Genomic DNA, 136,709 nt, shown 5'->3' with positions numbered 1-136,709 from the left:
TGCTTTTCTTGGGCCCAGGCAGAGGCGGATTTAACGGCAGGTGCGTACCCTGGCCCTGACTTCTGAAGGGCCCCGCAAAACCCCAACTTTACACTTTTTCTAATGATACCAAGTTTGGTTTCACATGTGCAATTTTAACGTTAATAGTACATAATATCTTTTATTTACTTAAAAATATGGTTAACATGTATTTTTATTTTCCCCCTCTCTCTCTCTTTTTTTAAGGGGCCCGATATTTTCTTTTGCACCCGGGGCCTCAGTTGACCTTAATCTGCCTCTGGGCCCAGGCCTTGGCCCATGGGATAATTTAAAGTGGTCCTGGCCACACACCTTGGTTGGTTGAGCCTCGTTCTGACATGCAAAGGTTGTGGGTTTGATCTCCGGGCGGGGCACATACGTCAGTGAATAGATGTTTCTGTCTCTTTCTCTTCCTCTTTCTCAAAAATCAATAAATAAAAAAGGATTTTTTTTTTTATTTTTTTTTTGCATTTTTCTGAAGCTGGAAACAGGGAGAGACAGTCAGACAGACTCCCGCATGCGCCCGACCGGGATCCACCCGGCACGCCCACCAGGGGCGACGCTCTGCCCACCAGGGGGCGATGCTCTGCCCATCCTGGGTGTCGCCATGTTGCGACCAGAGCCACTCTAGCGCCTGGGGCAGAGGCCACAGAGCCATCCCCAGCGCCCAGGCCATCTTTGCTCCAATGGAGCCTTGGCTGCGGGAGGGGAAGAGAGAGACAGAGAGGAAGGCGCGGCAGAGGGGTGGAGAAGCACATGGGCGCTTCTCCTATGTGCCCTGGCCGGGAATCGAACCCGGGTCCTCCGCACGCTAGGCCGACGCTCTACCGCTGAGCCAACCGGCCAGGGCCCAAAAAGGATTTTTTTAAAAAAAGCATATTATTTAAAAAAAAAATAAAGCCAGAGGGAACTGAGCAAATGAAGGAAAGTGAAACAATGTTCTTAGGGGCCCTTAGGCAACTTAGCTTCTGCCTACTTCTGATCTGGCCCTGAGCCATCACTGCCCTGGCAACAGGAGCTAAGTGGGCAGTGAACTGAAGGACTGTGTCCTGTTTTGAACAGGCTTCTGTCTGATGGCTGCCTGGCTGCAAGCTAGAAAAGAGCCTACCCATACTCCTGAAGCAGCTGTGTGTTAGAGACTAGCGGCTAGAGAAGCCACATAGGCCTGGTGGGATTTAAAGAGCATCAGCATAGTACACCCCAAGCCAAGACATGCCCATGGCTATTGCACATTTAAGGGGAAAAAAAACTACTGGAACTTAGGAAAGGCAGTGAAATGATGAAGAGAGCCATAAGTATGTGGTCTGGTGCTTTTTAATTCAAGGATATTAAAAGGAATTTCTGTCCAGAAGCAGAACTCTGAAAAGTGACTGCAGCTAGATCGCACTGATGATAAGATCTGATGTTGGCCTTTCTGTAGCATGAGCCTGGTCGTAAGTCAGTGTTGTTTTGCAGAGACTGCCCAGCCTGCCTTTGCCTCTGGCTGCCAACCAGCTCCTGATGAGGAGCAGACCCAGGATGCCCAGTCTGAACCAATGCGGAGGATTCTCTGTCATTCCTAGGGTGGAGCCCTGGACCAGCCACGCTCACCTCTGTCCTTCCGACGCATGTCCATGCAGGCCTTTGTCGGGGCATTTATTCTTTCAACAGTGACATTGAGCAACTACTGTGTGAAAAAAATCACTCTGGTGGCATTTGTCAGGAATAGGGAGCATTGACAGCAGTCAGACCATATGCTCAGAATTTGACAAAATGCAGGCAGTGGGCTTAGAGAAAACAAGTTATCTACACTCAGTTCAGTTTGGGTTTTAAAATTTAAACACACCTGCAAGTGAGTGGGGATGGAAGGGGAGGTAGTTTCAGGAGAGAACGTTCTGAGTCTCTGAGGTTCACGTTGTGAGCTGGAGGAGCAGGAGAAAGATGGCGGAGCTGAGAGCTGAGGCAGACGTGCTGGGTTCTAGAGAACTTGGCTCTTGAGGCCCTCAGCCGGGCCTGGGGGATGAGATGGGGCCCCCTGGCATTTCTCTGACGTGATTTCAGGTTAGGGGGTTGACTTCTGGGGTTCCCTCCTCAAACATCAATTCTGTCCCAAATAAGCCATCCAGAGCAACTGCTGGGAGGAGGAAAGCGGGCACCAGGCTCCCCTACCTTTCTGCTCTCTCTCCCTTTTTCCCTCAATAGAGCTGGCTTGCATTGCTGTTTCCTGGTGGCTAAATCAACATTGTTTATTTCTGTCCCATCATCAAACCTAGTCTGAGCCCAAGACTGAGGCAATTACATGGATGGATTCAGGAACTTCATCCCTGAGATCTTTTCCTACCATTTTTGAGCAGCTGTCCCATGCTGTCCTGGTTCTGTCCTCTCCCGGTCAACCCTCTCCCTTCAAGGGTCCCTTTCCTCTCCTTGGAATCCAAAGTCACTGTCTACTTCAAAATGCCCGAAAGCTATTCAGGTAAAGCAGGGGGGTGGGGGGAGTCAAGGGGAGGGGTTGACCACACAGGTGCTTCCCCATCCTGCTGAAAGAACCAGGCCTCTTCCTGCAGGGACAACTGTTTCCTAACTGCTGACACACACACATACACACCACACACACACACACACACACACCCCTGTCTAGCCCAACCTGGCCCCCCAGGCAGCTGCAGTTCAAAGAGAGAGTAATCCCTCAGTTCTTTATTTGTTCCTGGCCTTAAATTCTAGACACCCAGAGGAGAAAGGTGTAGTTTAGACAGGAAAGCCTGAGTGGGGCGGGGGCTGGAGGAGGAGGCAAGGCTGAGATTTCTCAGAGCAGAGAGTCACGGGGGTAAAGTTAGCAACCCAGCAAGGCAGGGCACCTCTGCCAGAGCCTCCTGCACTGCACCCCCAACCCCAACTGCACATTCTGCAGGGCTCCCCCGGGGGGCAGTGCTCCAGGCAATCCAAAGATGAATAAGACATGTCCTTGCTCCAAAATGTAATGAGGTAAAACATAGAAATACAATAGGATACATATTATGATAGTAGACATGACTACATGCCCTAGGAGTCCAGAAACACCAAGATGAAAGGAGGGGGTGGAGGATAGCAAAAGATGTTTGTGGAGACTGTCCCTCTCCTTCACTAGCACGACCAGCTCCCCCCACCTTCCATTATGGACAATGCCTCCTGCCTCAGGGCTCTGGAAAGAATGGTGCCCAGGCTCTTCCCAACTGAGAAAGTGGGCGACGAAGACCCAACCTGGAGACAACAAACACCTTTGCCCCGTCAGTTAGTGGCAGAGCCAAGGTTTGCAGCCAAAAAAAAAAAGTGCCCCAGCCCTGGCCTGTTGGCTTGGTGGTAGAGCATCGGCCTGGCGTGTGGGGGACCCGGGTTCGATTCCGGCCAGGAAACACAGGAGAAGCGCCCATTTGCTTCTCCAGCCCCCCTCCTTCCTCTCTGTCTCTCTCTTCCCCTCCCGCAGCCAAGGCTCCATTGGAGCAAAGATGGCCCGGGCGCTCGGAATGGCTCCTTGGCCTCTGCCCCAGGCGCTAGAGTGGCTCTGGTCGCGCAGAGCGACGCCCCGGAGGGGCAGAGCATTGCACCTGGTGGGCGTGCCGGGTGGATCCCGGTCAGGCGCATGCGGGAGTCTGTCTGACTGTCTCTCCCCGTTTCCAGCTTCAGAAAAAAAAAAAAAAAAAGTGCCCCAATTAATACCCCCCACCTAATGCAGGGGGGAGTTATTTTTACTTACAGGGTTGGGAAAGGGGCAAAGGCTGAGGCTGGGGCAATTCAGTGGCGCCAGCTGAGGCTTAAATACAATGAGAAAGCCCCGCCCTGGCAGCTCTGCCCGCAGAGAAGCAGTAGGAAATAAATAGCGCTGTGTGCCCTGCCTGGAGGGCTGGCCTGCATATGTCTGCCTGGACAGAAGCCAGTCACATGAGCCCAGATGGTTAAAAAGAGCGCTCTCGTAATCTCCCAGCTCAAGTGTCTCACCTGGCATGGGGAGCTGCATGGGCTAGGGCGCCAGCTCTTCTGTATGGGGCCTGGACGGAGAGGGAGGAGCTGTGGGAAGGGCAATCCGGGCCAGGGAGGGAGCCAGCCAGTCGGACTTTCCCCCAGGAAAAGCGGTCAGTTACCAGGTCCTGGCACTGGGAAAGGGTGACTGGTGAGGCAGTGTGGCCAGAAAAGTTGAAGGGAGAAAGAGCTTGGCAAAAATTCCATGACCAAGTCTTAATTTGTCCAGAGCCATTGTTTCCAGTCCGCCCCCTTCCCCCTGCTCTTGGACACACACGCATGCACGCATGTGCGCATGTGCGCGTGCAAAAACACACCACTGCATAGCTTTTCTTTCTCAGAGCTTTTCTTTTTTTCTTTTTTTTTTCCATTTTTCCGAAGCTGGAAACGGGGAGGCAGTCAGACAGACTCCCACATGCGCCCGACCGGGATCCACCCGGCATGCCCACCAGGGGGTGATGCTTTGCCCCTCTGGGGCGTCGCTCTGTTTTGTCCTGAGCCATTCCAGCGCCTGAGGCAGAGGCCACAGAGCCATCCCCAGCGCCCGGGCCATCTTTGCTTCAATGGAGCCTCTCTGTGGGAGGGGAAGAGAGAGACAGAGAGGAAGGAGAAGGGGAGGGGTGGAGAAGCAGATGGGCGCTTCTCCTGTGTGCCCTGGCTGGGAATCGAACCCGGGACTCCTGCACGCCAGGCCGACGCTCTACCGCTGAGCCAACCGGCCAGGGCCTCTCAGAGCTTTTCTTTCTCAGGAGCTCCACCCCTCCACCCCTCCAAGCTCAGAACGTCAGTATCTGCCTCCCTCCTGCAATCCGCCTGACCCCTCTGTCTTCTCCTACCCAGCTGTTTCCTGTGATTCAGGGCAGTGGCTGCTGCTTCTCTCTAGGTCTCAGTTTCCCCTCAGGAAGCATATTCCAGATCTGACACGTGGAGTCCTCCAGGCAATCTAGGGCAGCAGACAGAGAGAAGCTCCTGGGAGGAGGGTTTTTACTCTGGAACTAATCTTCCTATTGAAGTTCCAGAACGAGGTGAAACGACTCGGCAAGCTGAAGATCTCTTTCAGATCTGAGTTCCTTGGTGTGTTGGGGAACTTTGGGCCAAGAAGCTTATTTGCTCAGATCCTCCTGGTGGGAAAATGTCAGGTGTTTTAGGGCTGGGAGTGTACAATGCCGAGAGCACCTGTTCACTGCAGTGGGTGGCTGGTAGCAGCTCTGGGGATCAGGAGGAATCAGGGACTTGCTCTCTGCAGGATGACACGATGGTTCAGAATGGGGGTAGGGGAGAGAATAGGTGCTGTTGTAGGCCCCCAAGGAGCCTGAACTCAAGGAGCCTGGACTCAAGGAACCTGAACTAAGGAGGTCACTGTGGGGTGGGAAGGCCAGGCACATTAAGCAGTGCTGGCCATTAATGGTGGTTGAGGGTTTAAGGGAGGAATTGATGTCTCTCTAAAAAGAAACCCCAAGACAAAACCACTCCATATTTGCACATCTAAGTGGTCTAGGAAAACACTAAATATATTGAGGAGCAGGATCATTTGTGATCCCACGAGCTTTTGTGGAACTCCAAACTCTATGGAAATTACTTCTAAGGTCGACAATGAAGGCTCATTTTCTTCAATTGGAAAATTTAAGAAATTGGAGGGGACTGGGACACATGCTGAGCATCTGAATTCCTGAAATTCAACCATCAATGTTGAGCAGGCATTTGAGAACCCTGACAGATGCAGCACTTTGGACTTTGGGGTCAAAAAGGTTCCCATGGATACTGTGTTTGATCCAGAATGGAGTAACTGGGGAATATCTGATGAGACCATATACAAAACATGGGCGGAGTTACAGGAAACCATTAAGGGACAGTGATGCCCACCGGAAGAGCCACATGGGGCAAGGGTAAGGAGTGGTTGGTGCAACCTTAGGGGACATGGCTGTGGGTGAGCTGTAGGAGAGGCTGCCCCTTGGAAACTGTGGCCTTCAGTGGAGGAAGCAGGCACTGCCAACCCCTGGCCAGTGGAGGAACCAAGGAGATAAATATGCTGCTGTCTCCTTTACGCCTGCGCCTCCCATGGGCCGTACCTAGCCAAAAGCCAGAAGACAAAAGGTCTGGCTGATACAGTCTGGAAGGCCAGCCTCCTGGGGCGCAGGGCACCGTAGAGAAGGGTGGGCAGTGGATCCAGGATAGCAGAGTATGTACAACACAGTCTCTGTGATCCTAAGCAGGCAATTTATCAGCATCAATAAAATTTTTTCTGAGTACATAACATGCACCATCATTGTGTTATCCACCAAGGATAAAACTGCAAGGAGCTGGCACTCTAGCTGAGAAGACAGGAGCAGGAGTGTTCAGGGAAGCCTTCCTGGAAGAAGTAGGAATGTGAGATGGAGCTGGGAGTACAGGTGAGAAAAGGACTGTGCTTTCATTCATTGGAGCAGAATGCCACTAGATCTAGCAACTAGATCTACCAGAAGGTCATGTTTCAGGTCAAGCCCAGAGATTTTGCATATAGCCATGGCCAAAAACACCCATCTGACTGTAGCTGACTCCGCACATTACTTTTTACCTCACCCGGGAGAATCAACTGCCAAACTGCCCATATCCTCTTTTGAGATCAGGTTTCTTCAAGCAATTCATCAATAAAAACTCACTGGACTTCCTGCTGGGGATTCAGACTATTTGAATGATTAAACAAATTCTATACTCTCAAGGACTCGGTATTTTACATAGAACAGACATGTTAAAAATTATAACAAGCTGTTTGGTAGGAGGTGTTCTGGAGGTATGATAAAAGTTCTAGGGCACGGCAGAAAGTGATTAATTCCTAGAAGTGTTATAAAAGAACCTCTAGGTTTTTTTAAACATTACCTTGAAGAGGTAATGTTTGCAGTGCAAATCCATGAATGAGTAGAATTTGCCAGGCAGAGGGGAATTCCTGGGGGAGGACGTGAAATGTGTGGAAGGGGAGGTGAACAATTCCAAGTGTCTAGAGTACAGGATGGCAGGAGCTAAACCTGGTGAGAAAGGTTTGGGCCACTTTAAAGGGACACTATAGGCCCATTTAAGGAGTTTTTCAGTTGAGAAGAGAAAGGAGCAAAGAATGTTTTAATACAGGGTAGTAACAAAACTTTCCTTTTGAAAAGAAAGTAATTTTCTTGGGACAAAACAGTATTTTTTCAAATGCAAGTAATAGACTCTGAGATTGGGATCTGTCCCTCTGCTCCCATCCCTGTACCCCCCCCCCCATCTTTCTCCAGAGAACAGTTCTTATTTCCAAACTGGCTGCTCTGACTTTGCCGCAAGTAACAAGGTAGAATAAAGGAGTTTGTTTCTTCTTCTAGGATGATGTGGGTTGAGACCACCCAGGAGGATATTTCCTTTCAGTTTTTACTCCATTCCCAAATCTGACAACCCAGAGAATGGGATAGAACCTTAAATGGACCAGCCAGCCTATGGGACTGAGGACCTGTCAATCCTAGAATAACCAACCAACCCAGAGCTTCTCAGTCTCCCTGGGGTTCTTTCCAAACTTTGTGGCTATTCCTCCAGGTCTTCACTAAAAAACATCAAAAATAGGCCAGCGCCTTTCAGTTTAATTAGCCATTCCTCCGAGGACACCAGATGGAATGAAGCAAAGACAGGTGCATTGGGGGCAAGGAGGGTGGGAGTAGATTCTAAACGGGGTTGTCTCATGAGCCTCATCTCCACAAAGGGTACCTCTTAGAGCGAAGGGGTTCCAGTCTCGGGGCTCCCAGGCCATGGCTCTAAGTGTTGCTCTCAGGCATGGTCTCTGAGGTGGCCAGAAGGATGGAAGCAGGTACCAGGACTTCTGGGCAGGAGGAGAAACCTCTTCTCCCTCCACAGGGCCTAATGCACAATCACCAGGGTGGGGTGGAGATGGGCTATCTGTCCTCACCTGGCTCCTGTCTCTGGGGCTGTGGGCAGCCAGCAGCCCACATTGACAGCCTTGTGACATCAGCCAAGAGAGGTGCTAGAATCTATTTCTAGAGCTCTTTAAGAGTCAGGGAAACAGCCAGCTGCCTGGGACCAGATGATCCCTGCAGTGCCTTCCTTATCTACAGTGGAGTAACATTTGCTAAGTAAATGCAGGCAGCACTTGGGCAAGGCAGTACTAAAATGATTCTAATGGCCCTGGCTGGTTAGTTCAGTCTCTTAGAGTGTTGTCCCAAAATAACAAGGTTGTGGGTTCGATCACTGGTCAGGGTGAGCAACCAATGAATGCACAACTAAATGGAACAACAAATGAATGCTTCCCTCTCTCTCTTCCTTCCTCTTTTCCTCTATTTCTCTCTATAATCAATCAATAAATACATTTTAAAAATAAATAAAATGACCCTTATGGCCTTAGGGGTCTCTTACCCTTAGCAAGTACCTTCTCAGGGCTGTAGAAAGACCACCGATGTGGAGCAACTGCCCCCTCTGGTGGTTAATATGGGGATAAAGTTACACGGGCAGCTGCTTCACCCCCTACCTTACTCAAGGACAGCGTCTACCCTAAAGCTCCAAAAAAGAGATGACTGTGAGTCCTGCCTTCTGGCTTCCTTCCTTTTCTCCTGATTGCAGCTATGGTCCTCAGTCAGGAGCTTCTTTCAATTTATGGATTGACACGTTACAATGGAAAAAGCACTGGAGCTATGCGGTGAATAGGAAGAACCCTGGTTTCAATGAGAACACCGAGTCATTTCTCCTTTTTGCTCCATGGAGGAAAAGAAACTACCTGCTTGAATATCTTCATTCAGGCCTAGCTGTTTCCATATATGTATCAAACATGGAGATGATAGAGTCCGCTGTCTGTCTCAGTGTTGTAGGTGGGCCGTCCCTAACTTGGAAAGGGGAGTGTCTGTATGTGCGGGGGAGGGGGGGAGGGGGGGCACTTCCTGGCCCTGGGCCCCAGTTACTCTCATTGGTCAGTTTGCCTTCACTGTCAGAAGTCGCATCACTGTCACTCAGGCCTGGACCTGAAACCCCTCCCCCCCCGCCCCCACCCCCCAATGGCTCAGCCCCTCAGGACTGCCAGGCCCCTTCCATCTTGGTCAGGAAGGGAAGTCATCTTTTCCAGCTGCCCAGGCTGACTGCCAGGGAAGATCAGGGTAACCTAGTGCTTGTGGGGCTCAGGCTGGGACCCATTTTCTTGTTGTTGTTGTTGTTGGCAATTAACAGTCTTTTTCATTTACATTTATTTTTAGACATCTTCCTGGCAATTCCTTTTATGTACACTCTGACTCTATCAGACACTGGATTCTGCTGGTGGAAAATGAGTCATGAGAATAACTTCTTGTTCTTCTTTGAGTAAACAATTCAAATATGATCTTTCCACAGGTGAATGGAGCCTTTCCTTCCTTCCTTTCTTGTTTTTCTTCCTTCCTTTCTTGTTTTTCTTCCTTCCTTCCTTTTCTCATTCCTTCCTTTCTTTTTTGTATTAATAGCCTAAAACTAGAATGAACTGAGTTGTAAAAATGGTCCAAATGGTCAATTCTTTGGATAGGTGTACATTTGGGAATAACGTTGTATGGAGTGTTGCAAAATTGTTTTCAAGAATTTATTCTGCTAAGTGTACCTTAAAACTTTTTTTTTTATTGTGGTAGGATGTATATAATATGATATATACCATGTTAGCCATTTTAAAATGTATAATTTTGTGGCATTAAGACATATTCACAAGTTATGCAACAATCGCCACCATCCATCTCCAGAACATTTCACCATCCCAACAACAAAAAAAGCCTTGTATTGGGCCTATAGTATTTTCAGGACCTCAAGAGGGCCTATAGTATTTTCAGGACCTCAAGAGAGACTGCTGGAGTCCATTTTGACCCTGGATTTCTTTCTGGCTCTCCCTTCTGATCTCCCTAACCTGGGCAGAAGGGACCTGTGGCTGTCTTGGTTTTCTACAGTTGCTGAATTCTGTAGCTAGAAAGGACCTTTAGAGGTCCTTTGAATACCCCTCTACAAAGCAGTCACAGCTAATCCATAGCCCAGTTTTGTGCTTGATGTATAATAAGCATTCAGTTAAGATATGTTTAATGAATGAATGAATCTGGACAGATAGATCACTATTCTTTTTTGGGTTTTTAAAAATTTTTTTTAAGTATCCATTTAAAATTTTTTTAATTTATTCATTATTAGAGAGAGAGGAGAGAGAGAGAAATAGTGAAAGAGGGAGGAGAAGCAGGAAGCATCAACTCCCACATGTGCCTCTATCAGACAAGTCCAGAGTTTTGAACCGGCGACCTCAGCATTTGAGGTCGATGCTTTATCCACTGCACCACCACAGGTCAGGCTAGATCACTATTCTTGTGAAAAGGATAGTCATGGTCATAGAGAGGTGACAAGGTATATGCTCTGGGGTCAGAAAAATCTGAGTTCAAGTTCTGGCTCTGTCCCTTACTATAGATTTGGCAGGTTTTTCTTTGTTAGCCACAGAATGGAAACAACAATTCTCACCTTCTAGTGTAAAGCCTTGAATGAGGCAATGTGTGTGCGGTATACCTTCGAGTGGCAGAGATTCAGTTATGCTAGTTCTCGCTCGCTTCCACCTACAGGAGAATCTCACAGATGCATCTCTAGGAAGTATTTGCTCCTTTTTGACTCCAGTTTCCTTTTCCATTGGCTCCTTCTCTTTTTTTTTTTTTTAGTCCAATCCTAAGAAAGAGAATCTTTCCCATTGTCTGAATTCTGACCTTGGCCTCTTAAAGTTGGGATTCCAATACAGAAAAAATGTGAAAGGGAAATGTTACTTTGCCTTTGTCTGAAATTGAACCTTCCTAATTTTATTTATTGAATGTGGTTGTTGTGATTTGTTTATTAATATTCTATGTCCTCTTCCTCCTTTCCTTCCTCCATCCAATACACAATCACCCACACAGGCCAGTTCTCTCATTTTCTAAACTAAACTAAACTAAACTAAACTAACTAGACTAAACTAAACTAAACTGTATTGTCTTGTTATTTTACTATTTCAAAATCCAAGAATTTGGCTATATTCGCCTGGGCCAGAGGACACAGGACTTACTATGGACATTCAGGTTTTAATAGTAACCTGGTCCTATCAATCATTCTCCACAATGCTTCTTCCACCTACTTGTTTATTCCAATTACTGGGTACATTTAGTTTCAACAACAAATTCTAAGATACAGCCATGGAGTAAATAATTTGTAGAAATCTATGGGCTGAGGACCTTGGCCGGTTGGCTCAGTGGTAGAGCCTTGGCCTGGCGTGCAGGAGTCCCGGGTTCGATTCCTGGCCAAGGCACACAGGAGAGGCACCCGTCTGCTTCTCCACCCCTCCCTCTCTCCTTCCTCTCTGTCTCTCTCTTCCCCTCCCACAGCCAAGGCTCCATTGGAGCAAAGATGGCCCCGGCACTGGGGATGGCTCCATGGCCTCTGCCTCAGGCGCTAGAGTGGCTCTGGTCACAACAGAGCGACGCCCGGGATGGGCAGAGCATCGCCCCTAGGTGGGCATGCAGGGTGGATCCAGGTTAGGCGCATGCGGGAGTCTGTCTAACTGCCTCCCCGTTTCCAGCTTCAGAAAAATACAAAAAAAAAAAAAAAGAGAGAGAGAGAAAGAAATCTATGGGCTGAGATCTATGGGCTATATGACTCTGTCTATGATGTTATATAGTTGGAAAAGTTAAAACCCAAAGAAAAATCATTTCAAATCAATGTGTATTTACTGGACATGTGTATATTCAAGGATCTGGGGGCAACACAGACTTACCAAATCTAGAATCTGATAATAGCCTGACCTGTGGTGGCACAGTGGATAGAGCATTGACTCAGAACACTGAGGTCACTGGTTCAAAGCCTCAAGATTGCTAGTTCTGAGTGCAGGCTTGTCAGCATGGAGTCACTGGCTTGAGTAGGGGAATTGTCTACATGTTCCCTAAGCCCACCAGTTTGAGCCAAAAGGTCGCTGGCATGAAAAGCCTAGGGTTGCTGGCTTGAGGAAGGGGATGCTGGCTCAGCCAGGTCAAGGCATGGACAAGAAACAATCAATGCACAATTAAAATGAAAACAATTATGAGTTGATGCTTCTCTTTTTCCCTTCTTGTCTTTCTTTCTCTCTCAAAAGAAATAAATAAAATAAAACCCGATGATAAAACTTTTAAAGCAATATTTTAGAATACTCTCTTCATTAATTTCTCTGTCACCATTCATCCCCTCTTCTAGCTAACCTACTCAACACTTACAGATTAAACTTCTAAAAATAGTGCTCACTATTTTTAGGGACCAAGACGAGCCCCATGTGCTATACTAGGGCGTTTGGCCCATTTCTCTAGGCTCGGAAGCTATTAAAATTTTTTTAAAGGTCTGGAATAATATAATGAGATTTGCATTAAAAAATTATTGGGGCAATATTGGCAGAATGGTTTCGGAAAAGGAAGACCAGAAACCAGTTAGGAGCCTGTGCCATAATTCAAATGAAATATGGTGAGTGCCTAAATCAGGGCAATGCTATGGGAATGGAGAGGAGGGAAACATAGAGTGGGGCATAGGGTGGGATGAACAGGAATCAGTCACTGATTATTGGCGATGAGAGACAGTGAGGAATCGAGGGTGACCGCTAACATCATCAGTCTTTGGCAACTTGACAGATAGTGAGTGGTACCTTCTCTGAGCAGTTGAATGAAGCAGTGTGTATGTGTGTGTGTATTGAAATCAGTTCTGTAGATGATGAATTTAAGGTGTCTGGGAATACTTAGTAATGGAAGTCCACTAAGGGTATGGATTCAAGAGAAATATTTGGGCTGGGCTTGTAGATTTGGAGGTCATAGGTGTAGATAACTCTTTTTTTTTTTTAAGTGAGAGGAGGGGAGTTAGAGAGACAGACTCCTGCATGTGCCCTGACCAGGATCCACCTGGCAACCCCGTCTGGGACCGATGCTCGACTCAATTGAACTATCCTCAGCGTCTGGGGTTATGCTCAAACCAACCAAGCCACTGGCTGTGAGAGGGGAAATGAGAGAGAAAGGGGAAGAAAGAGAGGCAGATGGTTGCTTCTCATGTGTGCCCCGACCAGGGATTGAACCTGAGACATCCACATGCCAGGCCAACCTCTATCTACTGAGTCAGCCGGTCAGGTCCAGGTGTAGATAACTCTTCAGCTGGTAGTTGAAACCTGGGAAGTAGAATGGTTAAAAATGACAATCAAAGAATGGGCCCTAAGAAGCCCTAACATTTTAAGGACTGGCAGATGGGAAGAACCATTGCGAGCAACTGAGAAGTAGGCAGGGATGTAGAAGTAGAATTCAGGCTGTGGTGCCCTGAGAACAAGGTAGTAAGGAGTTTTGAGGAAAAAAGAATGATACAAAATGTCACACCCAGCAGAGAGATCTAACCGAGGGAGTGAGCTAAAGCAGGAAGGAATGGAGAACTGGACTATATTGCCCCCAGACTCCTCGAATAAACACATGTCCAATAAACAGGAATTGATTTGAAGTTGAAGTATATCTTTGGGTTTTAATGTTTTTCAACTCCTTAACATGATAGACAGAGTCATACATTCAGTAAAGTTGGGGAGTGATGAGGAGGTGAAGTCGTGGAGGCCGACAGTGTGGTCTTATGGCTCTGGCGGATTTCCCAGGGAACGGGACAGGCAAGTGTCGAGAGAGGCAGGACCGAGGGCCAGGGGTACTGAAACATGCTATAAAATTGGGGAAGGAGTAAGTTGAGTGGGAGTGGGACATGGTGTCAGTTACCTACTCAAAAACCATTGGCTTCTTTTTTTTCCCCACCCCAGGGGACAAATCCCGAGAAGTCCATTCCTTTGTCTCATGATTGGTTTTGGATAGACCTATGACCCACTTATGGTCACTGAGGCATGAGAGGAAGTGTGCTGAGTGAGGTTCTCTGGGAACTATGTTTCCCTTGATAAATAAGATAGTCGCAAGAGAAAATAAGCCCTTAGAATTTCAAAATTTCCTTGTATTCTTTGGTTTGCTCTTGCCTTTTTCTTTGCTGTGTTGAGCCACGTTGTCTGGGGGTGTGAAGCGTAGAGCTGTCAGTCTCCCTGTGACAGTGAAGGAAGGGATAAGCCAAGCTGGACAGTGAGGTCCAGCCTGTTAAGGAGGCAAAGCATGAAGATGGCAAGACCTGGATCCCTGATGGTACCTGATAACTTTGCTGAGCTGCCAGACAACCTGAGGTCACCTCCCTTCAGTCCTATAAAACTATTAGCTTCTTTATGGTTTAAGTCACTGCAAGTTCCCAGCTGAATGCATCCTCGCTGACACAGGCGGTTGTCATATTCTAGTCCCGAGGTAATTTAGGTTGGTCTTAAAATGAGATTAGAGTGCCACAAAGACTTTTAAAAATGACGAGGTCAAGCAGTTTTGATTGGGGCTTCTTTCCTAAAGTAGCAGTCAAGACCCTCCCTCCGAAACAATCCTCAGCTGCCGGTTACTTTGTGATGGGCACTGAAAATTATGGAAGCCAGGCCGCTCTGCCTTTCCAGAGTCAGGCCACATAAGCCCACATCTTCAGTTCCGAGCAAGAAACAGCCATCAGCCTTCTCCACAGCTTTTCCCTGTTACCGCTCCTTATCCAACTGGGGGCAGACAGGTCTTCCTGTCTTTCCAATTGTCCGTATTTTGATTGTAACAGGAGACAGGACTTAAGATGTCATTCTTTCTTCTGAAATTTTGACAGAAGAGCGTGTTCTCCTCATCGAGACCCCCGAAGCTGAGCTGTAATAGAGACTCCCCGAGGCTGGGCTGAGGGAGAGGAGAGGTGTGCCATGGCAGCGTCCCCTGGGTACGCGGGAGGCAAGCCTGCTCTTCTCGGCTGCTGAGGGATGCCCAGGAGACAGGGAATAGAGAACCCACCTGGAGAGATGCACAACCCAGGGGAGAGAAAGTCCTAAAAACGAACTGATAAAAACCTAATGGTATTAAGCGAAATGAAGGACAGATTGGAAACTGTGGGGGTTGGAAGTGAGGAAATCTAGTTAGGCAGTTACTGGAATATTCTAGGTGAGAGAAAACTAGGGCAGTAGCGAGGGAGATGGAAAAGAGGGCAGGATACAGGAGGCCTCGCTGAGATAGAATCAGCACGAACTGCCAGCCAGGTAGATGTGGGATGGGAGGACAGGGCTGAATCAAAGGGCAGGTCTCATAATACAGCGCTGGGAGAGATCTTAAAAACCATCTAGATCAACTCGGAAGAGCTAACTTTTCTTTAGCTGTGGAGCACATGCTTCACCCACGCCACACACACATGCCCAATGTGTTTGGGGTGAGATGCGTTTTCTCCGTTCCCTTTCCTTGTCAAGGAGTTGGGCACCCACCAGGTAAACGAAGAGACGATAGTTCTGTGTGAGGATTTGGGAGGTTCCGTGCAGGGCCAGCTCACGGACTTGTGACTGAAGTCACACAGAGACCTGAACGTACAGGACTCCGTGCTCGGTTCTATGCTCTGCTTGAAATTCTAGTAATTTCTGAACAAGGAGCTCTGCATTTTCATTTTGCAGTGGGTCCTGCAAATTATGGAGCGGGTCCCGGGGCAGTTGCTGCTGGGAAGAGAGGCGAGGTCAGTGGCTAAATAACCCAGTCCTTCTGTAGGCCTCGAAATGCCAAGACAGGGTCAAAATGAGTATGCATGATAATGTCGGAGGAGCAGCAGCCTATCTCACAGGGTTGCTGCAGGTATTAAATGAACAAATATATGTAAAGTGCTTAGAACAGTGTCTGGCACATACAGAATACCGTGTCAGCATTTGATATTATTTTATTCCCTCCTTGCACTGATTCAACACCTCCTGAGGTTGATTATTCACAGGATCGCAGTTAACTTCTCATGTTCACATTTGTAACCCGACGTTTACCATCCAGCCCCATGCTTATGCTTGTACTCCAGGGAATAAAGATCCAACAACAATAAATAGCCCAATAAATAAATGTGTGAGATCACATCCTCTCATCCTCTGTGTAGCTTCAGGGTGTGTCTCTGTAGTATGTGTGTATCTTTCTTTGTGTCTGAGAGGAAGGTTCTCTTTTTCTTTTTTAACTCAATTAATTAGGGTCTCTCTCCCGTGGTTTTAGTTTTTTCTTTACCTGACTTTTTTTGTTCATATAGACCTCCCTCCCCTCTTCTCCTCAGGTCCCCAAGGGAAGGGCAGGATCTAAAGGGAGACTGTCACTATTGTCATCAGGATAATGGCTCCCTCTGTCACTTCCCTTCTCTCCCCATCTAAGTGCCTAGAGCCTGTGAAGCGCTCACCTTTGTCCTTTGAGTACGGCTCTTCACTGGCGGTTTAAAGAATGAAAATACTGGCTTGACATCTCCATTCCATGAACCCTTAGTCCTGATCAAAGTCTGAAGGCTGCTCCTCCTACCCCTCCTCATCTCTCATGTTGCCAACACTTTCTCAGTAAGAGTGAACTCTGCATATTGTCCTAGGGTTTCAAGTCTGCAGGGACTGTATTTTTTTTTCTTAGCAGAAATAGTTGTGGTTTTTCCCAACAACTTCGCAAGTTCCCCATACAGCTGGAAAGTCCCTTCTTGGTTACAACTCTTAAAAGTGGCAGAAGAAGCCTAGCCTGGGCCTGTCTTTCCTGTGAACCAGCTGTGTGACTCTAGGAAATTAGCTTAAACTCTCTGGGCCTCAGATCAAAAGGCCTTTCTTTGTTGGGGCAGATTGGAAGATGGAAAGGTCTTGGGGGTATTTATTTTTGGAGGACCTTGGGGGAAGAGATATATACAAACATCCCTACGGTGAGAATAGCCATTTGGGGGAAACTACCAACCCATTTAGATTCTTCCTCTTGGAAAAAAATAGGAGGTTAATAATTTCCATTGTTAATTCCTATCCCCCACCGTCACCTGCACGCCTGTCTCCACCCCCAGCTGTTGACTGATAGAGAAGATAAACTGTATTCTCCCCCTCCCACTTACACACACTTACACACACACTTCTGGGAGGCCCTAGATAAATAGGAGGCAAAGGCAAGGATGTGGAATTATTATTATCGTGATGATGATTACTATGCTTTCAACATGAGAAACAGGAAGTGAAACTGACTAAAATACCCAGTGATAAATGCCTGGCCCCATCTCCTCAGCCAGACCTAAAGGCAAAGAAGCCAGCCAAAGCAAATCCATGTGTGTGTGTGTGTGTGTGTGTGTGTGTGTGTGTGTGTGGTGTGTTTTACAAGGAGTGTCTTTAAGTAAGTTGTTTCCAGGACTTGAGATCTTTCAACCAGGCTTCCTCCTTCATGTGATATTCTCAGGTTCCTTTCTTACTACTTCCTTCCCCATTTCCTAGAGAGCTTCCCACCGCTGTCGGAAGATGTTAAAAGACTAGTCCAGTGATGAATTTGTTCTTCTATACACACCTTATTGGCCGAGGCCGGCTCTGAGCCCTCCGCCTTCTCTGCAGTTTGTTTTGCCCCCACAGTGGAGACATTCCCTGGGGCAGAGGCCTTCTTCCTTCTCCCTTCTGGGGCACCTGTGTTCTCTTCTGCCTGGCTGCCTGACGCTCCATCTGCTTGGCTGATTATTCGCATCCTTTGTCTTTTTCAGGAATCGATTATGGATAACTGGTAGTCAGCAAACAGGGCGGCAGGGCCAAGGTAATTATCCCATGCTGACATTTCCATTTGCAGCACGGTGGACTCTGAAAACTCTGAGAAGCAGTGAAGTGACCTGATTTTCATAGTACCTTGTTAGCTCAACTTCCCAGGAAGGAGGGAGCAGACAGCTGTGTGGGGAGAAAATGAACTAAGCTGGTGTTTCAGAAATACCTCTGCATTTGCACAATGTTCTAAAAACCCAAAACGGACAGAAGAGGCAAAGCCGTCAAGGAGAGATAGCAAAGAGAGACAGAGCGGGAGGTCTGGCTCTTGTTCTGGTCCCTGGGCCCATGCTTTTTTATGACTTTCATACTGGGATCTTGAGCCAAATTAATAGATTACTGGAATTTTGGTTTGGGTAAAGCATAAGCATCTTAGTCTCATTGTGATTTTTTTCTCAGCCTAGAATAGGGGTCTAGTGAAGCCCACCCAGAGGTTGGGGTAGGGAGGAGGTCACAGCAGTATAATTGATAGAAGAAGAAAGACTCTAAGAGAGAGGCTATCCTGAGCCGCAGCAGCTGCCTGTCTTTGGGTGGTCCTTCCCAGCTGGCCCTGCTCTCTGTTCAGGAGAGCATGGTGCCTGAGAAGACAGTGTTGGGTCCTAGCTTCCTGCATTCAAATCCCCACTCCAGTCCTTACTTTGAAGCACTTAAGTTCACACTGGGCCTCAGTTTCTTTATCTGGGCTCCTGGAAAGATATTAGTAACATCTACCATGTAGCATTGTCATGAGGATTGACTGAGTTAACACATGGAAAGGACTTAGAACCATGTCAGAAACATAATAGGCACTCAATTAATGGGAGCTATTATTATGACTTTTATTTGTCTTTCTCTGTGTGCCATTCATTCACCATCTTTCATTCCATCTATTCAACTACACTATGTGTCATGTGCTGTGCAGGCATTAGGTAAGTCACTGGACAAAGTTTGCAGAACGTAACCCAGAGGCTTCACTCCCTGCCCAGGTTTCTCTTATTTCTTAACACAGGGTAGAGCACACGAGAACCCAGTTTTTCCTGGTTCCTGGGGCTGTTCCCGGCCTGTTCTTCATTTGCTTTTCTACTTTTCTCTTCTTTTTTCCCCCAGCTCTCTAGGAAGGTGGGCCCCAGGTATGCTGGGAGTCCTGCCAGGTCCTGACCCGACCCTACTGGTCCTGGCAAGGGAGCCTGGGGGTGGGGGGCAGGGTCCCGGAAGCCTGCTGCTCTTCCCACTCAGCACCTCTCCCTTCCGAGGCGCTGGGCTCCTCCACACGCTCTCTGGGGAAGCTGGAGGAAGGCCACTAGGCTCCGTAATAGCCACACTTCGTAGTAAACAAGAACCAGATTCCTGGGGAGTGACGTGGGCGAGAGCTCTGAGCTCCGAGGCCGACGCAGCTGTGATTACACCAGTACTTGAAGAAACAGCTCTGCTCAGCCCTGACCTGTCGAGGGAAAGCCAGGGGAAGGCTGCCCACGCGTCACTCCGCGTTACCTTCCCAGCATTCTCTGCTGGGATTACAAAGGCCTGTGCACCAAACGGCTCTGCGGACACAAGCGAGCAGCTAGCTGGTCAGCCCCAGCTTCGGCTCCTGGTTCACACTCACAACCGGGGAGCATCTGCCCCCATCTCTCCCTTTTAGGGTTTATCCTACTGTCTTCCTACTCGTGGATCTAGTTCCCACCCCTGGCTGTCATCCCCCACTCCCCATCGCTCATGAGCAATTGCCGCTTCCTTCACCAGTGCCAGCAGAAGTGTCACACTCCTGGGAGGACACCTGGATCCCAGGCACCCAAGACGGAAGGCTGAACCGGAGGTCGGCACTGGCCCACGGCTGTCCAAGCTCCGACTTGGCGTGGCTGGTCCAGGGCTTTCCTCTTACCAGCATGACTCCAGAGTTTAGGATCTGCTATCCTGGGACTTAGGCCAAACCCAATCTCTGCGAGTTTCTAGGTGAAAGGTTGGACTGGCTGGGATACCTCTGGAAGGACACATGAGAAACTGGGCAGAGAGCTGGGTGGTTAGGGGTTAGGGTGGGAGGGAACAGTTCACTGTATCTCCTTTTGGGCTATTGCATTTTGTACCATGTGAATGTATTAAAGGTTCAAAAAATAATAATTTTGTTACTTTGTGAATCTCCTATATAGTACCTTAAATATAGAGGAGTCCTTTGCCTCTCTCCTTACAGTAGAAGGGACAGTGAGACATCTGCAATGGGGAGACCTCATTTGGGCCCAGAATCCAGCTTAGAAGAGGCTGTCAGAGGCAGATGGCTACTCAGGACTGAGATGTGCCCAGTGTCTGAATGACTCAGAATCTTGCGCTAGAAAGGGACACAATGGTGAGTGCGATGGCTCAGGAGGAAGGAGTAGGATGGACCTGCTGCCCTCTGTGGTCCCTCGAACCTGCAGGCCAGGACTCTCCCAGCAATGGACGAGAGCCCTGCCGCATCTCCCCCCACCACACACACTGAGGAGGTCAACGGGGCAGGCCACTTGGGCACTTGGGAGCCAACAGGAAGGAAATGAGCCAGGATCAGCACACTGGGGAGCCAGTGCCTTCCCTGGAACATGTCAGAAGCTGCCTTCACTCTTCAGGCATTGTGTTTAAGTCTTCAGTACCTTTGTTTCTTTAAAAGCATTTCTCTCTTTTTTGTTCTAAATTCTTACATTTATAGACTATGTTTGCCAGGCACTTTCACATACATTACCAATAGCTCCCTATTGCCCAACATCCAAAGTCTTAGTGGAATTTCTAGTCCTTAAATCTGTCCCTTGTCTCACATCTCGACACTTTTTCTTACACAGTCTACGTTCCTGCACATGCTGACCACCTGCTGCTTCTAAACAGGCTGTGCAATTTCTCAGCTCTCACTATTCCATTGTTTTCTTTCTCCTGTGTGGTTTTCTTCTCCTGTCTGCAGAGTTCTTACTTATCTTTAGATGCCTAGGCTGAATGTCACCTCTTTAGTGAGAACTGGACTCTGGATGAATCTCTCTTGTCTATGAGGCCTGGAGCACCATGCTTATACCTATCAGGGTTACACCCATAGGATGGCTACTACCAAAATCAACAAACCAAAAAACCTGGAAGTAACAAGTGTTAGCTAAAATGTGGAGAAATTGGGACCTGGTGGGGATGTAGATGATGCAGCTGCTATGGAAAACAGCATGGTAGTTCTTTAAAAAAATTAAGCATAGCCCTGGCCGGTTGGCTCAGCGGTAGAGCATCGGCCTGGCGTGCGGGGGACCCAGGTTCGATTCCCGGCCAGGGCACATAGGAGAAGCGCCCATTTACTTCTCCACCCCACCCCCCTTCCTCTCTGTCTCTCTCTTCCCCTCCCGCAGCCAAGGCTCCATTGGAGCAAAGATGGCCTGGGCGCTGGGGATGGCTCCTTGGCCTCTGCCCCAGGTGCTAGAGTGGCTCTGGTCGCGGCAGAGTGACACCCCCCCCCGAGGGGCAGAGCATCGCCCCCTGGTGGGCAGAGCGTCGCCCCTGGTGGGCAGAGCTTCGCCCCATGGTGGGTGTGCCGGGTGGATCCCGGTCGGGCGCATGCGGGAGCCTGTCTGACTGTCTCTCCCTGTTTCCACCTTCAGAAAAATACAATAAATAAATAATTAATTAATTAATTAATTAAGCATAGAATTACCACATGATCTCACTTATGGGTATATACCCTAAAGAATTGAAAGCAGGGACTCAACAGATATCTGTATGCCCATGTTCATAATAGTGTTATTTATAACTGCCAAAGGGTGGAAACAAATAAAATGTCTATTGAGGAAATAATGGGTAAACAAAAAGTGCACACACAGTGCAATATCCATACAATACACCCTTCAACAAAGAAGTAAAAATTTTTTTGATTTTAAGTGAGAGGAGAGGAGATAGAGAGACAGACTCCCACATGTACCCCCACCCGGATCCACCCAGCAACCACTGTCTGGGGCCGATGCTCCAATCAGCCAAGCCACTGGATAGAGAAGGGGGAGAGGAAGGGGAAGAGAAGCAGATGTCGCTTCTCATGTTTGCCCTGACCGGGAATCAAACCCAAGAAGTTTGCACTCCTGGCCGGTGCTCTATCCACGGAGCAAACAGCCAGGCAGAAGTAAATTCTGACACCTGCTACAACATAGACAAACCCTGAAGACATTTTAGTTTCCTAGGGGAGTTCAATTTATAAAGACGGGATGTAGAATGGCGGTCGCCAGGGGCTGGAGGGGTGGTGGAGGATGGGAGTGGGAGTTACTGTGTAATGGGGACAGAGTATCAGTTTAGCAAGATGAAAAAATTGGCTGGAGATAGATGGTGGCAATGACTGCACAACAGTGTGACTGTGCTTAATGCCACTGAACTGTACATTTAAAAATGGTTAAAAAGACACGTGTTATGTTATCTCTATACATAACCATTTATATGTATAACTTTTCAAGGCACTCAAGCCCAGGGGGCCTCAGGTGTTTCCACCCCCCAGCACAACACTTGGCACTACTGGTGCTGAAGTCCATGTTTGTTGATATAAAAGGGCACAGAGTTGATGGCGGGGGAGCCTGTGGCCGTCTCAGGCTGGCCCACATGCCGACTTCTCTCTCTCAGCACATCCACTTTCCCCCATACTACTCCTCTGCTGGAGGGCTGCCTCTCCACGTCTACCCAGCACTGTGGATTGACTCCTCCCCAGCATCACTGAGTAAGCTTCCAGAATGGCAGGGACTTGCCTGCAACATGTGCTATATGGGTCACACCAAAGGGAGAACTTCCTCTTGTGGTATAGTGAGGCCCTGCAAGTTCTGAGAGTCTCGAGTTTTTAAGGTCACACACCTACCAGTCTATATGATGATGTAGGTGTGGTCTTTGAAGGAAGCAGAGAGACCAGGTGATTTGCATAGATCCTTTTCCTCTCTATAATATTACAGTTTGCATAAGCCAATGAGAGATGTGTGTGTGTGAGTGTGTGTGGGGGACTATTAGCTCCTGCCTCTGTCATGGAATGAACAAACACAAAAAATGTAGTATATACCACATATATCTTCTATATTTAGGTCTTTCCCTCAAAAGCTTATGCATGCTAGGACTCTAAAGTTATTAATGCTAAAATAATTTCAGTTATTTCCTTTAACTCTCTTAGAGGGAGAGTCTTTTTTTTAAATTTAATTTTATTTATTTATTTTTTTTTTGTATTTTTCTGAAGCTGGAAACAGGGAGAGACAGTCAGACAGACTCCCGCATGCGCCCGACCGGGATCCACCCGGCATGCTCACCAGGGGCGACGCTCTGCCCACCAGGGGGTGATGCTCTGCCCCTCCGGGGTGTCGCTGTGCTGCAACCAGAGCCACTCTAGCACCTGGGGCAGAGGCCAAGGAGCCATCCCCAGCACCTGGGCCCTCTTTGCTCCAATGGAGCCTTGGCTGCGGGAGGGAAAGAGAGAGTCAGAGAAGAAGGGGGGGGGTGCAGAAGCAAATGGGCGCTTCTCCTATGTGCCCTGGCCGGGAATTGAACCTGGGTCCCCTGCACGCCAGGCCGACGCTCTACCGCTGAGCCAACTGGCCAGGGCCGAGGGAGAGTCTTTGGAATCTGAGTAAGTTGCAGGTCACAGACTGTGCTTCCTTCTCCTGAGCCATGTACACAGGCTGGGCTGGCTTTGTACAAGAGCGTTTAGGAACATGGATTCTGTCTGACATGTGTGGGAAAAGCCAGAGTTTGAATTCTGGCTCTTCTCACGCTGGTGTGATGACTTTGGCCAGTCATGTAACCTTTCTGAGCCAGAGTGTTTCAATGATCCAAACAGCAGAAATAATAGTACTTGAGTATACTGAAGATGACTGGTATGAAAGTACCTACAGTATAATAACAGTTCACATTTATAGAGGCCAGTTACTATGTATCTTTAACAGTTCAAACTGTTGCATGTGTAATCTAGGTAGAACCATCGCCCCCTTCATTATAGGAAGAGAACACTGAAGTGCAGTTAAACAATGGTAAGTGGTGGAGGTGGAATTTGAACTCAAGATTTGATTTCACCATGCTTTGCAGCTTCAAAATTATATTCTAATATGAAGCTATTTATCATTATACCTTTATGGAATCACTACCTATTCCACACAAGCACTCTACAGACACACTCCTTTTTTCTACCTTTCCCACCGTCCCAGTTCTATTTGCTTATCTTAAGTGATGGAAGGAAAAAAGTCCAGGGGTCACCAGGTCATCAGGCAAAAACCAAATAGTTGACACATCATGGTTGTGTTCCTGGAGGCAAATCCCCTTTTTCTTTTTTCCTTCTCCAATTCACTCTCCAGGCTGAATATTCATCTGAGTTGTAATTGACATGGCAGAGATAAGCTAGACTGGAGGGGCGAAGCTTTTAAACAGGAACTACAGCCTTGGGCCAGCTTGAATAGGGTGGAATATTGACTTCTTTTCCCTCTATTTCCCATAGTAAGCCACAGCATTTATAATTATGCATGTTATAGTTCTAATTAGTCCCATGTGTAGTCCCTTTGGACCATGTTAAGTCTGTTGATGAGCTGAAGCAAGATTTCTGTCCCCCTTTGGGTACTTCCTTCTTTCTCTTTCCATTCCCGTTCTTGCCCACTGCTCCAGCTGCTCCCCGCTGTGGCAGTGAACTGTCAGGTACAGAAAGGGCATTGAGGGTTGGGGAGCAGAGCACTTGTCTGTGCAGTGCATTGCTCAGAGCACCTGAGTTGGGTAGAATTTCTTCCTATGGATCAGACTTTAGAACTTTGAGAGATTTCAGAAATTTTTGTGACCAATGACTCTTATGTAGCTGTCATTCTTGTTTCAGAGAATTTCTCATTTTATGCAAGAATTATTAGTCTATGACATGAAGACTGCTTCTCTCTTCCTGGCCTGATGTCATCTTTCTTTCCAAAGGTGAATTTTCAGTGGCCAGAGCTTTCTTGTTCCCTTAGCATTATTTTGTCCGTTGCACATGTGTGCATGTCCAACCGTCTATGGATGAGCCTATCTCATTAAGGGGGGATCTTTTGAAAATTTCCAAGTAGTTCACACAGTAGATTTCTACCTTCTGTCATTCATTTATACTGTTGCTTCGTAGTAAAATAGAAAAATTTCACTTCCTGATGTGAAGTCAGAAAGCGGAAAACTTGGAGAAGAGAGATTGTTATGGATTCATGATTTCTCCTATAGTATAACCCAAATGTGCAAATTAACACGGGCTTATATTTGAATATTAAAAGAAACTGGGATGTGGGGGATTTAAACTTTTTCTAAAAATGAAAGTATTGCTCATAGAACTTTAAGCCATTCCTGCACAGAAATAGCACATATTATATTTCTGACATTAAGAAGAATATGTGAGGCCCTGGCCGGTTGGCTCAGCGGTAGAGCGTCGGCCTAGCGTGCGGAGGACCCGGGTTCGATTCCCGGCCAGGGCACACAGGAGAAGCGCCCATTTGCTTCTCCACCCCTCCGCCGCGCCTTCCTCTCTGTCTCTCTCTTCCCCTCCCGCAGCCAAGGCTCCATTGGAGCAAAGATGGCCCGGGCGCTGGGGATGGCTCCTTGGCCTCTGCCTCAGGCGCTAGAGTGGCTCTGGTCGCAATATGGCGACACCCAGGACGGGCAGAGCATCGCCCCCTGGTGGGCAGAGCGTCGCCCCCTGGTGGGCGTGCCGGGTGGATCCCGGTCGGGCGCATGCGGGAGTCTGTCTGACTGTCTCTCCCTGTTTCCGGCTTCAGAAAAATGCAAAAAAAAAAAAAAAAGAAAAGAAGAATATGTGAGTATATGTATGCTCTGGATTCAAAGTAGGGGGCATAACCATGGACTTTGGTTCACAAAGACCTGGATTCTGACCTTTACCAGCTGTCTTACCCTAGGAAAATTATTTAATTTCTCTAGAAATCACTTTTATTATTTATAAAATAGAGAAACATGGATAACAGTGCATACTCCATGAGTCTGTACAATAGTTAGGATAAAGTTTGGCTGTGAATGATAGAAAACAGAACATCAGTTACTACAATAAGAAGGATAATTATTTCTCTTTCGTAAAAGTCTGGGAAAGTGGTTTAGGGCTGAAAAGATGAATCCACCCTCCCTAGAAATAGGCTCCTTTCCTTCTTTAGCTCTGTCATCCTCAACTTGTGGCCTCCACTTCCTGAACCAAGATAGCTGCTCAAGCTCCAGCTATTAAATTTTCATTCCAGCCAGAAGGAAAGAGAAAAAAAAGTTGAAGAAAGACCTATCTCTTCCCTTCAACTACTTCCATTTATAAGTTATTAGCTCAAACTTAATCTCATGAGCACAGCCAGATGTAATGGAGGCTGGGAAGAATAATTTTTATGCCAGGTTGTCATATGCATAGCTAAATATTAGAGGTTCTTTACCATTAAAGAGGGGGAAATGGGTATTGGCCCAAACAACTAACAATCTGCCACAAATCTTCTGAGGTTTAAATGAGACGATGCAGATGGAGGGCTGAGCCCAGTGTTGGCCACAGAGTAAGCACTCAGGGGTCATTGTCATCATCATCATGAGAAGATGGAGAACACTTTGAAACTATGACAAGCTCTTCCCCTATTTGAACCTCATCTTGCTGATTAAGTCACATTTATCCATCTTCCTTTTTTTTTTTTTTTTTCCCCAGAGAGAGAGAGGGATAGACAGGGACAGACAGACAGGAACGGAGAGAGATGAGAAGCATCAATCATTAGTTTTTCATTGTGTGTTGCAACACCTTAGTTGTTCATTGATTGCTTTCTCATATGTGCCTTGACCGTAGGCCTTCAGCAGACTGAGTAACCCCTTGCTGGAGGCAGCAACCTTGGATTCAAGCTGGTGAGCTTTTTGCTCAAACCAGATGAGTCCATGCTCAATCTGGCGACCTCGGGTCTTGAACCTGGGTCCTCTGCATCCCAGTCTGACGTTCTATCCACTGCGCCACCGCCTGGTCAGGCTATCCATCTTCCTTTTAAGACACTATGAACTTCATCTCTCATGAAGGTCTGACACCTATACCTCTAATGTGTCTCTACCAAATAAAATTATATAAAAGGAAAGCAAGAAATTGTGACCATTGAATTCAAGATAATTGTTATGACTGGGAAACAGGTGTCTTAGAGAAACCACCTAGTTAGATGTATGATATTGTTAAAGTCTAGTTTTAATTTTGGGCAGTGGATTTGTAGATGCTTCTTGTATTATTCAAAATAACTATTGATAGTAATCAAATAAAAGCGGAGATACATGGGCCAATGAATGATGAGGGTGTGTCATAAATCAAGGATTATAATTAATCCAATATTATGTACTTGAGGTCTTTAAATTGTCTTTGTATGTACAATACTGTATGACATATGTGTTCACGTGTGAATAATACACAAAAATAGGACTTTCTATTTTCATAGACTTTAACTTTTAAAGGGCTTCTTCTGTATGTCCAGAACTATTTCATTACAGATGGTTGAGTTTGATGTTGCAGAACTTTGGACTTCTGTGTCCTAAGGGAAAACATTTTATTTTATCCTTACAATAGCTCTCTATAAGGTAGGCAGGATAAATGTTATTATCACTGTTTTACAGATGAGAAAGAGGGAACTGAGAGGGCAGGGGCCTTTCGTGAGGTTATACAGCTAGTTAGTACTGGTGTGAAGGGATGAAACTTAAGACTCTGCATCTCTTGTCTAGTGTTTCTTCCTTTAGCCCATTTCACTCCCCAGTTATTCATCCATTAAGCATTTATTCTGTGTCTATTACATGTCAGTAACATTGTGCTTGGGTTTATATATGTGTATGTTTGCAGGGTGTTGTGTGCAGTTTATATAATCTCTATATACTGTGCACAAGCTCTTAAAAGTCCTTGTGTGACCCCAGGCCTAATCGGCCCATGTAACTTCAGGAGGAATCCTCAGTTGAGGTTTCAGCTGTCTTGTTATTCCTAAGTCACTGGGCTTCAGCGCTCTTCCAGAGCCCCAGTGAGGTAGGCAGGCAGCTTTGCTATCAGGGACAGATCCCCAGGCAGTGGGCACAGGGCAGAGGAGCGAGCCAGCAATGCCCCAATAATGATAACATTGAGTGTTTCATGATAATTTATAGTTTATGAAGAGTTCTTATAAACACCATCTCATTTAATCCTCACTCAGTCCTGAAAATAGATTTTATTATTTTTCTCATTTTCTTCAGGTACCAAGAGAGGATAAATGGCTTAAGGTGAGTCAATTTGAGGACAGACTTGAATTCAGGTCATTTGTCTCTAAATTCTGTTCTCTCTCCATGATGCCTGGCTACTTCTGAAAAGGCAAAAAGAGCTGATTGTCTTTCTAACCTTGGGAGAGAAGCAGGTGACAGCTCAGTGTCAAGCAGTAGGAAGCTGGCAGTGACCCTCTGCAGAGGAAAAAGGATCAAACTCAGAGCTCTGAGCAGTTTCAGACCCTGGACCTCCTATCAGTTGAGTAAGACACTGAGCAGTTAGAGCTCTCCATGCCCCGCCCCCATCCCTGCATCCTTATCTCAGTCTGTGGGTATCTCCCCTGTGTGCCTGGGAGGTGACAACATTACTATAGCCCGGGAGAGGAAAGGTGTCTTTCAATCTCTGAGGCCTCTGGCAGTCTCTCTGCCTTTGAAGGGTCAAAGGTTTGGGGAACTGCTAACCACATCCATCCTCTACCACAGGAGGAAGCTCTGGTTCCTGCTGCCAGAGGTGAGTCCCTCTGCCTTGTCTCCCAGACCTGTGTCTGTGCCATCTCTACCCATCTGTCTTCTTCCCCACATATTAACACCACTCACCACCATAAAGCTGAGCATGGCACTTCGTACTTAATCAGTGTGCGCACTGAATTAACTCTGCTTGAATAAAGCAAGTATTTGTGTTCAGGGGTTGGGAAATTTTTGGCTGAGAGAGCCATGAACGCCACTTATTTAAAATGTAATTCCATGAGAGCCATACAATGACCCGTGTATGTTACGCATTATCCAATAAAAATTTGATGTTGTCCTGGAGGACAGCTGTGATTGGCTCCAGCCACCCACAACCATGAACATGAGTGGTAGGAAATGAATGGATTGTACATACATGAGAATGTTTTATATTTTTAACATTATTATTATTTTTTTATTAAAGATTTGTCTGCGAGCCAGATGCAGCCATCAAAGGAGCCACATCTGGCTCGTGAGCATACGTTCCCAAGCCCTGTGTTAGAGGAATCATTTCTACCTTGGCCCATAGAGTGAGCCCTGCCCATCCTGGGAAGGGATGTGCTGGGAAAGTAACTTCCGACTTTCATTCCATCCTCACTCCTTACCTGCCCTGCCTCAGTCCTCAAGGGTCCCTAGCCTGGGGATCTTCCCTTTTCTCCTTCCTAAGCTGGGTCTCCTTGGACAAGTGGGCTCTGTAGTGTTGGGGGGATATATTAGGGGCCATGTGTGTCTGTAGGTCATGCCCCATTCTTCAGTTTGGTCTTATCAGTAATTAAGATGAGGTTTGTATTCACCTGTCTGGTTCCTTTGTCTTATTTCTCAACTGTTCTAGTGGTCAAAGCGGGGACGTAGGTCAGCAGGGACGTATTTAATGATCATCCTTAATTCCCCGTCAGAAATGTGTATAGACACCTTCTGGCAGTTTATATTTATGGCCTCTCCAGTCTCTTCCTCTGATGTAGGTACAGCTAGATTCTTAGTATCTTCCTCGGAGACATAAGGCTAACCTGGACTGGAGCTCTGCTTCTTCAAATATACCCACTTCTCCTTATGGTTGTAGGTTCAGGGTCTAACTTTCCCACACGGGAAATCAGAACCTATTCACCAGACCTTCCCATTTGCTACACTGTCTACTTCTCTCCGCATCCCTATGAAAAGGTATTGCTCTTCTTCCACGGAAAGAGCGCAGTGGCTTGCTCAGGATCACACGGCCTTGGTAAAGGCTCCCCGAATTTAGGCTGTCTGAATGTCCTCTTCCCGGTCTGTATCCTTTTTTAAAGCGAGTTTAGGTGGAAAAAAAAATGTTCAAAGGTGTAATTACTAAATTGTTCAAAGTTATGCAAGTCTTTACGGAAAAACAAATTTATGGGAAAAGAAATGCCTAAGTCAGAGTTAATATTTGCTTCACATGTATTCCTACGATGAATGACCTCTAGATTCAGCCCAACACTGTGGTCCCATTCAACCCATATTTCCTACTCATTCTTCTCTCTTTCAAAATACATTCCCATCTCCCAATTGGCTGCTGCTTAAAGCCAGACAGTTGGAGAAAAGTGGATTTTCTATCTGAACTATGTAGCTACTTTCATACGCTTCTCCCTTCCCTTTTTTGTGGTCCTGATTAATTAAGGACTAGGATTTCTCGGTCCCCACTCCCTGTCCCTAAGCCCCCAGCCTCCAGCCCCACCCGCCACGCTCTGGAGGCTTCGAGTCCTTCCCTTTAAGGCCAGCCAGCCCCTCCTCCACACCACGCCTCCCCCGCCCCGCCCTCCTCCCAAGCCCTGCCCCCTCCGACCCTCCCCTTTAAGGACCGGCCCCGGACGCAGACGAGGCTGTGACGCGGCCGCCGGCCCCCGGGCTGAGTAGTTTGTCGCGCGGCCGCTTCCCCCCGGCTGGGCCCCCCGCGGTCCCGCGTTCCACCGAGCGCCAGGCCCCCGGGGGGAGGGTGGGAGGGAGGGAGCAGGGTCGGTGGGCGCCAGCGGCGCACGGCGGGACCCACGGAGCCTCGCGACCCGCTGAGCCTGGAGCCGGGCCCTGCCGGGGAAGCCGGCTCCAGCCCGGAGCAAACTTCGTCGCCGGGCGGGGGGTGGCGGGGACCCCGTCCGGAGCCGGAGGAGGGGGCGGCCGGGGGCCCTCCCGCCTCTGCTCCCGCATCTCCCGGCACCATGCTGTCCAACTCCCAGGGCCAGACCCCGCCGGTGCTGTTCCCCAATCCGCCGCCGCCGCCACCGCCGCCGCAGCCCCCCGCCCCGTCCCAGCCGCCGCCGCAGCCCCCGCAGCAGTTTCCCCAGTTCCATGTCAAGTCGAGCCTGCAGATCAAGAAGAACGCCATCATCGACGACTACAAGGTCACCACCCAGGTCCTGGGGCTGGGCATCAACGGCAAAGTTTTGCAGATCTTCAACAAGAGGACCCAGGAAAAATTCGCCCTAAAAGTAGGTTTGGGGGCCTTGGGAGGGGAGGTCGGACAGAGGGGAGCTCCCAGGGAGGACGCCCGGCGCCCTGGAGCGCCCGATCGCTCGGCGTGACCGCGCCGATTCTTCCTGGGACGGAGTCCCGGCCGCGGCGGGGCGGTGGGTCCGGGTGCGGAGGGTGCCAAGTGCGCAGCAGGGGCGGGGGCAGCGGGAAGGTCAGGTCTGAGCTGACCACGCCGCCTAGACCGCGTTTCCGGTCACCTCGGGTGTGAGTGCCCGGGACTCGAGAGGACTCGTGAGGACTCTGCCATTTTGGGGTTTGAGCGGGATCCAGCCAAGTCTGAAGGGTTGGCTTCGGGACCACTTCTGCTAATTTCACCGCGTCTCGAGGAAGTGATTTTCCGAGGTTGTGGTTCCCCATCCTCTCCTCCCTCCTTCCTTTCTTTCTGCGGGCACAAAAGGCCCATTACTCATTGAGCTGGTTGGTCCGTTGGTTTGGAGAAGTCGGATCTAAGAGGTTTATTTAGGCTCACTCCTTATTTGGGAGCCGGAATGTGTGATTTCACTTCCCTGGGCCTCGCGAGTGCGGCGGGGCCGCCTAGGCGCGCGCGGGCCGGGGAAGTAGGTGCAAAGCTGGGGATTCCGCGGGGCCACCGCCCCCACCCTTCACCCCGGGGTAGGAGGTATTGTTTTGATCTGAGAGCAGGCGCCCTCCTACTTTCCGTGCCTGTGAGGCTCCATATGGGAGGCCAGGAGGCTCCGGCGCGGCGTCTGCTGTTTCCATAGCGTCATTGATCTTTGTAAACCGGGTCTGGAAACCACGCTTGGCCCCGTACTGATTCCTTACATCCGAAGTGGCCACCTGCGTCCTGGGTATAGACAGTGGGAGGGAGCATAATCTTTGAATTGGGGAAACCCACCCTTCTATTTGTTTATTTTTATTTTTTGGGGTGTGTGTGTAGTAGGGGGAGAATAGAAATTTCAGTGAGAGTATCTACTTCAGAAGTTAAACAGAATGGACTTGGAGGCCTGATGGGACGGATGGGTCCCCAGTGCAGTGGACTCCAGTATTCCCAGTCACTAAAAAGGTTTTTCCCTCAGAGGATTTTCAGATCAAACCGCATCTCTAAAGGTGACACATCACGCCTATTTCCCTTGGGGTGTCTTAATGATTGGAGGAGGAAATTACTTCCTGTGTTATATTTCTCTCTTCCTCCTCAACCCCCACTGCTTGCTGTATTTTAGCTGTTAATACAAAACTCAGATAGATAGACTGTTGGAATATATAATTAGATAAACATATACCCTCTTATGTACTTCAGGGTTGTAGAGGACACAAACGTGCAATTTCCAGATTTTAGGCCTCTATAAATAATTTTTTCTTGCTGCTTTCATTATCCCTCTTGGGGGAGATCTTTCACCTAGCCCCAACACTGTCAGATTTCTTTGGTTTCCACTCTAAAGTATTGCTGTGGGCTTTTGATTGTTGTTTAGGTTTAGTGTTGGACTGTTGGAGAAGGAATATTTCAGTATCTTGAACACTTGAATCCTTTTTTGTTCCTTAGACCACTTTTTCCATACTCATAACTGGGGACTGAGAGAGGGAAGTGGTCAGACCATGGCTCTGACCTTGGGGAGTAGAATTGAGTGAATACTGTTTGACCACAGTTAACCTGTATTATTGAGGAAGTGACAGACGTTTCTTTCCAGGAGATTTTTCTCTTGCCTCTGAGATGCCATCTGCCTTCACGCATCTGCAGTTTGGGGACACTGGTTGCTCATTTTCTTGGAAAGTTGGAACATGGTATAAAGACTTTAGAACAAAAGCTCTCAATTTCTGCTCCTTATTCTATCTAATAGGTACACAAAACCACCCTGTAAAATGCTTTTGGATGGCAATTAAGATTTCTGTTTAATTACTAGGAAAGAGATTTGGCTGTTTCCCCCTTTGAATAGTTCTGAAAGGGAAAATTCGGCAGTATTTCAAATAACACTTCGAGTTTATCCATGTCAGGTTAGAAGTGTATGACAATTGAAGTCAGAGTCTGTTTTGACAGGCAGTCTGCTCCCAGATCTTGTAAGTTGACTCAACTCTTAAATTGTAGATTTCCCACACATCTTTGTGTAAAAACTTAATAATAGAGGGAGAAAGAAGGGATGAGGCATTCAGAGGCTGACAGCAGTGTCAACAGCACTTCCATATCCAAATATTGGCTAACACATAATTACAGCTGTGGGGGGAATCTGGTTCAAAGAATCCTGTTCCAAACATACACCAAAGAGCTAGATCTTGCATCTTGATTAACTTAACCTTAAGTGCTGAGTAGTGAAGTGATTTTCAAAACCAGGGGTGTTTTGATTATAAAGCAAGGGAGGCAGGTGGGGTGAGGCAGGAAGGATCTCCCCATGGAGAAGGTGCGAAAAGGAAAAGGGGAAGCCCTCCACCCTCCACCATGTGTCATGCCGTTCCTGGGGCTTTGGGGCAGAGAGGGAAGCCGCGAGTGGAGTTCTGATGCCTGCTGTTCCACAGCTCTGATGCTGTTCCACAGCTCTGACAGTTGATGGGAGGTGGTGACTGCCTAGATGCCCTACTCCCTGTTTGTGGCCTGTGACCTCTTAGCCTTGTTAAGTGAAATTAGTGCTTAAAGTAATGGTCTCAACTTGCCCGCCCTGCTGCTTTTCTACCTTCATCTGAGAGATCTAACATGTAATGCTTTTGGTGGGTGCTATGACGTCACCTCACCATCTCTCCTGGCTCCTTCTCCTGAGTTCTGAGTCATCCTCATACTTCAGAGTTAGAAGGGACTGTAGAGGTCATCTCATCTAACCTCCTCATTTTGCAGATGAGAAAAGTAAGGCCTAGAGCAAAGACTTGCTTAAGGTCACATAACCACATACTTGGCAGAGGCAGGATTAGAACCCAGTATACCTGACTCCCTGGGTCTCAGGCCTCTTCACACTTGGTAACTGCAGTGTCATCAGCAGGCTGGTACCTGGGATGGACTGCTGCTATAGAATCCCTCAAGCCCCACAAGGAGCTGCACTGTCACCACAGGCCCTCCTTGGCTGTGACAAGGGGGTGCTGGGTGGATGTTTATCATCTCCTCAGCAGTTGGAGGGGCAGCATATAAACCAGCTCAGCAGCTCCGTGAGTTTTGAATCTATGGTATCAAGTATTTTTTTCCTCCCCCTTTTAGGGGATGTTTGATAGAAATCTTACTTGTTATTATTATTTTTTGTATAGGAATATAGGAAGTCTGTTAACTATTTCTTTGATACGGATGCCCAGTCTCAACCCACTTGAGTAGTAATTGGCTGTATCCCCCGTGGGGTGCTTCAGCTGCTCTTGCTTCACGGTGTCCTGGTGACTCGTAGGTATTAGCTGAACAAATTTAATTAAAGCTGGCATCGCTGCCCCTCTCTGCTGTATGACTCTGATTAGGTGAAATGTTACTGCTTTAAAAAAATATAGAATGTTGTCATAACTTATCTCTGTTTATCTTTCCATTGTGTGGATTAGAGAAAGGTCCTGTGGTTTCTCCTTTTCTTTCTCCAGTGGTCCTTCCCACCCATATTATGCAGCATCCCTGCACTGTGGCTTCCTTTGATATTGTGCAGGGGAGCAGATTGGAACCTCTCCTGGCTGGTCTGGATACTGGTAGAGTTAGCACTAGAGCTCCTCTCTACATGCATTCTGTTTAAATTAAAATCAATTAAATTAAGCCAAATTAAAATTTAAAAATCAGTTGCTAGCCACATTTGAAGTGTTCAGTAGCTAGATATGGCTAATGGCTACTGAACTGAAAAGTGCAGAAGAACGTTGTCATCCTTGTAGGAAGTTCCACTGGACTTTGCTGTTCTAAGGACTAGATCGTGTGTTTGGGAACAGAGGAGCTTTGAAGCAGGGAAATCTGTGAGGATCGATGGAGCTGAGAGCAGCTCATTGCTGGGCGTCTGAGGAATGAACAGATCTTCAGGAGGTGATGGAGATGTTGGCCCCGAGAACAGGAGATCGGGTTGGTGGGGAGCCGGTGGGGCTGGTGGCTCAGAATTGAACCAGAGCCATCTTTGTATTAAAATAAAAGCAGGTTTTAAAGTGTTTGGGGGTCATGAAGTAAGTGAACAGGATGTAATAAAGAAAGGTTGTAAATTGCTGAGGTTGGCTTATGGTTTTTTGAGGGAAGGAGTCAGAGACCCTGTCTCTCTCCTGGGCCTCTGGCCCCTGCAGACCACAGCAGGCCTTTGGCATCCACTGAGGCAGGATCAAAGCCAGTTGGCTCATGTTCCTTTTTCACTTGTGAATTCTGGGCTTTGACAGAGCTTGAAAATAATCTCTAGCTAAGATCTGGGATCAGTGGCTTACTGAGGTGGGGGGTGGAGGAGAGCAGCCCCAGGCTCGGGACCAGATGCCGGTGGGTATCTGGGAAGTGAAGGGGTTCCTCTTCGGGAGGATGAAGGTATTGGTGTCCATGATTAGTATGTTTTGACTGCTTGGGATCCTAGGAGTTGGGCCATCCTCAGTGATGACTTTACTAAAGCAGGTGCAGGGGATTCAGGGTGAGGCCTGGAGGAGCCAAGCTTCGGGACTGCTGTAGGCAAACTTAATTCCTGGCCAGGTCCTGGGGTTGGGGGAGGGAGCCAAAGCTCCTGTCACTCACTTGCTGTGGCGTCTGTGCCAGGAGGAATGTCAGCCACAGTGGGGAAGGACAGGGCACGGGCATCTGCTTCTAAGCCCTTTTCCATTTCCCAGGTGGCCCTCTCCCGCTCTGATCCAGGATTCTCCCGCTTGATGTCTGTGGCACAGCATTCATACTTTCCTGTTCTCTCTCCTCTACTTCAGGCCCTTCCAAGGATCATGTGGGCTCTGTTTTCCTCCTCCCTATATTGCATCTTCCCAGGTGTCCCAGAAGGAGGTGGATGGGCAGGGCAGAATTTTCTGTGTTTATTTGAAGGGGCTGTAGCTGCTCTTGGTAATGATTTAAGGCCCCGTGGTAAAGGGGCCCATATCTCACAGCAACTTGGAGCTGACCATACTCTCCTGTCATCTTTCGTGACTCCTTCCATCTCACTGAGGAAAAAGCTGGGTCAGTCCAGGAGGGTTGAGTGGTGTGTCCGGGGTCTTACCTTGGGTCAGCATATGCCTTGGGACTCGCTTCCCTGGCACCTCCTCTTGATCTGGATTTCTTTGATTTTTTAAATTGCTATTTAACTGTATTACTGGGATTGTTGAAGACAGTGCTAAACTGAGCTCCACTAACTGGTCACAAGGATCTCTCTACATAGGTCACCTTATAAATGGGGACACTGGTAAAAAGAAGGGACTACACCACTGTGGCAGCTTGATGTATATCAGGTATGTAATCCAAATCAGATTTTCTAGTCTTTAGGGGAATACTGAGGTTTTGCATTTTAACATACGTATGGATAGGGATATCTAGAGATGAGCCCAGTGCGATGGGTTTTATGTTAGACTAGAAAGAAAGAAAAAAGGTCTAGTCTTTGTGCCTTGCTAGTTAATTGTGTGACCTTGAACAGGTCAGTTAAACTCTCCAGGCCTCAGTGCGCACACCAGAGTGTCAGGCCATCGTGGCTCCTTGAACAGTGGCAGTGTGGGGCAGTGACAGACTACCCCGAAAGCGAGAGGCACGGGCGAGCAGGCTAGCTGGCTGACTTGCTTCATGTGTCCTTCAGCAGTCCTGGGCGGGCGTGGATGCCTTTTTCTTAGGCTTAATGCTGGGCTCCAGGGCAGTCAGTGTCCAGTTGATTATCATCACTGACCAGCTGGCAAAGGGACCCATCCCTTGCAGTGTGAACACATGGAAAGTGTTTCAGTTAGCAGAGAGCATGTAGCCAGACAGTGAGCATGGCTGACTCTATGGGGTGTGAGTCTACTATCCTTGAAATCAGAAGTCTCTCAGTGCAGTTGTGGCTCAAGGCGGAGATGGGGAATTCCTTAACTTCCCATCTGAAACTTTTTTCCCCATCTGAAGTGATGGGACCAAACATGGCTCCTGTGGTTGGTGATGCAGGCTGTACCCTGCACCCGGGCACCTGGGTGAGCAAGTGAGTGAGGGTTGCAATCTACGGTCCAGTTGTCAACTGTCCAGTATCCAACTGTCCACTGTCCAGTTGTCAGGCTTTGTCATGGTGTGTGGCTGCGTCCATCCACATGGGTGTCTCTTCTGTTTCACTCAAAAGTACAGCATGGGCTAGGGCCTGTTTTCAAGTGGGAATTGGAGACTGATTCCTAGAGTTGATGGGGAAATTAGGATTTATGTTTTGGTACTGCTTCTTTCCTGTAGGACTGGGTACTAGGGATATCAGGAGTCTGAAGAAGAAAGAGGAGAGGGGGATGCCCCATGATGTGTTCTCTTCTCTTCTTACCCCTCCAAGGCTAACGCAGTAGTTTCAGCCCTGGAGCTTTGGACTGTTGGGTCCCGTGTGCCAGGCCATCAGGTTTGGCTGTTGGAAGAAGAGACACAGTGGAAAGGGGGTAAGGTTTTGCTCAGCCGCTGGGGGGGGGTGTATCTTTATTCTCTGATCCAGGAAACACCTTCGTGTATCATCATGCCATCCAGCGGGTGGTAGAGGCTGGTACACGGCCTTAAGGTCAGTGCCTGTCTGTAGCTGACATTCCCTCCAAGCCCAGCCAGGCTGTGTGTTTATTCCTGAGCTGTCCCAGAGTCAGAAGAAAGGGCATCTTACTCTTACGGGCCGTTTCCAGGCATCTCCGTGGCTAGTGTCCCACTGGGGCTTGTCTGGGAGGTAAAGAGCCGTGACAGAGGCGTGAACTTCATGGACACCATTGGAAGCCTCAGAGAAGATGAGGGGAGCGAAGGGAACCGTTCTGACTGCTTGGCTTTTCTGTATGAAGATTTTTCTTTTGAACCTGAAGCAAAGGAGAAATCTTACCAATCCCTGGCAAGGGAGGGGCCTAAGAAGAGACCTGCCCACAGTACACCTGCCAGCTCTTCCACGCTCGTGCTCGTACAGACTCCATACCTCCGCGCCCCTGCCCCTCACCAGGCAGATGACTGAGTTGGTCACTTTGCTGCCATTTTGATTATCCATATTGTTCTGAGGCTGCCAGCCCACACTGGGCATTTGAAACCTGGTCTCCTGCCCAGGGTCCAGGACTGTTACTCAGCCCCTCTATCCCAACAGCTAAAAATAAACCTGCCACTGAAGCAGCCTGCCCTCACTGCCAGGCCTGGTGTCTGTCCCAGGTCTCCCTGCCACATTGCTGAGCTCTTTCACTCGTGCCCTCCCCACTTGCCCCATGGCTTCCAGCCTCAGCTTGGTAAGGAGGTTTGAGACTAGTTCGCTTTCTGGGTGCTGGGAGCGAGCTGTGGCTGGTGTTTGTCCAGGTAGCAAGCTGTCTGTGCACAAAGAACCTGGGGTGCTGCCTTGCTTATTCCCGACTAGGGGAAGGGTAAGACGAGGGGAGGGGAGCAGGTTCATTGTAGTTCGTTAGACTTTCGTCTGTGCTTGCCTGCAGCTCTGGCTTCCTCCAGGCTCCACCTGAAAGCAGGCCTCCCTGCCAGAGGGGTGCAGGGTGGGGAGGAGCGCTGCCTGTGGCTGTCCCAGACCCTCACCCCGGCTGCCCTGAGCCTGAGCGTGCTACCTTCCCTAGGACTCCTGCCCGTTGCTAAGCAATACTCTCCCCCTCAGCAGCATGGGGCTTTGGGTTACCACATTCACAAGTGTGACCTCATCTCCTCTGGCTTCCAAGAATAACTGGGCCCTGGCTTCCTGAGTTAGGCCATGGCCCCTTGGGCCCTCCCAGCTCAGCCACCTGCAGGGGTCACAGGGTGTCTCGCTTGCCCCCTGATGGGGGAGGCACGGTAGGGAGATTGGTGATCTGTGTCCATTGAAGTCCATCAAGGTGACCCCTTCTCTGTGGACCTGGAGAAGGAAGTGAGGAAAGGGGCTCAGGTAGCTGGGACACCTGCTCAACTGATGGATTCTGGACAGAGTATTTTTTTTCGTTTGACTTTGGCATTCTCTCCTTTCTGATTTTTCTAGTACTTGGACAAGTGTTGGTACTAACCATAGCATGGATAGGGAGGGTCCTGTGATGAAGGTTAGGATGGGAGACGGGGAGTGCAGGAAGAGTAATAGAAGCCATGGTAGGACTTAGGAGGCCCTTCGCCTTCAGCTGAAGTTACATACCCAGATCGTGTCCTTTTTTTTCCTTTTTGTTGAATTTATTGGAGTGACACTGGCTAAAGAAACCCTACAGGTTTCAGGTGCACAGTTCTGTAGCACATCATCTGTACACTGCACTGTGTTCACCACCTCAAGTCAAGTCTCTGTCCATCACCATTTACCCCCTCCATCCCCTCCTCCACACCCCCTTCCTTCCCTTGGGCAGTCACCACACTGCTGGCATGCCCATGGCCGGACCACGGCTCCCAGTCTGCCTTCTCCGGTCTGTCCTCCTTTCCTCCGCAGGGAGAGGTTTCATTTGTCAAGGCCCATTGGCCTCTGGAGGGGAGGAGTTGGGTGTAAATTGCTAAGAGTTTATTTTTAACTCTGACAGAAGGAGCCCCTGTCCTTGGGTAGCCGAGCTCTGCCCTCTCTCCCTCCCACAGGCCTCCTTCCCTGGCCTCTGCCATTCTTAGAGAAAGGCTGGGAGGAGTCTAAAGGCCAGGCTTCACAGGAGCTGCTGGGAAGGGAAGCCTCTCTTGGTGCAGAATCTGCAGGTTGCTTTGCATGCCTGACTTCTGCAGAGCTCCGGGTCATGGGGGCTGGGAAGTGAGAAGGTCCCTTGTGCATTTGAGGCCATGTGTGGAACTTAGAGCATTCTAGGAATGCAGGTGGACTGGTGAAGAGACTGTGTCTTGGAGCTTGGAGCTCTCCGCTCTGCTGTGTTGATGAGGGCAGCAAGGGGTCATCTTGTACCTTTCATCCAGCCTCTCTCCCTACAGGCACCCAGATCCCCTAAAGACAAAAGGCCACAGGGACTAAATGAGCATGCGTAGTAATACGCTTTATAAATGCTTATGTGTATAGAAATGCCAGAGTTTTATTATTCCCTCTGGCTGCCAGGCTCACAAGCATCATAATCTTTCTACAGAGCTTGTGGGATTCCCAGGGACTTCATATCCTCATGTTCCCTACCCCTGGCTTCCTCTTAGGGAGGAAGAAGAGGGCATGGATGCCCCTTTGCATGTTGTCCTGATTTCGTGCAATTAATTGTTTTGATTACCTTGCCTTAGATATTTTCAAAAGAGCGTAAAATTGGCTTTGAAGAGTAATTTGAGAAAGAAGAATAGAGAATGGGGGGGCAGTAGAAACACACAGCAGGCTCTGAGACCCTCAGCCATGGAGGGAAGGTTTGGGCCCTCAGTTCATTGGAGTGCATGGAGGATTAGTTTGCTGAAAGCCCAGCACTGACCATGGAGCTTCTCAGCTTGAACCCTTCGGTGGGGTCCCTTTGCTTGCAGAATACAGGAGATTTCCAGGTCCTTCCCTGAGCTGACCTTGGTCTTTTTTTTTTTTTTCTTTTAATGCATGCTATGTTTCAGGTAAGTGGCTTTTCTATCCTGTTTTCTAACAAGACTCTGCTTTCCCAGCCCCCCACCTTTGCATGGTATGCATCCCATCTGTCTCTCTGTAGCTTCTTTACCTCTGCGCCCCACCGCTGTCTGCACCTGCCTATTCTGCCCTGTACAAATGCTGCTGCTTTTGTGAAGCCTTCCACGCCAGAAGCTGGTTCCATCCCTCCCCTGTCCAACTTGTCAAGGCACTGGTACCTTTTAATCAACATTTTATTTATTATTTATATTTTTAAAAAGATTTTATTTATTGATTTTAGAGAGAGGAGAGAGAGAGAGAAAGGGGTAGGAAGGAGCAGGAAGCATCAACTCATTGTTGTTTTCCGTATGTGCCTTGACCAGGCAAGCCCAGAGTTTCAGACCAGAGCAGCATTCCAGGTTGATGTGTTATCCTCTGTGCCACCACAGGTCAGGCTTATTCCACATTGTTTTTTTTTTTTTTTTTTTTTAAGTGAGAAGAGGGGAGATAGAGAGATAGGCTCCCGCATGTGCCCTAACTGGGATCCACCTGGCAACTCCTGTCTGGGCCCATCAACCTATCCTCAGTGCCTGAGGCCAATGGTCAGACCAATCAAGCCACTGGCTGCAGGAGGGGAAGAAGGAGGGGAGGAAAGCAGATGGTTGCTTCTCCTGTGTGCCTTGACCGGGGATTGAACCTGGAATGTTTGCATGCTGGGCCGCAGCTCTATCCACTGAGCCAACAAGCCAGGGCTTATTCCACTTTTTTTTTTTTTTAACAGAGACAGAGATCCAGAGAAAGGGATAGATAGAGACATACAGATAGGAACGAAGAGAGATGAGAAGCATCAATCATTAGTTTTTCGTTGCGACACCTTAGTTGTTCATTGATTGCTTTCTCATTTGTGCCTTGACCTCTGGCCTTCAGCAGACCGAGTAACCCCTTGCTTGAGCCAGCGACCTTGGGTTCAAGCTGGTGAGCTTTGTTCAAACCAGATGAGCCCGCACTCAAGCTGGTGACCTCGGGGTCTTGAACCTGGATCCTCCACATCCCAGTTCGACGCGCTATCCACTGCACCACCGCCTGGTCAGGCTTATTCCACATTTTAAATGTCTTCTCCATGTGCTAGGTGACATTATTTAGATATTTAGGATTCTAGGTTCTTTGAATATCTGCATCTTCATCACTTTTGTATCCTCTTATTTCCATATAGTTACTATATGCCTTATTAAATTCACAGAGTACTTTGCATATTTATATACAAAGTGTATAAATGGCATTGTATATTTATACCTAGCTGCCTAATATAGGTGTGATAACTGACTAATAGTGGATTCTCCCTACATAATTGATGATCCTCAGGGTTGAGGGGGAGGTTCTGGAAGAAGGACAGTATTGGGCTGGTCTCTCTGCGATTGGCTCAGGTGTATATGGAGATACCCCCTAAGTGTCTATCCCTGTATTCCTCCTGTCTGCTAAAAAGCCATTCTCAGAAGAGTCTTCTGGACATTTCTTCCCTCCACCCACTTGGATCTGCTGACTCAAGCTGGCACCTGTTTCTGCTAACGGAGTTCTCGTTCTCGTAAGGGCTTGACCACAGTTTCCCATTGATGCCTCTTCTCCTTCTCCTCCCTGTTCCAAAGCCCCTCCTTTTCCTGTTCTATGGAGACGACCCTTCTGCCTCTCTGAAAACTGACTGAGGGAGGGCCACATGCGGAACTTGCTCACTTTCCTACAGCTCTTGGCATCTTCTAGTGTTAGCTCCAACACAGCAGAAACATGGATGCAGTCCAAGGTGCTCTATCTGCTGGTCTTTCTCCTGTGTGTTGCAAGAGGACCAGCATTGCACACCAGGTTGCTGGGATTGATGTCAGAGGTTTGAACCTCATGGGGCCACTTAACTCTGTGCTATAGATTTCCAGGGGAAACAAAACTGAGAAACCTGGCTGGCTGCATGGTTCTCAGCAAGTCCTAGAACCTGTCTGGGCCTCAGTCAGTTTCCTCATTTGTAAATGAAAGGGTTTCAACTTGATCTGGAAGCACTCCAAATCGAAGGGCTTTCTTCATTTATTGTTGCAACTCAGTACTTGGAAAACAACCAGATGTTGGGAAAGAGGTGGTCAGTCTGCCCAGGTCCCAGGGAGCCTGGGGATGGGGTGCCATCCTCTCTGTCCTCACTGTCTGCAGGCCACTGAGCTTTCACCCGCCTCCTGGTTGTAGTATTTTTATTCATTCATCCATTCAAGCAATGTTTACAAACATTTATTCTCCTCCTTGCCTGCCCTTTTTCTTTCCTGCTGACTGACCAGCGGTTGGTTGGGAGGCGCAAACAGCAGGCGAATGCTCCCTACATAATTAAGGATCCTCAGGGTTGAGGGGGAGGTTCTGGGAGAAGGGCAAGATTGGGCTGGTCTCTGCGACTGGCCTAGGTATATATGAAGGTCCCCCTAAGTGTCTGTCCCTGTATTCCTCCTGTCTGCTAAAAAGCCATTTTCAGAAGTTGCTGAGAAGGGTGACTAGTCAGGTCTATCTGCTTGGGCTTGGGCCCCTTTAATGCCTCTACTATATTAGATGAGAGGAATTTTGAATAATGAGGGTTTATCTCAAGCAGCTTAGACTAGACCCCTGCATTTCTAAGCAGGATTTGCCTTAAGATGCTTTCTATCTCTTTAAGATCCAAAGCAATTTATTACTTAAGAAATCAATTAGTAGAGCCAAGACTGACTCCTACAGCCTATCTAAGGATAGACCAGATCAGCAGGTTGACTTTGATACTTATAACTATTTCCTGTCTTCTGCCTCATTCAGATCACTGTTGAAAGTTTAGCAACACTGTGAAGATTTCCCAGGTTAATAACAAGTCTTTTTATAACATTTTATTTATTGATTTTACAGAGAGAGGAGAGAGGGGTGGGATGAGAAGCATCAACTCATAGCTGATTCACTTTAGTTGTTCATTGCTTGCTTGTTGTATGTGCCTTGACTGAGGGGCAAGCCCAGGTTTTGAGCCTGCGACCTTAGTATTCCAGGTCAATGCTCTATCCACTGTTCCACCGCAGGCCAAGCTAATAACAAGTCTTTATTGAGCAGATACTATGTATCAGACATTGTGTTAGGTGTTTTAGTTACACTCTTGCTAATCCTTACAAAAATACTGCAAAGGAAAAATCCTCATTTTACAGAAGAGGAAACATGTTCAAACACATTCAGAATAATTCCTCATTAGCAATTATATACTGAGTGCCTACTAAGTGCTAAGTATTATTTTAGGCTCTGGGGATACATCATTGTATAAACCAGATCAGAAGAACAAAACAAAACAGAACCGTGCCTGCATGGAGCTTATGTTCTAGCAGAGGGAGACAGACAGAACTAGTCAATGATGTGATACAGCTTATTGGATGGTGATAGGTATAAAGAAGATAAAGCAGAGATGAAGGTCCTGGAATACTGGGAGTGTGTGTGTGCGCGCGCTGTTGACATTTTATTTTATTTTATTTTTTTTTTTGTATTTTTCTGAAGCTGGAAACGGGGAGAGACAGTCAGACTCCCACATGCGCCCCACCGGGATCCACCCGGCACGCCCACCAGGGGGCGACGCTCTGCCAACCAGGGGGCGATGCTCTGCCCCTCCGGGGCGTCACTCCGTTGCGACCAGAGCCACTCCAGCGCCTGGGGCAGAAGCCAAGAAGCCTTCCCCAGCGCCCAGGCCATCTTTGCTCCAATGGAGCCTCGCTGCGGGAGGGGAAGAGAGAGACAGAGAGGAAGGAGAGGGGGAGGGGTGGAGAAGCAGATGGGCGCTTCTCCTGTGTGCCCTGGCCGGGAATCGAACCCGGGACTTCTGCATGCCAGGCCGACGCTCTACCACCGAGCCAACCGGCCAGGGCCATCTGTTGACATTTTAAGTAGGGGCTCAGGGAGGGCTTTGCTACAAAAGTGACATTTGAGTGAGCCTTGGAAATATTTGGAGGGGGAGGGGCAGCAAGCAGACAGAAGAGCAAGTATAGAGCCCTGAGGTTATTACTGTGGACGTGTCTAATTCTAAAACCTGGGCTCCTTACAGCTTGCATTACTGCCTCTCTAATAGTTCTGTGACGGTGCTATAAGTCAGTGTTTAGTTGACCTAGCAATTTATGTTTTATTATCAAATATTTATGGCATGCTTATTATGTGCAAATTGCTACAATGATAAGATGTAGGTCCTGCCTTTGGGAACTTACCATTTAGAGGAGGAGTGCACACCTCTATGTGTATAAAGAATGAAAGAAATGAAAAAAGATGCCTCCTCAATCTGGCTTATGCCTCCACATATATTTCCACTTGGCATGCTGACAGGAAGTACAGCAGGACCTCGAATAATAATGTCATTTTATTATAACATTGATGAGATACTGCTGTAGGAACTTAACTCTTGTTTCTATCACTTAGCCTATGGTAAAATTGGTTTCATTATCCATTGTTTTACTTAAAAGTCACAGATCTTACCTAGAACATTAAGTGAGGACTTACTGTACCTCTCTGACAGGCAGGCCAGGTGGTCTGATTCTGGTTTTACACACGAAGAGAGAAATGATGGAGTCAGACGCAGAGTGGCCACAAAGGAGTCTGGGGCATGAGATGGGCTCCCTAAGGCTAGGACCACTTTTGTGACTCTTCATGGCCTCACCCCTATGACACACCCAGGACACTGTGCAGACAAAAGTCTGGCTGACAGAGGAACGTCATGCAGTGTATGTACCTTCTGTGTGGCTGAGAGGGAAAGAGACAATGTCTCTCCGTGGATCTTTCCTGTGATAGGAAATGCTGGGGTGGGGTGTTGCCTGACCATCGTATAGAGTGGGGGCGGGTAATGAAAAGGAAATGGCCAGGCGGACGCGAGGCAGAATTATGTTTATCCTCGTCTGGGCCCTCCCAGGGCTCCTCTCTGGCTCTGAGGAATCACTCCTTTGTGTGCTCAGCCTCCCAGGTGGAAGAGTGGCAGGCGGCAGGCAGGGTGGGGGCTCTGCCTCTCAGAGCTGGGCGAGCAGAAGTGGGGGCTCAGGATGGAGCTGACTGCTCGTTAGTGCAGAGGGGAAAGTGAAGCAATGGGTTGGTTGGGTCTGTTTTTTCCTGACCGTGTGCTGTGACAAAGGAAGTTGCAACATGTTTTTTTGTTCTTTCTTCTTTTTATAGAGCAAGAAGGGGGGAAAACATCTTCCAGTAAACTTCAGAAAAAGAATCTAGTGTTTGATGGACGGCATTGCTCCTCTCCACCACAGTGCTTTTTGTCTGTAGTTTTTGTTTCGTCCTTCCTCCTTCATGCATACCTTCTGGTGTCCTTCTTCTCTGCGGGACTAAACTACCTCTCCAGAGAGAAGGTGTCCATAACCGGGGCTGAGGGAGCCTCGAGAAAGTCTGTTGTCCTCCAGGCTAGAGACAGGCTGCACCAGCTCCTGCCTGGGAGGTGGCAGGTGGCCGCTCCTTACAGCGAAACGGTAAAAGCTGTTTGAATAGACAGGTGGCTCCAGACATCCACCTGGCCTCACTGGCTGCTGTGTTGGTCTGTGTTCATTTGGCGACCCAGACACTTTCTGGTAGACACTTCAGAGCACGTGTCTTGGCAGATGCTGGGAAAAGGGGCCTGATCTGTGGGAGGCAGAAATCCAGGCTGGAGACCACACATGCTCATCTGGAGTCCTTGGTCAGGTTTGAATTTGGCCTTTGTGCTCTACCTGGGCAGGGATCCAGTTGTGTATGGAAGTGTTTGGATGATATATTTTCCTGATGAAAACTTTTGAGGTCTGGAAAAGTAGTGAAACTGATTTATTTATTTATTTATTTATTTGTTTATTTATTTATTGGTGAGATTCATTTCCTCTCTTGGGTTTCTATTCCCCAGTATGGCCAAACACTCCAGTACAGACCTGCTTTGAGCCCTTAGCTTTAGGCCACAGAGGACGAGCTCACCCGAGAGTGAGGTTGGCTTGCTCTGAGGAGCTGCCAGGTGGCTGACGGCTGCCTCTGTCCTGGTGGTAACTGCTGTGCTGGGCAGAGCAGAGCAAAGTCCTCAGAGAGGAGAGGTCTTTCTCAGGCTCCTTGTTCTCAGGACCTGTTTTCTCTGGTACAGCCGAAACAGAGCACCTCTTTTCTGGCTGTTTTCTCTAAATTTCATCTCCCTGTCGTTGGCCGGCAGGTCCAGGCTGGAGATGAGCTTCAGGCGGCACTGGTGGTGGGAATGGAGTCTGAATTTGCTCATTTGACCGGATTCCACAGTGATACGAAGTCTCTTTCACAGGAAGCTGTGCTGGTCAATATGCTAGTGGCTAATCACATGTGGCTACATAAATTTAAATAAAGAAAATAGAAACTTAGTTCTTCTGGAGCACTAGCCACTTTTCAAATGCTCAGTCGTCACCATTTTGGGCCACGCCGACAGAGAAGAAGCCGGCATCATAGAAGGTTCTTCAGATAGGGCTGAACTGAGAAGTAATCATTCTACACACTGGTAAAGGTTTAGCTGAGCTGGAAGGGGTTTAGTGGAAGAGCCAGGGAGGGAGGGGGCAGTTGAGGTCTAGGCCAGATGGTAAAGAGAAGGAAATCATGTAGACGGGACCTTCAGTAGTATTTATTTTGTCTTGTTTAGGGCTACATCCGAGCAAATGCTCATCTAGCCCAGTGACTTCCAAACCAAGTTGATTATAGGAATCACCTTGGGAAACATTTGAAAATATAGATTCCTGGGCCCCACTCTTTGTATGTTATTGAGTTCAAGACTCTACAGGAATGGTATTCAGGAATGTATGTTTTTATCTGATTAATTACCTGGGGTTGGCCACCACTGATCTATGGAACTGATGCTTAAATTCTTCCAGTGATGGAGAGCTTAGTCCTTTTCAGAACTTACTATTAAAAAAAAAATGTCTCTTGTCAAAGTTCTGTGTTTACCAAAATCTAAATTTGGTTTATTGCATTTGTTATATCGCTTAATGCTGAGCCACTTCTGTTTAGAGAACTTAGTAGTCTCCCCTCACCTCCAGCGTAAGGCGCAAACTAAGCCTGGTATTTAAATAAGCTGGCTTTGACCTTCCATTGCACCTGTGCCCCTATCACCCACGGACACTCAGCCTGCCAGGAGCTGGCTTCTTCCCACTCAGCAGTGCGTGCTTAGGCTTCCCCAGCTTCTCGGGGGGCTTCCACTTGTCCATCCTTTTGTATGCTGGTAAATTGCACTTGCCTTTCAAGGCTAGATTTCACCCACCCCCACCCCCAATTCTAGTCAGAATAACTACCTTTTTTACACAGGTGATAGTTAATCCTAGCTCTGTGACAGCCACGAATTTGAATTATTGTCATCCCCATGTTTTCCTCTGCTAGACTCTGAGCTCCTTGAGGACAAGGACTGTGCCTTGTTGGTAGCTCCCAGTGCAAGCACAGTACTGGCTGCTTAGCTGAGGTGCATTGCAGTACATACCCACAGAAGTGGGTAGTGTCTTGCTTGTCTTGGTTTGGATTATTTTATTTTAATTATTTTTAATTTATTAAATGAAAGGCAGGGAAGGACACAGACTCCCACGTGTGCCCTGACCGTGATCTACCCTGCAAGCCCTCTACAAATCATTGCTCTGCCCATCTGGAGCCACTGTTCTGTTGCTTGGCAACCAAGCTGTTTTAGTGCCTGAGGCAAGACCATGGAGCCATCCTTAGCGCCCAGGTAGCCAACTGGCTTGAGCCATGGCTGTAGGAGGGAAAGAGAGAGAGGGAGAAAAGGGGAAGGGGTGGAGAAGCAGATGGTCACTTCTCCTGTGTGCCCTGACTGGGAATTGAACCCAGATATCCACAATGCTGGGCTGACACTCTAGGAAGGGCCTTGGATCCCCTTCCTAGCACCAGCATTGTATCCACAGTGGCCTCAGCCTCATCAGCTCTGATGAGAAAGTGAGGAGAAAAGTGCCATTTAGCAGCTGATAATTAACAAACAGAGCCTGGAGCCTTGGCTGCCTTGGAGGCAAACTGGTATTTAAACAATGAAGTTTTTAAAATCAAGAATTAAATTGTCAGCTTTGGAAGGAGCTACATGCAAACAACCCCCCCCCCCCCTTTTAAAGGAGAAACGTAGGATAATGAGTGAAGCCCAAGAATTCTCTCTGGCCTTGAGGTAGTTTGGGGGGGGGGGCGAGGAGGAAGAGGCCTGGGTAGATGGGGAGCTGGCTGGAGCCTTGAAAGGGACTTCTATGTTTCTCTCTCTGGAGTAGGGCCTGGATGCTTGGGGAGTGGGGAGCGGGCTTCAGTAGAAAGTGCTGTCAATGTTCCCTTTCATTCCCAGTTTCTATAGGTCTGTGACTATTTTTGCCAGGTAGACAAGAAGAGAAATTTAGCAAAATAGAGTAGGAATAAACTCTGGGCTTTTTCCTATGGTGATAAAGCGCACATTTTTGTGTTTGGTGATAAATAGAGATGATTCAGTACTGCTTAGTGGTATGTCATCTTTTTTCTGGTGTTGCAGGTGGGGGGGGTGTTGGAGGGGAGAGCTGACATTAGGGCCTCTTCCCTTCCTAGGTCAGAAGTGGAGCATGAGGAATTCCCCAGCCTCTTGATGGTGCCCAGATACTAACCACAATCTCCATCTCTGCTGAAGGTGTTCTAAGAAATCTGTATGCATGCCAGGAACAGTCTGGGGCTTCAGAGCAGGGCAGCTGCTCAGTAGGCAAGGGCTTCCTGTGCGAGGGCTGGGGGACATGAGAGTGCCCTGCCACCTCTCACGGGGGCGCGGGGCACCTGGCTCTGTGCTCACAGAGGTCAGTGGGAGACTCTTTTTCAGAGTCTGCTTTATTCTGAATGAAGCAGAAAGCCCAGGTAGGAAAAGAGAGGCTGCTGCAGGGTTTTCCCCAAGTGCCCCTGGGGTACACAGCCTCTGTTTTTCTAACCCGAAGTAAAGGTGTGTCTGAGAAAGTTGTTTTTTTGTGTTTTGTTTGGTTTTTTTTCAGTGGGAGAGGACTCCTATCAGATCTAAGAGTCTATCTGAGATAGTTTAAATATGAAAACGCTGGACTTTCTGGGAAATGTTGATGATTGATGCCATGTCTGAGTGTCATTGTTATCTGTCCCTTGGCATCTGGCACCGATGGGAGGTGGGTTGGGTGAGAACCCTTGCTGGTCAAGCTTGGTCAGCCTGCTATTTCTTTTAGGTTTCTCTGTTGGAATTAGTGGTGTTGGTCCTGAGCTCACCCCGACCTTATGTGACTCTTATGGTGGTGACCTCTCACTGACCACAGCTATGTACATTGGCTGTGGTCACCCAGTTACCCTTATAGCCAAATGCAAAACAGTTGGGGAAGTCTAGGGGGAGACTTGATGAGGGAATAAAACCAGCTGGCTCCTCTGGGGCTGAACCCTTGTCCCTGGTGACATAGCACAGGTGATTCACAGCTAAGGCTGGCTTGAATGTGTGCAGAGGTTCAATCTCTTTGGTGAAATTCCTGGTCCTTGAGGAAGCTTCATCATCATTTGAATTAAATGGTGAGGATACCACAAGTGTGTGTGTGCGCTCATTCATCTGTTCATTCATCTGTTTACTGGAAGCTGAATGAGGGGGGAATGGTATTTCTTATATGCTCCAAATGATGGAAGAGCTCTGTACTGGGACTGGGTAAACATAGAGGAAAGAGCCACTCATTTCTTGACTCGACAGTCTTGGAATGTATTGGTGGAATGCCAGTTCTGAGATGCTCTGTGATCAGATGAATCTGGAAAATATTCTGCAGTGCACATTAACATTTTAAAGGCTCTGAGAAGTTCTGTAGTAAGAGAATCTATTTCACTTTCTAAACCTAGTGTTTCTGGCATTTATAGGACTCCTTTTTTTACTTATCACTTATTAACATCCTACAGAATATATCTGAGAAATTGTAGTATAGTCTCCCTGCTCTGGAAGAACTTTCCAGTGGTTCAGAGAAGAATTCACCTGACTCTAGGTCAACACAGGTTTGAAAGCCTTAAAAGAGAGGGATGTGTGTGTGTGTGTGTGTGTGTGTGCGCGCGCCGTGCGCGCTCGTGTGTGTGAATGAATGCTGGGGGTGTGGCGAAGAAGGGCCCCTGGCAGGTGGCTTCTATTGAAGTTGGCCCTGTCTGTATCCCTGCCGGCTTTGTGCTTCTACAGAAGGCTTTTGTCCTGGCTTGAACATACTGAATAGCAGCTACATCTGTCATGCTTGGGAAGCGGCAGTTTGAAGCGTAGGGGGTGAACAAGCAGTGAGCAGGCTCCCCTGCTTGAGGCCCTAGCTACTGAGAGCTCCCCAGTGTCAGAGAAGCGAGGGACTGGTGATCCCAGGGCAGCTGCTTGCTAATCTTGGAAGTGGACAGGAGCAAGATTTAGCTCTTTCATCTCTCTGCATTCTCCTGTCCGATAGGAGAGGTTGTGTTGAACCTGGAGGTGGCAGCTAGGAAAAAACAGGTGGGCTGGATGTTTTCTCCCCTCTCCGCCAACCAAAGGGCATCTGGTGGACCAGGGTGGAAAGGCACGTGGCTCTTCCTCACTCACAGAGTGGAGATGAAGTAATTTTGGATTAAATTTAAGGAAGAGTTCAGAATTGTGATGTGGGTTTACTAAAGTTTGTGCAGTTTTAAAATTTGAGAGTTCTGGGTAGAATTGTTTCCAGGCCATTGGTGATGGGAGGTGGGTATGAATGAATGATTGGTCTCCCATATGGCCAGCTCCCTGAGAAAGTCAAGGTCCCACTGTATTCTTCACTTGTAAAAAACCCAGGCTCAGGCCCAGGGAATCCCCGAGCCTGTTGCTGGCCTCAGTACCCTCCCAGTACAGCTTTGTCAGGAAGCCATGGTGACTAATTTTATTTTTTAGGTGGGAGTAGGGGAGATAATGAAGCAGATTCCTGCATGTGCCCCGACTGGGATCCACCTGGGATCCAATTCCATCTGGGGCCAATGCTTGAGTACTGAACTATTTCTAGCACCTGAAACTGATGTGCTCCAATGGAGCTATCCTCAATGCCCATGGCCACACTCAGACCAATTGAACCACTGGCTGTGGGAGGTTAAGAGGGAGAGAAGGACGAGGGGAGGAGAAACAGATGGTTGCTTCTGCTGTGTTCCCTGACTGGTAATCAAACCCAGGATGTCCGTAGGCCCGGCTGACGCTCTACCCACTGAGCCACCGGCCTGGTCTGCCATGATGATTTCTAAGGAAATTGGCAACTGGGGAACAAATGAGAATGTGGGTAGGAATCAGCCACTCTTGCTGGGGATCAGACACTTTCAGTGTGTGTAGACCTCAGTGTCATTAAGACAGGCCCAGGATTTCCTACCTTTGTATGTGTATAGGTATGTATATTTTTTAATGCTGCTTTTCCTCTTTTTACCTTTCCAATGGGAGGGGAGTTAGCCTGTCGCTCAGGACCTAGGGTGAGGTGTCTGTCACCTCCTAACTCCTCTGGCCTTCTCCTACCTTTCCTCAGCCACACGCACAGCCACAGCAGCTCTTGTCACTCAGATGGAGAGGAGCACACCCAAACCCTCTGCTTGTTGCCCAGGTTAGTAGAAAGGGCCGATGCTGTCCTTCAGTTCTGCCTGAGCAGGAAGTCTGGGTGGACCAGGCTTTGGGAAGCAGAAATATTAGCTGCTGCTGCCAACTGGAGCTGTGATTGCAGACTCCCAGGCTCCAGCGGCTCTGACCCCTGAGGACTTGCTGTGGCCCCAGGGGGGTGGGAGCCCTTGCCAGGAAGCTCTGAGTTCACTGAGATGGGTGTTGGGTAAGGGTGGAGGAGGACTGGGCAGTACAGGAGGAGTAGGGATGACTCCCTCCTTTCCCCATCAGCGGGATACATCACCACTGCTGGGAATGCACTCAGGCCACTTGTAGACAAGTTGGTCATTATGGAAATTCTTCCTTCTTCCAGGGTGGGGCTCTACCTAGTCAAAAGAACCTTTACATGTACTCTTTCCAGGTCCTGGCAGTGCGACGAAGCCATTCACCTGCCGCCCCCCTCAAGGCTAGAAGGCAGTGTCTGAAACCCTGTCCTGTGGCCTCTTTCTGGTGCTTTCTTCACTTCTCAGTGGTGCGCGGTGGGCATGGAGTGGGGAGGGCTGGCACTGCGCACCTCACCTTCCTCCCCCCACACATCCTAGCCTTGTTGGGTCTCCATTTCCTGTCGTGGCTGCACTTGCAGTTGTGGCACATCTGGACCTAGACAGGGGGTCCTGTTGTCCTGCCTAATGAGGATCCCAGATTTCCTCTAGGTGACTGGCCATGGTTATTCCAGGGGAGGGATGGGATTTCCCCTCCCCAGGAACTCCAGAGAGTTCCTCCACGCTCCTGAGCTCCCATTTCTGAGTCTTGACCTCTAAGCAGCTGGTCTAACCCCCACCCCTGCCCCTACCTCCCAGGAGAATAGTGGGAAGGAAGTTCTGCCAGAGGTTGTGTTTGGTTTGTGAAGTAACAGTCTTTGTTTTAGAGACACACACATATTCCTTCCCCCTTTACAATCAGAGGACAGGAGCACTAGACTCTTGAGTGGGTAAGGCAGAGAAAGAAGGGACGGTTCTAGTTACTGAAATCTAGGAGGGGTCCCCAGAACTTTTCTGAGGAATCTGTTGTTCTACTCAGTACCCTGGGTTTTAGACCTTACTTTGTCACTAAGTAGCTGTGGAACCTTGGCAAACATCTTACACTCTCTGTACCTTAGTTTCCATGTGCCTAAAATGAGAATCATGTTGGATCCACCTAGCCTGTAACTTTAAAGGTCATCTTATACACAGTATGGCTATAGGATATATAGAAACTAAATGTCTATTTTTTTTAGAAAGAAAGGGAAAGAAAGACAGGAAGAGAGAGAGGAGGAGGAGAGAGAGAAGCATCAACTTATCATTGCTTCACTTTAGTTGTGCATTGATTACTTCTTGTATGCGCTTTGACTGGGGATCAGATTGGTGACTGCTCAAGCTTAGCCAGTGACCCCTTGTTCAAGCCAATGACCTTGGGCTCAAGCCAGTGACCTTAGCTTCAGGCCAGCGACCTTGGGATTGTGCCAATGATCCTATGCTCAAGCTGGTGTTCCTGCACTCAATCAGGGAGCCCATACTCAAGCTGGCAACTTTGGGTTTTTTTTTTTTTTTTTTTTTTTTTTTTTTTTTACAGAGGCAGAGATAGACAGGGACAGACAGACAGGAATGGAGAGAGATGAGAAGCATCAATCATCAGTTTCTCATTGCGCGTTGCGACTTCTTAGTTGTTCATTGATTGCGTTCTCACATGTGCCTTGACCGCGGGCCTTCAGCAGACCGAGCAACCCCCTGCTGGAGCCAGCGACCTTGGGTCCAAGATGGTGAGCTCTTTGCTCAAGCCAGATGAGCCCGCGCTCAAGCTGGCGACCTCGGGGTCTCGAACCTGGGTCCTTCCGCATCCCAGTCCGACGCTCCATCCACTGCGCCACCGCCTGGTCAGGCCAACTTTGGGTTTTAAAACAGTGATCTCACTGTTCTGGGTTGATGCTCTATCCACTGCAGTACCACTGGTCAGGCTAAACAAATTTTTAAATCAAATTGAGGTAGCATTGGTTAATAACATAATTTTCACTCTCCCTTAGTCCATTCCTCTCTGGTTACCACCATTGTGTTGTCTGGATCTATGAATGTGTTTTTGAAAACTAAACAAATCTCAAGGTTATATTACTTACCCAGGGAGAGACAATGATGTCAAAGAATTTCAAGCTGGAAGAAACCTTAGACCTCAGGTAGGCTTAGACATATGCTAGATTTTCCAGAGGAGGAGACAGTGAAAGTGACTTGTCTACAGGTGCTCAGCAAGTTAACTGTAGAATGGGGACTGAAACCGGGTTGGCCAGCTTTCTGGCACATCCTTCTTTCACTTGGTAAACTCCACGATGTGTGTCCCTGGGGTAGAGAGTAGATAGATCAGACCACAGAAATTCCGACCGTCTTGTGTGCAGTTCAGTTTAAATTATCCATGCCATTGGATGTGGGGAAAGGAGAGATAGTAGAGTAGGTAATCTAGAAAGTATTGAAATTGGACTTTTCAGAATATCAGAGCATCTTTTTTTTCTCTCTAGCAAATGTATCTCCTTAATTCTCTTGGGCTTTCATAATGTTCTGTGTCCCAGAAACCTGCTGTGTGTTGAGGGGGGAGGTGCTCCTGCTCATTGATTCAGTGTTTGCTGCACTGATCTGCAAAGTGGGTAATCCATGTGCAGACAGTTGAGAGCTAGCTGTACCCAGTCCCTTTCTTTGAAGACATATTGACATAACAGCAAGCTCTGTGCCTTTTGTGTGGAGGAAATTAGAGCTTGCTGAAGCTGTAATTGCATCTTGCATCCTTTGGCTCTTGTCTAGAAACATGGTTTGCACAGATGCAGTGAGTAGTAGACTGTCAGAGCTGGAAAGCACTTTAAGCTGGTCCCTTTAGTCCAGGGGAAGGTACGAAGGCCAGAGAGGGGCAGAGACTTGTCCCGGATGCAGAGTAGGATAGTGATGGAGCTGGTCTTGTGAGAGCAAGAACTACCACAGCAAAGGTCTAAGCACCAGCCTCATGTAGGCTCCATCCTGGCGAAGACCACCTGTCCCGAGGTTAGCCAGGCCTTATGCAGTTCTGCCCTGGAGAGGTGGTGTATAACAGTCCCTCTTCTTCCTCTTGCTCTCCTCCCATGACTTCCCAGCCACCTCTTTTCCTGCGCTCCCTACTGGCTGTTACTTCTCCCCTCCTCCTTTTTATGAAACACTTCAGATGTGCAGCAAACTTGAAAGGATTGTTCAGTGAACGCCCATCTACCCAACCACCGAGATTCTACCATTAGCCCTTTCCGCTCCTTGCTTTGGCATGTCTTTCTCTGTCTTTCCATCTCTACCCATTCATCAGCATATCTTATTGTGGGTGTGCATTTCATAGTAAGTTGCAGGCATCAGTACACTTCACTGCTAAACATTTTGGTGTGCATAGGTATTAATTAGAGTTTAATTTTTTTTTTCTCTTTTGGAGGCTGCAAATTTATAGTTTTAATAAAAGCAAATGAAATCTTTGGCCAGCAGGTTACAGAGTAGCAAGTACAGTCAATCTTTTTTATGTAATATACATATATTTCTGGGCATATAGGCAAAGAAAAGAGTTTAATATTTGTTCATACATTTACTTATTCTTTTGTAAAATTTATATAAAGTGAAGTGCTCATATTAAAGTGCATCATTTTATGAGTTTTGATAAATGCTTCCATCCGTGCAACACGAACCTCTGTCAAGACATAGAACAAACATTTTTATTACTCTTATAAGTTTCTCTTTTGCTCCTCCCTAGACAGTCACAGTTCTGGTGCTTTTTTCACCACAGATTAGTTTGACCTGTTCTGGAATGTCATAAATTGAATAATCAGTATGAACTCTTCTATAAAAGGGTCATCCACATGGTTCCCTGTATTGGTAGTTTGTTTCTTTTTATACTGAGTATTATTTTATATGAATTTGATATAATTTTCTTGTTTATTTTCCTGTTGATGGACATTTGGAGTATTCCCAATGTTTTGCCTATCATGAATAAAGCTGCTATGAACATTCTTGCACAGGTCTCTGTGTACATCATGTTTTCATTTCTCTTGGGTCAATACCTAGGAGTGGGATTGCTGGGTCAAAGGAGATTGTGATTTCTTGTTCCTGACTCGCTCTGCCCTGCTACCCTCTCATATTCTGCACCCAGGATTGTATAAGAGGGTGACTTATTGCTCATCTAGATTACTCTCTAACTCAGTGTAGTAGTCCCTGGGGAACTGACCTGACCGTCTCTGCTGGGCTGTTTCCAGTTATAGGGAACTTGCTACCTTGCAGGCCCCTACTCTTGTGGGACAGCTCCTTGTAATTTCTACCTTGGAGAACCACATAGGACAAGTCTAAGTTAGCTCTCTTCTTCGTGACACCCCTGTAGAATGTCAGGACTGTTATTACATCTTGTTCCTGAATTACTTCTGCAGGGTTTTTCTTCTTTGGGTTCATTGTCTTAGTTGATTGAACCCTTTCTCCTGTGACATGTTTCTCAGCCCTTCTACATCCTGGTCATCATCCTTTGGAATTTTTCAAATGTGTTGCCCAGAAGTAAGCACTGGATTCTAGATGTGGTCTGAGAGGAGAGTGTGGTTGGGTCTGGATCCTGTCTTGATCTAGGTACTTGATCTGCCAGTGAGCTGAAGGTGATATGAATGTTTGGCAGCCACATCATGACATTAGTGAGCTAATGTTTGTAAAAAAAAGAAAGAAAGAAAATGCCACAAATCTAAGCTGGTATTAGGATACTCATTCATCTTGAAGTTATCTAGAGCCTCTGATATTAATAGCATTTATTGCATTAATTAATAAATAATGGCAATATTATTTATTTCTACTTGCCATGCTCTCACTTAATCTTTGCCATTGCCTTATGAGGAAGGTAGTATTAAAAAATAAGTTAATAAGCCCTGGCCAGTTGGCTCAGTGGTAGAGTGTCGGCCTAGCATGTGGATGTCCTAGGTTTGATTCCATCTGCTTCTCCACCCCTCCCCCAGCCTCCCCTTCTATCTCTATCTCTCTCTCTTCCCCTCCCGCAGCCATGGCCCAATTGGTTTGAATGCATTGGCCAGGCACTGAGGATGGGTCAGTTGCTGAGGATGCTAAGTTGTGAGCATGGCCCCAAGTGGGCAGAGCATTGACCCCAGATAGGATCCTGCCAGGTGGATCCTGGTTGAGGCACATGCCTCCTCTTACTTGGAAGAGAAGAAGAAAAAGAACTTAATAAGCCCAACCTGTGGTGGCACAGTGGATAAAGTGTCAATCTGGAATGGTGAGGTCACCGGTTCGAAACCTGGGCTTGCTCTGCCAAGGCACATGTGAGAAGCAGCTACTATGAGTTGATGCTTCCCACTCCAACCCCCCTTTCTCTCTCTCTCCATCTCTCTCTCAAAGTAATCAATAAATAAAACTTTAAAATAACTTAATAAAAACTATTTGGTTTAAAACAGAGTTTATGAACTTTAGCACTATTGATATTTTGGACAAGATAATTCTTTGCTGTGGGGGGTTGTCTTGTACCTCTTCCGAATTAGCAGCACCCTACCCAACAGATCCTAGTTAAACCCTCTCTGGGCTCCCCAAGTTACGACAGTCAAAAATATCTCCAGACATTTTCCAGTGTTCCCTTTGGGAAAAGTCATTCCAGGCCGAGAACATTCCTATGGTGTAGAACTTAGTCATTGAAGAAACTTTAAATAACATAGCTCTTCCCAAAGGTTAGCTACTGTTACTTGTTAGTATATATACTTGTGTATTGTGTCCTTTGTACAGACAGTCCTTGCTTTTCATGGTTCCAATATGCATGAATTTCACCATGGTTTAGTTGAATAACACCAGGCCCCCAACATCATGGCTCAAATTCCAGTTGCTGTGGTATATTAACTCTGATTGATTTCATGGAGTACAAACTTTTCCACTAACTCTTTAGTCCACAAATCACCATGTATATAACACAGGCTCATTATGACCAGTGACCATTCATGTTCCTTCTCTCAGAGTCTGTCTTTGGGTCACTGCCCACCTGTTGTTGGGTTCACATATAGAGAGGAAAGGGTGTTGCCTCCTTGTCTCCTAAAGATAAACTCATGTGACGTTTTATAAAAATAGATAATCAAAAGAGGGAATGGGCTAACAAAGATTAAATTCTGGACAAAGAAATGAAAAGTGGTAATACTGGAAGTGAAATCTGAGCTGAGCACAAACGGCATGATAGAATAAATAACTGATTGTAGGAATGTTGACACTGCCGCCATTCAAGACTACGTACACAGCCAGAGGACCTCAGCGAGGGTGAACTCATTGACATCCAAGTGGTTGTGACGAAAATGATGAAGTACTTTCAGAGGAAGTGACACGGGGGAAAACTTCACGTTGAGGGCACTTTGAAGGTTGTTTTGCAACATTGAAAGTGCAAAGGATGAAATGTTGGAAACTGATTCAAACTTAGAAAGGAGTCTGACAGTTTTTAGAAGCATTGAAAAGATGCTTGATCTACCTCATCTGTGACAAGGCAGGCCCTGTTCAAACTGCTTTGGATAACATTTTTACAAAGAAAGCACTCATTCTCAGTGTCTGATTTTTTTTTTATTACAGTGTACCAAGTAAATACTAGTTTTACTATTTTTTTTTATTTCTATTTACAACTGACAGAGTTTTTATGTTTTGACAAAAATTTCTCAAGATCATGGAATAATCTTATGTTTGGTCATTGATGATTAAGATTGCTTTGCATAGTCATTTCTGTTTCCATGTTCCTGTGCAAAGCAAAGACTTTAAAAATTTTTTTAAATTTTTATTTATTCATTTTTTAGAGAAGAGAGAGAGAGAGAAGGGGGGGGAGGAGCAGGAAGCATCAACTCCCATATGTGCCTTGACCAGGCAAGCCCAGGGTTTTGAACTCGCGACCTCAGCATTCCAGGTCGATGCTTTATCCACTGTGCCGCCACAAGTCAGGCCAGCAAAGACTTTTTATATTCACAAAAGTTGGGGTAAATAGACACACATGGCCCTGGCTGGTTGGCTCAGTGGTAGAGCGTCGGCCTGGTGTGTGGAAGTCCTGAGTTCGATTCCCGGCCAGTTCACACAGGAGAGGCGCCCATCTGCTTCTCCACCCCTCCCCTCTCCTTCCTCTCTGTCTCTCTCTTCCCCTCCCGCAGCTGAGGCTCCATTGGAGCAAAAGATGGCCTGGGCGCTGAGGATGGCTCTGTGGCCTCTGCCTCAGGCACTAGAGTGGCTCTGGTCACGACAGAGCGATGCCCTGGATGGGCAGAGCATCGCCCCCTGGTGGGCGTGCAGGGTAGATCCCGGTCGGGCGCATGTGGGAGTCTGTCTGACTGCCTCCCCATTTCCAGCTTCAGAAAAATACAAAAAAAAAAAAAAAAATACACACACACACACATTTTTGCTTTTTCAAAACATACAAAAATGCAATCAGACTACATGTATCAATCTGCATCTTGCTTTTTTCATGGAAGAATATCTTTTTTGGATAAATTTTCATCTCAGTATATAGCTAGATCTATATCATTCTTTTTTTCTTTTTCTTTTTTTAGAGAGAGAGAACAAGAGAGAAGGACAGACAGACAGGAAGGGAGAGAGATGAGAAGCATCAACTCCCATAGTTGCAGCACCTTAGTTATTCATTGATTGCTTTCTCGCATGTGCCTTGACTGGGGGCTCCAGCCAAACCAGTGACACCTTGCTCAAGCCAGTGTCTTTGGGCTCAAGCCAATGACCTTGGGTTTCAAGCCATTGACCTTTGGGCTCAAGCCAGCGACCATGGGGTCATGTCTATGATCCCGCATTTAAACCAGCGATCCTGTGCTCAAGCTCATGACCTTGGTTGGGGTCTCGAACTTGGGTCCTCAGCATCCCAGGCTGATGCTCTGTCTGCTGTGTCACTGCCTGGTCAGGCTTTCTTATTCTTCTTGATGATTACTTACTATTTTATGTATCATTATGGATGTGCCATAATTAATTTGACCAGTTTTCTAGTAGTGGACATTTGGTTTATCTTTTTATTTCCCATTTGAAAGAATGCGGAAGTGAGTATCTCTGACAGGTACTATCATTAGCCCTATTTAATGCATGAAGTCAATGATGAGAAAGTAAAATTACTGCCTAAAGTCAGGCGGTTATTAAGCTTAGAGCTGGCATTTGAACTTGAGATAGTCTAATTCCAAGGCCCTTGCTTTTAACCACCATGCTTTACAGCTTCTCTTTTCTTTTCACAACAAAACAGCAGCTAAAAATAATAGTAGAGTTTATTGAGCTAGACACAATTCTACTTGCAAATATGTATATTATCATTATTATATTAACTAAAAAATAACCCTAGGAGTAGATACTGTTATCTCTGTATTATACTGAAGGGAACTGGAGGTCTAAGAAGGTTAGGAAACTTGAGGGTCCCACAATGATTTAAAGGAGGGCCTGTGACTCACCTGGGCAGCCTGGCTTCAGAACCTTTGTTCCCACTCATCGTGTGATATGGGTCTGACTGGAGAAAGGTCTCTTTCATCACCAGCTATTGTGGATGATCTTTTTGAACCCTAACACATGACTTTGTTTTGAGCTAGTTTTAGCCCATGATTTCACTTAATGTAGTCTTTTAAAAAAATCTTAGCACACTTCCAGTGTTTTAGTCACTTGAAAAGTTGATTAGCTTGCTGTCCACTCTGTCTTCAGCCAACTTTTTGGTAAGATACTAGGCAAAGCCAAAGATGGCATTGTCACTGGAGATGTTCTCTGGGTTTGCCCAACAAACAAATATTGAGTACATCCATAATGGCATGGATTGGGTTTAGGATTTAAAATCAAATGGTGAACAAGACATGGTCCTGCCTCCAAGAGGCACAGTCTATACAGTATGGGGAGGAACCATTTTATAAATAAACTAGTGAGTGCTGAAGTAAGAGTTCAACAGACTCTTGAGGGAATAGAGAGGACAGATAGGCTGATTCTGTCTGGAAGTCATCAGGGAGGCTTCACAGAGGAGGTGTCATTGTACTGGTTCTTGAGGGATGCAGAGACATTGCTCATTTGAAGACACTGAAATTCAGTGTGCCTTAAGTAGAGCAGATGTATTGAAAGGTGAGGGTAGAGATTTTATGGGTAGGCGCTAAGAAAGACCAAGGTAAGGCATTTGGATCAGACACTAGACATGTTTTAGAAAGAAAATGTCCTGCTCAGGTTTGCCTTTTGGTGGTTGGCTCAGGATATATTGGAAGAGATTGAGTATCGTCTAGGAACCAGTTAGAAAGCACACAGAGCAAAGGGAACCAAGCAAGTGGCTCAGTCTGGGAAAAGGAAGGTGGATCTGTGAGACCTGTCCAAGACAAAATCAGATTGCCTCGGTGGCTGAGGGAGGAAGAGAGGCTGAGGATGAGTAATCAAGATTTATATGAGAAGCCTGGCTGGATGGTGATGTCATTGTCATTAACTGAGACTGGGGAGCAAGTGAGAGGGAGCAGTGAGTGCAGTTTGGTGCCTGTTCAGCCTGTCCTAGATCTGTTAAATAACACTTTATTATAGGTCATTTATAGCAATTGCAGGTATTATCGAAATGCTTCGTCATTGTACCCCCTCTTTCTTTGTCATCCCAAAGGTCTAGCAGGAGATTTTGTATACTTTTTATAGAAGTCAAAGCCCCATGTATCTGAGTGTTTATAATTTAGTAACCTTGCTACAAAAATGGTAATCAGACAAGTTTCGGGGCTTCTCAGGGAATGTAGGCTGGGATGTGATGGTCCAATTTGTGATCTGTCCTAGACCTTTGCCAGAGACGACAGATATGAAGTTGAGCTGTCCTTATTAACAATTCTGTTTACATATTGTTTCTCTTTCGTTGACTAAACTGTGATGTCCTAGAATGCCCAAGTGTTTAGTCTGGTGCCCGGAGCACAGTGGGTGCTGACAGAATGTGTACTGCCAAAAAGCAAGGCGTTGCCCATCTCAGAACCAACGGTGGTTCTGGAATTGCCTTTGATTCTTCTAAGATTCACCTCTTTTAACTCAGTCATCCTCGGGTGATTATACACTGGCTCTTGGTCTCACTTGGACTTCAGGTTTCCCTTGAGTGTACATGTACGTGGAAGCTTGTTCCAGTCTGAAGAGCATTCTCCTTCATAGTTACGATGGAACATATTGGCAATGAGCATTCCCCCACGTCTGTTAGTTTTGTAGATCACAGCCTCTGTCGCCATGAGGAGCCCACTTCCTCCCTGGTTCTTCTTACAGCTTTGCATGTAGGTCTAAGACCCGCTTCTGGTAGTTCTTGCATTTTTACAAGCTCTGCTCATTCTGTTTCATGAGCCACTGTCTCTGGCTCTGTCCTGGTTATGGGCAGTTGCTTGTGTCTTTGGACACATCCTTTAATATCTGAGCTCATCAGAGCTGTGTGTACTGTGGCCTTACCATTTGTGACTGTCTGCTTCTGGTTTCTTTTTTGGGGTTATTGTGTTTTAAGATGATCGCAATCCACTTGTTAAAGATTTAGGCATATTTTTTAAAAATGCATTCCCTTTTGAGATCTCTGCTCATACTCATCCTTTGGATCAACATCTAAATATTGGTTTTCTGGAAGTCTAGGCTGAATAATTGTTTATGTTCCCTGGTGTTTTTCTTTCCTTCTTTGAACTCTCAAATGACAAGGTTATTTTCTCGTGTGTTATTCTTGTTATTGATTTTGCTAACCAATGTTTTGTGTGTGTGTTTGAAACATAATTTACTAGACTTTGCTCCCTGGTTGGAATTGTGTTTTGGGTTGTAGTTCCCCTTGCATCTTCGGCTGTGTGCAAGGTAAACTCTTCAGTAAAGCAAGACAAGAATTTATCAGGTGCCCTGCTCTAAGCAAAAGCCTGACATCTGGTCCCTCAGATGTCCTCATGTTCACGTGGGGTGACTTGAGCTGTCTCGTGTTAGGGCCATTTTTGCTCACTGTAGGGAAGAGTGGTTTATATCTTCTGTCTAACCAAGTATTCTCCCACATGTTACTGCATATGGTTCTTTATCCTTCTTTCCTCACTCGGCTGCCCTCCACTCTCAGGCGAGTGCAGTTGTTGTCGGGGCGGTGTGTATATGAGGTGTTCGTGTGTATACACTTGACTTATACAACCCTTCTTATGCTTTCTCTCTCACCTCCTACTAGATCTGTTGATGAAGGAATACTTGCCAAGAATTTTATTCCTTAAATTGGGGTGGTGTAAATGAGATAGCATTTGTCATTTCCAATTAAAAAATTAAATTTGCTTTGTCGGTTGTACGGGGTCAAATTGATGGAGGGTGTCTAGGCCGGAAGCAGTGTTCCTGACCCCCTCTGTCTTCTTTTCTCTTGGTAATTTCTCCATCTCTGTGGATTTTCAAAAGGCATACCTAGATACTACAAAGAACATGACGTTTTTCTTCCTACCACTCAGATTTTAGCTTAAAGGCAGCTTGGAGAGTCTATATGTTTCCTGCCTAACCCATCTACCTCGTGTCCTAGGGGAAGATGCCTTGTATCCTGTTGTAGCCACGGTCTGCAGCGTTGTTTGTTCCACAGTCTGTCCTTTTTATCTTCTGCGCTGAGCTCTGTGTTGGGCTGACGGATGCAGAGATAACTGGGGTAGAGGCCTGTGAACAGAGCGGGGAGGGGAGATACTTAGGAGCAACAAGACAGGGCGATGCAAACCAATGTTAGCAGCTCAGGCTTTTGCAAAGCCTCCTTTGTAGTGGAAAACAAACAAACAAAAAATGAACTTGCAGTTTGGAGTCTGAATTGGGTCTGAGTCTTGGTGCTATTGCTTTCCAGCATGTGGCCTTGGGCAGGTTATTTCCCTGGGCCTTGGTGGTCACACCTGTGAATGGTGTCAGCGGTTGACGCTATTTCAGAGAGCTCTGAGAGGCTTACATGCAGCTCGTGTCTATATATAAAGTGCACCTGACACATGTTGGTGCAGTATACGTGAAGATTCCTCTTTCTCTTTCGAAGTCGTGATCAGTTGCTAGAACAGAAATAGCTGTGTCCGCAGTCTTTCGGTTTCCTCTCCCAGGCTCTGGAGTGCCTGGCGCCCTACTGTGTGCGGTGGTCACGGCCATAGAAGTCAGAAACGGCCAGCAGTGGTGCTTTCGGGCCTCGGCCTGCTTTTTCTCATATTTGGTCACACTGTCCAGGAAGATGGCAGGCCTTCGCATCCGCTGAGTTGCCCTCATGCTGCGATGTGCACCAGGCCCTTCTTCCTGCAGTGCGGGATTTCCCGTCAGCTCGTCGCCTTCTCTTGCAGGAAGGTTGGCTTGCTTTGGGGCACACCTGTCACTGTCCACCAGGGGCCCAATCAAGACCCGAGGCAAACTGCACTGTAGAATGTAAACTCCTTGACTTAATTACAAAGAAATATATGTAGATGGGAAATAATTTAAACAATAGAAAGATGTAAAATAAAAGGGAAAAGGGAAAAAAAATACAGTCTTCTCTCTGGTACCTACAGTACCCTACTGGTTAACACTTGTTAACATTTTTGGGGGCAATTCCTCTAGAAAACTTTTAAGTATCCACAAGTCCATTATAGCTTCTCCCCTATGCCCTAAAAATACGAACAAAACAACGACAGCAAAAGCACCCAAATGGGGTTACGTTTTACATTGTTTGGTATTTAATTTTTGGAAATTTAAAACACCAAAAAGGAAATTGTCAGCTATCTTAGCACCATTTATAATTAATCACTAGTTAACCTTTTGGTGTGTTTGCTTGTTTTTCTGACTGTACTTTTAAAAGTATGTAATGTGAATGCAGTTCCATCTAAAACGATCAGAACGTTAGTGTGAAGCTGAAGTGTCATCCTGCTCTTTGCCTGTCCTGGTACTGCCACCCCGCTCTCCCCACGGCGGGGGTGTGGCCGCCTCGCTCTTAGGAGGCTCTGCAGTGTCTGGTGTGCGCCCTTGCTGCCATTTGTCCACCTGCTCCTCGGGGGCAGGTGTTTAGGTTGTTACCAGGTTCTTGTTTGTTTGTTTTTGCCATTACAGTGATTTAGGAATGCACTTGAAAGGTGATTTTCTAGTTGGGTAGTTGCTGGGTCCAAGTTTGCACATTTATAATTTTGATAGATATGACCAAATTCCTCTAAAAAATATACCAGTTTATATCCCTGCTGATTATGTGAGAGAGTGCTTCTTCCTCTTCAATTCTTTGCATAAATCCAAGAATTTTATTTTGTTATGTTTTTGGTCAAACATTGAAAAAATTTTGCCATTCTGATAAAGTTGTCATCATTGTTTTTATAAACATTTCTCTTAATGAGTTGCATCAAATATCTACCATTTGGCTATTTGTTTGTCTTCATCTGTGAACTGCTTGTTCTTATTCTTCGCTCATTTTTATATTGTATTGTTAATATTTTGCAGTTGATTTGCCAGAGTTAAGTTAGTCTTTCATCCATCATGTGTTGCAAATATTTAAAAAATACTGTCATTTTACAGTGTAACTTTTAAGGCCCTTACTTTCCGTTGGGCCTTGGTCCTCTGTGACTATCCCCTGCAGGTCCTGAAGATGAAGGGTGGGGACCACAGGAAAGGTTGTTCTCACCTTCTGGGCTATGTGGCATGGTTGTTGTATGGCTTTGGAACTGGACTTCTTGTAAGCTTTAGCTTCGTTTTGGCTGGGGATTCTTTCCCCATTGCGTGAATGGAAGTCGGTAACAAGTAGAGGCTCTTACCTCCCAACACAATGTTGGGGACGTGTGCACCAACACGAGGGACCCTGATGATGAGCTTCTGTGTATTCATTACAGTGACCTTCTAAGAGTAAAAAAATCTGCATGTGAGATTTCTGTTTAGGTCAGTTTATAGGGGAGGACCATCTGTTGCTCCTCACTGAGCTTTGTGGAGCTTCTGGAGTGGGGGTATACTCCCCCCACCATAGATGTGGAAGAAAGTCATCATTTCAACCAAGGCTGATCTGTCATCTCTATGTTCCTGAGGTGGGCTAAATGAAGAGAGACATGTGACATGTCTCCCCATCTCTCAGCAGGCAGCTCTCTGTGTCTGGGGAGGAGAGTCCCTCACCACCAGTGCTGATTGTGTGGCGGCTTCCTAGTTACTTCTTTTGCAGCACAAATCACAACGCAGTTAACACTGAAGAAGAAAACCTGTTTATTGTGTACCTCGTGCATTAGAATGTAAGTCCCATGCGTGTGCAGGCCTTACTTGTCACGTTCTCTGGTATATAACCCAGCACCTTCCAAATCGGCATGTGGCACGTGCTGGATGCTCCAGGTTTTTGCTGAGTGATGTCATTCTGGGGACGTGAGATGAAGTTCTGCCCTTGCTGTGCATCTTCTCCCCGCGGCCCTCCCTGGCTCCAGACTCAGGGATGGAGGCTTGGATGAGCCCTGCAGAGATAATCAGTGATGTAAGGATGTTCTGTCTGGTCCTGCAGCCTCATGACCTCCTCACACCTCCCCTTTTCACTAGTACAGGGCTGTGGGAGGGCCCAGTTCTCCACGTTTCAGCCTGAAAGGTGAGGGTCAAAGGTCAGACATGGATGCCTCAGTCCTAGCTGGGGATCTCAGGCCGAGAACGATTGAACAGCTGCACTATGGCTCTCCTTATCTTCCCCCCAGGCATGACCTGCTTTCTTGCTTGAGACTCTAAGACTCTAGGTCCATGGGGTGGCTGAGTCGCCTGGCAGAGCTGCCTGGAGTCCCGAGCTGCTGCTCCCTGGCCATACTGGGGTATGGATGGCAGCCTCCGGTTAAAATTTGAAGAGCTAAGCTTCTTTGACTTTTTAAAAAGTACATATGCTAATTATAAATCACCTAGAAAATAAAGATAGAATAATAGAATATAGATATAATAGAATAATAGATATCATTACTATTAACATTTTACTGAGTCTGAATGCCCTCCCTGTTACAGATATATACATTATGTGTGTATATATCTGTGTGTATAGCTATATACACAGATATAAATAAATATACATGTAGAACTGTACAGTATATAAGACTCTGTAACTTGCTATTCCACTCACTATTAGATACTTTCTGACAAATGAATTTAAGGAAACTACATATTGGGATTTGTGTTGCAAAAGAAAGAATAGACAGTGACATGATGGTGACTGATCCATTTCCAATTAATATTTTACTGAAACATCATTTTAAAGACAGTAAATTGTTTAGATAAGGAATAGTCAACTTTTTTATACCTACCGCCCACTTTTGTATCTCTGTTAGTAGTAAAATTTTCTAACCGCCCACCGATTCCACAGTCATGGTGATTTATAAAGTAGGGAAGTAACTTTACTTTATGAAATTTATAAAGCAGAGTTACAGCAAGTTAAAGCATGTAATAATAATTACTTACCAAGTACTTTATGTCGGATTTTTGCTAAGTTTGTCAGAATAAATCTTTATAAAACAACTTACTATAGTTAAATATTTTTATTTATACTTTGGTTGCTCCGCTACCGCCCACCATGAAAGCTGGAACACCCACTAGTGGGCGGTAGGGACTACCACTGGTTTAGACGAATCTTTTGCTGTTGCTGGGCACTCAACTTGTTAGCCATTTCTGGTTAAGGTAATCAACTGTTGGCTCCATCTATGATTAGTAGTACCTTAGGGTAAAATTCTAAAGGAATTCCAGAGGGTTTGCACTTTAAGGCATATATATGTACATTATCAGCCCCCACTGTGGCTGTTGGTACCACCATCCTGGGCTGATTTTGTGCCCTTTGCCTTGCTGTGGGTGGTGGAGAGGAGGCTTTGGGAGCAGTGAGAATGGGCTGATATTCCAGCCCTGTCTCGGACAACTGGTTGAAAGGCCTTGAACTAATTGTGTGATTTCTCTGAGCCTGAGTTTTGTTATTTATAAAGTAGGATGCTTCTTCCTGGTGTGAGTGTGAGGATGGGTATGAGGGTCCCGCATTCCAACTACTTAGCGCCCAGGGCAGCCCCAGCCCTGGGTGTGGTGCAGGTTGGGGTGCGGAGGTAACCTTCTGCGGAAAGGGCGGAGCCTGTCTTGTTTAACAAGGAGCACTGCACACCAGACAACACAGCGCCTGATTCAGACTTGCATCACTCTTGGCACTAGGTCAGTCTTGAGAAGGGATGACTTCCTCTCTCATACTTTGCAGCCCGCCTCCAGCTGTCTAGGTTAGGTGGTGTAGGGAGGGAGCTGAAGAGAGAAATCAGGGCGGGGATGCCAAAGCCTGCCTCCATCCCAGTGTTCTGGGTCCTCCCTGCGCCCAGTGCCAACACCTTAAATGAGATGGGCAGGAGTGGGGGTCCAACTTCCCCCCAATGAGACTCTTAACACTGAATGGGGGGTGGTTGGGAGGCAGAACAATCCTAGCAAACACTAATGCTGCACTTACTATGTGCCAAGTACCACTCTTAGCAATTTACATAATGTGCACGTGTTTATTTAATATAGATAGGTACTATTATTATCCTATTTAACACATAGAGAACTGAGGCAGAAAGGGATTAAAAACTTCCTGGCATGTGGTGGTGGAGCTTGTGAAGGGGATCTCCCTGGGGGCCTGGCTTGCTCCTTCCTGTCTTCCTATCTACTTTGCTAGGCTATGGTTCTACCCTTTTGTCTGGCTGGGCTAGGCTTGGGATGCTGACTACTCTCCAGTCTTTCCATGTGAGCCCATGATGGAAGATTGGTGGGGGAGATGAATGGGACCATGCCCCCTGCCTCCAGATTCCAACAGAGATGGAGGGGCACGGAGCAGTATTTTGCAAGAGCTCCCACATCTCCATTATAGCCACCCTCACCCGAGAGGCCCCCGCAGGCCGTGGACTCTGCGGCCTGGTCCCTGGCCGCCGGCACGCTGGTCGGTGTGCTTGCCTGTGTGTTGCATTGCAGTCTAACACAGCCAGCACAAGCAGCCGTCTTTGCTACAGTGCAGGAGAATTTCGGATGCAAACTTGGAGGGAGGAGGGAAGTCACAGTATCCGTTCCAGGCTTAGTTTGGGCTTAAAATATTTTACAGTCCCTTCCAGGCATTCCTTGCCTAAGAGCCGGTGTTGCTTTTTAGTGGGAAGATGCTTCCTTCCTTCAGATTCAAGCCCTCAGAGCTGTAGTCCTGAGCCTTTTTGTTCCTCTGCCCTCTCCTGTCCTCTTCTGTCCCTGCCCATGCCAGAGAGATGGAACCCTTCCTAGGTGTGACTCTTGGCTTCTGACTGACCCTGATACCACAACCATGCTGGTTGCCCCCGGCAACACCTTGGGAATCCTGTTTTCTCTCCTAGTCTCCTCTGGCGTGGAGCTCAGGCACCTCCCCCTGCTGTTCTTTACTTAGCCCTGTACTCCAGATTAGCACATTCTTCATTTCCCCTCTCCGGGCTCTGCACGCCACAGCTGTCTACAAAGCCTCTTTGGCTCTTCCTGGCTCTGCCCCATGACGTCAGCCAGCCTGCCCTCCTGACTGATTTGAAGGTCTTGCTTTTATTGCTTGCGTCAGTTTTTATATCCATTCAGGGACTTCTGATAAACATGTGCCTGGATGTCTATTACCAGTCTTCCTGGGAAATGTTTATTACATTTCTCTTACAGTTGAAACATACCACTCTTTCCAAATGACTTATTTGTTAAATTAAATCCAGTTTTACAGATGAGGAAACCCTTTTCAGGAATGTAGATTCCCTGAGACAGGCTGGGAAGCACAGAACTGGGATGCAGACTGTGTGATTCCCACGTCCAGGTGCAGTATGCTCGGCCCATCTGGCTCTAGCAGTGTGATGGGCCCTGTGAGCCTGGCGGTGGAATGTGAGCCCAGGCTTTGACTGCAGTTCTCTTTTGCCCGGTGCCACACACTCTGACGTGTCTAAGGCAGAAAGAACAGAACTCTTGAGTGTGTGCTTGGATTTCAGGAGGGGCGAAGAGTTGTGCACTTGTATTTGGGCCTTGGTGCTTCTTCACTTAGCGCAGCTCTGGTGGGTTAGAGCTTGGAGCTGGTTCGCAGGCAGTGGTCGCCAGGATACTGACAGAAACCCGGCCTACAGTCCTGATGCTGGCTTGCGCTTGGTGTATCACATACTCCAGCCGCAACACAGAACGATGGAGAGGCCCCGTACTGTGGCAGTTCTTCTGGTTCGGTGAAGAGCACCTGGCTGATAACAAGGCACTCTTAGAAGTCTTATTTCCATTAGATGCTCACAGTGACTCTAGGAGGGAAGGGCCCAGGAAGGCAGTGGTGGGATTCAAATAAATTAACCCTTTGAGTAGTACGAATGTTCATGTAAGTCCTCGTGCCTCCTGACCATCCTGATTACAAAAATTTTTATTGTAAAAATGTGTAAGGCAACATTAAAAAAAGGCAAATGTATGTTCTTCTTGTTTTCCTAAATTGGTTATCAAACAAACATGATTTTAAGTTAATAAAATTGTAACTGGAACTAATTTCATTTTTTGGAAAAAAACTCCTGGGGGTCAGCAAGCATGAAAAAAACTCACTACTCAAAGGGTTAACAACCAACCGGTTCTCTGCACTAATGTCCGCTTTAAGTATAAAAGAATGATATACCTAAAGGTAGTTTATTATTTCATGCACTTAATGCTTAAATAAGAACAATAAAAGAAGTACACAAATGTAGATTATAAGGAAGAATTTTAAAATATTAATGAAAAAATATTAAGTAATACCTGACAAAAACAATAAAACTGATTTAAGATATTTCCATATTGCTTCTTGATTGGTGTCCTCACTTGCAATTTTTTTCACCTATGGACGGAATGAACATTACTACGGGCACTTATAATACGCTATTATGCAGATGAATGTTAAAAAGGAGTGAGGAATGTAAATTTGTGATTTCCACATTGGGCAGCTGCCGAGGCGCCCACTTTAGAGAGAGCTCTGATTGCAAGTGCCATTTTAACAATCGGTTTGCTGAACTCAGCAAAAAATTAGGTATCGGTTCTGCCAAATCGGTGCAAACTGGCTGAATCCCACTGCTGCAGGTAGGTAATATCCCCCTAAGGTATAGATACAAAACAGACATAGAAAGGTGAAAACCTCATCAAGATCATGTAACCAGAAATTGATCCATGACCTCATGTTGCCGCTGAGTAAATTTGACAACTGTTTCTTATTCTCTGGGCCTCAGTTTCTATGTGCCTGTAGGGGGCGATAGAGGTCTTTCTTGTATGCTCTTTGAACTTAACCAGTCTTACAGCACACTATCTTAGTGGGTTATAGTTATGTTCTATGTCTACCTTCCTAGTGCGCCCTCCACCCCCAGCCTGAGTTCTTTCAGACCAAGGCTTTTCTATCTGGTCTTCATATCCAGCGCAATACGCGGCCCATAGGAGGAGCTCAATACAAACTGGTGGAATTAAATTACACAGTATGAAATCAACCAATGACTCCTCCTACTTACTTCTCATAGAGTTTAGGGAAGGAAAATAAACGTTTTTTCTGGTCCATCCAAATGAATGAAGTTGAGAGTGGCAGGACCCAGGACCTGTGCAGTGTCTGCACTCGGCCAGTAGGTGGCAGTGTTACCCCACAGAGACCTTGCCTTTTGCCTGCTTGTTAGGAGACTGAATTAACTGGGCAACTGTTTGGGGGATGCCTCTGTAAAGTTGGTATGAGAGTGACAAGTCTTGGCCTCATCCCTTCTCTAAAAACTGCCTGGCGTGTAGTGAAAAAGTCCAACAGTCCTGGGTTCCAACCCTGACTCTGCCTTTCCCCGAATCTGGGCCTGGGACACACTAGCTCTCTAAGCCTGTTTCCTCATCCTGTAAAATAGCGATTGCTGTAAAATTTAAAAAGGTAGAGCATGTCACAGACCATAACATAAATGAGTGCTAGTTTTATTGTTGGGAATTCCTGTGTTTACTTTTTATTGCCCTTTGTAATTGGTGCCATCTTGGCCATCTGATCTTACTTACCAAGCTTCACACGCTTCCCAGCAGTTCTCTTAGTAAACACCCACTCACACCAGCTCTGCTCCCCTTAGTCAGCCCCGAGTCCGAGTCCGCTGTTTCCCCACCTGTCAGCCTTCCCTTCTGCCTGCCCACTTCCGTCTCACCCTACTGCACCCCTCACACCTAAGCCCTCTGAATGCCCAAAGCATTTGGGCTATATATTCCACAGCACCAGTAATGACTTCCCACAGAGTTGGTAAGTCTGTGAGGGCCCTTTCCTTAATTAACTTGGCATCTGTGCTGTGCACTTAGCAGACATTCTGTAATGAACACACACCAGACACTCTGCTAGGCATTTTGCAAAATTCTTTCATTTAATTCTTGTAACAGTTTTCCTCCCTTTTACAAAGGGATGTATCAGAATGCTTTTTGGCTGTTACCAAAAAGAGGTCACGAGGGACACGTGGTGATGTCAGTAAGGAGCTAGGCAGTTGCCACCTCCTGCTTGCCTTCTTCAGTCCGTTGGTTCGTCCTCTTAGGCACACCTTTTCTTATAAAGTTTTGGATCTCCACTCTCCTTAGACACCTCTCCATTATTGAATTGGTTTTCCTCAGTCTGTCTTTCTCCTCCTGCTTCCTTCACTCCTCTCTTCCTTTGCTCAGCTGCTGCCTGCCTTCTAGAATAGACTTTGTCTTGAGCTCTAGAATAGACTTTGTCTTTAGACTGTCGAGGGCCCAGGGGGTCGTACTGAGGTTTTTATTTGAGCAGGTAATGGAGGTATAAAAATGCCAAGTCAGGATTTAGGAGAAGGAGCTGCCAGGGAAAATGCTTGGTATAGGGCCAGTGGTCGTGGGGAGTGTCTGGTGCATCGGTGAGGGTGTCCTTAGGCACGTGGGCCGGGCCTTGGAAGAGGCCCTGTGGGGCAGCAGCCGGCCGCCCCCCTCCAGAGACAGCACAGCCATTCAGGAGCCTGCCTGTCGTGCAGATGCTGCAGGACTGCCCCAAGGCCCGGCGCGAGGTGGAGCTGCACTGGCGGGCCTCGCAGTGCCCGCACATCGTGCGCATCGTGGACGTCTACGAGAACCTGTATGCGGGCCGGAAGTGCCTGCTCATCGTCATGGAATGGTGAGCACCTTGCTGGTTCTGTTCCTGCTCCAACCTCCCTCTCCCTGCCCAGGCCCCTCATGTCTTTCCTGAGGGCGGCCCAGATGTGCCCTGAAGTTTAAAATGTGAATGTTTGATTTGGGGGGGGGGGTAGTGGAGAGTGAGGGTGGGATGTTGTGTTCCCCAGATCTAACTGTGGCTTTGTTTCAGTTTGGATGGTGGAGAGCTCTTTAGCCGAATCCAGGACCGAGGAGACCAAGCGTTCACGGAAAGAGGTAGAAAGGGTCTGTTGTGGCACAGGCCTTGGGCAGGCAGGGACGTGGCATTTCTGAAGGGATCCTCTGCAGCACCTCCCTCTGTGGAAGGTGCTGAGGCCGGCTGCCTCCTCCAGCTCGCTGCCAGCACTGTCATCCTCAGCTGAGCCGTGGTGACTCTCTGAGTCTTGGTTTCTGCGGTGGGTGTTGGAGGGTGGGAGCTTTAGGCAGCATTGGGGTGGGGGCTGATATATTGATACAGCTTGTGACTTTCTTTCCCTGTCCTTTGCAGAAGCTTCAGAAATCATGAAGAGCATTGGTGAGGCCATTCAGTATTTGCACTCAATCAACATTGCTCATCGGGATGTCAAGGTACCAGCTCTTCATCATGCACGCCATGCTCCCCCCAACTCAGGTGCTGCAGAGGGCTCTGGGATCATAGTGACCCTCGGAAAGGTGGCCAGAGTCATGCTGCCTCCTTGCTGCCTGGTTCTTGAGGGCAAAGTGGGGCAGGGTGCCATTTTGTGCTTTGTGGGGCCTGCCCTCACTGGGCAAACCCTCAAACCCAGTGGGGAAGCCTCTGTGGCCACGCTCAGCCCTGTGGTCCTCCACTCAGCACTGCACAGTCACACCTTTGCTTTCTCTGCCTTGTGGTGTACATCGTTGGCTCTCCACATGAGTCTCTTCTCTGCAAGCACACTGTGCACTCGCTCGGAAGGCAGGGGGCTGGTCGTACACAGCTGGTGGCATGCAGATCCTGGGGCGAGACAAACGGCCTTTGATGGAGAAAGGAAGGAAGTCCTCTTTACCCTTGGGTTCCTGATAGCCCCTCACAGCAGGGGCTATTTCTCTGTCTCTCTTTCCATAGCCTGAGAATCTCTTATACACCTCCAAGAGGCCTAATGCCATTTTGAAACTCACTGATTTTGGCTTTGCCAAGGAAACCACCAGCCACAACTCGTTGACCACTCCTTGTTATACGCCGTACTATGTGGGTAAGTCCGGCGGAGGCCCGGGGCCCACCCCTCCCCAGGGCTTTTCTCAGCCCCTCCTCTTCTGATCTTGGAGCCACAGGTGCGAGGAGAGTCGTGTCCCCCGGCCCTTCCTGGTGCCGGTCCTGGCGTGACCCGACCTGAAGTAGGGCTCGTCAGAGTTAAGCTGGGATGGAGGCATCATCGGGGACTAGCGGCCTGAGATGGCGGGCTGGGCTTTGTGCCCCTTTCCCAGGGGAGTTGTTGTCTCTGTCGGGTTCCAGTGGTACCTGGCACACAGCTCCAGCTGATTGGCACAGGACAGGCTCGCAAACGTGTCTTGTCAAAATTAAATGGACGTCATGAGTCTGAAAGACTTGCCAAGAATTATTTTATTTTAAGATTCTAGTCCTAGGTTCTACGCGGAGGAAGGCCTTTGCTCCGTCATCCAACGCCAGGGCTGGGTTATGGCTCTTCCCCTCCTGCCCCAGCTGTGGTCCCACCATGCTGGGCGGAGGGACTGGGGTGGGAGCGTCATCCACAGAAAGACTCGGGTGGATCACAGTGTCTGAGGGCCAGGCCCACCCACACTGACCTTGGTTTGCAGCTCCAGAAGTGCTGGGCCCAGAGAAGTATGACAAGTCCTGTGATATGTGGTCCTTGGGTGTCATCATGTACATCCTGTGAGTGTATCAGGGAGGGGCCTCGGAGAGGCTGGGGAGGGAGGGGCTGGGCTGGGCTGGGCCAGAGGTGGGAGGAGTCCTGTACCTCCCTGGGGAAGAGGAAGGGGCAAAGGTTAGCATTTCCCTTCTGGATGGGGGGCTTCCCTGGAATCTCTTACATGTCCCCTTCTCTCAGTGCTTAGTGGCTTCTGATAGCTAAGTGATGGGTACAAACTAGCTAATGGACAGTGTGGTTTAGGTACTTGGTATGTAGGAATCCTGGGCCCTGTCCTTACTTTCGATATTGTGCCCGAATCAATGTGTCCCAGTTTCTGTGACCTTTACAAGAAGTCTGTTTCTCACCTTATTCCTGGTACAGGGCCCCTAAATAATGCCAGCTCTGTCCCTTTCTTCCTGCTTCCCCTTGGCTCAGGCTGTGTGGGTATCCACCCTTCTATTCCAACCATGGCCTTGCCATCTCTCCGGGCATGAAGAGTCGCATCCGAATGGGCCAGTATGAATTTCCCAACCCAGAGTGGTCAGAAGTTTCAGAGGAAGGTAAGGAGCCCAGGTGTGCATGTGCATGCGTGCACACACACGTATGTGTGGGCATCCGTGTCATGTGGGTGGCATAGCTGGGGGTCTGCCCACACCAGCTGGGTATGTCCTGACTGTGTGGGGGGCCTGGCGTGGGGCCGTGCAGGGTCCATCAGGCGGGACACCTGCAGTGACCCTCAGGGCAGATCCTTGAGCAGTCTGCCCCATGCGACACCCCTGGTTCCTCCCTGAAAACTGTGGGAAGGCATAAGAGAGGGAGAGTGGTTCCTGAGCTGTCTTTGTCCTCTGCGTCACCCCCCAGTGAAGATGCTCATCCGGAACCTGCTGAAAACGGAGCCCACTCAGAGAATGACCATCACGGAGTTTATGAACCACCCCTGGATCATGGTGAGAGAGACTTGGGGCCTTGGGGACTGTCCCTTGGGACGAGGGCTTAGCCAGGACTCTGCCCTGCTCAGACTTTCACTTGTACCTTCCCCTCCCCCCAGCAATCAACAAAGGTCCCTCAGACCCCTCTGCACACCAGCCGGGTCCTGAAGGAGGACAAGGAGCGGTGGGAGGATGTCAAGGTGAGGACGCGCTGGCTGAGAGGGACCGAGCGTGCAGGAGGACTTGGGTTTACATTCTCTCACCCTGGTGATGTGCAGTACGATGAGAACAGGGACTCTGAGCCGCTTCTTTTCTTTTTCTTTTTTCTTTTTTTTTTTTTTTTTACAGAGACAGAGCAAGAGTCAGAGAGAGGGAGAGGGATAGACAGGGACAGACAGACAGGAATGGAGAGAGATGAGAAGCATCAATCATTAGTTTTTCATTGTAACACCTTAGTTGTTCATTGATTGCTTTCTCATATGTGCCTTGACCGTGGGGCTACAGCAGACCGAGTAACCCCTTGCTCGAGCCAGGGATCTTGGGTCCAAGCTGGTGAGCTTTGCTCAAACCAGTTGAGCCCGCGCTCAAGCTGGTGACCTCGGGGTCTCAAACCTGGGTCCTCAACATCTCAGTCCGACGCTCTATCCACTAGCCACTGCCAGGTCAGGCCTGACCCACTTCTTATTCCAGTCTAAACTCGGTTTGGCTGTTCCCTACAAGCTCTTATTCCCTGGGTCTCTAAAAGGACCCAAGAGGCCATCTGGTACTATCTTCTGATTTTGCAGATGAGGAAACTGAGGCCCAGAGAGAGGAATGACCTGTTCAAGGTCATGTAGCTCAAGACTGGCTGGGGCAGACCGGAACCCAGGTCTCCTGACTCCTCGGCCAGTGTTCTTCCTGCCTTCCTGCGGGGTCATTGGAGGGTTTTTGGAGAGCGGCGGCAGCAGTGGCCGACTCAGTGGGCCCAGTGCAGGGGTGAGGCGGCTGTCGGTCCTGGACGCACTGACCAGCCCGCTCCTCTACTCGCTCGCCCTCATCCTGCCTTTACTTATGCCTGTCGCCTCCCCTTCCCCAGGAGGAGATGACCAGTGCCTTGGCCACAATGCGTGTCGACTACGAGCAGATCAAGATAAAAAAGATTGAAGACGCCTCCAACCCTCTGCTTCTGAAGAGGCGGAAGAAAGCTCGGGCTCTGGAGGCTGCGACCCTCGCCCACTGAGCCGCTTGGCCCTTCTCCAGTGGGGGTCAAGCAATAACTCTCAACCTGAATATATTTTTTAAATGAAGAGACAGAACTGTCCACTGCTGCCTCCCCTCGTCCTCGGCTGCACAGAGCCTGGAGCCTTGTGAGGGGCTGAATTCTGCCTTTGGTTCTGGCCACCCCAGAGAGGGAGAGCTGGGAGGTCTAAGGGCATGCAGAGAAGGGAGCAAGATGCTCTTGAACCTGTGCTCATTTTGCAGTTTTATCAGTAATTTGACTTAGAATTTTTATGAAACTTCTTTTATTGTTCTTCCCCCCCTCCTCTTTCCCCCTAGCCTCTTCCTCTTGTTAAAGGGTATTTGTGGAAACTGGTATGGGGAGTGTCCCTGTGTCGCCCCATGCTCCCTCCCCATTTCCCCACTACAGCCTGAGCTCCCACTGGCTGCTGCGTTCAGGGCTCAGGCCATGGAGGGCTTTGGCCAGGATGCTACCCACCTCTTCTGCTGGATCCCTCAGACATCACCAGTGTGCCAGACGGATAAGAGTGAGTGTGATCGTGTGTGTGCCTGTGCATGTGTGCCTGGGACTGTGCATTTGTGGGCCGCGGGAGGCTGGGCTGCATAGGGAAGGCCCTGCTGTCACTCAAGAGCCTCCTCCCTCCTTAGGCCCGCCCTGCCTTTGTTGGGCCCGCCTCTGAGCCGGTCCCTCCTGGGCCTGTCTCTGCTAGCTGGTTCCCCGAGGTGGACAGGAGCATCTTAGGCACTGGCATGAAATCAGGAAGACTGGACCGTCCACCCTAGGACCATTGCTCCCATCTAGTGCTGGTCCTGGTCCTCAGAGGTGCTGATCCAGGGAGGAACCTCTGCTTCCCTTCCTGCCATTAATCCATTCTTGTTCATTTTTCTTACATTTTTAGGCATTTCTCAGCAGGCCTCTCAGCTCACGTGGGTGAGCCTGGGCAGTTTATAAGTGACACAAGCTGCCTTTTGCCTTGGGCCCCGGGGCGTTGGCCAGTTCCCCTGTACAGGGCAAAGGCAGCACCACTTTTGTGGTCCTCCCACACGTTGCCGTTGTGTGGCGTAGTGGGTAGGTGGGGGGTCTTCACACCAAAGATGTCCCGACTGCCCCTCCCCCATTAGCCACGTCACTCCCACCCAAACAACTTGGCTTCATGTGTCCAGACCGGTTAGGGGTGGGTGGGGAAGGCCCTCCCCCAGTATTACTGAGGAGCCGCATGGGGAGAGGTCCTCGGTGCCACAGTCCCTTTGGGGCAGGGGTGGGTGGGTCGGGGTGGCAGGAATACTTCAGTTTTCATCTCCCTCAGGACAGGGTGGTTGGGGGGCACCCAGGGTCTCCTCTATTGTGGGGGAAGGGCTTGGAGTGCCTGCAGCGCCTCCCCTGTCCAACGGTGTGTCTAGCACTCAGATTGTTGTAAACTTGTTTTGTATGAGCGAAATTGTCTTTACTAAACAGATTTAATAGTTGAAAGGATTTCTTTCTCTTCTTTCATGGGGCTCAGTCCTCCTCTCTCGCCTCTCCCCTTCCCAGATGTGGAGTGTGGTTCTGTGTGTCAGGAGGGCAGAGGCTGGGTGTGCTTGGAGGGGAGAGAGGGGGAGGGGACAGGAGGAGAGGGGAGGGCACTGGCAGGAAGGAATAGGGGACAAGAGGAGAAAAGGGCCTCCTGGGCCAGCAGCAGGCAGCGCCTGCCCTGCTGAGGGCCCGGCCAGGTGTGTCTGGTGTCGGGACACTAATGCAGCTCTCCTTTGCAGCAGGGCGGAGGAGGTGTCAGCGAGGGCTGAGGAACCCATGCTTTTGCCAAATATTGAATCAGGAGCCAGGTTGCTTCTTGGCATATGATTATTTCACCTGTTTAGCCACAGCCAGAGACTGGCACCCTCAGCCTGGCTGGGCACCTGGTGTGCAGGTCTAGGGAGAACTGGGTGGTGGTGATTTGGTTCAAATCCTGGGGAAGAAACCAGGGGAGCGGTTGGTGTAGTTTCTGAACATTCCAGGAGGGGGCAGTTGGGGTCAGGCAGAAACCAAAAATACATCAGAGCTAGAAGAGGCCTCAGTGTTCATGTGACCCATTCTTCAATTCACAGATAAAAAGACTGAGGCCCAGAGTGGGATGTTTGAGATCACACGATGACTTGGTTTGTGGTAGGGCCAATGGTAGAAATTGGTCTTCTGGCCCCACTCCTTGCCCTCCATTCAGACAGTAAAACTGCACCCTAGATAAGCTGACATCTTCTCCCGTGATCCTCAGAGCCGTCCGTGGAGAAAGGTGAGGCAGCCTGGTTAGCGGAATGTGCTGGAGGTCACACATACACAGCTAACTGGTTTGGATTACAACTCGGGGTCTTAAAGCCTGAGGAACCTCCGTCCTCAGACCGTGTCTCCTGCCTGGAGGCGAGGCCTCGTTACGCCCTCAGTCATCGGCCGGGTCACGCCCCCCTCCATTGAGGCTCGTGGGTACCGGCAGCGTGGTCCCTGCATAACTCCTGAAAGGATAGCTGTGGTTGAGTCCTATCTCGAAACCTACTCCTCACTCTAGAAACCACTGCTAAAATGAACCAGTATAAGGTTTTGCCTTAGAGAAACCGTTACGTTGTCTGAGCTTATGAAGGTGTCAGCAGTGCTAAGAACCTGGCGGAGAGGGACTCAGGTGGTAGGAAGGGGCTTGGTGAAAGGGGACAAAGGGGTTGTCAGCACTTTGCTCTCTGGGGAGGCTGTGCTAGTTTTCTATTGCTGTCATAATAAAGTTCATGACTTAAAACAGCACAATTAAAAAAAATTTATTGATTGATTTTAGTGAGAGAGAGAGGAGGAACACTGACTTGTTCCTGTATGTGCCCTGACCAGGGATCGAACCGGCAACCTCTATGCTTCAGGACGATGCTCCTACCATCTGAGCTATCCAGCTAGGGCAAAACAGAACAAATTTAGTATCCGACAGCTCTGTAGGCCAGAGATCCGACAGGGTCTAATGGGGCTAAAATCAAGGTCCCAGCAGAGCTGCATTCGTCCTGCAGGCTCCAGGAGAGTCTGTTCCTTTCCCAGCTTCCAGAGGCTTCCTCATTCCTTGTCTGATGGCCCTCTTCCTCCCTCCTCAGAGCCAGCAACAGCACATCTCTCTGCCCCTTCTGTTACCACCTCTCTGGCCTAACCAGGAAAGAGTCTCCACTCCCAAGGACTCATGTGCGTAGGTTGGGCCTACCCAGCTAATCCAGGAGGGTCTTAACCTTGATCTCATCGGCAGACTCCCTTTTGCTATGTGAGGTAGCATGTTCACAGGTCCAGAGGTTGGGATGTGGGTATGCAAGGACCACTGCTCTGCTGCAGAGGCCTGTCTTACAGCCTTCTCACCCTCTTGCCCCCTACACTGATGCCATGTTTTGTTTCCTCCTCTGAGTGAGCCCAGCTCAAGACACTGTTGTAGCCAGTGAGCATGGGCCTGGAGTTGGCATTCAGGGAAGATGGCTGGGGTGAAGGACCAAGAGGGGCCCATCTGGGTGAATGGGGTCTTACCATGCCTTCCCCCTCCCCATGCCCTGACCTTGCACAGTGATACCCTCCCTGTCTCGAGGGGAACTTAACCTCCTGCTGCTCACCTCCCAGATGGATTGACCACGGAACTTTTGAGCCTAAAGACAGATGCTGACTTGTGTGGGTGCAGGGGCTACAGGATATGATTCTTGAACACCCTTAAGTGGTGTGAAATGTAAAGAGAGCTTAAGGACTCTCATGGGTGCTTCCAGCCGACCTGGGAGGAGACAGCCTCAGAGAAGATGGCGGCTTTCTCAAGACCTCCCCATTAAGCAGAGGTGAATCTGACTTGGATCTGCTTCCAAGTTTAGAGCTCCTTGAAGAAACACCCTAAAGTCCTCTTGATGAGGAAGGGTGGGGGAAGGGCAGAGACAGACTGGATTCTTCTCCAAGTCCAGTTTCCTTTTCTATGAAATGGGGGCGACATTCTTATACCTTGTGAAGAATTCAAGGAGGGGATTTAAATTCTTTGTAAGGTGTCAGGTGGCCTTGATCACTATTAGAGTCCCACCCTCAGGTGGGCTGCCCTGCCCAGAGGGCGCAGGGAGCCCCAGGTGTGGAATGGGGCCAGCGGTCTAGGCTGGGTCTGTGCTCCTGCCCTCATACTGAGGGCCTGTCTCTGAGCCTTGGGGTGAGTTGGCAGTTGGGTTGGTAAACAATAACAGTAAATTTGAAGTTTTCCTTTGACTAGGTTAGCGACAGGAAATGCGGAGGGCTGTGAATGAGGAGGTCTGTCTGCTCAGGGTGTGAAGGAAATTCAGTTATTCAAGGGAGGCTGGTGGGGCCGGGGAAAGTTTTGTGAACAAACCTGCTGGGCACTCACCAGATGGGCCAGAGTAGGCATGCAGGAGGCCTGGGGTGGGGGGAACCTCTGAGCCGGCAGCCTTGGAAATACAGCCCCTCCCTGGCTCATTCTCCTGAAATTTAGGGTCTCTGCCACCCCACAGGGAGTATGGCCAACGGTGGGAGCAGCCACTCATTTGGAAGGGACACTAGGCTCCAGCGCTGGGTGGCCTTTTGGTGAATTCATCTACTCTCCCTGCATTCAACCAGTCAGAGCAGTGTGAGACCACCCAACAAATGCATCTCTGTGCCTTGGAAGAGACAGTCAAGTGTGGACCTGGTTCCTGTCAGGCCCAGTGCCTGCTGGGTTCTTCCTCAGCAACATACAAAACACGTGTGCAGCCATGAGAGGCCTTGTCTTGGCCTTTCTCTGTACCCACAGGGTGGAGACACTTTGTGGTCTGAATTGACCCTTGAAACTGCTCCAGACAGTGAGAGGGTGCCATCCGAGCCCAGGGGGCCCCGGCAGCCTCTCAGGACCTAGAGGTTTTGGCACTGGAGAGATGAGTGAGGTCAAAAGAAGTGCGCCCTGGGTTCTCGTTTGATGGACAAAGCCCTCATGTCCATGCTTTGCTGGGGATGATATCTGTCCTCCCCACACCCAGGTGCATGAGGATTCAACTCAGTCACATCAGGTTTTTGAGCGGCTCAGAGGTGGGAAGCACTATTGGTGGATGTGCAATGGCGGGCTGATGCCCCGAGGCCACCCTTCCAGCAGGGTCAGTGCTGTGGCCTCGGCCGAGCTGCTCTCTCATTCTTTCCTCACTCCAAGGGAAAAGATACCAGGGTCTCATTCAGCTCATCTTGTCCACCTACTATGGGCAACACCCAGCGCCCAAGACATTGGGGTGGTGACATAGCATGACAGAAGGCAGGGAGAATACCCTTTCATAACCAGACAGAGCCAGCGTTGGTGGTGCAGAAGACAGACCCAGGAGTGCCTCCTGAGGACCCTCGCACTGGCACCAGGACAGTTCTGATGGTGGAAAATGAGGGAACAATGTGGTGGAGATTTTCTCACCAGGGCTGGCATCTTCCTCTCAGTCTTGTCACCCCAGCTGTCTTCTGGTCTGAACCTCTGTCTGCCCTCTCTTCAGCTTGACCTCTGAGTCCAGCAGCTGTCTGTGGGAAGTCTGATTTACCCCCTGTGGCTGTCCTCCATTTTGTCTGCTCATTTTTCTCTTTCTAACCTCGCCAACTGGATTCCCCTCGTTCACCATGTTTGCTTCCCCCAAACCAGAGAATTTGGGAACTCAGGGATTTCCTCACTTACTGTTCAGTTCATTATTTTTTCAAGAAGCCTTATGAAGTTCTACCTTAAGTTTCAATCATGTTTAGTTATACCTTTTACAAATCATTGTAGAAAAGGACATTATGTGAAATTGGAAGGGCGTCCTTCTAGAAAACTGGGATGAATGGTTGTCAAGGGCTTCTTGGCTCCCCTCCCCCCTGAGTGTTGCTAAAAAGCCGGAGCTCTCAGCCCTGTCCATGGTCCTCACACCAGTTTCTTAAACACAAAGCCCTTGGGAACTTCTCTGTTACAAATACACATTTTTTTTTTTTTTTGTATTTTTTCTGAAGTGAGATGAGGGGAGGCAGAGAGACTCCCACATGTGCCCAACTGGGATCCACCCAGCAAGCCCACCAGGGGGTGGTGCTCTGCCCATCTGGGGTGCTACTCCATTGCAACTGGAGCCATTCTAGTGCCTGAGGTGGAGGCCAGGCAGCCACCCTCAGTGCCCGGGGCCAGCTCTGCTCCAGTGGAGCCTTGACTGCAGGAGGGGAAGAGAGAGATATAGAGAAAGGAGAGGGGGAAAGGTGGAGAAGCAGATGGGTGCTTCTCCTGTGTGCCATGGCCGGGCATTGGACTTGGGACTTCCACACGCCGGACCGATGCTCTTCCGCTGAGCCAACTGGCCAGGGCCTAAATACATATTTTAATGTACTCAAGTTTCCACCATTTTTATTTTTTGTACACCAACATCTCAAACCTGGGGTTACCTTGGAAGGTACATCCATCCACTGGACAGAACAGTTATCTCCAAAGGAAGTCTCTGCCCAAAGCCTCTGGCCAAGGAGTCGGGTCTTTGGGATTCCAGGTGGGTCTGCTGGGGGTCTGGTGCTGCTGAGAGGCCCTGGAACCTGTGAGCTGCAGAACTGCCATGCAAATGCACTTGTTTGTATAATTTTCTTGCTCTAAGTGACACTGAAGTTTCCTACCCCATCCAACACCCCTGCCAGGATTTGCAAGTGAAATACTGGGACTGGTTTTCCCCCTCTGCCACCTCCCTCCTTTCTCAGGTCCTCTTCTTCCCCCAGGTTTGTTTCTGTCCCTCAGGCTGTGTGACCAAATTTTAGTCTTAACCTCTCTGATCCTAGGGGAGCAGTATTCCTGGGGCCCCATGATGCAAAGTGCTTGCAATGGCTATGCAAATGAGCCCCTAGTCTGGGTGGATCTGGCCTGAGCCCAGGCCTCTCACTAACCCACGCCATTGTGTGGTCTGAGACCAAGTGAAACGTGATCTTGGTCCTTCCTCAATTCTGGTAGCTTCTTGGTGCTTCCTCCCTCAGGCTAGGAGGCCTCAAGTTTCAGAATGAGCTGAGTTCTCCAGCCCAGTTTTTCTGATTTAGAGACCTATGGTTCTGAATTCACCATTTGGAGGTTTGCTTTTCAAAGAAATCTCATCCGAGTGATCCAGACCTTGGTTAGCTGTGGCTGGAGCCTGCGGTGCATGGAGAACTGGTGTTTATAGTAAGACCTGGAGGGGACTATGGGTTTCAGGCACACGGCGGTCTCCTTTCCTGGGCAGAAACCTGTTCTAAGGAAAAGGCCCTCAATAGTGAGACTCTGGCCTTATCTCTCACCCCATCACTCACTCACAAGGGGACCAGAACAGGCCATTGTCTGAGCTGGTCTGCAAAAAAGAGGAAGAGAAAAGAGAGAAACCCAGTCTGGTCTGATCTGATTGCAGTTTCTGAAAACCTGCTCACTGTCTGCTGGGTGGTAAATGCGTCTGAAGAACAATTGCCACAAGTGATTTCATTAACTCAAACATCAAAGCAATCACATACACATGATTATATATGCACACAGGTGAAATGTGAAAATTCTTCGTAACATCGCCCAACTATACCAGCTCCCAGAGTGACTTCTTTTAACAGCTTGACTTGATTTTATCCAGATGTACAAAATTTTTCTATTAATTTATCTACATGCATATATGCTTGTAAATAGGTGGAAAATATCTTTGAAGATTATAACAAGTATAAGTGGAATCATTAGGCCTGTCATTCTGCAACTAGCTTTTTAAAAAAGTTGTGGTGAAATACACATAAAACTAACCATCTTAATAATCATTTTTAAATGTAGAGTTCAGTAATGTCATGTATATTCATATTGTTGAAACAGCTGCGGAGTATTCCACAGTATGGATGCACCATGATTTATTTAATTATCTGCTATGGATAGATGTTTCATTTATTTCTTCTATTTTTACAATTAGAATTAATGTTGTAAGCACCTCGTACACTCTCTTTGTGCGCACGTGTAAGGATTTCTGTAGAAAAGGTTCCTAGAGGTGGAATAGTTAGATCAAAGAGTAATACAGTTTAGATTTTGGTAGGCACTGCCCAAAAGACAGTTTCCATTTATGAATGAATGCACTTTGCATATTGTTTTCTGAATGAGGTTCATGAAAGGATTGCTGTCAGCAGTGGGGCAATCTGGGGATAGAATAAGAGGACATTTGAAGCACTTCCCCAAACTGATAAATACACCATTGGTAGCATCGTGGGCGACTGGAAAAAATCAGATCTGGAGGGGGAAAGGGGATTCCTTCAACCTCTCCCCATGTCAGCAGCTCTGCTCACCAAATTATGGTTATTTGCATCTATTTTGGGTGTGTAGGCAGAATGGTTGAAGGACAAATAGACTGAGCCTTCCTTGTTCAGCCTCCTCCTGGTTTCTGATCCTGAGCAGGTTACCTGACCCACTTCTCGCCCTGGGAAGTGAGAACCCTGGTGGGAGCCCCAAGAAGGTGCCAGTGTGCCAGTGACTTAGGCGTGAGGCACACGTGGGTGCTGGAAGAGGCCCCGAGTGAGTGGAAGGTCGCTGGGGAGGCGCCCCCTCTGATTAGGGAGATTGGGGAAAGAAAGGCACATGGCGGAAGAGGTGGCTCTGACTCAAGGTCCTAGGTGTTGTGGGACACGTAGGTTGTTTTCTTACCACACAAACGCTCAACCACATCCTCCTCCAAAATCCTTTATGGGATGCGATGCTGTGCCCAGCCCGCTGCGGATCACCGAGTCTCAGGAATCAGGCTTGTATTGTAGTGCTCAATAGCTCAGGTGCACACTGCACAGGAGAAAGCTTTGAGTTGTATTAGACTTGGGTTCAAACTATGGGCAGGTGACTTGACCTCTCTGAGCCTGAGTTTATCAGCCAGTGCAATAGGGATAATAATTGTGGAACCCCCAAATTCTTAATTATAACTCAATTATTTATTATAATGTAAATATAACTATTCTAATAAATATATGTAATTATATTATAATTTTATTATATGATTTGTTATTCAATTGATGCATATTAATGATATTTATGATGTTAATTATTAATTATGAGAAGGTGCCTTGCAGACCTCCAATCCCAGCATATCATCCCAGGGCCCCAGCTGCCATGCTCTGAAGTCCATTGCTGCATCTGCATGAGGCCACTTCTCTCTTCTAGTGAGGGACACAGCTGGATGCTAAGACATGTGGGTTCCTGGGGAAACCAGGACTCTAGTGACGGCCAACTTTGGCAGGAGGATTCCCTGCCAATTCTGTTAACCTTCCTGAGGCTGCACAGTAGTCTAGCAAACTTGCACTCCCATCCTCTTTCCTCTCAGTGGGGGTTGGGCATGGTCTATCGGCTCCCCCACCCAGCCCCCACCCGACCTGACTTCCTCCCTGTATTCTTTCGTAAAGGCATTTCTCCTCATAAGACCCTTGCACGTCATTTTGGCATACGCTCCTCAGAGGACCCAGGTAGAACATCTTCTACCTCTTAGAGTTGTCAAGAACAAACAAAAAAATCATATGAAAGCTTGTACTTAATGCCTGGCCCCTAGTGAGCTCTTATGATCGTATGTCCGGGAAGCTATTGATTACTGTACTAGTGTGTGCAGGTTGAGTTAACTACAAAGGAGAGTTTGGATTTGGAAATTAAGAATTGTATCTTTCTGCTCTGGCCAGTTGGCTCAGTGGTGGAGCATTGGCCGTGCATGTGGAAGTCCCTGGTTCGATTCCCGGTCAAGGCACATAGGAGAGGCGACCATCTACCTTTCCACCACTCCCCCTTCTCTCTCTCTCTTTTTTCTTCCCGCAGCCATGGCTTAACTGATTCAAGCAAGTTGGCCCCAATACTGAGGATGGCTCCATTACCTTGCTTCAGGTGCTAGAATAGCTCGGTTACAAAGCAATGGGGACACTGCCCCAGATGGGCAGACCATCCCCCTAGTAGGGGCCTTGCTGGATGGATTCCAGTTGGGTCATATGTGGGAATCTCTCTCTCTGCCTCCCTGCCTCTCACTGAATAAAAAAAAAAAAAAAAAAAAAAAAAAAAAAAAAAAAAAAAAAAGAGAGAATTGTATCTTCTTGCCCCTTCCCTGCTCCATTTTTTCCTGAGTTCTTTTTTTTTTTTTTTTTTTTATTTTTTCATTTTTCTGAAGCTGGAAACGGGGAGAGACAGTCAGACAGACTCCCGCATGCGCCCGACCGGGATCCACCTGGCACGCCCACCAGGGGCGATGCTCTGCCCACCAGGGGGCGATGCTCTGCCCATCCTGGGCGTCGCCATATTGCGACCAGAGCCACTCCAGCGCCTGAGGCAGAGGCCACAGAGCCATCCCCAGCGCCCGGGCCATCTCTGCTCCAATGGAGCCCTGGCTGCGGGAGGGGAAGAGACAGAGAGGAAAGCGCGCCGGAGGGGTGGAAAAGCAAATGGGTGCGTCTCCCGTGTGCCCCGGCCGGGAATCAAACCCGGGTCCTCCGCACGCTAGGCCGACGCTCTACCGCTGAGCCAACCGGCCAGGGCTCCTGAGTTCTTGATCCACCACCCCGCCACCCTGCTGCCTCCCCTTCTGCACACCTCACACATGTCTTTTTATAACGGTGGCCACTGTCCTGGCTGCGCCCTGCCCGGGTAAGGTTGATTAACGCCCTGTGACTTTGGTTGGGAAAGGAGCCACTAAGAGTCTACTGCAGGAATATTTAAGCCCACTTTGGAGGACCCCCACCATGCTGGGATGTGGACTTGCTGGGAGGCAGTGTGAATAGCTGGGTGGGTCCCTGGGTGGGTGTTAGCAGCCAGGCAGAGTTGGGGGCCAGCAGAAGATGGTGGGAAGACAGTGTGCCTTTGAGTAAAACAGGGGTCATGAGAAATGAGGATGAGTCACAGGGTTTCTCTCAGAACCCCCGTGCCCCTGGTCTCTAGAATGAGCTGAGGGAGCCTGCCAGCCCCAGCCTCGGCCCCAGTTCTAAGAATGTGTCCCCTTTCCTCCCCTCCCACAGTTGCCAAAATTAATCAGGCCCCTGATTTCGGGGGTATTGTTCTCTTCTCTTAGAGGAATTTGGCAAAGAAAACCACTGAGTTATATCCCAGCACAGGAGGCCACAGAGATTAGGGCTGATTGGGAGGAAATGTGAGAGCAGCTATGTCTAGTTTGGGTTTTAGCTAATCAGTGTAAACTGTCAGCCTAGTTCCAGGCACGTGTGAGCGAAAGCCCAGTACCTCCCAGCCCTGGCTCCCTTTGTGACTTTCTTCTATTTTGGATTTTGACCTTCAACAACCCTATGAGATAGTGGTATTACTATCCCCACTTTACAGATTTATACACTGAGACTCCTTGGTTAAGTGTGCCTATTAAACAATCCTTTGTCGTGCAGGACCCTGATGTTCAGCAGAAGTTTATGGCCTATTGGAACGCCTCCCAAAGACAATGGAGGGAGCCAGAGTCTTTGAGTTTCAGAGAGCAGAGAGCCTCAAGACCCCTCATCAGTGGCCGAGCCACAGTTTAGGGGCCTATAGCACTTATGAACCTAAAGGGCTAGAAGGGCGCATCATTGTCCATCTTGTGTCCCCACACCCGCAAGATGGAACACTTCTTGAGATATCTGCACAACTCATTTCCTTCAAGTTTTGTTCTTGGGCACTTTTTTAATATTTTTTATTTTTAACAGTGCCTACCCTATTGCTCTATTTAAAACTGCAACTATTATTAAAAAAAATAAAAAAAAAATAAAACTGCAACCTTCCTCCCACCCCTGACTCCCCACTCTGGGTACTCTCTCCTCCATGGATTTATTTTTAAAAATTGTTTTTATTGAAATATAATGTCCCATATAAAAGTTACCCTACTTAATTTCCCCTTCATAGAGCTGATCGAGCTGATCACCTTCTAAAAACCTGTGTAATTTACTTATTTATAATGACTGGCATGGATAGTTCACAAGGGCAGGCATTTATGTCTGCTTTATTTACTGCTGTATCTCCAGAGTCTGGCACATAGTAGGCCCTCCAACATTTGTGAATACTGACAGAAACTCGGTAGCGTCCGGTAATCTTCATAGACACCAACAATGCACCTGGCAGTTTCGTGGAGAGCAACGCTGGGCACTGTCTGAGTAAGTGTCAAAGGGTGTGGCAGAGACAGCCCACAGCCCTGTGACACCCAGGGAGGCCTCCTGGAGGAGGTTAGCTGGCATCTTGGTACTCTGAACTCTCCTGTCACCTGAGAAAGCACCTCCTTCCCTCTGTCAGCCCCCAGTACTTCCGCTGCTGTTTCAACCCATTTCCTCTTGTCCTGCCATCAGTGGGTCCTGTGGCAGTGACTGCACAAACATTCCCCCCCATCCCGTTCCTCAATCCCATGTCCCAGCCGGGAGGCTGCCCAAGACAAATTGCCCAGCCACTTGCACGACCCGGGAGGGGCGAGCAGGGAACTCCCGGAGCGAGGGGGGGGTGGGGACACTGGTGCAGGCTCTCTCCGGCATCCGAGGGAATCTGACAGAAGAGGGCGCTCAGTGGGTATGGGGCGAATGGCTGGGTGAAGCTGAGGAGTAACAGATGCTCCGAGAAGTCCTAATTACTTAGCTTTTGTCTCGACTCAGTGGTGACATCATTTTGGTTATTTCATTTTCCTATTTATTTGTGTTTTAGTATTATTTTTATGCTCCCCCCCATGGAAAGTTCCAAATTATATGCAGTGTGGTACAATATAGCTGGATACAAATAAATAAGAGAATTGGGGGGTGAGGTGGAAATGGGATGGTAGGAGAGGACTGTGAGCTCTAAAAGCTCTTACTAAGGAGCTGAAACCTAGACATTTAAAGTCCTGCTGGTGTCTAGACATGTGTCTGTCTGCTCCCGTAATGAGCCATCTGAGGGCAATGCTGGGCCACAGCCTTGTCATGGGCATGGGGGCATGTCCCGCATCCCAATCCTCATGGGGTCCTAGCTCCTCTCTGGCTTGTATCACATGCCCTCCCAGGCATGGGGCTGCACATCTGGGGGCCTCCCTGAACCGCAGAATCTCAGGGCTGGAAGTCTGCACAGGGATACTGATGTTCCCAACCTTTCTAGAATCACAGAACACCAAATAATATTTTACAAGCTTCACCCCTATCAACCTTCTACTTAGAGAGTATCCCTGCCCACACCACCGAATAGCTACGTGTGCAGCAAGACCCAAGGGGATGTAATTCCTTTAGCTGTTGTGGTCACGAGAGTAGCATTTTATCTCTTTTTTACTTACAGAAAATATGTAACAACATTATTTTTCCCAGTAGCACATTTGTTGTTGTTTTTATAGGATCTAGACAAGAATTCCGTGAACTGTACAGCGTACTTCAATCCCAGAGCTCACTCCCTCCCTGGAAGGATTCTGTAGCCATGCCAGAACACACACCTTTTCCTCTTGGTTTGTGCCTGGTGACAGGAGGGTGGTGAGTGGTGGCCTCTGCGGAATTGTCCTGGGCCTTCACAGCGAGTTAACGAAACTTCAGCCGCAGAACCCTGACATCTTCTGATTTAAAATCTATAACTTATTTTTTTTTTCTCAAAAACAGCCTCCAAATTATTTAAGTCTCGTAAAGCTAGATCGATTGCTGTCTGCTTCCCACTGTGACAGCAACGGGGGCTGTTCACTAAAGACTCACACTTTCTCCCTAGTTGTTGCTGGAAGTGGCTGTAGCCAGGGCCGTTGTCCAGCCTCCTGGTGACTTGGTTCAAATCAATGGAATGTGGGCAGAGGATAAGCCCACTGTTCCCAGGCCTGATTTATTAAAATCTCCCTCATAATCCTCCATTTTCCTTTTTGCCTTATCTTCAGGCTGCTTTCAGACCTCCAGGCCAACCACGCAGGCCATTTGTCCATGACTGCAAGTGTAGTGAAAAGTTTGACTCCAGTTTTGATGTTTGACTACTGACAGCCTTCAAGCCCACTGTTCCCCTTTCCCCTGCTGCCCCACAAAACTGCTAAGGAAGCTTGAATGCGCCTTCCCGCCCTTGGGAATGGCAGGAAGTTCAACCCAAGTAAGTCAGTCTGCGCGTGGGCATCCAAACCCAAGCCCCATCTCCTACAGGAAGTCCCCAAGCCAGTCACCCCTCCCTGCCCTTTCTCAAGCCACTTTTGCACCTGCTTGGGAACTTACCTTGCTCCACCAGGTGCCTCATTATGTAATAAACCTTTCCAAATTCTCTTGGGCTGTGTGTGCGCGCGCACGCGTGATCATCAGCCTTGACGTCCGGGCCACACTGTGGGTGTTGGGGCCTCCGTCCTGTGTCTGCACCTCCGTTGGCCTGAATGGTTGGCTGTGCAGAACCGAGTTCTCGCCTCTGTCTCACTGCTGCCCCTCCACACACGTTCTGTTTTTATATAGGAAAAACACCACAAAATAAAATTTACTCTAATTCCCATCTAGAATTAAAAATAGCTAGAAATAGCCACTTTTTTTTCTTTTTCCCATTTTGGTGTACTTATTAACACACATGCTTTCCACGAGTGAGGCGTAAACTTTTGTTGTGTTAAGTTATTGAGATTTCAAGGTTTATCTTCAATGACAGCAAGTGTATTCTTAACTAACATGCCCCGTGTTAAAGCTGACTCTCTAGTTTCAATCTTTTTTTTTTTTTTTTTTGGTATTTTTCTGAAGCTGGAAACGGGGAGAGACAGTCAGATTCCCGCATGCGCCCGACCGGGATCCACCCGGCACGCCCACCAGGGGGCGATGCTCTGCCCACCAGGGGGCGATGCTCTGCCCCTCCGGGGCGTCGCTCTGCCGCGACCAGAACCACTCTAACGCCTGGGGCAGAGGCCAAGGAGCCATTCCCAGTGCCCGGGCCATCTTTGCTCCAATGGAGCCTTGGCTGCGGGAGGGGAAGAGAGAGACAGAGAGGAAGGAGGGGGTGGGGGGTGGAGAAGCAAATGGGTGCTTCTCCTATGTGCCCTGGCTGGGAATCGAACTCGGGTCCCCTGCACGCCAGGCCGACGCTCTACCGCTGAGCCAACCAGCCAGGGCCTAGTTTCAATCATTTTTGTTTAATGAATCCTAGTACCTGAGTAGCTTTGGGAAATGTCAAAAGAAGTTATGGGATGTTTTCCTTTCTGGCTCTAGAGAAGGTGCTGTCTCTAGCAAAGGGATTGTGAACAGCAAAGCCATTCGATTCAGGATATAAGAGCAAAGACACTGTGATTCTAAAATGATAGATTATTGATTTGTTTTGCAGTATTAATATAATCTTATTCATTTATACTGTTTTCTAATGGGAAAAAAAAGGGGAAGGGGGAGAGAGTTATCATGTCTGTCTTATGAAACAATAGGAGAAGGGAGAGAAAGGAAGAACTTAGTATCGAAAAATCAACCGTCAAATAAACATGCCCCAGTCATAGGGCCACCGAGACCCGAGGGAACTATAGCTCAGGAACTACCCCCCCCTTCTCTATGAATTCAAGATTTCACACAAAGCTCTGCCTTCTGGCAATGAACATGGGGTTATATCCGGTCCATCTCCTACTCAGCAAACTTCAGTTTCTGACATATGTTATTCCTGGTATGTGTGCATTTTTCCTTCCTCAGCCTCCTCCCAATTTCTTTCTTCTTCTCTTTTATTGTTAAATGTTTATTTTATTGACTTTAGAGAGAAGAAGGCAGAGATCAGGAGAGAGATAGGAACATCTGTTCCTGTTGTGTATGCCCTGACTGGGGATCGAACCGGCCACTTCTCTGCAATTTTGGGACAATGCTAACCAACTGAGTTATCCGGCCAGGGCCCTCCCTCCCAGTTTCTATGTGATAGGCTCCTCGCTGCTTCTCTCTACCTCAGAGTGAGGTGCGGTGACAGATTGTTAACCCAGTGGTGTGTGAGCGAGTAAAAGAGAAGGCAACAATCCAGGATCCAGTGAAGCTTCACTGTTTAGGTCCCCCTTTCACCTGTGAAAGCCACTTGTCAGGACTGTGCTTGGAGAGATATCCGAGTCAGGAAGAATCTGTAGGTATGAGTGCTGAGTCAGATTTTAGAGGACACTCAAGGTCATGCCTGGGAGACCAAGTACCTCAAATCTGAAGGCTGATCCAAGAACAGAATAAGCGGCCCTGGCCGGTTGGCTCAGTGGTAGAGCGTCGGCCTGGTGTGCAAGAGTCCTGGGTTCGATTCCTGGCCAGGGCACACAGGAGAAGCACCCATCTGCTTCTCCCCCTCTCCCCCTCTCTTTCCTCTGTCTCTTTCTTCCCCTCCTGCAGCCAAGGCTCCATTGGAGCAAAGTTGGCCTGGGCACTGGGGATGGCTCTATGGCCTCTGCCTCAGGTGCTAGAATGGCTCTGGTTGCAACAGAGCAACGCCCCAGATGGACAGAGCATCGCCCCCTGGTGGGCATGCCAGGTAGATCCCAGTCGGGCACATGCGGGAGTCTGTCTGACTGCCTCCTCGTTTCCACCTTCAGAAAAATATAAATAAATAAATAAATAGAAGGAAATCTTACCTTTTAAATTTTTTTAAAAAGAAATTTAAAAAAAGATTAAAAAAACAGAATAAGCAGCAGAGTCAGTGGAATTGCCTGGGGTAGAGAAATTCAGGTTCACTCAACAAAATGAAAAGATGCTTTTGCATGGTCCTGTCTTGAGCAGAGAGGGCAGATTCAAGGTTGCTCGGTGTGACCCTTTGGACATTCATGGATTTCATTAAGACATCTGAGAAAGTCTTATATGATCAATTTGTGGATAACATATAGCTGCCTATTATTTCTAGCTGGGAGAAGGGCCTTGACTGACATCTGGTATGCTATGGCCTTGATCCACCATATTTAATATTCTATCAGTCTAGGCAAAAGTATAGAAGCCAAATTTATCAAAAGTTAGATCAATTGCTCCAAACAGCCAGGAATAAAGTAGACATGGATGAGTATGTCATAAGTTTCATTTTAAAAACCATTGTACAACACAGCTTGAGAATGAGGTAACTTAGTCATAGTTCAAACACAAAAGACTTGGGATTTTATTAGCTGACGCTATGGTATCAGTTTCCGAGGGATACTGCTAAACCACAAAATGGGTGGCATAATGCAGTTGAAATGTATTCTCTTGCAGTCTGGAGTTTAGAAGTCCAAAATCAAGGTGTCAGCAGGGTCTTGCATATTTTAAAGGCTGTAGGAGAGAGTCCTCCTTGCCTTTTCTAGTTCCCCAATTTTTGGTGTTCTTTGATTTGTGGCTACGTAGCTTCATTTCTGCCTCCGTCTTCACACAGCCTTCTTCCCTGTGTGTCTATGTCTCTGTAGTCACGTTTTCTTTTCCTTATAAGGAAACCAGTCACTGGATTCAGGCCCACCCTACCCCAGGATAGCCTATCTTAACTTGATTACATTTGCAAAGACTATTTCCTAAGTTGCCAACGCCTGTGAACTCATAACCCAGGTTGAGAAACATTTGTGACAATTGGTTACAGCAGCCATGGGAAACTAATGTGTGCCCAGAGCATTGACCACATCTTTGGGGCGGACACTATTCAGTCTGCCACACCAGTATGGCCAACAACGTGGTGTGGCCACTGCTGAAGGATCTGCATGATAGTGGTGAGGCTGCCTCACGACAGATAATCCCGGGGAAGGAGGGTGGCAGCCCGAATCTGCCTGGCCAGCCACACCTGGGGGACTCTGACAGTCCTGGGCTCCTCCGGCTTCCCTTGGTTTCCATGCATCTCACTCCACTTTGCTTTTATCTTTCTGGCTGTTTCTCCTTGGTCTCCATTGATACCTCTTTATCAACTCACCATTCAATGATTGTGCCTTAAACCTTCTCATCTCAACCTGCATATTTATTTTTTTTGAGTTGACATCCTTTACCATGACGTCAGCTACCGTGTACATACTGATGACTCCAGAATCTTGTGGAGATGTCTCTTGAAATCCCATTAGATGTCTCAACTTAGATATCTGTAATAATCTCAGCTGAAAACATCCAACATTGGGATAACCCTTCATCTTCCTCATTTCTTTAAACCGGGGCTTCCTCCAGGGTTTCCAGTCTCAGCCGATGGCACCACCATTTGCCCATTTGTCTCAGCTACCCTGGACTTCTCCCCTTTCTGCGCTCTCCACATCCAGACAGCCATCATCTCTACTTGACCCAATACCTGAACTATTACACAATTACGTCTATTCTTTTTCATTTCTACTGCTGCTGCTTCGGTTCAGGTTACTGTTGATTTTTTTTTTTTTTCTTTTTTGGGTTTGGACTACTGTACAGATTTTGAATTGGTCTGCCAATCTCTGGTCTTATTCTCTTTTAATTCACTTTCTGTGTGGCAGCCAGAATGCAAATACGATCATGTTACTTCCTTGCTTAAAGCCCTTCAATGGCTTTTCATCCTCCTTAGGAAATGAGTCAACCTCTTTAACATGGCCTAATAGAAACTGCAGAGCTTACTTCTCAAGCCTCATTTCTCTTTATTCCTTCTCCTTACTCTCATACCCTTCCTCCTTCTCCTCTATAGCTCTATACTTGCTGTTCCCTCTGCTCAGAACGTTGTTCCTTTCTCTCTTTGTCCAATGCACTGATACTCATATGAAAAATCTCAGTTTAAATGTTTTTATCTTCTAAGGAGGCCTTTCTTAATCTAAAGTTTGCTTGTTCCTATAGTGACTGGTTTACCACATTGCTCAACTCCAGGGGGTGAAATTTCTATTGTATTATATGTGAATGGTATCTCTGAAGTTGTGCAATGTTGTCACCAGGCACACTCTGTTCCTCACTCTCATTGTTCAATTGTATTTCCTCTAGGGCTGCAAGTTCAACGTCTGGTTCTCTTGCTGTATGCCTGGTGCATAGCACGGACTCAGTCAATATTTGTTGAATTAATAGATGTGGCTTAAGAGAGAAAGGATTCTCTTAATGAGAGCATACGAAGATAAATGGGAGACTGAAAAAGAATCTGGGAACCATACTTTTTACAGAATAATTTAAGTAACTCATTATAATTAGTTGGGAGAAATGAGGATTTAGAACAGATGTAATAGCTCCCTTCAATATTTGAAGAATTATCATGTGAAAATAAAATATATTTATTCTATTTTATCCCAGAAAGTATAAGTGAGACAACTGAAGGCAATTTACAAGAAAGCAAATTCGGGTCTAATAATAAAACTGAAAACCTGATCAGGTGGTGGCTCAGTGAACAGAGCATGAACCTGGGACTCTGAGGACCCAGATTTGAAACACTGAGGTCACCGACTTGAGCATGAGCTCATTCAGCCTGAGCGAGAGGTTGCTGGCTTGAGTGTGGGATCATAGACATGACTCCATGGTTACTGGCTTGAGCCCAAGGTTGCTGGCTTGAGCAAGGGGTTACTGGCCCAGCTGGAGCCTCCGGTCAAGGCAAGTACAAGAAGCAATCAATGAACAACTAGAATGCTGGAACTATGAGTTGATGCTTCTCATCTTTCTCTCTTCATGTCTGTCTGTCCCTGTCTGTCTCTCTCTCTTGCTAAAACAAACAAACAAACAAACAAACCCTGAAAGAACTTTCCAATCACGAGAGCTATCTATAAATGAAACAGGTGGCTCACAAAGCAATGAGTTCTGCTTCATTGCCAACACTGAAGTATAAGCCAGAGGTCCATTTGTTAGGATCAGTGTGGCTGGAGGTTGGACTGGAGAGCCATTGAGGGTCTAACTCAAAATGCTTGTGATTTTATGACTGTAGGGAAAAGGTTTTTTTTTTAGCTGAACTCAAGCATTTGTTTAATGCTTCTCTCTGTGCTTGATGCTACCGGGGATCTAAGATGGCAAGGCTTGGCACTCAAAGGTGCACAGTCCAGTTTGAGGGACAATGTCAAGCTTATAGGGAACAATTAGAAGGAGAACCTTTCAGAATGTCATTAATTGTCTAAATGTGTGGGACAGTTGTTTGGTCAGTGACTAGAGATAACTGTGGGAGGGCATTTATGATGCCTTCTCAAAAGGAGGCATTTGAAAGGGGACTGAAGAGGATGAAGAAGAGTCGTAAAGGAGAAGTCTGCCTCAGGAGAAAGGGGGCAGGATGCGAGGGCCCCGTGGGAAAGACAGGTGTGAGCCAGGACTTAAGTAGGAGCTCCTCAACACATTTCATTCTCAGCATCAAAGTCTGCACTTAGATCAGCATAGTTCTGGTTTCCTCAGATGCAACCAGTGAAGAAGAGGGGATGTGGGCTGGCCTGAGAAGTTGCTGCAACTGAGGAGTCCTGTCCTGTGGTGAAAGCAAATGGACTCCTTGCCTGTCCTGAACTCCCGCAAGTATTTGGAGTTCAGTGGATGAGTCAGAGGTGACTTGAATGCTCAGAAGGAGGAAAGCAGTAGGGGAAACCCCAGGATCAAAGTTGCCCTATTGTCCGAGAGTTCACATATATTTTTTTGGTACATACTTCTGGTTACAAGTAAAAACCCAAAAACCCAATTCAAAATGACTTAGACAAAAGGAACATTACTCCCTCACATATTAAAAATTCTGAAGTAGTTCTCATCTAGGATGGTTAATTCATGAGTTTAACAAAGTCATCAGGGACCAACTTCTTTCCATTATTCTGTTGGCTATTTTCTGATTTATCTTCTTAGCTTGAGTCCCTTCATGGTCTCAAGAGGTTTTAGCAATTCAAAACTTTAAATGTAGACAATAACTAGAAGCAGAAAAAAGTCTACTTTTCTTGTTTTTGAGAGTCATAAAAACTTGTAGCCCCTCCGCCAACTTCTCATTTCTCATTGACCAGGTTATATCACAAACTCATTCCTAAATCAGTCACTGGACATGAGAGATGGGAGTGGCCCAGCTCCCCTGGAGCATGTGGGTGCCTGATACCTGAACAAAACCAGGGTTCTTTATCATGAATGGAAGTGAGGGAGGGATGGCAGCCAAGAGTGGCTGCTCGCTAAGTTTCTTCTTACTTAGGATGCTAAGTTCTTTAAATATGATGAAGACAAGGGGAGAGATGAGCTGGTCAGTACCACTTGCCTTGCCTCAACGGGGGGTCCTTATCAGGATATGTGGCCTGTGCTAAGGTGCTTGTGGTTGGTTTATTGGTGGGCCTGGAAATTCTCACTGGAGCAATAGATTATGGGTCAACCAGATGATCTTTTTTTTTTCTTTATTAATTTTAATGGGGTGACATTAATAAATCAGGGTACATATGTTCAAAGAAAACATCTCCAGGTTATCTTGTCATTCAATTATGTTGCATACCCATCACCCAAAGTCAAATTGTCCTTCATCACCTTCTATCTGGTTTTCTTTGTGTCCCTCCCCTTCCCCCTCTCCCTCCCTCTCCTCCCTCCCCCTATAACCACCACACTCTTGTCCATGTCTCTTAGTCTCATTTTTATGTCCCAACTATGTATGGAATCATGCAGTTCTTAGTTTTTTCTGATTTACTTATTTCACTCTGTATAATGTTATCAAGATCATCCATTTTGTTGTACATGATTCAATGTCATCATTTCTTATGGCTGAGTAGTATTCCATAGTATATATCTACCACATCTTCTTTATCCAGTCATTTATTGAAGGGCTTTTTGGTTGTTTTCATGTCTTAGCCACTATGAACAATGCTGCAGTGAACATGGGGCTGCATGTGTCTTTATATACCAATGTTTTTGAGATTTTTTTTTTTTTTTTTCATTTTTCTGAAGCTGGAAACAGGGAGAGACAGCCAGACAGACTCCCGCATGCACCCGACCGGGATCCACCCGGCACGCCCACCAGGGGCGACGCTCTGCCCACCAGGGGGCGATGCTCTGCCCATCCTGGGCGTCGCCATGTTGCGACCAGAGCCACTCTAGCGCCTGGGGCAGAGGCCACAGAGCCATCCCCAGCGCCCGGGCCATCTTTGCTCCAACGGAGCCTTGGCTGCGGGAGGGGAAGAGAGAGACAGAGAGGGGAAGCGTGGCGGAGGGGTGGAGAAGCAAATGGGCGCTTCTCCTGTGTGCCCTGGCCGGAATCGAACCCGGGTCCTCCGCACGCTAGGCCGACGCTCTACTGCTGAGCCAACCGGCCAGGGCCTGAGTTTTGAGGGTATATACCTAGTAGAGGGATTGCTGGGTCATATGGTAGTTCTATTTTTAGTTTTCTGAGGAACAACCATATTTTCTTCCATAATGGTTGTATTACTTTACAACCAGATGATCTTTAAGGCAACTCACAATGCTTATTCTAGGCCTGCTGTTGTGGTAGGCCAGTAACACAGCATCTCATGTCACCTTCATCTCAGATCTGCAAGTCAAGGACTATTATTATCCTTACCTTCAGATAAGGAATTGAAATTAGATAATTTACCCAAAGTTAACAGTAAGTGGCCGAAGGGTGATTTGAAATTAGGTTAGTCTGAGTATAGCATCTGTCTTTCTACCATTTGTATCTCACTACCTTTCTTCCAACTTAGTTTCCCTGGATCTAGGAATAAGCCACAGAGTGTGTTTAAGACCCATGTTTCTCAAACTATCGTTGTCTAAGAACCAAATTACAAAAATTCCAATCTATTATGAGTCAAAATTTTAATAAAATACAATAAAAAATTACTAAGAAAATGAAATGAGAAAAAAATAAAAGTATACAAAATACAAGCCTTATTTCTAATAATTCAATTTAACAAATAAGAAACTCTGTCAAATTGCTATCAAGTTTTCTAAACGCTTACTCTTCATTTCTGTACTGCCCTGCTATGGACTGGTAATGGTTTGTGGACCAACACTGGTCTCAGGCCACACTGAGCAACACTAATTTAGATAGTTTTCTGCCTCCATCCTTCTCCCTAGACTGCGACTCAGGATATCTGATACTCTGATATGGCCACTTAGGGTGGGAGAATTACTGGTTGTAATATTGAGCCCAAACATCATGGAAAAAGGTTAGATTTTGCATTGCCAATTTTATGGGAACTTCTATTTTCTTTCTTTAAAAAAATTTTTTTTTTATTAAATGATTGAGTTTAGAGAGAAAGAAAGGGGAGAGAGAGAGAGAAACATTGATTTGTTGTTCCACTTATTTATGCATTCATTGGTTGATTTTTTTTATGTGCCCTGACTGGGGATTGAACCTGCAACTTTGGTGCGTTGGGACAATGCTCTAACCAACTGAGCTGCCTGGTCAGGGCCCAGGACTTCTATTTTCATCAACAGACTTGTATTATACCTTGGGAAACACTTTCCTGGTGATGATCTTCTTTCCTCTTGCTATGTAGGAAAGAGATGGAACTCAATGGGACTAAGTGAGATAGAAGACATCTGGGGGGTAAAAAATCTGAACACAGGAGGAAAGGTCTGTGTTTAAAGATTTGCTGGAGGTGTGCTCACTTCAGCAGCACATATACTAAAGATTTGCTGGAGGTTCCCAGTTGGATATGTCATTGAATGATGATTCATTGTGGCAAAATTATAAGCTTCTTGATTTGAGTGATTCTGGGATTGAGTGTGATTAATGCTTGGACATTTGTTATTTTATTGACGTAAAAGTGACTTCAACTTGGTAATATATGTTTATAAATATAGAGTCATTTTATTTATTAGGAAATTCCAAGAAGTCTACATTAGGGAATTGTCCAAGAAATACAAGAAGTTGCTGCCTAGATCTGTTCTCCTCTAAGATTTAGAAAATCTAAAATGATCATTTTCGCAGTCTATGAAACTCTGAGAATTCTACATTGTGGAAATTAGAATCCACTAGAAGCTCCAGGATGCTCAGACATCTGCATCTCTCTTTCACTTACAAATGATTTGAGCACCTATCTATCTCATACTCTTCCTTGTACTGTCTTCTGCTGACCTCCCTTATAAGTGCCATGAGCCTAATGGACTTCAGTGCTCTGTGGGTAATTTATCCAAAACATGACTTTTCAATTCTGTGACCTCCATATTTTCAATAACCTTTTCCTCTACCTTACTCAGCCATTTACTCTAATGATTATAGCATGAACTTCCGTCATTACTCACAACTGCCCACGTCCAAAATCTCTTCATTCAGCTTTTCTACCCTCCGGCCACTGCCTCCTGTCCTTGGTGATTCAGATTCTACCATCACATGGTTTCTTGACTTCATCAGAATCCCAATCTGCATTATCCTTTTCTGCCAGCTCTCTCTTGTCTTCACTTCCTTCATTATTCAACACTGATTCCTGGGTTTATCTTTCTAATCAGGGTCTTCCCTATATTCCCCTTGTGTTACATTCATGGGGCAGAACAGTTCTGCTTTCTAAGTGTTCAGTCCAGGATCCAAAAGAATCCTGAGAAAAATTATACAGTCTGACAGACCATTTCAATTCATGGTAACCTCCCTCAACTGCACTCAGCATTGCCTGGAAATCTACCATATCGGCAAGCATCATTTCAAATCCTTTATTCTCCCCTCAAATCTCCTTGAATTATCTTCTTTGTATTCATTCTTGCCAGACTAAATAAGAAACTCTCTGAGAGAAACAACCTCAACTTCCTGCCAACAAGTCTTCAAATCAACCTGCATCTGTACCCACTGTCCCTACTTCCTTCCTGTTATTAATCAATGAAGGTGTTTCTCCTCCTTTCAATGGCTTTCCTTTCCTCTACCTGCATGGTACCCCTTCCTGCTTTCTCAGGAAAGTCTTCATCATTTTCCCCATCTCACTCCTTGATCTTCTTTTCCTCCTCTATTGGCCCAATGTCTTAAAAGAGTCGTCCGCATGTGTCATCCCACTATTCTCCATCCCATTTAATGCACAATCCAGTGGCGGGATTCAGCCGTTTCACAGCGGGTCAGCAGAACCAATACCTAGTATTTTGTTGAGTTTGGTGAACAGGTTGTTAAAATGGCAAAATGACACTTGTAATCAGGGTTTTTCTGAGGTGGGCGCCCGGGCAGCCACCCACTGTGGAAATCACAAACTTACATTTCTTACTCTTTTTTAAAAATAGTTTTTTAAAGAGATTTTATTTATTTGTTTCAGAAAGAGAGGAGAGAGAGAAAGAGAGAAAGAGAGAGGAACAGGAAGCATCAACTTTCATATGAGCCTTGACCAGGCAAGGCCAAGGTTTTGAACCGGCGACCTCTGCATTCTAGGTCGATGCTTTATCCACTGCGCCACCACAGGTCAGGCTCCTTCCTCTTTTTTAATGTTCATCTGCACAACAGCGTGTTCTAAGCACCCGTAGTAATGTTCATTCCATCCATGGGTGGTAAAAATTGCAAGTGAGGACACCAATCAAGAAACAATATGGCAATGTCTTAAATAATAGTTTTATTGTTTTTTGTCAGGTATCATTTAATCTTTTAATATTTTAAAATTTTCTTGTAACATAATCTAGTTTTGTGTACCTCTTTCATTGTTTTTATTTAAGTATTAAATGCATAAAATAATAAACTACCTTTCAGTATATATATTTTTTATATTTAAAATGCTCATTAGGGCAGAGAACTGGTTGTTAAATTATTTTAATTCCACCACTGGCACAATCGCACCCACCTCCCGTCCCTCACCACTGCCCTGAACTCTTTCTGATAGAGTCACCAGTGCCCCCACCTATGTTAAGCACTTCATTAGACTTATGCAACTCTAGTGTCTGTAATTCATATTACACACACACGTGTGTGTGTGTGTGTGTGTGTGTGTGTGTATTATTTCACCAAGTCAAGTATTTCTGAGACCATCTTCAGGCCACCCCCACAAAAAATAAAAACAAATGAAAGGTCATTTTCCTTCTTTCCCTCCCAAGTGCAGGGTTGGTCCATTTTCTCTTTCTACCCAGAAATGGTGGGGAGGGAGGTAGGCAGAAAGCATTACAAAGAAAGGTCCAGGCCTGGTGATTGGCACACAAGGTGTATACAGCTTGTTCTCATGGTTTTAGCACTGGTCTTATCATCTGGTCCCATGTAAACACTATTCCAAATGTCCAAGAGAAAGAGCTGCTTTTTAAAAACTAAGTGTTAAATTGTGCTCTACATGTATCCATGACTTTATTTTTTACAACACCACCACCTTGAAGGACTGATTATTTTCTCCATGGTACTGAGATAGGTGAAGTCTCAGGACCCTGCGGCCTGGAGCCAAGGTTGGACAGAGTGCAGAGGGGAGACTCCTCAGTGCAGAGTACGCAGACACAGCAATGTGTCCTGGGGGAGGGCTCGAGGGAGAAGGGGCCTGCATGATTGAAGGACTCAGAGACTGCAATTAGAAACTACGCGTATGAAGGGAACTTAGAATTATCTAATTTAGTGGTTTTGAAGCTTTTGACCACAAAGCTCCTCTGCTATTAATTTCCCCCAGAGAATCTCTATTTTGAAATATTCTGGCTGGTTACAAATTTTTAAGGAAATAATTCCACTTTCTGATTTTCTTAATTGAAGATATAATAGATGACTACCAAATAGAGCCTCTGATCGGCACGAGACAGCCTGTCTTTCCACACCAAGTGGCCCGTTACTCCTGCCAGACATAGAGCAGTACTTTCCAATGTGCTTGTGCAGATTTATGGGAGGTGGGGATAGAAAAGGTACAATTTTATTAGGCTTTTTCAAAATTTGAAAATTATTCCGAGACAATTCTCTTTTTGCCATGAAACCCTTCAAGAACCTGCATCAATCTAGTGGTCCCAGTTAGAAATCATTAATTCAGACCTATTTCCTTATTTTATTATTGAGGAAACTGAGCTGAGGTCCAGACAAGGTAGGGAAAATTCCTAAAGTCATCAAGCGCGTTAGTGCAAAAAAAAAAAAAAAAAAAAAAAAAAGAGTACTGAAAAATGGGACACATGTCACTTAGAACCCATTAACTGAGATAAACAGTTGACTGGCTCATACTGGAGCCAGTTTTGAGGCTTATCAAAGTTCAAAGGACTTGCTGCCATTTTAACTTTTGAGTACATGTGCTTATGATTCAACTCTTCTTTCCTTGGAGTTTTGTGCCTGCTTTTCCCTACACCACCCCAGGCCTAAAGCTTTTCCCCATGTTCCACAATTAAATCCACATATACAAGTGTTTTAGGGGGAAATGCCATAGAATGGGCAGCTTCCCTTTCCTCTTTCTTTCCTCTCTGGTCTGATCCCCTTCCTTCCAGCTTGTGCCTAGCTCCCAAGGTGGAAGAACCAGTTTGCTTTTTACTTCTCTGATTTCTGTCAGTGGCCAGATAGGGTCACCATACTGTCATCACAGATTCTGAGAGCTTCTTTCAATGGTCCCACCCTCCTCACTTCTGCAGTTGACAAACAGAGATTCTTATTCTTCACTGTAATCCAAACTCTGGTATAATAGGACAGAGGGACACAGAGGGGAAAAAAAATCTTCATCTAGACCTCATCTCTAGACTTCTTATCCAAAATACATCTACACCTTTATAACGGACCTTCCATTGGACTCTTATATCACATCTGGCAGTCAGCTATAGATTGGGTAGCTTAAACAAGAGAAATTGATTTTCTCATTATTCTGGAGGCTGAACGTTCAAGATCAAGGTGCTTCATTCTGAGGCCTCTTCTTTTGGCTTACAGGTGCTACCATCTTGCTGTGTACTCATCATACCTCTCTATTTTGTGCATGTGGGGAGAGAGAGAGGGAGAGAGGCTCTCTGGTGTCTCCCCTTATATGAACATTAATCCCATCATAAGGCCCCACCCCTATGCCCTTATTTGACCCTAATTACCTCTGAAAGGCCCCATCTGCAAACACCACATTGGGGGATGGGGCTTCAATATGTAAATTTTGAGAGGACACACATATTCAGTTTGTAATAGTTGAGAAAAAAAGGCTTTGCTAGTTTTCCTGATGAGAAACTGAGGCTCAGAAGAAGAAAATATAATTCGACTGAGCCAATGAGAGAGAACTGAAGGAGGATAGTGTCCCTGGTGATGACTCCACCATGCACACTGATGCCTACCTCACCTTCTCCGGCCCCCCACCCAGGATAGGAGCTATTTCTCCTAAATTCTCAGAAGAATGTAGTAATTTAAAAACATGTCCACAAATTCTTTGATACTTTTCCCTTAAAAATGTGGAATCTGGCCCTGGCCAGTTGGCTCAGCGGTAGAGTGTCGGCCTAGCGTGCGGAGGACCCGGGTTCGATTCCCGGCCAGGGCACATAGGAGAAGCGCCCATTTGCTTCTCCACCCCTCCGCTGCGCTTTCCTCTCTGTCTCTCTCTTCCCCTCCTGCAGCCGAGGCTCCATTGGAGCAAAGATGGCCCGGGCGCTGGGGATGGCTCCTTGGCCTCTGCCTCAGGCGCTAGAGTGGCTCTGGTCGCAATATGGCGACGCCCAGGATGGGCAGAGCATCGCCCCCTGGGGGGCAGAGCACCGCCCCTGGTGGGCGTGCCGGGTGGATCCCGGTCGGGCGCATGCGGGAGTCTGTCTGACTGTCTCTCCCTGTTTCCAGCTTCAGAAAAATGAAAAAACAAACAAACAAACAAACAAACAAACAAAAAATGTGGAATCTGATTCTTTTCCCCTTGAATAGGGGCTATACTTGTCAACTCACTTCTAACAAACAGAATGTAGCAGACACTATAGTATGAGATTTCTGAGATTAGGTCTAAAAGACACCTTGCTGTCTTGCAGATTATGGGCTCTGGGGAAGACAGCTGCCATGTTGTGAAGACATGCAAGCAGTCCTATGGAAAGGCCCATGTAGTGAGAAATCAAGGCCACCAGCCAATAGCCAGTGAAGAACTGAGGCTTTCTGTCAATAGCCATGTGACTTTGCTACCTTGCATGTGAATTGCCCCGCCCGAGTCAAGCCTTCAAGTGATGGCAGCCATGGCTGCCATTTTGACTGTAAACTCATCGGAGACCACGAGCCAGAACCCCTGGCTGTTATTCCCAGATTCCTGACCCAGAGAGGCTATGAGATAACAAATGTTTGTTGTTTTAAGCTGCTAGATTTGGGGGGCAGCAACAGGTCATTAATACAAAAGGAAAGGTTTTTTATGTTCCTCTCAGTGTCCATTCTCCACATTTCCCACAGGGCCAAGCAATATCCATACTTCTGAGTCAGTTTCCTCTTAGAGAAAATAGCAACAATGTACCATTAGTATGCCTGATACATACATGCCCGGTACTGATTAGCTCAAAATAAGCTCAGTAAATTGTAGTAGTTGTCAATACCTGAATGAGCTGTGCAGCTTCCCCAGGCGAGTTTCTGTCTATTGACTTCAGATGCCCACTTCCCTCAGGTGAAGGGCCAACCTAAACCTTAAGTTAGTGTGTATTGCCTGAAAGATAACCCTCAGTGCCTAACCCTTCCTGCTGAGGGACTCGTGACTTCTCCATTTCAATACAGAGAGACTCAGCGAAGACAGCCTCACTCTTTCTTTCCTTTTCTTCTGCTAGCTTCCATTCTTAAACCTAACCTACCTTTCATCTCAGAGTCTCAGCTTTGAGGTTCCCCTCTTCCTTCCTATGGTTACTAACCGAAGTGAGTCAGGTCTTACTGAAAGACTGACCACAGCCTGTCTGCTCCCACCATCCCCCGGACCAGGGCTGCCTGGGCAGAGCGTGAAGGGGATCAGTGTTTTCTTCTTCTTCTTCTTGTTTTGTTTTTAAAATGAACTTTACTAGGGTAGTACTAGTTAAATTAGTGTTTACTTAGCTCACTCTTTCCCCTTTGCTCTTTCAGGTCCCCTGGCTCTGAGCAGGGCTTCCCCAGCCACCATGCCCCTCCCAGCAGATCAAAGTCTGGGGCCAATCTCACACTTGTCTGATGGCTCAAGGAGGAGTAGCAGCAGTTGAATCCTTGGGTGTCCTGTTGAGCGGGCTAATTTGCTTATATTCTACTCTGTTGGGTCCGGCCTGTTGCCTCAGGCCAGGGAGGGTTTGGTAGATGTTTTTAGTTGTGAATACCAGTAACAGTCAACTGTGTGCACTGGGAACATCTCCCAGTGCCGGAGCCCTGACAGTGCCCTGTCTCAGTCCTGATGATAACTGGGCAAATTGGTGCTCACCCCTGGAACCTTGGTATTTGAAGAAACAAACAAACAAATGAACAAAATAAAAAACAAAAAACACTGAAAAACTTCCTCTGCCTATCTTTCTAATTTTCATATGTGCATAATTCAACCCTAGCCTTGAAAATCAGCATGATCTTTAAGGACTTAGGGGTAATTTCTTAAAGAATTGAGTTTATGGCCTGATGAGGCAGTGGTGCAGAGGATAGAGCGTCGGACTGGGATGGCGAAGGACCCAGGTTTGAGACCCCGAGGTCGCCAGCTTGAGCACGAGCTCATCTGGCTTGAGCAAAAAGCTCACCAGCTTGGACTCAAGGTCTCTGGCTTGAGCAAGGGGTTACTCGGTCTGCTGAGGGCCCGCGGTCAAGGCACATATGAGAAAGCAATCAATGAACAACTAGAGTGTCACAATGAAAAACTGATGATTGATGCTTTTCATCTCTCTCCGTTCCTGTCTGTTTGTCCCTATCTATCCCTCTCTCTGACTCTCTCTCTGTCCCTGTAAAATAAATAAATAAAAAATCAAACATTCAACATTCCTATAGCTTTAAAAAAAAAAGAATTGAGTTTATGGAGACTATGGTGATCTTCGATGTTGGCTTCTGAAGGGAGAATACTTTTTCCCCCTGCTTGTGTCTGGAGGCTTCTCTTTCTGGGAGAGTGTAGTTGGCTTTTTACTTCATAATGTAGGATTCATTCATCTAGTCTCTTCTGTCTCAGAGACTGAGGGAATGATTTTCATTAGACAAAAGTCCATAGACATCAGAACATGATTTTAATAAAACCCATTTATTTATTCAAAATTAAAATCTGCTACAAAGACAGACAAACAATATAACATTCCTAGAGGAATTGAAATACTTCTGGTTAAAACTGAGTTCTATTAGAACCAATTTTAGGTTGTTATAAATAACAAGCTGGCCACACAGCTTTAAAGAATGAAGTGGTTGGGGAATGAGGTCAGCGGAATCCCTCTGAGCTGCTGGGATATTAACTATCAATGGGGCTCCCTAGTTTCTCTTCCTAAGAAGGCGAGATCTTTATAACACTCTGGGAGCCCCAGGCCTAGGAACAACAACAACAACAACAATAATAACAATAACAATAATAATATATATGAGAAAGAGATCAGGGAATAGCTCAACAACTATAAATTATGGTCAGGCTTAAAATGGAAGCTTCAGTTGGCTCCCCAAGAAACATTTTTTTTTTCATATAACTTACAATTTCTCTTAAAACACTCAAATACCATAGTGTTACCCTATGGAAAACAGCTTAAACGCAGGTGAAAATAATAAATATTGAAACAAGTTATAATAGTGGGCTTCTTTCTAAGTAGTTCACAGAGAAGCTCAGTAAATAAATAGAAATTGAGGTATCAGAGGCTATTCTAGAGAGAGGTACAATGGGATTGGTCCGTCTCTCCTGGAACCGTGGATCAGATTTTGGAGATATTTAATTTATGTTCTAGAGTCTAGCAGAGTCGCCATCCCAGATGTTTTTGTTCCTTAGGATGTTTCACTTTCTCATCTTCCTTGTCATGTACTCTTCTATGTAGTTGATGAAAATGTCAAACTCACTCATGGCTTTGTAGACCCCTTTATCTTGGAGCTGTGTGGGGAGATAAGAAATGTTTAGTGAAAACCCGATCTGAGCAAGTGGGGAAGTTGGTCCCTCACTTGGATGGCCATGACCTGGGCCCCAGAAGCTGCACTTGATCCTTCGAGTTTGGAGGTGAAGGACGGACCCAGGGAACCTGAGGATAGGCTCCGCTGCCGTGGGAAAGGCCCTGCATCCACCTGGGGCGTGGCTTGTGGCGGCACGAAAACACCCACTCCGCAAAGCACCGTTCAAAATGGTGTTTTTTTAAAACAATTTTGAAGGCCATGTGCTCACATGATGCTTATTCAGAATTTGGTGAAAAAACATTTAGCAGAACCACTTAGAAAGCAGGACTTTGAGAGTGGAGAGAAGGGAGCCTCTTTTAGGTTTATTCTCCTCCATCAGAGGACTGAGCAGGCCTCACCCTGCAGTTCCGGCCCATGTCAAGGGTTTCATGTCCCCTGATGTTGGAACCCTGCCCAGTGTCTGTCCCCGGCCCCTGAAGAGGACACCGGCCACATGGCTTCTGGGAAATGAGGGTTAAATTGTTCAAGAACAGTTGGAAGCGTGAAACCCCACTTGGTTTGAGAGTTGACATTCTCAGGCACCTTGGGAGGTGTGAGTGGCCAATGGAAAGTGAGCCTGAACCAACTCAGATAAGTGAGAATCCTGCTTCCTGCTCTGCCTGAGCTTTGGGGAACCCAAGCTGAAGCTCTGGGTATGCTTGTGTCTGCACATTCACGTGCCGGCTTCCTGCACATGTGGCTTCAGCCTGGATTTCCAACAAGCGACTTTCTGTTTCCCTTGTCAGTCTCCCCAGCACCCAGCTCACTGTGTTCACAGGCTGGCTGGCTGGCTCAACCCGCAGGCCTGCAAAGGCGGGGACCAGTCATTTAGAAACCCCCAAAGAGACTTCACAGAAAACAAATATAACCGAGGCAGCCGCTCCTCACTGGCTGAGGAGGTCACACCATCTGTCAGGTTCCCACAGTCCCTCCCAGTGAAGGATGGGGCCTGCTTAGCGTCTGTCATCCTCTGCCCCTTGGGAGTGGGCAGAGGTCGGTCCCCAAACGCTCCCTGCCACCTTGCAAGCTCACCTGGTTAAAGGCTTTCTTCACTTGCTCCATGGCTTTGCTCTTCTTTACACAGGGCAGATAGTGATGCTGGAGGGAAAGATAAAGTGTTAATGACACTGGCTCCCAGCTCTTGAGCCCATAGTACTCGGGGATAAGCTGGCGGCAAGAAGGGGCCAGACTCGTCCTGAATGCCTCCCCCTGCCGTAACCCTATCTCTCATTCTCTCATTCCTCCCCACCAGACAGAGGACATGGCCCAGGAGAGAAAACATGTTCTGCCGGTAACCACTCTGAAATGTTCAGGAGCTTCCTCCTCTGAAGCACGAGCTGAGTGGGTGCCGAGCCAGCAGTTCTGTCCTTTCCTGCTCCTCGGCCCAGCCCCTCCCTTTCAGTCCAGACATGACACTGAGAACTATTTCTAAGTCCCTGAGGAACAGAGGCACAGTCTCAACTACGGGGACCGGGGACCAAACCCTTTGCATAGTCCCATCCTACAAACAGGGACCCAAATCAGCCGATTTCCCAGGGATGAGGGTATCATTTCAGCTGAAGAAATAGGTTATCCTGGGAATTGTTCACAGACACTAGCCTCAGGGCCCTTCTACAATCCCAGGTTTAGCCCCACTTAGAGCTCTGCCTTCAAAAGGTTCAGAATAAGAGGAAAGTGGAGGGTTCCTCTCCCAGCAACCTTAACCCCTTGGCCCCTCCTGCTGGGCACAAGGCATAGGTCCTAAAGGACCAGGGAGCCCTGATTGTAGCTCTGGGCCCATTTCATACAGAGACAGGGGAATAGTTAATAACCCACAAATGACTCACAAATAACAGGAAAGCTGTTTGCAAATCTTCACATGTAAATGCCTAGCAGCCACCCCACCCCCTGCTTAGAGAGAAACGAGTGGGCTCTGCCACTCTGTGTCTGTGTGCCCGGTGGGTGGGAGTGAGTGCTGTCAGGAACTGAGAGGGTGTTCGGGACAAGCCATTAGGGGAGGAGTGGCTGCTACTCACACAGTGCCACAGCTGCTGCTTGAGTGTCTTAAGCCTCTCCCCGAGGGAGTTCACTTGTGCCTTGATCTCCAGGTTCTGGCTCTCAGCCTGCGGCATCACTTTTTCCAGGTAGAAGCTGATCATCTCTGACAAGGCTTGGCAACCCAGGTAACCCTAAGGGCAGAAGCACGGGCGTGGTGACCGGGAGGAAAGACTGCTGCCACTAGCTTGAGAGAATGGCTTTGTCCCCAGAGACCTTTCTTCACCAGACGCCTCCTCCCCACACCCAGGAATGAGCCCTTTGTAACTCTCTGTCTGGCTGTGTGCTGAGTTAAGATCTTCCTACTTCTCCTTTTCAAGTGAAGGAAGCAGACCCTTGTGCCGGCTCCTGCAGGCACAAAGCAGAGAGTCCCTGTCTCTTAGTCACAGGCACACTCACCCTCCCTCCTTCCCAGCTCTCACCTTCAAGTCCTCCTTCAGGGACCCGTTCAACAACATGCTGTCCAGCTTGTCTTCACTTTGCTACAAGAACGACAAAATGAGAATAAACCTGAGGTTGGGGGAAATACCTGAAATGAATGTTTTTTATGTATAGAGCTTTTGATCTTTAATCAATGGCAGCCCTGGCTCAAAAATGGAAAGGACAGTTCTTGACACAAACCGCTGGAACCCTTAGCTATATCAGGCACTCCCCCTTGTGATCAAGTTACTTAAAACATTCTGCCTGATTGCAAAGCCAAGGCAGAAACTTGACTCGGTCCTGGTCCTCTTCCTGCAAAGACACATCAGGTTCAAAGAGGCTGCTCTCCGCCTGTCTCCCCGCTCCTCCCCACTCCTCCCTGCAGCTTGGAAGGCTCTCTGGGAATGGGAAGCAGCTCTTCATGCAGGTTTCCCCCTGCATGGCGCTTCCCTAAACATCAGTCTTAGGGTTCTGGATTGCCTCTTAGCAGAGGCAATTTATATTTCCCTGACGCAAGGTGTGGGAAGCATCCTCGCCTTCAGTCACACCCGTCATGATTTCTCCTAGCCAATGAAGCATTGAGCTCCAGCAGAATTTCACAAAATATTTCTGAGCCTAGGAGACAATGCTTTTACCTCTTAGGCAGCTTTTCCTGCATTTCTGGTGCATCATCCAGGCTTAGCTTAACTCATTTAACCCATAGCTTGATGGGGGAAGTCTCTTAAGAATTTAACTTTGGGGGCAAATGGGTGCTGGGGTTGGAGGTAAACAAGCAGGGTTCTTGGGGCTCTAGCAGGATGCCTCGTTCAAGCAGTCTCAGGGAGGAAGGACGGGAGGGCATCATACTCACAAAGAAAATCCTCACTTGGTTGAAGGCAGCTCGGATCTCCTGAAGCATATTGGGCAGGTCATCCGGGAAGTGGATGCAACTGTTCTCAGATGGGGTATTATGGTGTTGGCTGGCCCCTACCCTGGCCAGGAAGACCAGGCAACAGAGCAGTGCTGAGCTGAGCATGGTAGTACTCTGCCTTTTCTGCGAGTTAGCCTTGTGGTTTGGTTTTGCAAGAGCAAATGCCCTGCTGTGTAGACAGACCTTCACCTTGTCCCCCTTTTATATTGTGGGTTCAGTAGGGCCTCCCCATTGATGAAAAAAAAGCCACTTACAAATTTCCAGGCAAAGGTTCTTTCTGATTAAAGCTCCTCCCTTCCTTAGACCTCTTCAGCTTTGCATTCGATGAACTTGTTTAAGTGTTAATTTTTTGCATTGTAAGCAAAAAAGGATGGTTGAAACAAACTTCTGCATTATGGCTATTTTTAGGAGAAGCTACCTCTCTCTTGCTTTTAAAATACTTTTTCAGCTTCTCTTAATAAAAAAAAAAAGTTGATTTCCTGGGGTGAACAGCTGTTCTGTGCGCAGAGGCTCACAGTTGTGGGTTCCATTCACGTGTTCCTAGGTCACAGTGACGTGAACACATCGGTCATTCCAGAGTACGCTGAGATTGAGAAATAAATGGATCTTTTCCCTAACCTGGCTGAATACGCAAGGCTTTTCCTTGTTGAATTGAGAAGTCACTTCAATTCTCTGGGCCTCAGTTTCTCCAAGTGGAAACATGAGGGTGAGCTAAATATCCTCAAAGCTGCCTTCTGGTTCTTTCATTTTCTGTCCCAACATTTCCCACAGGAGGGGAAGGGGCATGGGATGTGCCCCAGGCTTCTTCTCTGGCTCTGGGCTCACCAAGACACTCGGGTCCGTGTCTCCACCTCCCCGGCTGTCCCAGTACTTGGGAGAAGTTAGTAAGAGGCATCCACACATGTCAAAAGTTTGGTGCCTGCCAGTCACCAGGACCCTTATCTCCCTTTTATAGTGAGCACACCGAGGCACAGGGATGCTGAGCAACCTGCACAGGGTGACACGGGTGCTGAACGAGGGAACCAGACTTTGCACCCAGGCTGGCCTGACGCTGACAGCGTGCCCCTTCTTCTGCTTTGCACTGCTCCCGGTGTGTGGAATTAAAAGATTGGATTAAAAAGACCTTCAGGTTTCTTTCAGGTGAAAGCTGCTAGGCCCGGCCACTTAAGCTTGAGAGAACGAGGAGGAGTAGAAATGCCGCAGGAAGTAAGTCAGGGCTCCCTGACGCCAGGCAGCAGGCCCCCTCCTTCACTCTCGCCTATTTCTTCTCCCCTTTCCAAAGAAGCCTTGTTTTTTTATTTTTTAAAAGACTTTATTTATTATTTGGGGGGGGGGGAAGTGGGAGAGAGAGAGAGAGAAGTGAGGGAGAAGCAGGAAGCATCAACTCCCATATGTGCCTTGACTGGGCAAGCCCAGGGCTTCAAACCAGCGATCTCAGCATTCCAGGTTGATGCTTTATCCGCTGTGCCACCAGGGGTCACGCCCACAGAAGCCATGTTATCTTGTCTTGCATTTGGACATGTGAATGTGTGTGTGTGTGAATGTGAGGGTGCTTGTGAGTGTGTGTAAATGGGCATGTAAATGTGTGTACATGTGTGTAGTGTGTGAGTGTGCCAGTGTTTGAGCATATGTAAGGGTGTATGTACATTTGTGTGTGTGTGTGTGTGTGAGAGAGGGGGGGGGCAGAGCAGCTAGATGTGGTGAGGTGTGTTACCCTCCCCTTAGTTAGGAAGGATGGCAGTGGTGGCATGACTTCTTCAGATCTCTGGCAAGTCTCTGGGGGTTCTCTGCGTCTTGACCTCCCCCCTTCCACAGGGGCTCCACCCACCAGTGAAGACAGTGATGGGGAGAACACTGACCTGGGATTGGGGGCAGGAGGCCGGGGCTCTGCCCTGGCTCTGTCACTCTTTAAACCCAGGCCCCTTGCCCTCTCCGTGTCTGTTTTTCATCTGTCCTACGGAGTCAACAGTACCTGTGTCCTGCCTGTCTGGGGCCTTGGGCATCCAGTGGGATGGGGCTTGGGAAATTAACAAGTGGAACTAGATGTAGGACATCTGACATCTGCTTTCTGTTATTTCCTTGCCATCCTGCATTGGCACCTGGACACTGGGTGCCAATGAATGGCACTGGGTTCAGGGATATTATTATTTTTTAGAGAAGGTCGCTGTGCCAGAGCAAGTGAGGTGGCCGGGAAGCCTGGAGTGAGTAGGAGGGAGGAGAGAAGGGTCCAGGCCCACCCTGTGGATGTACCTCGTGGGTCAGAATCAGGGGACTGTGGCCTGCCCTCCCAACCCTTCGGGAGGGTTAATACAGAAACCTAAGAATCACAAAGGGAGAAAGAGGCTTTGGTAAACAGGAGTGGCTCTAGAGAGGAATTGCTTCTCCTGCCAGATTTGCACTGGGCTTAGGAGCACTGCGTTTCATGGCCAGGAAGCAGAGAGGAGCCGGGAGCTGGGTGTTGCGTCCTTTCCACCCTTCTCCTTCGCTCTTGGCCCCTGGGTTTCCTGGACTGGGTCTGCTTCAGCCCACAGGGCTGACCCCGCTCGGAGCTGGGTGTGGCCGAGCAGTTATCCACAGGGCCCGAAGCAGGGCAAGGCTCTGCGGAGCTGCTTCCCAACCCAGCAGCATGGATCCCTCCTTCCTTTGTTTTCCACCATGCCCTGTGCTTTCCTTCTCTACTAACCCTACAAATCCACAGCTCTCCTCCACGTCCGTGCTCTGTCTCTCCCAGACAGCAGCAGGGTCCCTGAAGGTGTTTTATTATCCTGTGTGTATTGGGCACTGAGCACGGGGTCTGACCCATGGTAGGTGCCAGGTACACAGCTTCCCATTACTACACTGCTCACAAAAATTAGAAGACATTTTATCGCTTCACATTCATTTTGTGAGCAGTATATTAAGATGGGAAGAGCAGAGTGCTCTGGGAAACTTGGCTGGGGCTGGAGGAAGCAATGCTACGGAGGCTAGTCTGGGCACAGGTAAGGACTCAGAGGGAGAGGGAGAGCAACTCAGGGAGGCAGGAAGCATGTTTTCCACTTTCTTATAATTTGAGATAAATATGTATACACACATGTACAAGAGCATGCATGTAAGCACAAGATGGCATGGAGGAGGGAGATGGGCAAAAACTATTTCTATCTTTCTTTAACCCATAAGCCACTTGTTGGATAGGTGATCCGTCTCCTATTGATTTGAAATCACTGTCTTCTCATCTCAAAATTTCAGGAATCTAAACTGCCAAGAGATAACTATAGACAAATTTCTTTTTTTTTTTTTTTTGTATTTTTCTGAAGCTGGAAACGGGGAGAGACAGTCAGACAGACTCCCGCATGCGCCTGACCGGGATCCACCCGGCACGCCCACCAGGGGGCGATGCTCTGCCGCGACCAGAGCCACTCTAGCGCCTGGGGCAGAGGCCAAGGAGCCATCCCCAGCGCCCGGGCCATCTTTGCTCCAATGGAGCCTTGGCTGCGGGAGGGGAAGAGAGAGACAGGGAGGAAGGGGTGGGGGTGGAGAAGCAAATGGGTGCTTCTCCTATGTGCCCTGGCCAGGAATCGAACCCGGGTCCCCCGCACGCCAGGCCGACGCTCTACCGCTGAGCCAACCAGCCAGGGCCTAGACAAATTTCTTGATGCAGTTTCTTGATTAACAAATAGAGATAACAATATGTCCTATCAACATATTTCGTAGAATTGTTGTCAAGATGATACAAGAGAATGAGGATGAACCTTTTGGGGAAAAGTAAGACCTTCTACTTTTATATTGACAAAACAATGACATCAGCAAAAACAGGAGTCACCCTATTTCTCAAGGCTGTGAAGATCATCTCTTCATTGGAAAAGTCATTAGGGTCCATTAGGAAAAGTCCCAAATTTACCAGTCACATCTGAGCCATAAATATCGACAATCTGTGCATTAGGACATTTGAGTTTGTATTTCAGGACAATGGAAGGACTGAAGGGAAGAGTCCATGTAAGGAAGGAAGTGAGAGAGCTGGACCTGTGGATGGAAGGAATGCCAGTCTGGGCACCATTTGGTCCTGAAGATTTAAAGAGAACACAATGCCACATGGCAGGTTGTGAGCTCTTTGAGGTTAAATGGCCTGAGTCCAATTTTCCTTCAAGCCTGGATGCACGGAGGATTTCTAATAAATGCTTATTAAATTGAATTGAAGTAGAATTTTCAATGGGGACTCACTGGACAATCAGCGGAAGGTTGTGGGAAGGGAAATACTTCTTCTCTTCCACCCCTACTCTAAAATATTTCCTGATTTCAAGATTCAGCTGCAAATAAAAGAAAATCTGACTGAGTAAACATGCTTAAAAAACAAGTGATATTATTATTTTTTTGTCTCACCCAATAAAAGGTCCAGAGGCAGGTAGTCTGAGGCTGTGACAACTCTCGTATGTCATTTACATGCTGCTTTTCCTGCCTTCCTGCTCTGCTCTCCTATTCGTTACTGCAGGAGGTCAGGGAGGATCATGGGTCAAGTCTAAAGGTCCAAACGCATGTCAGCCTGAGGAGATCAAAACAATCTTTCTGAAAGTTTCTACTCAGTAAGTTTCACCTTTTTAGCTGCAGAGGAGTCTAAGTAGATAAGAACTTCAGGGGTGAGTGTGTGTGAATAGATTTTAGAGGGTATTTATTATTTATAGCGCACTAGATCTTATAAGGAGTCACCTCATGCTCAACATAGTGGCAGCATTTTGCAGCAATTCCTCAACTCAGTCCCAAGAGTGGGGACAGTCCTGCAGGGCTGCACTGGAGCTTCGAAAGGAGGGCTAGGAATCAGGGCTTGGTGGACTCAGGGTTCAGCCAGTTTACCGGCTAATTGGGCCACGGGCAGGCTTGTGATGTACGTAGAGAAGGTGGGATGGTGGCTGCCTGAGGCGAGGGGGATGACTGTTCTGATGAAGAATCCTCTTTAGGACTGGTTGTGACTTGCCCATTAGTATACTGTTCACATAAATTAGGAGATATTTCAAAATAAATATGAAGTGATAAACTATCCCCTATTTTTTGTGAGCAGTATAGTTCTTATTACAAGGCTGATAACGGGAGTTTCATTTCTTCTTATCCAGAACATGTAGTGTGTATAATAGTTTCCCCAGCTTGAAATTTCTAGTATTTCCTTGAATAACCTTTCCAGCTCCCTGGTCAGAGATTTCCCTGGTGACTGTGCTGGGACAGGCCCAGTCAGCACAGAGTTTGGAATTGTATGTACCCCCCCAAGTGTGGCTGGGTGGGGGCCCAAAGGGACAGGGGTCTGTGTCCCTGTCCTCTTCTGGGTTCCTCTGACTTTGGGCTTGTGCCTGGGGTGCTTTAGAATAAAGGGTTAGTGGGTCAAAGGAGCCAAGCTGGGGCTGGCCCCTCGGCCAATTCAAGCAAAGTTTATGCAAAGCCAATCGGGTGCTCTTCCGAGGATAGCGGCAGGCAGACGCTGCAAACCACAGCGGAAGGGCTGATCTCTGGACAGCCGATGTGGAATTCCCCTTTATGCAATGGGGCACCAAAGCAAGCAATTTGGATTTTCCTTAGGGGACACTGTAGTCTTTAACGTGTCATATGAGACATTTGGCTCACAGGAGCCAGGAGGACACCAGGTGTTGGCGACCCTGTTAACCGGAAGATAGATCGGTTTCTGCTCTGTCTGCATGACTACCTAGAATATCTAGTGGTCCTGTGCCTGGGGCACAAATGGATTCTTGAAACTTTAGTGCTGTCACTCTGATGGGATTTAGTTTTCTCAGATTTCCTCTGGGTGGCTGACACCTCAAACCCAGCATTTCTAAATAGGGCTGGCTTTGTGGTCCTGTGATTTGTGTGGTCACATAGGGTCCCATGCTTGGAAAAGTCCTGCCCTTGTACTGCTGTCACTGTCCTGAAATTCTTTTTTTAGATTTTATTTATTGACTTTTTTAGAAAGAGAGAGAGAGAGAGAGAGAGGGAGAGAGAGAGAGAGAGAGAAAGGGGGGAGGAGCAGGAAATATCAACTCGTAGTTACTTCTCTCATGTGCCTTGACTGGGCAAGCCCAGGATTTTGAACCAGCGACTTCAGCATTCCAGGTCAATGCTTTATCCACAGTGCCTCCACAGGTCAGGCCTGTCCTGAAATTCCTAATAATTGTTGAACAAGAGGCCTCACATTTTCATTTTGCACTGGGCCTGCCCCAGTTTATGGAGTTGATTCTGAATATGAGACTAAACTCATCTTCTTTCTCTGGTCTTACCTTCCTCCAATCCTCTCTAACCAATGAATGGCACCACCATCTAACCCATCATACAAGCCAGAAACCTAGAAATAGCTTGTTGGTTTCTCCTACTCCCTTGCCAACTATGTCCAATCTATTTCCACATCTTCCAGATTTTTCTTCACAAACATCTTTCTAATCTGCTTATTCTTCTCCATTTCCATCGTCATCAACAACTATCTGGTTCAAGCTGCCATCCTATCTTTCTTGGGGTCCAAAATAAATGTCTAATTGATATTCTAATATCCATTCTCCAAACTGTTCTCCACTTTGTAGCCAGAGTGATTGTTTCCAAACACCAACCCCCTGCTTAAGCCCTTCAATGGCTGCTACATGCCCTTTCTGCATAAGGTTCTCTTTCAAGCCTTAGTTCTGTGCAGACAGATAAGAGTTTCTACTGTATTCATCTCTGAGACATGACTGTAGTGGTGTTAAAAGGTATTGTTCAGCATTCCTTCCCACCACAGTACCCCTAAAGCACCATCTCCTTCAAGAGACTTTGAAAGAGAGAACTGAGTACTTCATCTTGTCTGTTCTGATCTTTATCTCTAGAATGTGCCTCTGACTCTACCTCCCATATTCTTTTTTTTTTTCCCTTGAGAGAGAGACAGGAAGGAAAAGAGTTAAAAAGCATCAACTCGTAGGCGTGTCACTTTAGTTATTCATTGATTACTTCTCATATGTACCTTGACCCGGGTGGGGGAAGGCTCAAGCCCAGCCAGTGACCCTTTGCTCAAGCCAGCAACCCTGGGATCATGTTGATGATCCCATGCTCAAGCTGGCAACCCCGAGGCCTTGAACCTGGGTCCTCAGCATCCCAGGTTGACGTTCTATCCATTGCACCACCACTGATCAGGCAAATCCCATATTTTTAATACTGTCTGTATTATCTGACTGTCTGTTTCTTCTGCCTTGACTTTCAGCACTTTCTCCTGTTCTCTAGCCTCATTGACTTTCATCTTTTTTTTTCTTTTTAATGATCCATGTTCTTTCTCCTACTTCAGGGCCTTTGCACATGTAGTTCCTCTTTTCTGGATTTTTCTTCCTTTTGTCCTTATCCTTCATTTTTCAGCTAAGATGTTACTTCTTCAAATAAATTTTTTTCTATCTTCCAGTGTAGGTCAGGTTTTCTGGGTATATTTTCTGAGAATGTTTTGCTCCTTTCTTTTCTAGTACTTATTATACATATGGGCATGTGGTCATTTGACTGGTGTCCATCTCTTCCATTAAATTGCCTTCCACAGGGGTGGGGCCCATAAAAGTTTTTGATAATCATTGTTTGCCTTGTACTTAGCACAATTTTAAGCACATCCAGGGTTCTCACTAAATATTTGGTGACTGTGTGCTTTCCAAACTTTTTGTAGCTGTAATTGGCTACATGTTTTATCGTCTATTTAATATAGGTAAAGGATAGAGTCACTTGGGGAAACAGCTACCCGAAAAAAATACAGTTTTTTTTTTGAAAAAACAATAAAACAATCTAATTACAAGCCAAAACTCTTTCAGGCATATGTTAACAAATCTCCCATGGTTGTTGGTATGTTAAAAATGTCTTATGTCATAGGATGTGAGAAGAAGAAAGATCTTTGACATTATTAAATTCACACCTCCCATTTTACAGATGGGCAAACTGAGGCCCAAAGGAGAAAATGACTTTCCCAGGCAGGAGAGAGAGTTAATGGCAAAGGCGGAATCTGAAATCAGTTGTTTATGCATTTTTCTTCTAAAATCAGTACTTAATTCCTTGACTCAGGGGAGTGTTAAGTTGCTCTGAATTCTCATGGCCAGCACCAACAACTGGGGAAGTTGTTAAGATGTGTGTAGCATATAGGGTTGCAGTGGTACGAAGTTGAAAGTCTGTGAAAATAAGTTTCTATATGTAAAATAATTATTAATCTATTGTGCATGTGTAAGGTGCATAGCCCTGTGTTTGGGAGGTAGAGACTGGGTGGGGGCTGCTTAGAATTTTTATCTTAGGAGAGTATTTCAAGCCTTATAATATATGCAGACAGAAAAGGGTTCCTGCTGGATTTGTCTCTGAGAGACAAAATTAGTGTTAAAAGGCATAGTTTGGTGTGCCCTAAAGCACCACCACCTTCAAGAAACCTTATTTAAGGGAGCAAAGAATTGAGTACTCATCTTGTCTATTCTGATCTTTAGCTCTAAAATGTATCCTTGACCCCAAATCTGCAACCACACTCGTGTTTTTAATGTGTGCTTTAGACACACATCTGTATTACATGGGAATAGCCAGGTGTTCTCCCCAACCTGGACTCCTGCCACTTCTACTGTGACTGTGTCATTTACATGCCAGCCTTAGGTCATAAACTCTCCCAGGGAGGAACTGGGAGTGTGTATTCATGGCCATTGTGGTCCTAGATTCTCCAAGTCATTAGGGTTCAGGATCCTTTACATTCTTAAAAACTGTTAGAGACCCCAAAGAGCTTTTACTGACATGAGTTATATCTATCAGTAGTTACCATATTAGAAACTGAAAGTAAAAAATAGAAGATTCATTTTAAAGTAACAATAATAAAAAGCTCATTCCATGTTAACACAAATAACATAATTTTTTTGTGAAATAGCTGTACTTTCCAAGTCGGAACACATTTAGTGAGATGAGTGGCACTGTTTGACATTTGTTTCAAATCTCTGAATATCTGCTTTAATAGAAGACCTTGTCTTCTAACATCTACTGCTACATTCAGTCTGTTGTGATACGTTGATTTGGTTGACATATCTAAAGAAAATCCAGCATCATGTAAATATAGAGTTGGAAAAAAGAGAACCTCTCCGGGGTCCTTAGACCACCCTTTGAGAAGTGCTGGCCTAAATGTTTAACAAAAATCTCTGGCTAAAGATGAGTAGGAGGAGGTGATCAAAGTTCGGCCTCAGAGGAAGGGGCAAGGGATATTTACCCACGGGGCGCCTAGCCTGGATGGGGAAGGGGGAACCCACTGCCTCATTACTGCCTTCTTTATTCAGAGTTTCCAAATACCTAATGTGGCCCTGCCATGCAGCAGCTCTACGAGCGTCACGTATGTCATGGAAGTTCAAGTGCCTCCTCACACCCAGTGTTTGTGGTTTCAAGTCAGAAACCATGGGATTTTGGGGGCTGATATGGTGTCCCACCTCGTACCGTAAACCCCCTTCTCCAAGGGGCCTGGGCCTAGGACCGGGTTGTAGGGCTGGCTGTGTGCGATCAGGCGGCACAGGGATATTAGAGGGACTGTACTGCAGGCTTATTTTGGGTTCTACTTTTCACTTCCACTTTTAATTCTTCTATTTCTCTCTCTCTCTCCTTCAATTCTGAAAGGCTCTTAAAAGAAACCTGCTTTCTCTTTGGTTAGCCTTGTACTTTCTCGGTTTTCAGAATAACTTACAAAATAAAGCCAGATTTTTCTTCGTCCAACCGGCCAGGATTTATCCAATCAAATGAATATAATTTTCTTTCTGTTCTCTTCTCACTTCATGCAAAATTGAGTGGCATTTACAGTCAGGGGGCTGTTATTGATCTGGCTAATTTAGAAATCACTGATAAGGCGGGCACTGTTTTTGAAACTGTGTCACACATTTTGTGTTTAAATTAAAGCTTGATCCCTGGTTGCCCTCCTGAGTGTGGGAGACTTCTTATTTAGAATGAGTGGAAACAGAACCTCTTTTTTTCCAGAGCTGGACTAAGAACTCCTGAGGCCCTTGGATGCTTTACCTTTAAATGTAGTTCAAAATAACACATCACAAAACCATAAGATAAGTTTAAGGAAGTCTAGTAAAGTTTTGCTGTTTTTGATGAGTATATCAATGCTTTTAAAATATTATTTTTTTGAAAGATCGAAGAGAATCTGTTTGTGCCTCGGCTTTTGGGTGATCTGAAACTGTACTTAGTAGTAGTAAGGTCAGAAGCCTCAAGGAGTAAGTTGGCTATATATTGGTATCAAGGAGTCAATTGATTAATTTCATGAAAAGAGTGGCTAAGAATTGTGCACTGAAGCCTCTTTTTTGTGGCAGACTTCATATATCTCTGACAGCAAGAAGCTGTTCTTTGACAGCAAAGCACCTATCTACCCACTTTACCAACTCTCACCCCTGGGGTCTAAGTGTTCAGTTAATGCAAACCACATCATATGCCCTGCCTTGGGGCTGCCTTTGCAGCAGAGTGTGGTGGTTAAGTGTGTGGGCCTTGAAGTCAGACTAAATTTGCCGCCCAGCTCTGCCCCTCACCATTGGTATGACCTTGGGCAATTTACTGAGTTCTTCGGTGCTGCCCTATCTACAACTAGAGATGATGACTGGCACTGTCGGGTTGTTGTAGGGACCAAACAGAATGTCTACAGATGCTTAGGTGAGTGCCTGGCACATAACAAGCTGTCAGGACATCCAAGTTGTGGTTGCTGATGCTTTTCCATGGTAATGCTCAGCTGCTGTGTAGCTGGATGTATCACTCTGTGGACCTGAAAATTTGGAAGCCAACAGGATCTCAGTTCCAATTATTGAGGATGTTACAGGGGACAGAGGTCAGTTCCATAGGAGGAAGAGCTCTGGCTGGGTGTCCAGGAGAGCACTAACCAGTCCTGGATCTTCTGCTCTGAGATCGTGGACATGTTCCTTTCCATCCTTCAGACTTGCTTTCTGCATCTATAAGTGGGAGGCTTGACAGAGTTGTTTTTCTAAGGAACTTTCCAAATCTAATATCCTAGACTTTTGTTATTCCCTGAACTCCCCTCCCCACCCTGCCCCATCGACCGTCCTTGGTGGGAGTTAGCTGGCAAGTGTGGTTCTGATGCATGCTTTCCCTCTCTGCCAATCCACTAGGTCAGCAGGGCTGTGGGCCCTCCAGCCACTTTCAGTTCACAACTTCTGCCCAGCTCTGAAAATGCCATTCTCTAAGAGGAACAAAACCTTTCCCTTGGGCAGCGTTTTGCGTGTGTTCACCTGTATTTCCTTCTTGCAATCCTGGCCCCCTCATGTTCTTGAGGTTGCAGTTTCGTTGTGAGTCAGGCCTGCTGAGAGCAGTGGAAATCAGAGGGCCTCCGCTTGACAGGGAGGACGTGATGCTGCCTTTTCCTCAAGAGCACGGCCTGGGGGATGGTGTGGGTGGGAGGGATACGATCACTTTCCGGAAGTGAATTTCTCACATTGACTGTCTCTGGGAGGAAAGAATATTACTGGAAAGCCCTAGAGATCGCTTCACATCTTTCAGAAGGGCCTTCATGTTCTTAAGAGATTATCTACATCGTGTGGTGAAATGTTTGTGTTGTTTTGATGTCTGCTGCGAGGTAGACCAGTGGCCAGGTGTGGTTGGCTCATGACAAGAAATTTAGGTAATAGGTTCTATTGATGGTGGTGACCATCGGGTGCTGGGTTCCCATGGCAAAGCACGGTGGGGCCAGTTAGAGGGCTGCTTTAGTCCCAGGAATGTCAGCTGCCACAGGCTCTGAAGCAATAAATGGAGTCCCTTTGCCCTCGGCTGTATCCCACAAGGAAAAGAAGAGAAGGCAGGGAGAAACGACCTGTGCTGGAAGTGGCATCTCTGACCATGATGGTGAACCCATTGCGGCGAACGCTCCTCATGCTGGCTCCAAAGAAGCAGAGTCACAGATCCCTGAAGAAAGCTCCATGGGGCAAGCAGATGGAAGACCCCGAGGACAGAAACATGCAGATAGTGCAGAAGAATATATCGGCCACCCCCAGTTTGGAAATGCCTGTTTTCTATAGATGCGAGTGGCATCTATAAAGTGGTACAAAACCCTTTGCCTCAGGATTCTGCTTCTGTAGATTCTGAAGTAACCAGTACCTTCTAGAGAGCCATTGAGCTCCAGTTCAAAGTTGTGGAAGAAGCAATGAGAAAGAAATTGCAGCCCCTTAGTTGTGCTGACCCCAGAGGCTGAGTTCTGTCAAGGGCTGGTAGTGAGCTGAGACCGGTGGGAAGGACAGAAAATCAAGCCAGGCAGAAAACACGGTTTCAACAGGGGTTTCCAGGTAAGGGTCGCCTTAGTGGACAAGAACCTCCCAGAGAGGGGTCTTAGGGAGAGGGAGTAGAGTGTAATAGGTGGTGATCCAAGACAACTTTGTCTATTTTAAACATTGCCTGTGGCAGGTCACATGCCCAGAAAGAGAAAGAAACCCTCTTTTGTAAATTTTGTAAACCACAGCTCCCATGAACCTGAGCTGTGTTTGGTGTTATTTATAACATAACTCAGTTGCATCGTAAGATAGGAACAAATCAACATTTATAAAATAAATTTCTATAAAGACATTGTTTCATGTTCTAAAGAAAGTAACTAGCACACATCTGTGTAAGTCTAAGGCTAACTGCACTGAAGTGAACAGACATGTATGTGGTCAAAGGGGCTTCAAGATTGGGCTGTTTTGGGAAGGGGTGGTGATAGGGACTTGGGGCTGGGGACTGGGAGAGGAGGGAGAGCAGGACGTCCTTAGCAGGTGTCATGGGCACACTGGCCTTGTTGTAGCTCTGCCACTGGAACCCAGAACCTTACATGCACGCCCCCCCCAAAGAAACCCTATTATATCTGTAAGATGAGAGAAGTATTAATACCCGTTTCCTGGTTATGAGAAGAAAGGGGGATTAAGTGCTTGTCACAGTGCCTGGCACATGGTGAGTACTCAGTGACTATTACCCGGCAATCTATTTCTTCCTTTATGACTACTATAGAACTACGCTACAACTATTGCAACTACCACGGCCACTGCTATCAGAACAGCTATGACTGTTGATACTACTACAATTTCGCTTTCCCTTATGTGCCTCTTGAAATGATTTTGAACATCCAAAGGGTGCAAATGCAAGTGGAGGAAGAGTTGATTTCCCTGCTGAGTCCTTCCTGTGGGGGTGGGACTGCAGGGGACCAATAAAGCAGGGCACTTGATGAAGGCAGATGAAATGCGGAGCAGCACACAGGAGATTCTGGTCACTATGACTACAGCTGATGCTTCTGTTTCATTTCAGGTAAAATCAGAAGGCTTTAGAGTAAACTGGAGGTGAGGAGGAGGAGCTGACTTGCAGCAGGAGACCACATAGAACCAGAGCTTGCTCCTCAATGGGCTGTAGTGATGAGAAAGTTGCGGTTGAGTCTGCTGGGGTCACTGCAACAGAGATCTAGGTCTGAAGAAATGGTGTGAAGGACGATGTCAAGTTCTTCACATCGACTCCACCCTAGTTCCCTGATCTTCTCGTCCTAGCCAAGCTAAGGGTCACTGGAGGTTCAGCTGCAGCTGGTAGTCATTACCATTACCATTCTTGGAACAATAAAGTTAATTCTTTTTTTTTTTAAATTTTATTTATTTATTTATTTTTTACAGAGACAGAGAGTCAGAGAGAGGGATAGACAGGGACAGACAGACAGTAACAGAGAGAGATGAGACGCATCAATCATTAGTTTTTCATTGCGCGTTGCAACACCTTAGTTGTTCATTGATTGCTTTCTCACACGTGCCTTGACCGCGGGCCTTCAGCAGGCTGAGCAACCCCTTGCTGGAGCCAGCGACCTTGGGTCCAAGCTGGCGAGCCTCGCTCAAACCAGATGAGCCCGCACTCAAGCTGGCGACCTCGGGGTCTTGAACCTGGGTCCTTCCGCATCCCAGTCCGACGTTCTATCCACTGCGCCACCACCAGGTCAGGCAATAATGTTAATTCTTTAGGTGGGTTGTTCCCCTCAACCCCAGGCAGCCAGATAACAGAAGGCACTTTTTAAGCCATTCTAGATTTCTCCAGACCATAGGCTTATTTTCTTAATGCACCAGTTTCTTTTTTATTTTATTTTATTTTTTTACAGAAACAGAGAGAGAGAGAGAGAGAGAGAGAGAGAGTCAGAGAGAGGAATAGATAGGGACAGACAAACAGGAATGGAGAGAGATGAGAAGCATCAAACATTAGTTTTTCATTGCGACACCTCAGTTGTTCATTGATTGCTTTCTCATATGTGCCTTGACCGGGGGGCTACAGCAGATTGAGTGACCCCTTGCTCAAGCCAGTGACCTTGGGTCCAAGTTGGTGAGCTTTGCTCAAACCAGATGAGCCCGCGTCTCAAGCTGGCGACATCGGGGTCTCGAACCCGGGTCCTCCACATCCCAGTCTGACGCTTTATCTACTGTGCCACTGCCTGGTCAGGCTTAATGCACTAGTTTCATTACTAGCCCCCCATGTGCACATAAGTTGCTGCCCAGTGCCTTCAACAGAACCCAGCCATCTGAGCATGGCATTTATATTCCCAAAGGCTTTTGCAGCCTTCTTTCTCACAAATTTCCTGCACAGGTCTCTGGCCAAAACGAGGGCTCTCACCTGTTGTCAATGATGCCCTGTTCCCTTTCAACTTCTTGCCTCCACTTGGCTTCATCGGCCTGAAATGACCACATCTGTCCCGCCCCATCTGGCCAACAGAATCTTTCAGCACCACCTCTTTCTTGAGCTTTTCTTTCCCAATCTGATATCACCAAGTTCTCTTTCTCTTTTTAAAAATCCTCCAGTGTTTACGACCATACTTGGCTGCACATGGTGTACACGACCTAGAGCCGTAAAGCAGTTTTCTGGTTATGTAGTTGTGTGTGTGTATGTTGTGCATGTGTGTATGTGCGCCTTTTGTCCTTAGGGCCTGGACCCATGCTTCACACATGCCAGGGAGAGAGAGGAGACACATTCTAGCTTGGTGTGAACATTTTATTCATTTTGGCTAGCATATGGGTTTAAAATTCTCCAATGGTAGAGACGTAGGCCCCTGAAAAGGAGACCTGTTTTAGTTTTAGTCTTTTTTCTGTGTGACTATGAAGATGTCTGCCAACTTCAGGGAGCCTCAGTGTTCCGTCTCTGTGAAAAGGGCAGACTCCTCATTTCTTTTTCCTTCCTTGCAGAGGATCAAAGAGAATAGACAATAGGTTGAAATACATCAACACTAAGAAATAGCCAATGGCATGAAAGAGTTACCATATTTCCCATGTATAAGACACACCCTTTCCTGAAAAATTTGGGGTCTAAAAACTGGGTGCATCTTGTGGTTGTAGATTTTTTTACTTGCATTTCCCGCTTGTTTTCACGCTCGTCGTTGAAGACAGTGATTCGTCAACAGACAGAGATGAGGATAAGCTAATGGATGAGAGTTTTGACAGTGATGAGAAGTTATACAAATTTTATGATGAATAAAACTTGAGTTCAATAACTTTACATAATACATTTTTCCCCCCAAATTTTGGGCCCCAGAATTAAGGTGCGTCTTATACATAGGAGAGTCCTATACATGGGCAAATATGGTAGTTCCTCTAGTCTTCTCCTTGACTCGGGGAGGGAGGCCCTGAGGGCTTTTCCTAGAACCAGACGTAGCAGTAGGATCCAGGACTTTCGGCTTACTAGCCACGCCACAGACCACTAAGCCACACTTTCCCCCTGGCCTCTTCCTCCCTCTGTCTCATGTGGTGCAGTCTGTCAGGCCTCAGACAGACTTTCCTTTCTAGCAATCATGTTAGCCATGGGCTTCTGAGTTTTTCAGAAAGCTTCCTTCTAAAATCCCCCTCTGCCCAGGGTTTATGGGATCCTGCAGACGTTCCTTCCTGTGACAGGGCTGGGAAAACACACTGGTCTGCAGACCTCTTATTCATCTTCTCGATCTGGAGATGGCAAGCTTAAGCAATGATCTGTTGTGAGTGTGTGTGCTTGTGTCTGTGGGGAGGTATGTGACTCTGCAGCTCTTTTATGACTAGCTGATGCCAGCTGTCTGCTCCCATATAGTGTGTACCTACCATGTGTCATGGATTTGACACAGTCAGACCCAAGGCTAGAGCCCATGAACCCCTGCTGATGCCTATACCCAGCTACTACCTGACTCAGTTGGTTTCCTTTACCACTCTGATCTCTCACTATGTGCCAGGCACTTTATTTATATTATTTTACTTTAAGTTTTACAACAACTGCAAGAATCTATCCAATTATTAATCCTATTTTACAGAAGAGTACAATGAAGTTCAAGTAACTCACCCTAGGTCATATAGTTATTAGTGGTGGAAGCAGAAATATGAAACCAGATTTATCCCCAAAACTTAGACCTTAAAAAAAAACAGTATGGGGCCCTGGCTGGTTGGCTCAGTGGTAGAGTGTTGGTCCAGTGTGTGGAAGTCCCAGGTTCGATTCCCTGTAGGACACACAGGAGTAGCTTCTTCTTCCCTCCCCCTCCCTCTTCTCTCTCTCTTTTTCTCCCACAGCCATGGCTTGATTGGTTCAAGAGCATTGGCCCTGGCTGCTGAAGATGGCTCTGTGGAGCCTCTGCCTCAGGCACTAAAAATAGCTTTGTTGTGAACATGAGCCCCAGATAGACAGATCATTGACCCCAGACAGGGGTCACCAGGTGGATCCCAGTGGGGCACATGTGGGAGTCTCTCTATCTTTCCTCTTATCACTTAAATAATAATAATAACCCTCCCCCCCAAAAAAAACCCCTAATATGTGAAGCTTCTTATAAGAGCAAGATTTTTCTCAAAGCAACCATACCTGCTCACTGGAACTTATATTTTTGGAAACTACAAAACTATTTCTTTACATATCTTCCAAATCTCATTTGCTACCCACTCCACCCATTCTCCCAATCCCTTGCTTCAGAAAACATGGTCCATATATTCACACCCTTTAAAAGCATCTTTCAGGAAGCCACCATCAGTAAGCCTTAGACATCAGAAACGGTCCAGTTTAAATCCAAAGGGCTGTTGATCAAGTATTTTTCCAAACTAACCCTTACATTGGAGGTTTTTAAATATTTTAATACTGGAAGTATAGTAGGAATCATCTGATCTAGGTCCTTGCTTTTAAAACTAAATAAACTGGGACCAATCCTTATCTAATCTTTTCCTGAAGCATTTTAGAAAAGATTCCACAGTGTCTAATAATCCTGGTGATCAGAACATTTCTTTAATCCAACAAAAACCATCTCCTGCTTTATTATAAGCCTATTGTTAGCTTCATAGAACACCAGGAGTTCTAAATAATCAAAACCTTTTTCCATTGAACTTAGTAGAAATTATACAAATTTCTCCTAGAAATTGTTAGTAAAAATTATAGAAACGCTTTTCATGTGCCCAAGGTGTCAAAGTTTACAAAGTACCCTTGCATGTGTTGTTTCATTCAGTCCTCCCAGCTGGCCTAAGAGGGAGGCAAGGCCGGAGTTGTGAGTGTGGTTTTGTAGGTGAAGTCACTGAGTCTTAGAGAGGTTGGCTGACAGACAACAGGGTGCATGGGGTTAAGACTTCACTCCAAAAACTTAGAGCTATTAAAGTTGGGAGGAATTTTGGGGTTTATTTTTCAGTTTAATTCTATATTAACCTCCTTTTTTTTCATCAGTGCAGAAACTGACGCCCAGAGTCTTTAAAGAACTCGTCTGAGTGGCAGACTAGAAATGGGAATTCTGTTCTCTTGCTAATCAGTTCATTTCTTTACACAAAGCATCATACCAAGATGAACAGTATGACTTCAATAATTTTTAAAAGGTTAAAACATGTCATTACACCTGAAACTGATATAATGTTATGTCAATTATATCTCAAATATTAATTTCCGAAGGGTGTGGTCCTCCCCACTTCCCTTTCCAGAAGAAAACCTGAGCCCCATGAAATTCCATACACTGCTAGTATTCATTCAGCCTCTTTCTCTGATTGTGGCTTGCCTAAGGAAAGGCAACAACAGCCCCTCCATTTCAGTGAAGGGGTATCTACTCCCAAAACTCTAAAACATTGGTATGTAAAGACACATGCACCCCTATGTTCACTGTAGCATTATTCACGGAGGCCAAGCCATGGAAACAACCAAAGTGCCCCTGGATAGAGAATTGGATAAAGAAGATGTGATACATATATACAATGGAATAGTACTCAGCCATAAGAAATGATGGTATGGTGATATTTTTTTTTTTAAATAATTTTTTATTTTTTATTTTTTTACAGAGACAGAGAGAGAGAGTCAGAGAAAGGGATAGATAGGGACAGACAGAAATGGAGAGAGATGAGAAGCATCAATCATTAGTTTTTCATTGTGGCACCTTAGTTGTTCATTGACTGCTTTCTCATATGTGCCTTAACTGTGGGGCTACAGCAGACTGAGTAACCCCTCACTCAATCCAGCAACCTTGGGTCCAAGCTGGTGAGCTTTGCTCAAACCAGATGAGCCTGCGCTCAAACTGGCAACCTCGGGATCTCGAACCTGGGTCCTCCGCATCCCAGTCCGACGCTCTATCCACTGCGCCATCGCCTGGCCAGGTGGCATGGTGATATTTACGACAACATGGATGCACCTTGAGAACATTATACTGAGTGAAATAAGTAAATCAGAAAAGGCTAAGAACTGTACGATTTCACATATAATCAATAGTTCCAATGCTACAGAAATGTCTATGTGCTCTTATTGATCAATGTCACCCTGTTAAAGTTAATTTTTTAAATAAAATTGAAAAGATAAAAAAAAAATGAAAATACGTGCCACCTCCCAAATAGAAAAAGAGGGAAAAAGAAAGAAAAGAAACCCAAGCTTGACAGCCGCAGAAGATAAACAATGTTGTGTCTCAATATGGCTCATCAGCAGAATTTTCCCCAGAGCCAACGGCCCGTGGCAGAACTGTATTTTCCACTCTGGCTACTCTGGTGATCTGGTTATGGCACACTTGCTTTATTTCCTTTCGTTGGAGACAAACTCTGACGCAGGTTTAAGGCTCTGGCAGGTGTCTGGTGTTTCACTCTGGCCTCTGACACCTCATCCCCTCCTCTACCTTTTCTCCCTCCCTGATGCTACCAGACCAGCGGGGCCAGAAGTTGGAGGTGTTGGCTGGAAAGGAGTTAGGGTTTTGCCACCTTGAGAATCCCCTTAGCACGTGCCTGCAGCCTGAAGGTGGAGCAGGCAGGACAGAGGCAAGCATCTAGATTCCACAGGGGTTGCTCTTGAAACACGTTCCAGAAAGTTTAGGATGATTTGATATTTTCCTTCATTCCTTCTTGCTTAGTTGATCTCTCTTGTGCTTGAGACATATGTGGGCCGGAGGGCTTTCCCAAGGCTGGTCAGGTTTATGTCTCATCTGCTGATCACCACAGGAAAGATAAACAGTGCCTGTCTACCATCCATCAGGTTCCAATTAAAGGGCCACAGTGACCTCCCCCACTTCTTTCTTAGGAAGAAGGAGATTGTTTCCTGGGACGCCTATAGCACCGAGGAGAAAGAACTAATCAATAAACATGATTTGTTCATTATTAGTATAATGCTGGGCATACTCCCCAGTGGCCCTGCTGCTGGCCCTGTCCAAGGTGTCCCCAGGTTTTGACTTAAGTCCTCTACACACTGTGCACAGCCCCATCTCTTCTTGTGCCCTCTGCCCAGCCCTCCAGTGACCTCTCATCATCTCTCTTGGTTTCCAAAGCTTTAATGTGGTTTCCTTCACCAACAGCTTCACCCTTACCAGGTGCTCACTCCCCCCCCCCGCAAAACCCCCATTTTCTTAAAGGTAACTGGCCAACTGAACACTAAAAATGGGTTATAACTGTATTTTCTCACCCTTCCAGGAAAACTATGGTTTTCACTGGTAATATTGAAAATAAGGTGTCTAACTTGAAGTGGTCCTCTGTGTGTCTGTCTGTGCACATTTGAAAGCAAGGTCGGGGGCAGGCCTGGGCTTCCCATATTGGTTGGATGTATCACCCCATTATGAAAGATGAATCGTGACAGTCACAAGCACTTGCCCACTTCTCTGGAATTGCCCCATCCTGGTAATATCTGTGGCTTTTGTTGATCTAATCTTCTGAGAAAACCTGGAAAAGAGCAGACGGAGTCCACCCTGGAAATAATACACAAACAAACCAACCTCCCACCCACTTCCCAAGGAAATGTGGCCGGGCATTCCTGAGTCTGGGGGCAGGTCTGAATTTCTTAGACCATCTCCTCTTCCCCCAATCCCAGCCTGGCTACGGCCTTGGCCCCTCGCTATCATGCTGAAGGCTGTATGCAGTCAGCAGTGGCTATGCTCTCAGACGGGGCCACCCCAGGAAGAATTGGGTAATGATGAAAACATGATTGCCCTGGTTGCCCCTTTAGAGTTTGGCACATTCACATTCCTCCCCTTTTTATGAGCTGTTTTCAGGACTGAGCCTGCTATAAATATCATGTATTCTTTAAAAGAAATAATAGAAACAAAACAAGAGCTATCCCTTGGAGTGTATCAGGCACTGTTCCAAGTGGTGTACATATATTAACCCCTACAACCTTTGTACCAATCTTAATATTGATCCATGTAATTGATGTCGCTTCTTCCATTAGCCCAATTTACTGTTGGGGAACTGAGTGTCAGAGAGGCGAGGCACCTAATCTGAGCTCACACAGTTTAGTAAGTGGTAGAACCAGGATTTGAACCTCTGCCGCGTGGCTGCAGAGGCCACACTCGACTGTCCCTTAATAAACAGACTTATGAGGCAGCCAATGGCATATCAGAAAAACCACGGGGTTTGGAATCAAAGACATCTCAGTCCTAACTCCAGTCCTGAAAGTTTTTGATGAGAGGCCTTGGGCAAATGAGAACTTCTGGGCCTCAGGTTTTTTTCCAATTAAGAGTCACAATAGTACATATCTTATTTATTTATTTATTTATTTATTTATTTATTTATTTATTATTTTAAATGAAAGGAGAGGAGACAGTGAGACAGACTCCAACATGTGCCCCAACCAGGACCCAACTGACAACCCTCTCTGTGACCAATGTTTAAATCAACTGAGCTATTTTTAGCACCTGAGGCTGATGTGCTTGGCCCAACAGAGCTATCCTCAGTTTCTGGGCCATCGAGCCACTGGCTGCAGGAGGAGAAGAGGGAGAGAAGAGGGAGAGGGAGGGGAAGATAATCAGATGGTTACTTCTCTTGTGTGCCTTGACCAGGAATCAAACCTGGGATGACCATGCACCAGGCCTAAGCCAACCAGCCAGGGCCTAGCCCTAGTACATTTCATAGGGCTGTGTGACAATGAGCTCAAATTAAGAACTTAAAGTTCACCAGATGGTGCCTACCACATAAAAAGTACTCCATTGATGTTAGTTTCCTTGTCCCTTTTTCTGTCCCTCTGTCATGAATGGTTAGCATTCTGATAACAATGAAATGAAGGCTTTTAAGGTCCATTACAGAGTGGATTGGAAGGGCTGGTGTTATAGAATACCCAAGCAGGCCACTGGCAGTCAGTCACTACTGGTGGTCCTGGAGTCAGATCCTGACCAGACCTTCTGCAGGTGACTTTGAAGTGCAGGTGTCTGACACTTCAGTATCTCCATCTCAGGTAGAGTTGGCTGCCTGAGGCATTTGGTGGGGTGTCTCTTTTAAAAATAATGTGAGGCAGCTGGTGAAGGCTGCTTCAGGACAGCACGTGAGCCAAGTTCCAGGATGGGAAAGCCATGAATCAGGCATGTAGCAAGACAGGGTTTTCCTTGGGCCAGCTTTGGTCAGCATGGTCCCGGTTCCTTTGAGGGATTCCCCGACTGCACGCCTCAGAGCCATGTTCTGGTAGAATGCCACTAATTCTGCCATCTGGCCTGACTCACCCCAATCTCCAGATTGCTCAGTGATGTTCAGATCTCTGTTGGTCAAATAAGTTTGTAAATATGATATATAGGTTTGCTCGCTTATAGTTTGCACTGGGTGTGGGGGACAGACTGTAAGCAGGCAGGGTTGTTATACCCTAAGGCTTAGTTTTAAGACTCAGCCTTTCCCACCCTAAGTGACTTTGTATCAGAGACTTCCTTGTTTGTATATTGGATTAAAGGTTTTGATTTCTACACTATAAAATGGGACAGACAAGAAGCTTGCTCTCTCTCAGTTCCTGAGATTAGCATTAGAGAGGAGAACAGAGAAAGACCATGTGGAAGAGAGGAGAAGTAGCCAAGATGGCGGAGTGCTGAAGGAGAAGTCAGTTTGTGCAGAGTTTGTGCAGGGTGAAGGAGATGGGGAACAGAGGTGAATAAGGCTGGTGAGGTAGAAAACTTTGATTCTAGGAAACTCAGATAAGTCAGTGGCTTTGGGAGCCCTGAATGGAAAAGGAAGTATTTTCCCACTGTGTGTATTTCTTGCCTGCCAGGTGCAAGCTAGGATAAAGATAATGGCCCACCAGTTCTTGACTCTTTTTTTCATTACTGTCTGTCCGAATCAAATGTGAACCTGCATGGGCCAGGCGACTGTGATAGTGGCCGTGGCTACTGGCTTTACAACCTCCATCAAGATGTTGCTTGGAGAGTCCACTAGGACCCTGGTGGGCACTCCCCTCACCCCCCACAAAGCTGGGCAGGAGACTGAACAACACAACACATCCTCTCAGTTCTGGGAAAGAAAGAGCCTTCCTTTCTCTCTTCATCTTGTGCCTGGAACCTCAAAAATAGGAAAAAGGAAAACAAAGGCTGGAAAAAATAATTATAATAATTATTAATGCTTTCTGAATCTCTGACACTGCTTGATTAGTCATAGCCGCAGTTTGGGTACAGCTGAGATGATAACACCTCGTTGGCCTCCTGAACATTTGGTGGTGATGAATGACTTCATCCAATCATCCGGCCAGGAAGGAGCGTTCCTGCTGACAAGACAGAGAAGCTGAGCACCGGGGAACAGAGAGTGGGACAGGGCTGACGCCAGGTGTGGGTAAACACCCTGAGGCAAAGGCTAATTTTAGTGTACCTGAGTCATGAGGGTGAATCCCCAGTTAAGAAAGCATCCCTTAATCTCCCAAAAACATCTAGTGGGTTCCTGGGTCATCTTTCCTCTTCTCCCCTTCAGCGGCACGTGACCAGTGTTCTCCAGCAGCCTGGATGTCACAGCCAGATCACTCTGACCCCATCATCGTTTCCATCAAGCTACTCCCCATTCTGGCCACTGACTGACAGAGATTTCTTATTGGCCACCAAGTCAAGTCTAAATTCATAGAAACACTTCAGTTTCCCCACATGCAAAATGAAAATAAAGATATTTCCACTCTTGTTGTGATGATAAAATGAAATAATAGAGAGTGCCTGGCACCGTAGGTGCTCAACAAAAGCACCTTTATTTCACTCCAGTTTCCCTCTACGGTCTGTTCCATTATACACCTCGATTTCTTCATCTGCTCTCTGAACTACTCGCCCTGCCTTCCTGCCCTCCCTGCCTCGCGATCGCCATGCCAATGTGCTCTGAGGGAGCCTCTTTGTGAAGCCTTCTCCCACAGCTCTAGCTCTCAGCAGCTGCCCATCTCTGAGCTGCTTACATTTTCAGGTTGGCCCTTGGGTATTGCTTCCTTCTTGGGTCCTCCCTATGTGTGCCATGTACATAAGTTTTGTCTTACATGAAGACTATAGTTTCTCAAGTTCAGGAGCCAGGTTCATTGCTTCTTTGGTTCCCATATTCAACACTAAGTGAGCAATAGGTTCATTAGAAGAGACCTGGGGTGTGGGTGTGGGTGTGTGGCAATGGAAAGTTACCCAAAATGATGGGGAAACCAGCTGGGGCACTTCTGTTTGGGGATTTCCCTGGACCTTGTTTCACGACCTGTACCAAGCCCCTTGCTTTATCAAACTGTAATCCTGCCGCACTCCCTACTTTCTATACCTATTTCTGCCATGGCACCCATTTGAATCGGCAAAGGCGCTATAGGATGGAACATGTCAGGAATCTTAAGGCAAAGGCCAGTGAGTGTATCCTTCAGGATAGGATGAGAATCCCCAAACCTTGTGCTCTGCAGATCACACCAGGCCTCCCTAACCCTACCCCATTACCCTGTGCCTATTGAAGCAATGCTGGCTGTCCTGACCAGGCCTCTCTCTTAGGGGCTCTCTTTTCTTTGTGCAAACACCTACGACACAGGGGCCAGTCTAGATCCAGACACCTGGGCCAACTGACTAATTTGAGTCTAGAGTAACACCTGGAAGCTAAGGCTAGAACTGTTTGGCTGGCAACAGTCTGTGAGCAGTGGTCTGTTGTTAGCGGGGATGGATGAGTCATCTTAAAGCTGTTGTATCTTTCTAGACCCAGCTCCACCTTCTTGACACAATTCAGTTTCTTACTATCCTGCTGGGTTTATCCAGTCACGTACACAGGTTACCTTTTGTTCTGGGGGTGCTTTATAGGGACCAGTCCTAAATGGTGCTAGGTCGGGGCTGGGCTTTGAGTTTGCTTAGCCCAAGCTGATATACCTGAATTATTCTCAGAGTAGATGCCTAAAGAGCCTGGCCTGTCCCCTTTTATTTATCACCTATTTCCTACTCTACCCAAGCCCACCTTTAAATTCTTCCTCGTGGCCCTGGCCGGTTGGCTCAGCAGTAGAGCGTCGGCCTAGCGTGCGGAGGACCTGGGTTCGATTCCCGGCCAGGGCACATAGGAGAAGCGCCCATTTGCTTCTCCACCCCTCCGCCGCGCCTTCCTCTCTGTCTCTCTCTTCCCCTCCCGCAGCCAGGGCTCCATTGGAGCAAAAGATGGCCCGGGCGCTGGGGATGGCTCTGTGGCCTCTGCCCCAGGCGCTAGAGTGGCTCTGGTTGCAATATGGCGACACCCAGGAGGGTCGCAACATGGCGACGCCCAGAATGGGCAGAGCATCGCCCCCTGGTGGGCAGAGCGTCGCCCCCTGGTGGGCGTGCCGGGTGGATCCCGGTCGGGCGCATGCGGGAGTCTGTCTGACTGTCTCTCCCTGTTTCCAGCTTCAGAAAAATGAAAAAAATAAAAAATAAAAAAATAAATTCTTCCTCGTATGTCAGGATTATACAATGTAGAATGTTGGAGCTGGAAGGGGCTGTAAGAACTAGCTAGTTTAGCTTCTTCCTCATTTTATGGATGAGGAGACAGCCCCAGGGTTTGGGAGTAACTTGCTGTGAACTCATATGAGCTCTGCACATGAGTAGCTGTGTACTTATCTACCCCAGCATTGGAGCTTGCCCTCATGTTATTCCCCAGAAGCC

General features: G+C 47.2%; 2 protein-coding genes across 2 annotated transcripts; one reads left to right on the top strand and one right to left on the bottom strand.

The window, feature by feature from the left end:
• The first annotated feature begins 30,163 nt into the window (after positions 1-30,163).
• MAPKAPK2 (MAPK activated protein kinase 2) lies at positions 30,164-78,155 on the top strand. The gene is made up of 10 exons (XM_066261507.1): positions 30,164-30,654; positions 72,531-72,670; positions 72,860-72,924; positions 73,196-73,275; positions 73,772-73,898; positions 74,482-74,557; positions 74,970-75,094; positions 75,396-75,481; positions 75,583-75,663; positions 76,539-78,155. Exons 1-10 carry the CDS (start codon positions 30,385-30,387, stop codon positions 76,680-76,682), a joined length of 1,194 nt encoding a protein of 397 aa, XP_066117604.1. The 5' UTR covers positions 30,164-30,384; the 3' UTR covers positions 76,683-78,155.
• A 29,806-nt stretch (positions 78,156-107,961) lies between these two features.
• Positions 107,962-111,643, bottom strand: IL10 (interleukin 10). Its single transcript, XM_066255151.1, has 5 exons — positions 111,479-111,643; positions 110,631-110,690; positions 110,190-110,342; positions 109,207-109,272; positions 107,962-108,118 (listed from the first exon to the last, which is right to left on the bottom strand). The coding sequence occupies exons 1-5, from the start codon at positions 111,641-111,643 to the stop codon at positions 108,026-108,028; spliced, it is 537 nt and encodes a 178-aa protein (XP_066111248.1). The 3' UTR covers positions 107,962-108,025.
• Positions 111,644-136,709: the final 25,066 nt, after the last annotated feature.

The sequence above is a fragment of the Saccopteryx bilineata genome, chromosome 2, assembly GCF_036850765.1.
Source record: "Saccopteryx bilineata isolate mSacBil1 chromosome 2, mSacBil1_pri_phased_curated, whole genome shotgun sequence".
In the NCBI taxonomy this organism is placed as follows: domain Eukaryota; kingdom Metazoa; phylum Chordata; class Mammalia; order Chiroptera; family Emballonuridae; genus Saccopteryx; species Saccopteryx bilineata.
The sequence above is the reverse complement of the archived record's forward strand: the minus strand, read 5'-3'. Positions and strand labels throughout refer to the sequence as shown.

Excerpts from the sequence above, each read along its gene's own strand:
- MAPKAPK2 (XM_066261507.1), top strand. The coding sequence starts at position 30,385 with ATGCTGTCCAACTCCCAGGGCCAGACCCCGCCGGTGCTGTTCCCCAAT. Across the intron at positions 73,276-73,771 it reads TTGCTCATCGGGATGTCAAG|CCTGAGAATCTCTTATACAC; the intron begins GTACCAGCTCTT and ends CTCTTTCCATAG. Across the intron at positions 75,095-75,395 it reads GTCAGAAGTTTCAGAGGAAG|TGAAGATGCTCATCCGGAAC; the intron begins GTAAGGAGCCCA and ends GTCACCCCCCAG.
- IL10 (XM_066255151.1), bottom strand. The coding sequence starts at position 111,643 with ATGCTCAGCTCAGCACTGCTCTGTTGCCTGGTCTTCCTGGCCAGGGTA. Across the intron at positions 110,691-111,478 it reads ACCAAGTGAGGATTTTCTTT|CAAAGTGAAGACAAGCTGGA; the intron begins GTGAGTATGATG and ends TCGTTCTTGTAG. Across the intron at positions 110,343-110,630 it reads CCCTGAAGGAGGACTTGAAG|GGTTACCTGGGTTGCCAAGC; the intron begins GTGAGAGCTGGG and ends TTCTGCCCTTAG.